The following is a 123,145-nucleotide window of genomic DNA, read 5'->3' as shown; positions in this document are numbered from 1 at the left end:
CATTCCTTTGATTCCCATTGAATACGAAATACATTTTAGTTGATACGTAAAAGACATTAGGCCTTTTAGTTGCAGCCTATAGCTAGAAAATGATAACACCAAGCATGCGTGGTAAGATGTTTAGAATGAGAGACTGGGAACTGAGGGGATTTGGGTTCATATTCAGCCATGAAGCTCACTGAGTGACCTTGGGTCAATCACTCTCTAAGCCTTATTTACCCCACAGGGTTTACGCGAGGATAAAAGTGGCAGGGGATGGGCCTTGTATGCTGCCTTGTTCTTTCGGAGAAAGATGGGATATAATAAATAGTAACATATGTGAAATTATCTTGTATAGCATTCACTGGTTCAGTCTTTGCCAACCCTGATGCCCAGCAGAGGTTTTGGACTGCTATTGCTCCCAGCCAGCTCAGTGCTGACTTGGGCTGATGTAGTCCAAAATATCTGGAGGGCAGCAGGTTGGCGAACGCTGTGCTAGTTAATAAAATGCTAACTTAATAACATGTATATACATTGACCTACTGTGGAAGAAACTTTCTTGATCTCAAATAAGGTCCTGCCTCTTTGCTTGTAGCTTCAAGGAACATGATCAGAAACTACCCTTCTCCAGAATTTCATGATTGGTTTTCAGACATCATGGTTGAGAATACCTCAGAATTTTCCTCCATCTTGTCAAGGTCTCTGCATAGAGCAATCTACAATTTTCATTCTTTATATTTTCCCATACTTACAACTATTGTAAATCCTTAAGAAAGGCACAGAAAGTATGTTAATATGTTTAAGTTGTTTAAAAGGAATATTGGTATGTATCCCTAATCAGTTTCAACCAAGAATTAAGGAAAGTTTAAGTGGATGTTATGGCAATAATTATTTTCTTAAATGTAAACCTAGGCTATTTACAGGCCAGTTGCATGTATTTTGTTGCTCATGTCCTCTTAAAGTGAAATAATGTACATTAAAAGTTTACTATAACATATATGTTCTCAATTATATTACTCTTAATCCAACACCATACTAAACTAAAACGATGCTGTAATCATTACAGTAGTGGTTATTGGCATTTATTGGTTATTGCACTGGCATGAATGTAGAAGTGAGGGGAGTCCTATACTAGTGGATTTTGGATGGTATAGCAAACATATGGGCTCTTTTGGAGACTAGACATACAGAAGTATTCACAGCAAACCTGTTAAAACTGCAGTCTCATTAAATGTGAATTTTGGTACTCCTATCCAAGTATCAAAATTTCATATGGCACCCTAAAACATTTACATAACTGTCAAAACACCCCAAAAATCGTATCACGGCTAACACAGGTACCAGTTTGGAGAAGATATCCAAATCCACCCGATACTGAACTTTGAAAGAAAGTAAGACTAAAGACAGATGAGGTAAGCTCTATTCCAGTACTAAGGCAGTACAAGCAAAGTAAAGTGCTATAGAACTTTAAAGACTGCTTAAGATTGTACTCTGGAGAATACAAAAATCAAGCACTTAAGTTCAAGTCTTAACTCACACACAAAAATGCAGTTTGAGTATCCTTGGCCATATTTAATTATAAACATGTCACCCTCCCACAGTGGAATAGAACTATGACATACATTCTAGTTTCAACAGGATCAGTGTTGTATTTCAGAATCAATGACTCTTCACTCTAGTGTTTGCAATACAGATGGATGCAAGTCAGCTTTGCAGGTGACTTAAATTTAGTTGAGGCCTGTTCTTTTGACAGAGCATGTTAGTTATGAGTTTATAAACATTAAGTTTCCAGAAATGGAAAGCAGACAGTGTGGGATACTAGTGTTTTGTGTAGTATCTCTTTAGATTGCAATCCTGAGGCCATAAATAAATGGAAATGAATAGTTTGTCAGCCAAGAGCATCTTAACAGTCTGCAGGCAACAAAAATGTTGACCTTTGTTTAAGTGTAAGCTTATGTCTACTCCAAAATAAGTTCAACTGACTTAGTCCCATGTAAATAAATACAGGATTACAGCCTCAATTTTGTTCCACAAACCTCTGAAAGCAAGCTGAGACATCCCATCCTCTGAAACGAATGAGTGAATGTGAAGAACTACAAATACCATGATGATTTCCACTACTGGAGTTTACCAAAAATGTTTACATTCCACATTTCAAAGAGTGAGTTACAAAATCCCCAATTGCCAAAGCTGTATTTCAAATTATAGAAACGTTCCATATCTAGTAAAGCTCTCAGAACTGAAAAATGGGTAGACAAAATAGCTGTAATTAAATCAACTGAATTCCAGGTGTCTTTTACTGTGTGCTCATTCTTCATTTGTCACGCACCCCTTAAATCTGATATATTTTCCTCACACAGGAAAGATCCTAATTTCCTGTGGGAGGGATTAGTGGAAGGCACTTGAAAGCCCTGTGTGCATGACAGTCTGCTGTTGCTTCTCACTGTAAACATTCAAAATCCTGGAAGATTTTCTGCCTCCAAACAGGTTAAGTAAGAATATCTCTCTATTCTTTGTCCTATCATGTTGGAACTCTATGCGGACAACATACAGCAGTACAGGCATTTTATTCTTAGGGGGTTGCCTGCTACCACAATTTAGGATCAGACTGTTTTCTACCAATAAGTATGTCTTAAGTTCTATCCATGCCAAAATTTTCTAACTGAACCCCAATGTTTACATGCTGTTTCAACTGGGATAATCCATTGAAGATGGAAACCTATTTACATTACAATAATAAACATTGATTTCTAAATACTGAACTTAATACCCTTCCAAGTTAAGGGCGTTAATATCACAACTGCAGTCACTCATCCAAGAAAACTGGTAAGACTTGCAATTAGTATCTTTTTTAAAGTACAGTGCCTTGCAAAAGTAATCAGACCCCCAACCAATGCTCTCATATTTCTGAATTACAAATGGTACATTGTAATTTCGTTCTGTATATTTTATTTTGAAACACTGAAACTCAAAGTCAATTATTGTGAGGTGACATTGGTTTTATGTTGGGAAATGTAAGAAACATACAGAACTGAAACATGTTGTTTGCATAAGTATTCAACCCCTGTGCTTTGGAAGCTTCCCATTTACACAGATGAAACTGCCCTTGTTGCAACAGCTAAGGTCTTAACAGGAAAAATTGTTCTTGGAAGCTTGACTTCTTTAACTCTGATTATATTTATTAATTGACACACTTGTCTTACAACAAAACTAAACTCTGCTTCTACAAACTGTGAGGAAAAGGAAGGGAATAGGAGAGGGGGGAAGGGCGGGAAAAACTAGTTGCTTTCACTTATCATATTCAATAGGGGTTACATAAAAAGATCGCTTTAGGCCTCTCTATGTGTTACACCCAAACCATTCCCCTTAAAGAGACAACAAACAGTTTCAACAGACCTATCAAGGACACAGTTACCTTACTATTGGCCTCCACCATTGAACCATTAAAGTTGCTGTCACATTGTTAGGATAAAAATCCCACTGTTGAAGGATCATTGGTCAGGCTGTGGATCTGAAGGAAAATGAAGCCCAAAGAGCATTCTGCAGAAGTAGGAGATAATGTAATACAACTTCATAGATTAGGAAAAGGGTACAAATGTAATATCCAAGTGCTTGGATATCCCACTGAGCACAGTTGGATCAATAATCAGGAAGTGGAGGCTGCATCGCACCACCCAGGCACTGCTAAGAAAAGGCCATCTCTCAAAACTCAGCACTCAAACAAGGAGGAGACTTGTGAGAGAAGCCACAGAGGCCAACCATCACTTTGAAGGAGCTACAGAGTTCAGTGGCTGGGAGTAATGGTGCACCAGTCATCCATATCAAGAGCTCTGCATAACAGTGGCCTGTATGGGAGGGTGGCAAAAAAAGCTGTTACTCAAAACGTACCATTTGAAAGCATGTCTGGAGTTTGCCAGAAAGCATGAGAGTGCCCAGCTACAATATGGGAAAAGGTTTCGTGGTCACGAGACCAAGATAGAGCTTTCTGACCAAAATGCAAAGCACTATGTGTGGTGTAAACCTAACACTGCCCATGCCTCAAGACACACCATCCCTAGTGAAGTGTGGTGGCAGCATCATGCTGTGGAGATGCTTCTCATCAGCACGGGACTGGACATCTTGTTAAAATTGAAGGAAGAATGGATGGAGCAAAATACAGGGAAATACTGCAAGAGAACCTGCTTCAGGCCCCTAAAAAACTGAAGCTTGGGAGGAAATTCACTTTTCAGCAGACAATGATCCCATGCTCAAGGCCAAAGCAACATTGGAGTGGCTCAAGAACAAAAAGGTGAATGTTGTACAGTGGCCCAGTCAAAGTCCTGATCTTGATTCCATTTTGAAAACTGGTACTCTGAAAACTGCAGTCCACAAGCGACGTCCAACCAACCTGAACGACCTGGAGTGAATCTGCCAAGAAGAATGGGCCAAAATCCGTCCGACACTGTGTGCAAAGCTGGTACATACCTATTCCAAAAGACTTAAAGCTGTTATTGCAGCGAAAGGTGGCTCTACCAAATATTAATGTCTGGGAGTTGAATACTTATCCAAGCAACATGTTTCTGGTTTTTATGTTTCTTACATTTCTCAACATAAAACCAATGTCTCCTTACAATAATTGATTTTGAGCTTCAGTGTTTCAAAATAAAATATCATACAGAATGAAATTACAATGTACCATTTGTAATTCAGTAATATGAGAGCACTGGTCAGGGGTCCGATTACTTTTGCAAGGCACTGTATCTGCTATTTCCTTTTTTTGAACTGTGACCATTGTTAAAAGCAAACATTTATACAGTGTGTGAACTATCTTGAATTTCATATAAACAGTATTTTACATCCTTTCAGGTTTTAGAAGTGTCTACAGAATAAGTACCCAATCTTAACAATAAAAATTAAAAATACAGTGATTGGCAGAAAGCAAATGTTTGCCTGAAAGCTAAACAAAGGTATGGGGCAAGAAAGGGGATTGATCTTCCAAGGAGAGTTTATTTCCCCCCCCCATTGGTTCGACAATCTTTTCAGCGTTTTGCTACTCAAAGACTTATAAGAATTAAATGAAAAAATAAGCAATATTTTTATTTCAAAACAGATTCTGGGGTATTGTGTTACATTGTTTAAAATTAGATAAGCCAGCCCCAGATAGAGTCTCAGACAAACTGACATAAATTAAACATGAGACAAGTTTAGTTTTGCTAAAAGTGAAGAAAATTAAATCAATCTTTGCCAATTTGTTTATTGCAGATACCAACTAGAATTTTAGTAAGGGGCTTGATTTTCAGTATAATGTGGATTTTGTGCAACAGCTTCCACTCTGACAATGCACCCCCATGTGTATGGAAACACTTCAGCTTTTACAAAGTGGAGCAATACATTTCTGCTTCTCAGTCATCATCTACTGTGGGCTTGATTGTCACTCCTCTTCTAATCTGTCCCCAGCCAATTAAACTGCAAAATAGAAAAAAAACTGACAGTTATTTAAAGTTGCATTTAAAAAGCACTAGATTTTTTTAAAAGTTACTACAGACACAGTGTGTAGTAGAAAATTGTGAATAGTTGTTGCTTCATGTACACCGTTGGTAGAAGAGAGGAGCAATCCTGCCTTACAGTTTTCAACCTTTTTTCTGGTTCCAGTACATTAGAAGAACTGACAGGCAATAATCCAGTATTTAGGGATACCATTCTGACATTTTATTATTTCAAACCAACTCACCGCCAGTGTTTCTCAACTCTTCGACTAAGGGCAATTTTTTCTCCTACTTCGGTGCACACAGGATTCGTTAGCACTATTTTCCCCAGATCGGCTTTCACTGCACTGACCCGTCCCCCAGTAGACAGGGATCCTATGTTGACCATTAGAACTTCATTTTTTGATAGTTTTTGCACCTGAAATAAGTGGTAAAGGATCTCCAGGTCAGATACATTTTTTATCATTTAAAATGTATAAGCACCCCTTTCAAATACCAAAGATTAAGAACTTCAATTTTTCCCACCATTTTTACATGGAAAGTGCCTAATAACCAACCTTTGCAGCTTTCTTGTCTCCTTCAGTGCGAACACCTAAGAGTCGCCTCAGCAAGAAGTAGGAAATTTCAAGTTCTGTGAATATTTCAGGTAATGCTCCAACCGCACCAAGAACTTGCCCCACCATTCGATCAGCTCTGCATAAAGTTGGATCAATCTTGGTACCAACACCTACCAAGAAAATGCTTCTGAGTATATATGAAACATGCCACGTGCTTTCAAGCATCAGATTTTATTTAAGTTACAGCAAAAACTATGTGACTGGTAAATTCTTGCAAATTTGCTATACTGGTTAAATCACATATATAATTCCATTTTTCTTAAGACTTTGATGTTGTATATGTGTCATAAAATCTAAATTCCAGATGAGGGACCCTCAAATTGTTCTCTGCAAGCACTCTGTCTCCGTGGAGAAAGCGAGAGCTGCTAGATACACAGCTCTGACAGTAAAACACCAACACTGAAGGGAAACCATCCTCTTCAAATCACTCAAAAACAACAAAAGTGGTGTAGGGTAATTTTCTCTCCTTTCATCCAAGAGGCAGAGCCAATTAGTGGATGGGCAAAAATCAAAACTAACATCCGTTTTCCTCTCCTGCCCACAGTTCCCCATTCTGCATCTTAGATTTCATTCTCAGCATCTATATACAAGTGCCACAGGTAAACTGGAAAAATTCAAATATTGGTTATGCTACTGAATGTGCGTGCTATGAATATTCATTACTATAAACATTAATTTTTTAAAACACACATTTGTAATTTGCTACACACAGAGGGGGGGAACAATATGTTTGTTTATATTTATTTATTACATTTATACCCAGTCTTTTTTTTCATGATAGAAACTCAAGGCAGCTTACATATGGTTCCCAGGTGGTCTCCCATCCAGGCACTGACCACAACTGACCTTGCTTAGCTTCAGCAGGGAGCTGGCTTTCTGTGCCTTCAGACCGGAGTCTGAGACCTTACAGCTCTTAATTTATGTATGCCTCGTACAGCTCTTAAACATGTAGGACATAAATATGAAATATAACTTACCAATCAGCCCTCCAGGTACAGCATACTGCAGATCATTGTGTTCTGCAAAGAGTGATACAATTTTGGAGAAGATGGGCTTGCACATAAGTTTTCCTTCACTGTCCTTTGATACTATGCCAGGTCTTACTTCAAGCTCCTGGCCTACCTATAAACGGATGGTAAAATAAAGGAGAGTATGTTACATAATATGGATGTCCATTTCACAACAGCGTGCTAGTACCTGGGGATACAAAGAATGAGTTAATATTAACTCTTACAATTTACAATGCAGAACTAAAATACATTTTAGAAGGAACTGAAGATGCTATACACAAGTAAAAGGCTAGTTATCCAGTTTAGAACCAAAAACCTGAAGAGTTGCTTCATAGTTGTATCACCATATGGACTTCATATTTGTATTATCATGAAACTAACCTTATTTGCACTTAACAAGAAATGTTTAACATGGGCAACAACAACAGAACTGGAATATTAAATTAGGAAAGTGAAGGGAGAGGCCCAGATCCAAAGATGTTGGACCTAGTATGTTGTTTCTAGTAAAAAAATTCGAAAGGTGGCATCTAAGGCCTTGGGCTCATTTAAAACTACTCTTTGGATCCTGGCCATAAATGCCAGCAGGGATACCATTTTTTAAATACAGTAGGGCCCCGCTTTACAGCGATTCGCTTTACAGCGTTCCGCTAATGCAGCAGTTGTCAATTGCAGAAAGGCCCTGCTCTTACAGTGCTTGTTCTGCTTTTACAACGGTTTTTTGCCAATGGGTGCCATTTTGGTCAATGTTAGTCAATGGGTTCTGCTTTACAGCAGTTCTCGCTTTACAGCGGGGGTCCAGAACGTAACCAGCTGTATGAGTGGGGCCCTACTGTATATATGTTTACTAGGGTGGTGATATAAATGCAGATTCTGTGGTTTTCTTACTACAAGTAACATCTTGGGAAGCAACAGTAAAATAAGATAGACATTACCTTTAATACACCTTTTAGAATACTACCACCAGCTACACCTCCTTTCAGGTCATCAACTTCACATCCAGGCTTGTTGACATCAAAAGATCTAATAACTGAAAAGACACACTTAATCAGATACATGCAGTAAATCACTGTGTCAGTATTTTACTCCAACATTTTTTTCTTGTTACCCAAACTATAGCTAATGCTGTTTCCATGTGACTATGGTAAGCACACATAAAAACGCAAGGTATAATTTTTACAAGTCATCACCTAACAGACTTAACACACTTAATAAATTATTCCAAGAAGCCTTTAATATTTGTCTGTAATTATAATACACTGTTCAGATGCAAGTATAATACCTATTGGCTTATATGTTTAATAAACATGAAATTTTTACTAGACAGAGAAAATTGTCTGAATTGAGGCACAACTTTTACAGCCAAAAGTAGGACAGAGGGTGGGATCCTTCAGGAGGAAGGGAATCAATCTAAATTACAACCGAGGTGTACAGACTGCAGTCAAAATTTTTGAGACAGGAATACTTGCTAAGTATCGACTTCTCGATAAAGCTATACTGCATGATGCAGAAGTGACCAGTCACAGCAAAGGCACAAAAACAGACATTTGTTTGGCAAAAGGAGAGGTAGGAACACCTGCTTATGAACATATGCCTGATAAAAGAAATTGAGTGACTAAACCCAGGATACAAGAACCATGCTACTACGTTTGTGAGCCCAAGAGGACTCACAGGGAAGTTGCAAAAGGAGTTTGTGATATGTGGGCCAACTGTTCAAAAATCAGGGTTAGCACTTTCATTGCACAAGTCCAAATAGCACTGCAGTTCATAAAACTTAAGAATTTAATGGAATCCTCTAAAAATAATGAAAGCCCACTTGCAACATTCTGTAGGGTGCAATCCCAAACTCACCCAGTGAAACCAATGGGATTTACTTCCCATGGTCTTATGGTCATACTGTTAAACATGGCATTAACTAGGGGTGTGAATTGGCTCTGTGTATACCCCAAATTACAAGTCAAATCAGGGTGATTCAGGGGAAGGTTCTCATTTTTCTGAGTTAGATTAAGCTGTTAACAAGGCTTCTCGAACCAGATCAGGAGCTCCCTAAGCTTCCAAGTAACTGTGTCCTCTGCTTTTCAAAAAATGCACAATTGTTTCATTTTCTGAGAAACAAAGCCAAACTGACCAGGGAAACACCTAAAGCTCAAGAAGGGAGGGGGTGGAGAAGTGGGGGGATATTTTGTTTTGACAGACAGGTCTAGACTTTTAAGTCACAGTTAACTATTTTCCAAGGGCACTCCAGAGTGATTTGGGGAAGGGATTAAAAACTGTTTTTATGTGAATTTATGCTTTCTCCTATACAAGTCAATGAAAAGATCTCCACTGTCTCCCCAAAAACCCATGGGGAGCAAAAGCTCCCCTTGAGGTAACAGAACCCTTGTGGTTATTTCTTGGGGATTCATGCTCTCCCCTCCACCCCAAATTCCCATATCCCTTATGATTTCTATTATACCGACCCCAAAATGGTTCCTTGTGGGACAACCACACAGCTATCATTCTGAAATGTAGCATGCTTTATCCCCACAGAAGGGGTCACTGTGCCTGCAAATTGCATCAAATCCTGACAGAAAATGAAAAAGGTAGACTTTCCTTTTAAAAAAAATCAGACTTTAAAGGTGGACTGAACAATCCCCTAAATGCAGGTTTGGCAGGTTTAATCCACTCTGAAAAGGCTACTATGCTTACAGCTTTCATCCACTTCTGTGAAAAGTGGAAGTTATAGCCATTCTTTTGATCGATATAGTGAAAGGAGGGGGAGACAGTTCTCATTCGGTCCCGACTAATGAGTCAAATCAGAAAGACACAGCAGCTCTGAAAAGGATCGGATTGCTTACCAAAAGTTACAGATACAAGTTGAATCTTGTGGCCAGTGTGCACTCCTAGCTTATACATGTACTAAATCAAATGAATTAAGATTTTACCTTGGGGGAGGGGTAATATTACACAATTTGATTTCAGCTGACTCATCTACCTAGCACATTAGCTGAAATTAATCTGTGATTTTGCCAACATGAACATCACCATATTACTCTTTACTTCTGCTCTCAAGTGTATGGGACAGGCCTAGGTTACAGCCAGGCTGTCCATTTTCAAAAACAGGGAGCAGCTCAGAATCCTAGCACCTAGCAAAGATTTATTTGGCCTGCAACCTCCATCTTGAAACTGCGTCTACAAGCTGACCTTATGGCTACAACATTGTCTAATTTTTGTTTTTTCCTAGTCCCCCCCGCTTTGTACAACATCTTGCCTTATGAAGAGTTTTACAGAACTCAAAAGCTTGCCTCTATTTTATGACATTGGTCCTAATAAATATATTAGCTAACTGTGGATTGGTTACCTTTGCTTTTTATGTAGTATTTATGAATGAATTATTGAGTCTATGTACTCACACTAACAATACTACCTTTACAACAGTACTCTAAATATGTATTTAATTCTAATTAGTGTTTATCTAAATACTGTAGGTCAAGGGATGAAGTTCAAATACAAATGGACAAGTCTACAGCAGACATACCAATAAGCCTTGGTTCTGATGTGAAGTCTCTTAATGGCACTGGAATTTTCTTTACTATGTACTCACAAACAACTTCAATGTTGTATTTCAGCTGTGCCGAGATTGGAATAATTGGAGCTCCTTCTGCAACTGTTCCTGTTTTGATAGATAACTGTGTATTATAATGTCTTAAAGGCACTTGTCATCATGTCTTGTTCCCATGTTCAAAGTCTAGCTATATCACAAGGACATTTTCGACCTCTTTCTTTATAGTCTACAAAACAATGCACAATGTTGGAAGCATGCACCAACCCCCCCCCAAAGAAAATGCTTGCTCTTTACTAATGATATGATTTAGTTATATATTTGGTAGTTATGTGCATTAGGTCTGAATTTGCAGAGTAGTCCATCCCAAAAAAACTGTGGTTCAGAGTAAAATGATCACAATATGCAATAAATTAGTTCCAACACTTGTAAAACCAGATGTTTGAAAATGAATGCCCAATATCCAAAGAAATGAATGTTCAAGGAGGCTTTGGTCTTTTCTTTTTTTAATTACTTTTTACATGAAGCATACTTTTAAAAGCAGTTTTCAATATGGCATGGGGATCTGCTACTCCAAAAAATAAAATACTTGCACAAGGAGAGCTTGTGCTAGCTAATAGTATATCTCTGGTTCCCAGCAAATATTGGGTTATCTAGAAAATGAGACTTTTGTAAAAAGAAAAGGGGGGATCAGAAAGAAAAGGGGGGGATTTAGCATTTGAATTTGAAAAGATGTTTGTTTTGGAAGTCATGCCTGGATGTGGGTACAGAAAGAAGGGAAGTAATTCTAAGAAGTGTTTACACTTGTTTACAAATCCTAGTTACAATCAGTGCAACTTTTTTCTGAGTTCACAAGGCTAGAATCCAAGATTGGGATGAATTTGCAATGGGGAAGATTATAATACAAACTCCCCCAACTCAAAAAGCATTATTCCATTTTGAGATGAACCCAGTCCTCTTCTAATACATTACTGTAAATAGTTTAATTCAATTTTAATCTAGACTTTTGTATGTTTTTAATTATATGTATGCTTTTATCTGCCGCTGTGAGTTCCAGTTTTGGGAAAAGGGCGGGGTAGAAATAATGATAATAAATAAATAATACATGCCAGCTTGAAGTAGCATTCAGTCCTGGCTTGCCATCACTGCTAAGTCTCCCCCCCACCTTCTGAGAAGAGGAGATAACCAGCAATGTACAGATTTTGCTAGAGACAGAAAAGGCCTTTCTTTAACTGGAAATACCTAAGCATGCTCAGGAGTGTTATTTTCTGCTGGGAAGCATAGGATTTGTATTTTTCTTTGCTTCCTGAAATGAATCAAACAAGGCATCTGAAAGGTTTTTCTTCTTTTCACTTTTTGCACTTGGGAGTTGTAGAGGCGTGCAGGGTGTGTCTGTGTGGTCCATCTATTTGTTTTAGTGTTCCCAAAATGAAACTCAGAAAACTATTATTTATTGAAGCAGGCTGAGGTATGTTTGCCCATCACTAGTTAAGATTAGGCTGCAAGTGTGTTAGTCCCAGGTGGGGGCTGTTGGCCAGTAGTGCAATCTATGTGACTCACAGACAGAGGTTTTGCAGAGAAAAGGAAACCTGAAGAAAATGGGTTAACTTGAGCAACAGTGAGTGCCAGAGTTGTCAAGGCCAGCAGGTGGTTGGCAAGGGCAACCGCTCTGATAAGAGCAGCTCTCGCAGAAGCTCTAGTGTGGGGGAAAAGTTGTATGGAGAGAGGACTGCGTTTGAAACTTATTGTCAGTAAAAGACTCTTACAAAGAACTTTGCCTGGCCTGGATTATTTCTGGTTCTGCACAGCTCCAGAGTCGCTTCTCTGGACCGTACCGACGCACACGCGCCAACAGGGTCAACATGGTGAAGTTAATTATTTTAAGGCATAAATTATTCATATTCATTTTTTTCCTGAATACAGATGAGCAGAGGATAACTGCAACAAACAAGCTTTTATTATTCCACAGATTGGAATGAATCTGAGGATTTTTAAAAGAAAAATCCTTCAATATTTTCAAGACTACTGAATTTTCTGTTTGGGTAAGATGTTCAGAAGCACTTCTTTCAGAGAGAGTATAAAATCTGCTTCCAAGTGATTGCCCAACAGAAAATTCAGTGATCCTGAACATTTAGGAAAGGAATCATGGGAATCAAGCAGGTAAAACCCCCAAATAGTCAGAACACAAGAGCCTACAGTTGTAAAATCCACCTTCCATTCTGACACAGTAGGAAGAAGCAGATAGGGACTGATTTCTACAGAGTGGCATGGCGTGCAGTGCTTTTCACCAGCACCAACTCCAGATGTTGTATGGATAGCACTGTTACAATAAAACTGGCCTTGAAATCTGAATATCTGGTGTACTTCCACAGCTGATGAGGTAACTGTATGTGGCACAAAGCCAAATTGTCAACCGAGCCACCCAGAACTGCAAGAAAGACAGCTGAACACAGTAAAACCCAAGTACTTTATACTTAAATCTCTGCTGCACTGCACAAACATACTACATGGACCTCTTACTGTAACAAAATACTTAGGACTTGGAGGGGATTTCTTGCATACCATCTGCTTAAGACGTGGTCCAAAGGTTTTTCAATAGTAATCTTCTAAAACCTATTAAAGTGATCTTCAGAATTTAAGAATGTTAAGAATTTTACTAAAATATAGATTACTTAAAATGCTGAACTCAGAATTTGTGATAAGAGTTTGTTTGCAGTACAAGAACAGAATACTTGACTGGTTTTGTTCTGAAAACGTACCTTGTACAAATGCTAGAATTTGCTCATACTGTTCTTTGGCTTGGCTCTCTTTTACCAAATCAATCTTATTCTGCAGAATTAGAATGTGTTTCAATTTCATAATTTCTATAGCAGCTAAGTGTTCTGAGGTCTGGGGCTGAGGACATGACTCGTTGCCAGCTGGGAAGACAAAGGAACAAGTGATTATGTACAGCAGAGCATACTGTATGAGGGTGGTCACCTTCCTTAGCGAAAGACAAAAATACTTTCTGCCCTTATATTTCTGTGGGTCGTAGTTCCCAGATAGTAATAATTTGAACATCCAATACCGAAATCTTACCACTGAGCTTAACTACTAGAGAGTAATCTGTGATTACTATTGGAGGTATACAGTTCACAAAACCATGTTTGGTTTGTGCAAGTACAAGGAAGAAATTATTCTGAAGCTTGCAGCTCAGATTTGAGCTCCATTTATATTTTTTATAAAATGAGGCAATTTTATCACTAGTAGAAACTATTGCTATTCTGCAAGGTGTCTGTTATATCATGGATTAAATGTGCCCTTATAGCAATCTGAGTAAATACCAGCACAGCCACAATCCTGAATATTTACACACTGTAGCCTGTTTTGACAATCTTTGCTTTCACTCTTCTGACATGGCTACAAGCATAAATATATAGGAAACACGTGGAATACAGTATGTGAACCTGAAAATATTTTGATCTTTTGTAATAATTACTATCCCAGAAAAAATGAAACCGAAGTTCTAGAGAGTTGTATCCAATGTAACACTATGCGATGATCCGGTGAGCACAAGGATTTCCACTTGCACAACAGAACTCCCCCTCTTCCATCTATTCTAGGGGTTCTTCCAACCCTCTGGAACAGATTGGGGGGGGAGTTCTGTTATGCAAGCAGAAATCCTTGAACCAATGAGACACATTAGTTGGATACAGCCCAAAGTTCTTCTTTCCACTAATGCAAGTGCTGGCAGACACTAAGGACCAAATGACCTTTCCTTCCAATACAAATTGCAGGTGGTAATGGGGAGATCCAGACTGGAAGTACAGCAGGGTACAAAAGGTAAACGCTCTTCTACTCAAATCTTGATTCAGATCCAGTCCTGGGAGCCTGCTATTTCTTTTCTTTTTTAACACTCACACAACTACTAATCATTATATCTAGTCTGGCTCTTAGAGCTCTTTCATACATCTCATGACCTAACACTGAAGCTTGCCACCAATTGCTTACAGCTCCCTGGCAAAAGTATATTCCTGATTCCCTGATGAGAGACTATGTATGCCAGGGGTGAGGGATCTTTTTGGCTTAGTGGGCCAGATCTTTATCTTCCCCAACCTTGCCATGTGTGTTTTAGCCATGAGTACTCATCATGTTAGATGACCGATAGGTGGGCAGTCCCACCTACCAGTCAAAGCTGACCTAGGGAGAGATAGTAGCCAGTGAAGCAGCACCAACATGGACTGAAATCTCTGCTCATCAGATGATGAGTGGAGAATTCAGTCCTGCTCTCTGCGGGGGTCTGAGTAGGATTTAACTCCTCACTCATCAGCTGGTGAATGAGGGGTTAACTCCTACTGCTTTGGCTTTGCACCCCATTCCCTATGGGGAACTGGCAGGCCCAGCCAATGCAGAATTGAACCCCACCCCTTCCCATCAGCTGATGCTACCTGCCCATCAGTGTGACATCTGCTGATTGACAGGTGGCTATGGTTTTGGAAAAATTGTGTCATGGGCTAAATGAGAAGTCCCTGCATGCCAAAATAGGCCTGTAGGCTAAGGTTCCCCACCCCAATGTATACATTCTCTGTGTGTAAAACCTATAATTGCATCCACCCACAAAAAACTCTTTTGGACTGTTAGCTGTTCCAACAGATTTCAATATAATGAGTCATGTATTTAAAACTTGATTCATCAACAGAGAAAATACTAGCCAGCTATTGAAATGCTGAAGCGCTATACCAATACCTGTCAATTTCCCATGTTAATAGTTACCTATTAACAGCAGAGCTGCATCCATGACAGCTGCTCCATTCAACATAGTAGCCATCAAGATATCATGGCCAGGACAATCCACAAAAGAGACATGTCTACCATGCAACGAAGAACAAAATAAGCAACATTATTCAAAAGCAAAATAATTAGTCTAGTTAAAATGATTAAAAGGTTTCAAGGTTTAGGAGCATGCAATAGCCACACATTAAAGCAAACATGTGAAAGAAGGGTGGTTTTATGAATATCTCATTAACAATATTGGTTACTGCTGCTTCTTGAAGCGATTGCAAGAATTCAGAAAGGCAACGTTTGCACTGTAGGGATTTAAACATAGATACATTCCTCTTAGTCCTCCAACTGTACTCAGAAGTCAGTCCTACTATGTTCAATGGGGCTAACTTCCTAATGTGCTTACATGGCAGCTTTTATCAACCGAAACATATGCAATGTGTTTCCGAATAAACCAAGCACATTTTAATGGAGACTATTAGCAACAAATGAAGCAGCTTACTCTCCGTGTCCAATCTCTGAAAATAATTAGTACTGGAGAATTCAGAGGAAGCATGCAAATATAGCAGATCTATGAAGTGCCTTCCCAATTTTACTAATTTATTCAATTCTAGCTTCCAGCACTCAGACTCTGAGCCCAAGGTCAAGTTACACTTCTTATGCAGTAAGCAACTCAGCTCTGCAGAAGCTATTTATTCAGATAGGGAAGGTTGGAGAAGCATGAAACATTTACTCACCATCCCTGTGCTCTTGGAAATGAAGGCATTGTTATCAGACTCACCCCTGGCAGATCAGGCCTTTGCTAGAGAGAAGCAGCTACTAGTTGACTGAGTTTTCTTCTTCCATATGTTACACAACTCATTCGCCCTACTCCCCCACTTCAAAAAATCCTGCTAGTGCAAAGTATCACACAGCTATAACCAGGGCTGTGGAATCGGAGTCATGGAGTCAGAAGCAATTTTGGGTGGAGTCAGAGAAATGTACCGACTCCGACTTCAAAATAAAAACTTTCATAGGAATTTAGGAAAGTTTTCTTGTTCAGAAATTTTAATCAAATAAATATATTTTATGTTCTATCAATCTAGCCTGATGATTCACGTGGTGATGAAATGCCTTGTGCTACCATTTTACTACAGTAAATTTGTTATTACTAGTTAATATACATTTGCCATTTATGAAGGAGTCGGACAGTAGAAAAATAGAGGAGTTGGAGTCGAAGGTTTGGCGTACTGATTCCACAGCCCTGGCTATAACAGAAGAAGGCCCAAATAGGCAACAGTTTCTTCTAGCAAAGAACTGCTTCACTAGAGGCAAATCTGATAACAGCTGCCTCCTCTCCAAGAAAACAAGGATGGCAAGGAACCAGCAAGTATGGGGCAATTTCTAGAGAAAATCTTAAGGGTTTCAAAGTTCTTGCCACATAAGCAGTTCAGCAATGTTCTTTGGGATACCAATCAATCTTCATCTGCCCTCAGGACCAATGCTGGTGGCAGACTTGAACAAGATATGTAAATAGAAAAATGAGGTATTTTAATTTTGAACTCTATTTAAGCACACACCAGGGCTGTGGAGTCGGAAGCAATTTTGGGTGGAGTCGGAGTCGGCAGAAATGTACCGACTCTGACTTCAAAATAAATTTTGATTGACAATTTTTTAAAAATATAAATTCAAAATGTCAAAGAAGCTTCCCATGAAGTCAGCTGTAGTTGAGCATTTCACCATAACTCAAGATGGAAAACATTTTGTGTGTCAGTGTATGACACATGACCCAGATGAAGACAAATGCTGTGATGCCAAAATCAGTGCATATTCAGGCAACGATAAAAATGCTCCTATGAGAGCTTCCAACTTAAAAAGATATTTACAGCCCTTTCCAGGGCTGTGGAATTGGAAGCAATTTTGGGTGGAGTCGGAGTCAGAGTTGGAGTCGGACAGTAGAAAAATAGAGGAGTCGGAGTCGAAGGTTTGGTGTACCGACTCCACAGCCCTGGCACACACCCAAAGCAACTCTCCAAAAAACCTATGGACAAATGCTAAATCATGTATCTTGATCTACTCATCACCTGACTAGTTTAAAATTCCCTTTGGTCCCAGAAATATCTGTTGGGAATTCATCAGGAGTACTGCTCCCACAGGATCGATAACATTCTGGCCGAGAACAACTTGGATCATCAAGTTTGTAAATCTGCAGAGAAAAAGTCAAAATGAAGGTTTAATTTACCAGTGGTCAGCTGAGTTTGTATTAAAGAATAGTAAAAGGATGGCTCAAATCAAAGTATGCAATTTGCTAGATGTATGGTAGTGACGAACCTTAGCATTGGCATAGCCCAGCTTGATAGTGATATTTCTTTCCAGTTCATTTTTAAATCTGACAGTGTGAACTCCAGAAATAGCTTTTACTACTGTTGACTTTCCATGAGCTACATGGCCAATTGTACCTAGATTTTAAAAACAAATGTTTGTCAATTTCGTAAACATCCTCTACAGCATAATACTACATTGATTTAATCAAATCTTCCATGTCAATCTCAAAAGTGCTATTCAGGCTATCCCCATGTATCTAAACCAAGCGATTCCTTTATCTGTAAAAAGGAAAGTTAATTTATTTGTTTATAATAGATCACATGACTAAAAGAACCATAAAATAATTCTTCCAACTCCAGGCTATATCCTCTGTGCACCCAGACTTCATATCTCCACATTAACTGAGGAGGTACTAGCCAATCTGACTTCAGATAATCCAAACTCAAATATGGCAAAAAGGTAAATTAAATTATTAGGGCAAAACAACAACAACAACAAAAACCTCAGTCATATTTCTTTCCTTCTTTTTTTGGCACCACAAGATCAATGCACCCCAAAGTCTAGCTGTGATAGTATCTGTAAAAATTCAAGATCTTAAAGAGAAGAACCCTCTGACTTACAAGTGGCCTGCAATTAAGGCATCAGATCAAAAAGGTGATACACCCCTTCACACATTCATCCAATAGGTCTGAAACTAATTTTGCTCCTAGAAGAGTTCTATGGCAGAGGTCACTAACCTGTGACCATTCAGGTGTTGTTGGACTAGAATTCCCATCATTCCTGACCACTGACCATGATGGCTGGAGCTGACAGGATATGGACTTCAGCAATACGATATGGAGAATAGGATATGAAGCTGATAGGATATGGAGTCCAGAACCAAGACATCTCACCACGGAAGCCCGGGGAGCAGACTTTTTGGACCCCGTTTTCCCTGATCGCATTTGTACTGTCGATGGGTGCTAAATCCCCATCACCTGCCTGGTTTATCAGAGCTCAGAGTATCAGCCCCAAATACGTTCTTCCTGAGGCCCATGCAAGGAATTCCAACATTTGAATCTTTTGCACTTGGAACCCTTGTGGCCTACTCTGGCTTTTATACTGTGTTTATGTATATGGATAGTGTTCATGTATTTTGCTTTGTAAATTAATTTGATTTTTTTTTACTGTACCTTGTGTATTCTATTGTAAACCGCTTTGAGATCTTTCAGATAGTAAGCGGTCTATAAATGGAAATATAAATAAATAAAAAATATTTAATAACTATTCCATAAACTGGAAACTGACACCAAATATTAAAATCTGCAGTCTGCTATCCAGCCTAAATATATTAATGGCCAAATTTGTTAACGGCAGCAACAGATTTCTTCATCACTCCCTTGAATTTAGCTCCACCTGTATGAAGCCAGTTGTTTCCATAGAACGCTAATTATTTCAATTGATAATCCCTTGAATTCAGTATCATAAAAGCCACTTCTGTTTTCAGTAAACTTCTATGAAGCAACGTGATTGCATAAGAACAAGGATAAGACAAGTAGGGTGAGAACCAAATGGCCACCTACTGGGAATGTGTCATAACTTGAGAAGGAATTTTGTTTGCATAATGTTGAACCTCAAGGTAAGAAAATCTATTTGGGATTTCCAAACGGATACAAAATCAGATTGATTAATTAGCAAATGAAAAGAAATGGGATAAAATCAAGCCATATAGCACACATGTGCCAGGATCAGAGAAGCTTAACAGTAAAGACTATCAATAGATGGGGAGATACGCATCTATCCCCACTGTACTAATCAGTGTGGAACAAACCAAGGTTGCTCTTTTGATTTGTGGCCAAATGAAGAAACAGTAATTTTGCACATGCACTTATTTCCTATTGAAATCAAAGGGGCTTAAGCACACCTAAAACTGTACTGGATTGAGACTTTAATCTGGGAGACTTCAGCTCTCATAGCACTTTCTGAGGACACCTTAGTTTACACTCAGGGCCTTAAGAAGCTACGCAATTAATATTCTTCAATCTCCTCTAATTTTGTTTTAGCTTACCTATATTAATTGTAGCTTGTCTGCTGATGACTTCTGGTGACAGAGGTGTCAACTCAGTAACATCCTGCAGAAACAGATCTTCAGTTACTTTCAAAGATTTTGTTAACGTTAAATGTATTTGCTAAAAAAAATACAACTGTTTATATTAGTTTCATCTTCCAGAATGCAGAGGCAGAGGAGGGGGATGATAAAACTTTAACAACAGTTTACATAAAGGCAATCAAAGACAAGAATAACAAGGTAGTTCACCAACACAGAATAACTTGGTTAAGTCTGCATTCCTTCCTTCCATAAAGATCTTAAGCAGATTACCCTATTATGAATGAAACAAACAATTTTCCAGAAGACACATATCCACATCTGGGATGCAACTGACATCTCATTTTAGCCAATAGCGAAACTCATAATGATATAAATGGATTTGGACGCCGTAAATAACTGAATAAAAATGGATTTTTAAAAGTGCTTTTTTAATGCTGCTGGTACAGATTTTTAAATAGAATACATTTAGTTGTACAATGCTTTAGCATCTTATGAACAACTTGCAGTATTTGTCAGATATTCTTTTCATATATTACCTCATGGCTATATAGCTTGTCTAGAGCATTAAGTGTTTTACATGCTTTTTTATCACTATCCTCACATGAACCTGATAAACAAGGTAGTTATCCGTTTCATAGGTGAGAGATTGAAAAATGGTCAATTGCCCTAGGCTAAGAACATAACAGCCTGCTGAATCAGGCCAGTGGCCCATCTAGCCCAGCATCCTCTTCTCACAGTGGCCAATCAGATGCCCATGGGAAGCACAAAAGAAGGACCTGAGTGCAAAAGCACTCTCCCCTCCTGCAGTTTCCAGCAACAAGTATTAGAAAACATACTGACTATAGAGGCAGAGCATAGCCTTATCCTCAATGAGTTTGTCTAATCCTCTTTTAAAGCTATCCAAGTTGGCGGCCATCACTACCTCTTGTGGGAGCAAATTCCACAGTTTAACTATGCACTGTGTGAAGAAGTACTTTGCCTGTCCTGAATCTTTCAGCATTGAGCTTCATTGGATATCCACGAGTGACAAAGGGACAAAAACTTTTCTCTATCCAAGCCATGCATAATTTTATGCATTTCTATCATGTCATCTCTTACTTGCCTTTTCTCTAAACTCAAAAGCCTCAAATGTTGCAACCTTTCCTCATAGGGGAGTTGCTCTATCCCCTTGATCATTTTAGTTGTCCTTTTCTGAACCTTTTCCAACTCTACAATATCCTTGAAGTGAGGCAACCAGAACTGTACACAGTATTTCAAATGTAGCCGCACCACAGATTTGTGTAACGGCATTATAATATCAGCAGCTCCCCCCCCTCCTTTTCTTAATGATCCCTAGCATGGAATATGCTTTTTTCACAGGTGCTGCATGCTAGGTTGGTATTTTCATCAAGCTATCTACTATGACCACAAGGTGTCATTCCTGGTCAGTCACCGCCAGTTCAAACCCCGTGACCGTATATGCAAAATTAAGATTGTTTGCTCCAATATGCATAACTTTACACTTGTTTACACTGAATTGCATTGGCCATTTTACCATCCATTCACTCAGTTCGGAGATATCCTTTTGGAGCTTTTTGCAATCTTTTTGTTTTAAACACTCTGATATTTAGTATGTTGGCTACCTCACTGTTCACCACTAACTCTAGATAACTTATGAACAGGTTAAAAAGCACAGGTTCCCAATACCAATCCTTGGGGGACTCCACTTTATACATCCCTCTGTTGATTGAACTGTCCATTTATTCCTACTCTCTGTTTAATCCTAACCGCCTCCCCTGAACTGCACTGCTGGAGGGGGATTAGGATAAGGTAGAAGGGATCGTCTGCTTGGGCTCTACTGGTGGGGAGTGTTCCGCCACTGCAAAGGTCCCCACTGCTCCCAGTGAGGAGGGATGCTACTACTGGTAAAGTTCCCATCAGCAGTAGCCTGCGTTAGAGCCCTGAAATGAAGAATTTCGGGGCACTACACTAGTGGCTTTGGAACAGCTGCATTAAAAGCCTTAGAAATGCCCTGTGGGACTTGATCCATGTGCCCTCAGCTGTGCCAACCCTTGATCTGGCACAGCCTAAACAAAAACCACCCCCTACCTTCTGTGGCTAGCCAACTGGCTTCAGATGCAGTGGTGGATCTTCTGTTCCACTCAGTTGGTCCCTGTGTGGGGTTTGGATTGTTCTACACGTTATTTAGCTTTGTAGTTCATGACAACAGTTGAAAGGGAAGATGTGCTCACAAACTCACAGTATAGTCAAACAGCACAATCCTTTGACAGGACAGAGTCCAAACAATTTGCAATTAAACTTCTGATATATTCAATTGCGCAAGGTATCAAAAGATTACTAGAACGCACTACCAAATGAAAGCTACATCCTCTGCTTTTTTGCAAAATAAGACTACAGCCATCTTCTCTCAACAGAAACAATGAGGCTCTGAATATGAGGAACATTATGGCTTCATCTCCAAAAACAATGGCAATACCCCATATTATTAAGGAGCAAGCCTCCATCATCATACCCCTTCAATTATTTATTTTATTGTATTTGTATACTGCCCCATAACCGAAGCTCTCTGGGCGGTTTAAAGCAACTAAAAACATCAAGAACAAATATACAAATTTAAAACACATCTTTTTAAAACAATTTAAACACATGCTAAAATGCCTGGGAGAAGAGGAAAGTCTTGACCTGGCACCGAAAGGATAACAGTGATGGTGCCAGGCGCACCTCGTCAGGAACATCATTCCATAATTTGGGGGCCACCACTGAGAAGGCCCTCTCCCTTGTTGCCACCCTCTGAGCTTCCCTCAGAGTAGGCACTCGGAGGAGGGCCTTAGATGTTGAGCATAGTGTATGGGTTGGTTCGTATCGGGAGAGGTGTTCCATCAGGTATTGTGGTCCCAAGCCGTGTATGGCTTTATGGGTTAAAACCAGCACCTTGAATCGAGCTCGGAAACATACAGGCAGCCAATGCAAGCGGGCCAGAATTAGTTTTATATGTTTGGACCGTCTGGTCCCTATTACCAATCTGGCCGCTGCATTTTGCACAAGCTGCAGTTTCCGAACCATCTCGAAGGCAGCCCCACATAGAGTGCATTGCAGTAATCTAATTTGGAGATTACCAGAGCATGGACAACTGAAGCCCGGTTATCCCTGTCAAGATAGGGGCACAGCTGGGCCACCAACCGAAGTTGGCAGAAAGCACTCCATGCCACCAAGGCTACCTGAGCCTCAAGTGACAGAGACAGTCAAGACAGATTTCTGTCAAGTCTACTTTTAGTTTTGCTGTGGCTGTGCAGGACCGGGGGGGGGGAGAGATAGAGAAACAGAAGGAAGCATCCCCTGATAATGCAATCATGACACGAAAATCTGTGGTTATGTGAGAAACCTCTCTCACTGAGCTGAAGCAAGCTTGTAAAAGCTGAATTTCAATTATCTTGGCACTACGCTTAGGACTCGCACTTAAATACGAAATGAAGGAACGCTGTTTTTCCGGAGGAGGAATGAAGCGTGTGAACGTGCGGCAGATTTGCCGGAACGGACATGAATGGATTTCCAAAGCCCACCACCCTTCCGGTCGAAGCTTCTGGCATCCATCTTTTAAAAAAGGCTCCCCCTCCCACCCTAACTCCGAGACCTGCCTGTGCCTGCTTGGACAGAAAAGGGGAGTAAGCAGCAGTCCCGCCGAGAGTTGGCTGATTCCATCAGCTACTCCCGAGCCTTGTCCCGTGTATTGGCTCCCCGATAAAAATCAGGCCGCTCCAACCTCCTGGGACTCTGCACCCCTTAAGCCTACCAGACATCCTCCCCTTGAGATCCCATTCTCACCAAGGTACTCAGGTCCTGCCGGGAGAGATGTGGCTGCCCCAGAGTCACTCCCGCCTCATCCCCCGCCATCTTGCCCAAAAGGAAGTTAGGAGGCCGCCGAGTGTGCCTGACCCCTCGAAACAGGACCCAGCAGTTTTGCCGTCGCCGACTTCACGCCCAGGCGATGCCGGAAAACGTCTACGAACACAAATTCGCCCCACCATCTCTTGCTAGCCCAGAGACCGAGTTCAAGGAACTTCGGAGTTGGCTCAGGCGCAAAGATAGACAGCTATGGAAGGACCCCGGGCCTGGCTGATGCAACCAGCACTTGTGAGGAAAGGCGTGACTACTATACAGCATCGCGGCTCGGCGTTTCTAAGCCGAAGGAAGTGGGCGGTGCCAGAATCTCGAAATGGGCGGGGGACATTGGGAGTTGTGATTGAATCAGAAGAATAGGGCTGGAGTTTTTACTTAAGGGCGATTCTGCTTAGGAAGCGTCCTTTTAAAGGGTCTCACGCAGCTCTTCCGTAACATTTAAACTTCTGTTGCAGTGGACCTAGATATAAGTATGAGGAGGCTCTGGCTAATGTTTCTGGGGTGTTCACATAGTCTTTTAAAAAAAGTTTTATATAGTATTTTGGACAGTTTGTAGCATACGACATCACTGTGCTTTTCTTTCTGTGTTAGCACTCCTTATTAATGCAAGCCACTGTGTCATCGTGGATATTTCCAGACGAAGGTTTATTGCGGAACCAAATGTAGTCCACACACACAGGTTTTTCAAACAGTTCACATGACATAATTGTTACCAAAATGCCACCCTATGGTGTGTCTTTTAAACATTTAATCAAACAACCTCTCACTACGGAAAAGTTAAGTAAAAATAACCCATTATACCCCAACAATCACTGCTGGTGTGGAAACTTGTAACCCCTTTTTTTGAGCTGGTGGCTTGTCACTGCTATGGTGACATTTCAGTGGGTTCTCTCTCTTGCATATCCCTACTTCCATTTGCTCCTTGGTGGGTTATCTCTCTTGGATACCCCTACTTCCATTTGTTCCTTACCTGAGAACAACCTAGGCATTCTGCTTGCAGCAGCCGGAACAATATGAGCATGCCTATTTCCACCGTCTGCTTTGTGCAAGATCTCTTTACCACATTTTTGGTATAGCTAATTATCAATCTTACATAAAGCCTCTATTAAACTTTTAAACCAACTGGAAATGGATGGTGCTACTCCCAAAAAAGCACAAGCCTCTCTTTTGGCCATTATGAAACATGATAACGAGGGGCTGCTAATGTTTATTCGTGTGCATGTCTGGTATAGGGATTTTTTTAAAGGATGTGCAAGTGCATAGGGACTAACACCTTCATGTGTACTAAGAACGGGAAAGGGGAGTGGAGGACAGAGAAGCAGTCATTGAGGGAGGTGCCAGGAAACATGGAAATTTTCCATCAAGGACTGCCCACCGGTGTGGATGAATATGTATGAAAAACCTGAGACTACAATCTGTGTGTGAATGCTTATGTGCCAGTCGCACACACAGCAAAATATGATCTGAATTACCTGTTTGAGACATAAAGCCCCCATATGGAAGTGCCGCGTATGTCCAATCATGCTGCATTTTAAATTACTGACATGATCCAATAAAGGTTAACCTTTTCAGACAATATGTATATTTACTGAAGAATAAAATCCATTTAATTCAGTGAGACATCACATCACAATACACATGCTTAGACTCAGAGTGAATAAGTTTTAGACTTTGAGAAGATTATGCTCTGGCTGCTTAAGAGCTGAAGCTAGGCCCTATGTGGACTTCGGTATCCCAAAGCCCATTGATTTCAGTGTGAATTCCCAGACACATTTACTCTGCATTAGTTCTGAATTATTTTCATTGACTTCAGTGGGTAGTTCCCGGGGGGGGGGGGAAGAGAGAGAGAGAGAACAGTTTATTGCAGCAAAAACACTAAAGTAAATTGTGGCACCTTAAAGACTGACAGATTTATTATGGCATAAGTCTTTTAAGATTCCACAAATTTCTTTACTTTTTAAAAATGGGAATATTACAGTATTGTGGTTGTTTTTGTGCAACTACCGTAACACCTGGGCCTAATTTTAGATAAAACTACATTAGTGAATATACTGCATAGAACAAAGAGAATGAAGGAAGTAATATTGGAATGTGTGCATATGTAATGTAGTAATATGCTCCTCAAGAATGCTGATATACCAATCATGAGATGTAAAACATACAGCAATTGTAAAATATCATGATTTACAGTGGCCTTCTGCAGTTTTTGTTAAAAAAGAAATTGTTATGTGCCTTCAAGTCGACTACGACTTATGGCGACCCTATGAATCAGCTATCTCCAACAGCATCTGTCGTGAACCACCCTGTTGAGAACTTGTAAGTTCAGTTCTGTGGCTTCCTTTATGGAGTTAATCCATCTCTTGTTTGGCCTTCCTCTTTTTCTACTCCCTCCTGTTTTTCCCAGCATTATTGTCTTTTCTAGTGAATCATGTCTTCTCATTATGTGTCCAAAGTATGATACCCTCAGTTTCATCATTTTAGCTTCTAATGGTAGTTCTGGTTTAATTTGTTCTGACACCCAATTATTTGTCTTTTTCACAGTCCATGGTATGCGCAAAGCTCTCCTCCAACACCACATTTCAAATGAGTTGATTTTTCTCTTATCCACTTTTTTCACTGTCCAACTTTCACATCCATACATTTGTTGTTGTTGTTATGTGCCTCCAAGTCGATTACGACTTATGGCAACCCTAAGAATCAGTGACCTCCAACAGCACCTGTCATGAACCACCCTGTTCAGATCTTGTAAGTTCAGGTCTGTGGCTTCCTTTATGGAATCAATCCATCTCTTGTTTGGTCTTCCTCTTTTTCTACTCCCTTCTGTTTTTCCCAGCATTATTGACTTTTCTAGTGAATCATGTCTTCTCATTATGTGTCCAAAGTATGATAACCTCAGTTTCATCATTTTAGCTTCTAGTGATAGTTCTGGTTTAATTTGTTCTAACACCCAATTGTTTGTGTTTTCGCAGTCCATGGTATCCGCAAAGCTCTTCTCCAACACCACATTTCAAATGAGTTGATTTTTCTCTTATCCGCTTTTTTCACTGTCCAACTTTCACATCCATACATAGAAATCGGAAATATCATGGTCTGAATGATCCTGACTTTAGTGTTCAGTGATACATCATTACATTTGAGGACCTTTTCTAGTTCTCTCACAGCTGCCCTCCCCAGTCCTAGCCTTCTTCTGATTTCTTGACTATTATCTCCATTTTGGTGAGTGCCTGTGCCAAGGTATTGATAATCCTTGACAAGTTCAATGTCCACATTGTCAACTTTAAAGTTGCATAAATCTTCTGTTGACATTACTTTAGCCTTTTTGATATTCAGGTGTAGTCCTGCTTTTGTGCTTTCCTCTTGAACTTTCATCAGCATTCGTTTTAAATCATTACTGGTTTCTGCTAGTAGTATGGTATCATCTGCATATCTTAAATTATTGATATTTCTCCCTCCAATTTTCACACCTCCTTCATCGTGGTCCAGTCCTGCTTTCCATATGATATGTTCTGCATATAGATTAAATAAACAGGGTGATAAAATACACCCCTGTCTCACACCCTTTCTGATGGGAAACCAATCGGTTTCTCCATATTCTGTCCTTACAGTAGCCCCTTGCCCAGAGTATAGGTTGCGTATCAAGACAATCAGATGCTGTGGCACCCCCATTTCTTTTAGAGCATTCCATAGTTTTTCATGATCTACACAGTCAAAGCTTTGCTGTAATCTATAAAGCACAGGGTGATTTTCTTCTGAAATTCCTTGGTCCGTTCCATTATCCAACGTATGTTCACGATATTATCTCTGGTGCCTCTTCCCTTTCTAAATCCAGTTTGAACATCTGGGATTTCTCGTTCCATATATGGTAAGAGCCGTAGTTGTAGAATCTTGAGCATTGCTTTACTTTCATGAGATATTAAGGCAATAGTTTGATAATTACTGCATTCCCTGGGATCCCCTTTCTTTGGAATTGGGATGTATATTGAACGCTTCCAGTCTGTGGCCCATTGTTTAGTTTTCCATATTTCTTGACAAATTTTTGGCAAATTTTGGACAGATTCTGTCTCAGTAACTTGTAGCAACTCTATTGGTATGTCAGCTATTCCTGGTGATTTGTTTCTTCCAAGTATTTTAAGAGCAGCTTTCACCTCACATTCTAAAATTTCTGGTTCTTCATCATACAGTTCCTCCGTGAATGAATCTGTCATCCTGGCATCTCTTTTATAGAGTTCTTCAGTGTATTGCTTCCATCTTCCTTTTATTTCATCTTGGTCAATCAGTGTTTTCCCCTGTTGATTATTCAACATTTCTACTCTTGGTTTAAATTTCCCTTTCATTTCTCTAATCTTTTGGAATAGGGCTCTTGTTCTCCCCTTTGGTTGTCCTCTTCTATTTCTATACAATAACGATTGTAATAGTTCTCTTTGTCCCTACATACTAGTCTATCTGTATTGTTACATTTAGGGTTCTGACCTTGTTTCTCCTTTTGCTTTCCTTCTCTCTTTAACTATTTTAAGAGTTTCTTCAGTCATCCATTGAGGTCTTTCTTTTTAACTATTTCCCCACAATTCCTAGCTCTTCTCTGTTTCCTACTTTCACATTCCAGTCTCCCATGATTATCAGCACATCTTGTCTTGGTGTGTAATCAATTTCTTCCTGTACTTCTGCGTAAAATCTCTCCAATTCCTCTTCTTCTGCATTTGCTGTTGGAGCATAGACTTGGATGATGGTTATGTTAATAGGTTTCCCGTGTAATATGATATGGTCCCAGATTAGTACTGCAATCCTGTGCACACTTTCTTGAATGTAAGGCCCATTTAGCACAGTGGGTCTTATTTCTAAGTAAATATGCATAGGATCAGCTGGGACAAACATTTTAAGGACTGAATATGTGTCCATGTTTGCAGGACCAGAATCTACCTGTAGCTATAAAGGATGCTCTCTACCAGGACTTCAGTGGCTTCAACCTTGTCATTTATTTGGCCATGGACCAGTCTACACAGCAGGTTCACTTTCTGGACACCACAGTGCTGCCTTGGCTGGCCTTGGTAATCAACCAAGAATACAATATTAGGATTCTGTACCTCCAAAAGTCAGCATGATGTCAAAGGACAGTCTCCCAGTTCCTGTACAGCTCAAAACTCAGAACAAGGGCTAGAGTTTATCTCTTGTTGTACTGCACATCCAAGGTTTAAAGTGCCCCAAAAGTACAATGTAACACAAAATGCCCTCTTTGAGAGCTTGAAGCTAGAGAGGAGAACAGGAGATCATTCCTGTAGCTGTGCTTCTGAAGGGCTCTTTGCTCCTCAGAAGTGCAGCTCAATAGAGACAACATCCAGCCTTCTAACCATGGAGTTTAGGAAGAGCTGGTAAATTGTTCCTACAGTTTTGCTGCATTTCTGTGTTGAAAGAGTTGCATTGGTTACCGGTTGTGTACCGAACCCAATTCAAGGTGTTGGTTTTAACCTTTAAAACCCTATACGGTTGTGGCCCAGCCTATCTGAAGGAGCGCCTCCAGCATCGACAGGGATGCCGCTCAACAAGATCGACCTCAGAGGGCCTTCTCTGAATCCCACCAGTCAAAATAGCTAGGCTGGTGAGGACTTGAGAGAGGGCCTTCTCAATAGTGGCCCCCACCCTCTGGAACTCTCTCCCAGGTGATATACGCCATGCCCCGTCTATAATGAGCTTCCGCAGGACCCTGAAGACTTGGCTTTTTAGGCAGGCATTTGAGATGGGCTAGTTTTTACTGTTTTCACATTTTAATTGTTTTATATACTGTTTTATCTTGTACGTCGCCCAGAGTGGCTGGACATCCAGCCAGATGGGCGACTAACAAATTTAATAATAAATAAATAAAATAAATAAATTTCTCAGGTGCCTTGGAAATGTTGCATGACCCAGCCCTTAAGCCTGCAGCCTCACAATCACAGCACAACTTCTGGAATGATCCCTATTCCCTCTCTTGTTCCAAGTTCAGAAAGAGGGCTGGGACTTTCTGTGTTATGGTGTTGAGGTTCTTAGATCATCTCAAGAGAGCCCTGGCAGAAAAAAAATAACAGAATGCCATTTGTCACCTACAGTTTCTCGTTAGAGGTGTTGCAAGCATTTCCTTGATGCAATTGTTTGGGTCACTTCACTCTTGATTTCTCTCAGTGATGTTGACAAGTCTGGTGTTATGAAGGCTTTATTGAACAGAATGGACCATTGTTCTTAATTGTTGGTGAAAGTCATTTAGGTTTAGTTAGTACAGGTCAAAGTAATTAACACCTCATCAGAGTAGGATGAAGTCCTCTCCTTTCTTTAAAAAACAACATTGTGTAAGGAGGATTTACCTAATTCAGGCATGTTTCCAACTTCCCCTTTCTGGGAAAGTTGATAAAAAGTGTGGTAGCAGAGCAATTGCAGGCAAATTTCTATATGATGCATACATATTGTTCATTTACTTTTTTTCCCCCTTCAATTAATTTTTATTCAAATTTTCAAAACCAAAACAATACAAAAAGAAAAAACACAAATCAATAACTAATACAATAAAAAAAGAAAAAAATATAAAAATATTGACTTCCGATTTGTCACAGTTCAGCTATAAATCTATAATATATAACAAGCCTGTCTCTAAGTAGATTATAAAGTCACCTTCCTCCAGCGGTTATCTTTATTGGTTTTAAATCTCATTAGCATCATATCATTTTATTCTTCCACAAAAAGTCAAAGAGAAGTTTCCAGTCCTTGAAATATATGTCCATCAATTTTTTTTCTAGATAAACATGCCAATTAATCCAACTCATCAAGTCTATTAAGTCCAGTAATTTCAAATCGCTCTTCTTCCATTATCCGTATTGGTTCCATCTTCCATCTTTACGCACCCAATAATCTTGCTGTCATAGTCATATAATAAGAGTCTGATAGGAATTTCCTTTGTCACAGATATTTTCTTGCCATCAATTCCGAACGTATCACTGAAGTATTGTTGCAAAGCCGCATCTCTGTTCCTCTTTTTTACATGATACACTAGCACATCTCTTGAAGATTTTTCCATTGACACAAAACAGGGATTAATTCTGTTAACTTTCTCCATTTCAAGTTCCATCAAATCATTCCAGTCCAGGAATTTTTTTGAACCGATAATATCTTTATCTCCAATCTCTTCAATTCCTTCAGAGACAGCGCTGAGTTCCAAACCATAATATTTGTCTCCAGGATCCATCACAGCCAGGAAATCCAAATCTTTTTCCATGTCCATATTTAATCCAATCTCCATAGTTTGAACCTTGCCTTTAATTTCTCTTTCATCCTTTTTTGGTTTTCCAGATCTATCTTTATTCTCCTTTCTCATAGAATCCTGAATTTCTTTCAGCTCCTGTCTCATTTCGTCAAATTCAATTCTCCACGCTTGTCTATTATTTCTCAGTTCTTGTTTTATTGACTTAATCCCATTCATTATTTTCTGAAACATGTCTAAAGATAAAGTCCCTTCTTGTACATCCATGATCTTCTTAATTGTCATTCTTAAAGCCAAAGGAACAAAACTCCTTCAATTTTCAATGTCCCAAGCAAAGAGCAGTTTATTTCTTTATCCAGTTACAAAGGAGTTAATCTTTCAAACCAACTGGCATCACACTCTAGACAGCCCTTATCTCTTATATGCCCAGAAGTGCAAAAACAGCTTTAGTTCACAGCGTCCAAATAACTAGTAGCAGAGAGAATGAGCAGATTCGTAAAAAAAAAAAAGTAAATCAGAAAAAATAGTCCCAGTCATATATTACACAAAAGTCTTATAAATCAAAAAGATTTTTCTTTTCTCTTCCAATCAGAAACCCCTCATCCGTTGTAATCTTTATAATGCTATTTTCCATGTCAGCTTTTTGCAATAAAAAAAAGATAGGCTATTTTTATTTTCTTCCCCCTTAGTTCCGTGAGTAAAAGAGAAGGAAAGTTTTGGCTCACCCAGGTTTTCTTAATTGCCGATTCTTTGACAAATCTCTTTAGCTGTATAGATAAGAAAGTGATAAGCGTAGACAGGAGAATGCTTGCCTGTTAGTCCGTTTTTCTTTAAAGAAAAAAAAAACAGGTCACTTATTCAGCTGAGCTAGCTAAAAATCCTCGCTCCGTCCGAGCTGCTGGAAGACCTTCTTTCACAGACAATTCTGACGAATTGTTCATTTACAAAGCCCTAAACAACTTGAAGCCAGCTTCCTGCACGGCCACATTCCTGTCCGACTACTACTTTTGTCAAAGGGGGCACTTCTTACAATGGCACAGTGTTCGCTCTACGACCATCAGGAGTAGGGCATTTAATGTGGCTGCACTGATGTCATGGAACTTCCTCCCCATGTATATTAAGCAAGCTCCTTCTGTTTTGTTTTTACATATCTTCTAAAAATATTGCTGAATGGTTTTTAATTGTTTTACTGTATAGTGTCTTATGTGAATTTCTTCTATTATTCACTGCTTAGAGAAAAGTATTTTTGAGTACGTATGAACGTTGTTTAAGGATATGAGACACTATCTCCCCCACTGCCTCTTTGCACCTGAAGGATGTGCTTTTAGCAATAGGAACAGGTGTTCTGCAATATGTATGCGGAAAATTATTTTCTCTATGAAGAATTGAGTGGCCCAGAGAATAGTCTGAAGATACTTGCAACTAAGCAGGCCTGTCTCTATAGATGCCTGACCTGTTACTGCAGCGAAGGATTTATTGGGTGAGAGAGCAACCAAGGGTTCAACAAGATTAAAAGTCAAATGAGAAAAAAGCTAAAATGAAGAACACATTTTTAGGAATGGAAAGGAGAGTGCAAATATTATACATATTTACATGCTTAGTAATGTTCACTGCAGTGCACCAACTGTGGCATGAATGATAAAAAATGAACACAGATACGAATTAAGCTGTGACTGGACATACGCTTCTGACTGCATGCTCATTGACTATGTATGTGGAAACCTGTTTTTATGCAGGACTCTCTTACTATAGCAAGGGTTTCATGTGCGTGACCAGTTTGAGACCAGTTATAATGCTAGTGGTTTATCACTGGTAAAGTTAACTCTTATTGGGATTGCATACAGTCTCAACCACAGAGCATGGGGGAATGTTGTATTACCATGAAATAGGTAAATATAATATATGCAACCAAGTATCACTGGTGTTACATCACATCCGATATGAACTCTTTATGTGTGGACTGCCTTCAAGTCAATCCCGATTTATGGCGACCCTATGAACAGGGTGTTCATGGTAAGAGGTATTCAGAGGGGGTTTACCATTGCCTCCCTCTGAGGCTAATCCTCCCCAGCTGGCTAGGCCCTGCTCAGCTTGCCACAGCTGCACAAGCCAGCCCCTTCCTTGTCTGCAACTGCTAGCAGGGGGGGGCAATTGGGCTCCTTGGGACTATGCAGCTTGCCCATGGCTCCACAGGTGGCAGGGCACGTAACCCCTCAGCCACTCACTGTGGAGTGATCTTTAGCTGGCCCTTGACCCCCAGGAGACATGAGTGGGGATTTGAACTCGTAGACTCTGGACTCCCAGCCAGGCTCTCTTCCCCACTGTGCTATACCTTTATGTGTACCTGCTTCTGATTATGGTTAGTGGCCAACACCATGTACACAATGTTACATTCCTGTAGTTTACATTAATCCCGGAATTAAAATTCTTATTTCACCTATATTAGTATGCATTCTGCTTTGACAAAGTGATACCAAATATGATAGAGCAGCTAAAAGACAGACAGTAAAGGAGTAACATACAATAAAATTTGCAGAGGGGTAGCCAAGTTAGTCTATTGTAGCAAAAGGAACTAGGAATCTTGTGGCACTTAATAAAAGTGAAGTCTTTATTATGGCCTAAGTGTTCGTGGACTACAGCCCATTTCATCAGATGCATGAAGTTTTACAGGTATATGAGTTAACTGAGTTACAGGTACACGATCACATAATTTTGGGGGGAAGAGGAACTGTAAACAGGTCAGTGAGAAATGAAATGCAGAAAACAGTGATAATTGCATAATTAAAAGTGAAAATTCAGAAAAAGTGGATTCTAGTTACATCCTGACATTGATAAGCCAATTAATACATATGAGCAAAAAAATCCTTTATTTCTGTTCAATCCACAGCTGATAGCATTGAACCTCTTCATGTGCTGAAATTCAGTGGTTTCACATTGTAGTCTCCTTCTGAAGTTCGTTTGCTCCAGGATGACCACTCTAAAGTCACAGAGTGTCATGGGAGGTTTATAGTATAGTATGTGATCATAAAGTCATATCTACACCACAGACTTAATGATTGTTATCCATCCCTCTCCCCAAAGGATAGTCATTCTATCATGATATGGCAGAGCGGTGATGCAGCCATGAGGCTCATTGAATGACCTTGAGCCAGTGACTTTTCCTTTCAGCAGAAGCTAACTCATAGTATTGTGAAGGTAATGTAAATGAAATGAATATAAATACATCTTCTGCATTCTCACCAAACTACAATTCCCAACATTCTTTGGGGGAGGAAGCCATGGCAATTTAACATACAGCAGAGCAATTTTATGTAGGGCCTCTTTTAAATCCCACCGAGTTCCATGGGGCTTTGTCCCATATAATGATGCATACGATTTTAGCCCGAGAGAAGCTTGTGTATTACAAAATTATATCTCAAAGATGTCCTAGTTAAGAGTTGTAAGCGCCTCTCCCGAAGTACATACACTCTCAGAAAACCGGGAGGCAGCTTTTTGGACAATGTATGAACTATATACTTGGAAATGGAAACTGGTGAAACCAAGACGGGAGATGGGGAAGAAAGGAGGCAGATTTTGTGCGATAACGAGTACCCCGGTGAGAGGTTAACATTATTTTGATGAAGCCGGCACTGAACGGAAAGCGCTGCTGTGAAAGGAGCTGAAGTGGGAGGATGCTCGTTGCGCAGGGCGCTGAGCGAGGAGGGACTAGTGTTGCGTGTGGGGTTGACGGCTTTTGTGAGGCAGAGGCAGCAACAGCGAATGGGGCGGCCTTGCAAGAGGCGGCCGGGGCGCGTGAATTGGGAAGGTGGCGACGACTGCGGCGGCCTCAGCAGCCAACTTGGTGTTCATGGAGGTTCCTCTTTCTCGCTTCTTCTGTGCCTGTCCCTCTGCCTATCCTACAGGTGGCGGCGGCGCGGGCGGCGGTGGCGGAAGTGACGGTCAGTGTGGGATGCTTATCGTTGGGGGAAGATGGAGACTGTGGCTGTGCAGCTAGGCAGTGAAGAAGGTAAACAACTGTGAGAGGGAAGGGGAGAGGCAGGGACTCTGGGAGGGGGGCGAAGCAGGAGCCGGCGCAAGCCGGTGCCTGGATGGTACTGCCAAAGAGGCCTCGCGCACGCAGGCTCACCCACAGGAGGCGAGGAGGGGGCCCGGGCGTGATACCTCAGTCTCCGTACCCCTACTTCAGCCCCACTGTGAGACTCTCCTTCTCCTCTGACTTTAGTAACCCAGAGACCCCTCTACAGGTTCAGCGGGAAGGACTGTGTCTTCAGTGCTGCTGAGAGGTAGGTGATGCTGGTAGGGGACCAACCTTACTCCTCATTGCCCCTCCCCTTCTATCTGTGATGATTTTTGCTGCTCTTCTAGCTCCAGTTAGGTGATATTCTTCCCCCACCCAGTCTTTCCTGAAACATCTTTTTCCTTCTTGCTTTCTCCTTCACCATCTGTGAGCCAAAAGGGGCACACCAGCTGAGGCACTTTCATCTCCTTCCTCTTGAAGGGCAACTGCTTTAGGGAAATCTGGTATGAGATTTCTGGGAGAGTAAAGGCAGTTGTGGCGATGAAGTAAGATTTCATGGTAACATGATCATAGTATCATAGTTCTTGCACTCGGGTCCTGCTTCGGGCTTCCCCCAGGCACCTGGTTAGCCACTGTGAGAACAGGATGTTGGACTAGATGGGCCACTGGTCTGATCCAGCAGGGCTCTTCTTATGTCCTTATGTTCTTATCTCAAATTTTGAGTTTTTCAGATGTTCCTATTGCTGATTGGGAAGTTGAATAATGTCTCTGGGTGCCACTTGAGCATCCTGTACTCTTAGGTGTCTTTGCTTCTTTAAAGAGTGTGTTATGGTGAAGTCATCTTTTATCTTTCTAATTTCTCAGAAAAGTCACCCATGATGAACAGGGTGGGAAAGAAGACTGACATATGTCCTGGCCTTTGTGTGTGTGAACATGGTGGTGGTGCTTCCTAGAACACAGCACTCTGAAGTTTTTCTGTACTTAAAATGCACATGTTAGAGGTAGTGTCACACACTTTTTCTCCATTCACCTCTATCCATGTTTTTTGTCCACAGTTTTAATCTGTTCAATTTCCATGGTGCTTCACTCTGTGCTGGATATTAAAGTGTTTGAGAGTTTTCCTTAGTAAATATCATGTCATAGTAATTTTGTAAGCTACCAGGTGCATTGACATCACTGATGTACACATTAAATCATGACACATTTGAGGCTTGATGTGTAAATTTCTATGCAATTTTAAAATCAGCAAAATGTGTTATTTGAGTTTATCATTGTTGTTTATTGCATTTCTATCCCACCTTTTCTCCAAGGAGCTCAAGGTGGTGTACGTGGTTATCCCTCTTCTTATTTAATCCCCACAACAACTCTGTGAGGTAAGTTAGGCTGAGAGGTAGTAACTGGCCCAAGGTCACTCAGTAAGCTTCATGGCTGAGTGGGGATTTGAACCCTGGTCTCCTGTGTCTTAGATCAACAGTGTAACTGCTACATTACAGTGGCTTTATTTTCATTTTTTGGGGGGGGGGTAAAATTAGGGTGGTCACATGATTAACAAACACTTCACACAAGAGTTGTTTTGGAATGATGATGATGATGTGTGTGTGTGTTGCAAAAGGCACCAGCTTAGAAGAACATTCTCTCTTGGGTATAATGGAATGAGCAGTGGTCTTTCTGAGATGGCACACCCTATATCATTGTTGTAACTAATATTACAATAATTAACATTAATATATAGGTTGCTCAATTAATCAGGAGCACCTTGTTAGTTGATCAAAAGTTTAAAATTTATTAATATAACCAATTAAATGGTGTGGCCCTAATATAAATGTAGCAGCAAGATGTCTCGTAATGTTGCAAGCCAATTTGTACAAATATGTGGTTATCTTGCAAGGCTAATATTATAATTTTGTGTACAGAGTGCTTCTGAAAGATAGTAACTTCTGAAGCTCATGCCTCAACTGTTGAAGGCCATGTGGAGATTTAAAATTGGTTCCTACTGGGCAGAATCCAACATTGTTTAGTCTGCTATGTGTCTGGCCATGTTACAAATTTACACAAACACTGAGATGGGATGTTGACTAAAGGAAGCCACTGAAATATGTGCATTGAGTAACTATGGAAGAAACTACTAATTATGAAATAAAATTCAGTGTTTGTGATGCATAGGATAAATTTATGTACAATGATTCGTAGAGCCCATGGGTTGTCAGCATGGCTCTGTTCAGAACTGTGCAACATTCTGTTAGTATCAGTTTAATGTAGATTACAGAAACACCGTTTATCCATTTTTTATTGTGTAATCCTAATAAATTAAATGTAGGCCTTGTTGATGTATTTGCTAGTACATCATTAACATAATTTTTTTATTATCAAAGACAAGAATAGCTTGTTTCATAGTAGAAGCATGAAAACTGGCTCAAATGCAAAGTTTTTCTAGCTGATCAAAATAGGACATAGGACAAATCTGAATCTGGCCTTGTTTGGCAGTGATGGTCATTTTCTAAACTGGTTACTTCCAATAACTTGTTATAGAAATTGCAAAAATGTCAAAGTGAGAAATAAAATGAGCAATCCTGATATCACCCTTTACTATAATAGGCTGCAGGATAAATGCATTTATTTTGCTTTGTGCATATAATACCATAATTTCATTAGTGACGTTGACATGTACATGAATGCAGATGTGTGCATTGGAATTCATTATTCTGAAACAGGAACAATTTATTGAAAATTCTGCCTTATATTCATTTCTAGGCAAGAATTTTGAACGTGTAGAAGAATAATCTAGTGTAGTTTTCATACCATGTTAACTTTGATTCCAACCCCATGGTGATGGAGGTTGAAATAACTGTTTATTTACCAATGACTGTTTTAACACATGAACAGTCTGGTAGATAGTATGTTTTTGCAAGCCATCTGCCCCAGCAGAATGTGTTCATGATATATCCTGTGAAATATATCTGTCTCTTCATTCACTAAAGGTGCATTCACTGTTGTGGTTGTACATCACAATATAATGTACTACTAATTGTTGATGGCATGAAATAATGGTTTGGTTTTCTTTCAATGATTTTTCAGTGGGAATCTGCAAAAGAAAAAAAATGTTTCAAACTATAAGAGCAGAATCAAATCATTTTGATCAGAATCCTTGAGCGACTATCATTAGCAGTGGCATTCTGTTTGGTGCATTATTCTTGGGTCCTTCTCTTTGTGGAGCAATATTACTTATGTCAAATAACTAGTTCTCTCTAGGTGCCCCTCAGGAGAGGCTTTTGTATTATCTTTGTTCCAAGATAGTCTTTTCAACACAATTAAAATAATTTACAGTGCAATCTTAACCATGTCTATTCAGAAGTAAGTCTTATTGAATTGAATGGGATTTCCAAATATGCAGGGTTAGGAGTGCAGCCTTAATCCTATTTTCAGTAACAGTTAAGAAACTGCATCACTTTGTTGACAGCTGTACTCAGAGGATAACTCTCAGTTTCACACCTATATCTTCTTAGATGTTTCTTTAGGTTGTCTTTGTGATATACATCCTACATGACATCAGTTCATTTTCCTGTTGTAGCCTGGCTTAGGCTGTGTGACAAGAAAACAAGTTACATCCAGCCTTCTCACCAAAAACAACCATCAGTAACTATTGGAATGAGTGTGATATTTCTTCAAAAATGGAGATATCTATGTCAGACTTTATATCAACGTTCAAAGTGCTAAAATAGAATGCAGCCAGGAATATTTCTCATATCTGAAGAAGTCTTTGAGAAATCTTGTTCAACTGGTCATCCTTCACATGAAGAGGTCATATGAACTGCACTGCTCATAAAAGAACTCCCTGTTCCTTATGTTGGGAAGTATTATCCTTTTCTGATTTGTCAAATAGCCTCTTCACAACAGCTTGTTGCTTGGAACTATGTAAGATGCTGTTTTTCTGTGAAACTACTGTATATAATCTCATCACACTCTACTGTCTTTCTCCATATCGGTGTGGGGAATCTGTAGCTGTCCAGATGTTATTGGACTCCAATTCCCATAATTCCTGGCTGTTGGCTATATTGACTGGTGCTGATGGGAGTTCATAACATATGGAGAACCACAGGTTCCCCACTCCTACCCTATGTGCAGCTAGCATTGACCACTAAATTGTCCTTGCAAAAGCAAATAAGTCCATAGCAATACTATGGCACCTGCACAGGTGTCTGTGCAGATTCAGATGCTTAGTTGTCATTTTCACAAAAATATTTTGTGCAGAATAAGCAATATTGAAATCAGAATGAGAAGATTCTTCAAACAGTGATAGAAGACCCAGTTTGGGAACGACAAACAGGCTGTGGTGTGAAATGCCAACCATGTTTTTTGATGATTTTTCAGGTGATTGTTCTTGGACAGCAGTGCTTTTGCATTACTGGACCAAACAGATTCCTGTTTCATAATACGTGAATGGTTCACATCAGTGCAACTGAGTATCAGTTGACATTTCAAGTTAAATGTTAAGGCCAAAAATATAAATGATTTTCTAAATAATCACCCAAATAATCATTTCAGAAAATGGTTGCCACCAGTTACTCAAATAGTCATTTCAGAAAATGGTTGCCACATCCAAATTCACATTGGCCCTGTACTTCGATTGGCAAGAAACCCTATCTATATTGGCATGTATTTCTTGTTTCTATCCCCAAAATGAGCATTTACCCACCTTAACAAATCAGCTAATACCTGATATCCAATTTTAGCACATAAGATGATAGTCTGTGATGCAGATACATGAAGTTGAATATATTTGTGTTGGCTACGACAGGGATAGGTAGCTAACTAGTGGCCTTCCAGATGTTGGGCTCCAACTCCCATCAGCTAGCACAGCCAATGGTCAGGGATTATAGTCCAGCAGTATCTGGAAGGACACAGGTTCCCCACTCCTGGCATACTACAAGAGTCAAAATAAGAATTGAAAATGCTAATTGTTTTTTTTTTATCTGTTAAGAAAACTAAAGGTGTAGGTGTTGAGGTGACTTAATTATATGAATTTAAGACTACCGGGCAAGATTGTACCTGCTGTTGATTGAGATAGCAACCCAATTGTATTTCTGCTGTTACTACATATATGTGGATTACGGTGAATATTGAAGACATGATGGCTGCATTCATGCATCACAATAAGCTAGGGTTACTGTGATAAACCCTGCCCGATTGCTCCCAATTCACTTTTCCCCCCAGTGCAAATGGGAGAAACAAACTAGGAAGCTGCAGTTAAGCTTGGCTGCGTGTGATATCTGAACTCAGGTTCCTGGTTTTTGTTCCCTAACAAGTCATAATTCATAAGCCAACTGAGAGTCCCTGGTTTGTTTCTCCTGCTCACACCAGAAGAAGAGTGAAGCAGGAACAATCGGGTAACATATGCTAGGAGGAGAGCCTGGCTGGGAGTCCAGAGCCTGTGAGTTCAAATCCCCGCTCGTGTCTTCTGGGTGTCAAGGGCCAGCAAAAGATCACCACACAGTGAGTGGCTCAGGGCTTACGTGCCCTGCCACCTGTGCAGCCATGGGCAAGCTGCAAAATGTGGTGGCAAGACTTTTTACTGGGGCAGGGTATTGCCAACATGTCATCTCGCTGCTGAAAGAATTGCACTGGCTGCCCATTTGCAGTTCAAGGTTCTAGTTTTGGTATACAAAGCCCTATACTGCTTGGGACTAGGATACCTGAATGACAGTCTTACCCCTTATAAACCCAGTCGATCACTGCACTCTGCAGGTGGGGGCCTCCTGAAGATACCATCTTATCAGAATGTCTGTTCTGCACAACATAGGAAATGGACCTTTAGTGTGGTGGCACCTACGCTGTGGAATTCCCTCCCCTTAGATGTTAGGCCGGCGTCATCTCTGTTATCTTTTCTGTGCCTATTGAAGACTTTCCTCTTTCAACAAGCCTTTTAAGTTGAGACCTATCCCAGTCTGCATCTGTGTTGGAATTGCTTTTTAATAAGTTTTCAAATTTTTTTTTAAACAATGTGTTTTTTAACCCTTTTTTTTAAAGATGTCTTCAAAGCCTTAACTTTTTTTTTTTAAGTTGTTTTGTTTTTGTGTATGTTAAGGTCTGTTTTTATGATGTTTTAAAGTGTTTTTAGTGCTTTTGTTTGCCGCTCTGGGCTCCTGCTGGGAGGAAGGGCGGGATATAAATCAAATAATAAATAAATAATAAAATAGTCGCAAGGAGCCCAGTTGCCCCCCAGCTGGCAGTTGCAGACAAGGAAGGGGCTGACTTGTGCAGCTGTGGCAAGCTGAACAGGCCCTAGCCTGCTGGGGAGGACTAGCCTCAGAGGGAGGCAATGGTAAACCCCTCTGAATACCGCTTACCATGAACACCCTATTCATAGGATCACCATAAGTTGGGATCAACTTGAAGGCAGTCCATTTCCATGCTAGCACACTGTTCGTTCCTGATAAACCACAATAAGCTAGGAACCCTGACTTAAGATAGTTTAAAGACTCTAAGAACTACTATGCTTGAAAGTCATGCATTGGGAAATTATGATGTAATTTTCTCAAATAAATATTAAGTGTTATTAATATTTTGCTGTACTAGTGTAAGAATAGGAAGGTAAGAACCAGTATGTATATTTTTTTTACAACTTATTTTATTTCATTTATATCTCATCTTTTCTCTAAAGAGCTCAAGGTGGTGTACAAACATGGTTCCACCCTTTCAATTTTATCCTCACAACAACCCTGTGAGGTTGGTTAGGCTAAGAGACAATGACTGGCCTGTCACCTAGTGAACCTATATTGCAACTGTTTATGAATGTGAATTCAAAGGTGTTTCCTTGTATTTCAAAAGAGTGCCCCTCTATTCTGTTGCTTGCTTTTTGAAAAAAAAAGTTAAATAAATGCTGGCGACCTTGGACACGCTAAAAAAATCTGCCATTGTTTTTAAAACAATAAATTTTACCTTGATAAATTGAATGTCCACAAGCAATGTTCACTCACATGGAAGATGTCTCAAAACCATTAAAATAAGAGTTGATAGCAAGATGCATAAGCAGTTAAGTTCGATATACAAAGATCATAGGCCAGGCATTAATACTCACATCCCCCCCCATCGTTTTTACTTTTGCCCTACAATTTGTGCAACTTGCAGAGCAAAGGTGAGAATGCTATTTTGCAAGGAGGTTAATAAGTACATAATTTACTCTTGCAAAAGGTAGGTTGGTGCATGTATGTGAAAGAATAGGCAAACTAATCTATATTTTTTTCACAAAAGCAGCAGTATTACAGTCAGTTATGTAAAAGACCATAAAAGAAGGTATTTTTTTTTTAAAAAAACACCAGTTGTGCTCATACATAACTACTGTATATACAGGATTGCAAACTCTGACATTGGTCTAGCAAAGCAGTTATTCATTCAAAAAGAGATTCCTCATTGGTAAAAAACCTTTGTGTGGAAGCAGAGCCTCTGTGTAACCCATCCACAATAACCTATGGTAAGATGCTGTGTACACACTGGACTCTAGCACATGACCACTGTTGCCACTTTCACTTGGTTCAGTGCATACACTAAAAATGTGAAGGAGAACTGAGCATTTGGCCCCATCCCTAACATCTGCGTGTTTAGGATGCCACTGGAAAAAGAGAATCTATGCATGCACAGCTGTACATGCACACCCATTTCTTTCACATGAGCAGGAACCTCAGATTGCACAGGGTTCCCAAACATATGAAGAACCTATGCATGTACAGCTGAACCAAAAAAAGAGAGGGGAATCTGTGCCAGATGTTATATTGAACACATGGGCATTGGAGAGTTGGGTCAATGGGACTGTGATGTCTAAGATGCCAACAGGCATGGTCCATTGGGGAAAGGTGGACTTGAAATTGCATTAGGAAGGCATTGTTAAAAACAATTAGAATGCTTATTCTTCCCTGGATTTCTCCTTTTGTTTTATCAAAGGTTTTAATTCTTGACACATATTAGGAAACATCATAGAATCATAAAGTTAAAAAGGTATCTCAAAAGTTAATAGTTCAACTCCCTGGTATTGTAGGAAATCTGTTTCCACAGCATTCATTATAGGTGGCCATTCAGCTTCTGCTTAAAGACTTTTAATGTCAAACAGCAGGTATTGTTAGGAAAATGTTCTTAATGTTTTATTGAAATTCCATTTTTTACAGTTTGAATCCATTGTGTGAGTCTTGTGGTCTAAAGCATCAGAAAACAAACAGCCCATCAAATAATTGAAATATCACCTCTGTCCTCTATTTTCTATCATAACCTGCTCCTTCAAATTTTTTTCTCATAGGATTTGGTCTCAAGGCCCCTAATTGTTCTCTGGATATGTTGTGGTTTGTTGATAACCTTCTTCAGATATGGTGCCCAGAACCGTAAGCAATATTCCAGGTGACTGACATCTGACCAAAGCAGAATAGATCAGCATCCTTACTTCTCATGATGTGGACCATACAGTAGGGTCCTGCTTTTCAGCATTCCGCTAATACGGCGGTGCCAGTGGGGCAATCAGCTGTAGCGTGGGAAGCTCCAGCCGCCGCACTCCAGTTGACAACAATCAGCTGTAGCGTAGAGAGCGCGGCGGCTGGAGCTCCCCACGCTACAGCTATACTGGATTGCCTGGTGTGTGTTTCTGAGTGTGTATTATATAATACAGTAGGGCCCCACTTTCCGATGGTTTTTGCTTTCCGGCGGAGGTCTGGAATGTAACCCTCCGTATGAGTGGGGCCCTACTGTATATTTATGTCAATGCAGCCTAGAATTGCATTAGCCTCTTTCAGCTGCTATGTCATACTACTGACTTATGTTTAGCTTGTGGTCTACTAAAATTCCTAGATCCCTTTTATAAGTATTAATCTCAAGCCAGGTGTCACTCATCCTATATTTGTGGATCTTATTTTGCCTATCTAAATGCAGAACCTTACATTTATATCTGTTGATATATACCTGGTGAGATCATCTTGAATCTTGTTTGACTTCTACATGGTTTCCCTATGAAGTTCAACAAAGATTCAAGGCAGAGTCCCACCACTGTTCCAAGCTGTGAAGTGACCATGCAGAAATCTTTTTAGTAGCTTTCATATAAATTGGAGAGCCAGTGTGGTATAGTGGTTAAGGTGCTGGACTACGACCTGGGAGACCAGGATTCTAATCCCCACACAGCCATGAAGCTTACTGGGTGACCTTGGGCAAGCCACTGCCTCTCAGCCTCAGAGGAAGGCAATGGTAAATCCCCTCTGAATACCACTTACCATGAAAACCCTATTCATAGGGTCGCCCATAAGTCAGAATCGACTTGAAGGCAGTCCATTTCATTTCATTTTCATATAAATCAAGGGTGGGGAATCTTAAGCCCTACAGATGTGGTTGGACTCCCAACAGTCCCAGCCCACATGGCCAGTGGTCATGCATGATGGGAGTTGTAGTCCAACAACATCTGAAAGGCCACAGGTTTCCCAGCTTGATATAAGTGATGAAGTATAGTAATAGGCTTCCAGAAAAGTCTGCGCCAAACCATTCTTTGTTTGCTGGTGTGGAAAGTGCCTTGAAAGGTCAACAGAGTGTTTTTTTCTTTCAGAGAATGATTACAACTTGAATTCATACATATTTATTTAAAAGACACACATTTTTCTTTATTGTTAGATTTGAACATTTATAAGAAGAGAAAAGAAAATGTTTAGTAATAGATTGTCGTGTCTCTTAAAGATTGAAATCTTACCATATTTTCAATACAAATAGAAGACGATTTTATGTCATGTGTTAATTGTGGTATTGCCATGAAGTGTCTGTTCCAACTGATGTTGCCACTTACCAGCTTGTGTTTTAATTCATTTTAAAGGTTTTTTTAAAAACTTTCATGATGAGCTACAGTCTGAGTATGTGACAGCATTTGAATGATAAGGTTGCTACACCAAAATTACCTGGAAAATTTAATTTTTTTGCTTAGTTAAGCAGTCATATTTTTAAAGGCTTATGTATATCAACACTTTGGCTGCAAACAGATGGTTATATTTGTGAAGGAACAGAGGCAGCTTCCTACCTACCACTAGTCTTGGTCCTGCTTTAATGCCTGCATAGACATAATAGCAAAGGGAACTTGACCAGGGGGTGGGATGGTGGTAACCTGGGGTAGCAGACTGTTCAGTGAAACATGGCTTTTAACAAATAAAACAAGAAGGATGCAGCAAAGTGTTGCAGCATGGAGTGTTCCTGTGGATGTCATCCATTCCAGGACACTTTATTCCATTCGACTTTTATTCACAGATTCCCTTCCCCCTTCTCAACAATTAGCATTCCACTCATCAGTCCTCACTGGACTATTTTTGGAGTTCCTCCCCTTTTTGTAATTTTGCAAACTTTGGGGTTCCCTCAAAGCTGCTGATAGCTCTCTCATGTGTCAATGTTGGTTTTTTGACTGTATTAGGATCCAGTTTGGAGGATAACTTTGTTGTTAGTATATACTATGATAGAGTATTGCTGTCAGAGTGCCTTGCTTTTTAAGAACCATAAGTGTCTGTGTGAGAGTATTCATCCTTCACCTTTAAAGAAAACACAGGTGAAACCACTTCAGTTGGATCTCTGCTAACTAGTTTAGCAGCAGCTGCATGGTCAAAGTGCTAGGAGTTCCTTGGCTATGCAGGGCCAAACTAGCGAGCTTCCCCTGTGCCCTTTCCCTCAGGAAAGTGTGGTATGGCCTTCCTTAGTGATTTTTTTTTATGATGGTGCCTCAAGCTCTGAGTGGCATAGTGCTTGCCTGCATTTTCTGCTGGCCAAGTTGGTGGGGCAGGGCCTTCATTGGTTACTTTTCAGGCAGTGAACTGGCAATTGAAGAGAGTTTTTCCTTATTCTCTAACTTTATCTCCGTTTTACTAGGGGGTTCCTCCCCTTCTGTAGTGTAGACTCGAACATTCTACTTTTTATCAAATGAAGACTTTTTCTTACTGCTATTTATTTGTTTGTTTGTTTATATACTGCCACATAGCCAAAGCTCTCTGGGTGGTGTACAGGAATTAAAAACAATAAAACAAATATACAAATTTTAAAACAAAAACAATTTAAAAACACAATTAAAAAAATTAAACACAATTTAAAAACAGATGCTAAAATGCCTGGGAGAAGAGGAAAGTCTTGACCTGGCGCCGAAAAGATAACAGTGTTGGTGCCAGGCACACCTCGTCAGAGATATCATTCCATAATTTGGGGGCCACCACTGAGAAAGCCCTCTCCCTTGTTGCCAGCCTACCAGATTCCCACGGAGTAGGCACCCGGAGGAGGGCCTTAGATATTGACCGTAGTGTACGGGTGGGTTCATGTTGGGAGAGGTGGTCCATCAGGTATTGTGGTTCTAAGCCGTGTAAGGCTTTGTAGGTTAAAACCAGCACCTTGAATCGAGCTCGGAAACATATAGGCAGCCAATGCAAGCGGGCCAGAATTAGTTTTATGTGTTCGAACAGTCTGGTCCCTGTTACCAATCTGGCTGCTGCATTTTGCACAAGCTGCAGCTTCTGAACCATCTTCAAAGGCAGCCCCAAGTAGAGCGCATTGCAGTAATCTACCTTGGAGGTTACCAGAGCATGGACAACTGAAGCCAGGTTATCCCTGTCCAGATAGGGGTGTAGCTGGGCCACCAACTGAAGTTGGGAGAAGGCACTCTGTGCCACCAAGCCTACCTGAGCCTCAAGTGACAGAGATGGTTCTAGGAGAACTCCCAAGCTACGAACCTATTATCTCCAGAACAGGCATATTAATAGTAATGAAGTTTTGCTAGCCTAATTCCCTCTTCCTGTTGTCAGCTGAAATATTGTGGGTCTAAATCGATCCTGAGACCTTGTTTTTGTTTGGCAGAAGGCAATGCTCCTTAGCATGTTGTCCTTCAGTATCTGATGATGCATACCCTACAACAGGGGATGCCAACATGTTGCCCATGGGCACCATGGTGCCCACAAAGGCCTTCAGTGGTGTCCCCAGCAAGTAAATCTCTAGCCCTTTAGAAAGAAAATCATGGTGCAAAATGTGCAGGTACCCTTTGCGATTTCTGTGACATGAGCAAGCCTGGCTGCTGCTGCAGTGAAATCAGAGCTGTTACTGATAAGTAAGTTGTTTGGACCCCAAGCAGTAGGAATTCCTGGGGTCCTAAAGAGTCGCTATTTTACCTGCCCTTCTAGTGCATTTCTCCTGTCTCTCTTTTTTTCTAGTCCTTATTTGCCCTTCCTTTTTCCCTAGCAATTAGGATCCATCTTTCCTGTGCTGGGTTTGCCTGAGTTTAGGTAATACCAATAAGTTATTTTTGCAAATACTACTAAAAAGTAAGTGTAAGTGAATGTTAAAGAATCCCCTTCCCCCCAAAAGGCAAACATGAAAACTTTGCAAAGAGGCTTAGGCATATCTCCTTCTGTGCAGGAGCTAAAGATGAGGGGCTCGTTAAGAAATCACTGTATAATTAACTTACATGTCTACTTAGAAGTAAGTTTCTTTGTGCTTACTTCCAGGTAAGTGGGTACACGATGGCAGCCTAAGCTTTGGTTTAGAGTTGGCATTGGGGAAAAATAGTGTGTTTTGCCTTTAGCAGCTGTATGGCAAGCAGAAATTCAACAGGTCAAGCTGTTTCTAGTATGGAAATACAATTATGGGCATAGCATCACCATGACTACCCTCTAATTTTGTGTTATGTCGCCCCCCCACCATGGCAGCCATTTTGTGTTATGCCACACACCCATGGCACCCATTTTGTGCCCCCAGCACTCTTTCAAAATTTGAAATGTGCCCTCTGGTCCAAAACAGTTGGCAACCCCACCCTATAGCTTTTTACCATTTAACTGACTTTCTTTTTGCTTTGGCTGTTTTCAGGAACAGCAGAGGCAAAGGTACAAGCCAAGATGTTGTTAGAAGGAAATAGTTTCTCATCCTTTGTTTTCCTGGTGGCAGATTCTGCTAAAGTTTTAGAAGGATGTACGTCAGGACTGTATTAATTCAGTCAGAACATATTTCTTTGGTAAAATGTTGTCTCATTAAAAACAGGCCAGATGGATGACAGAAGGATCCAGCAATGCAAAAGTAGGACTAACAATTGCCAAGGAGGTAAACATGCCCATTCATCAATTAAATTTGATGAAGGCTGAAAGTGAGGCTACCCTTTTTCCATTTTGTGTAGTAGTTAGTTTACATTACATGTGTATATGCAATATAGCTAGATACTGAGAAAATCACCTTATGGAATTTGGTGGCAAAATCAAAGACTATTTTAAAACACTTTGAGCTTCTATGCCAGCCTTTCCCAACCAGTGTGTCTCCAGATGTTGGTGGACCACAACTCCCATCAGCCTCAGCCATTGGCAGTGCTGGCTGAGGCTGATGGGAGTTGTGGTCCAACAACATCTGGAGGCACACTGGTTGGGAAAGGCTGTTCTATGCTGAGTCTAAAGGCTTTTTAATGTCTTCATTATTAATGCCTTCACAAAAGTCTATCCAAGTGCAATAATAAATTGTTTAATTTGCAAACCCATTATAATGAATGGGACATATTAATGCAGCCAGATGCATTACCCCGCTCCGCACATTTTTTTTATTAAGTCACCTTCTCAGTCATGGCTATATTAGTAATTTGTGGTACATTGGCAAACTGATAGAGATGATAGTTTCCAAAACCTTTTCTGCGCTGTTGTCTAGAAGTAATTCTTACTTGCCACAAGCAACCATGCGAATTCCTGTTTCCAAGCTTGCTAACCACAGTTCTAAGACCAAAAGGTAGACTTAACAATAAGCAACTATTGTAGCATTCTGACCCTGTATAATGTACTGCATCAGATGCAGAATCAAAGCAGTGGCTCTTGCTTAATTGATACTTGGGAGAAGATTCAATACCAGCTACTGAATCAGCTCATGCTGCATTGTGATGAATATTTATATAACACCTATTATAGTAGACATTCTATCATCTTGGTTATACTTGTCTGAATCCTCAGTGTGGCAACATCTTTCTCAATCTGTAGTTACCAGAATTATAACAGTTATGCAATGTCGAGGATTTAATTCTGTGCAACGCAGGTCTCTTTTAAGGCTTGAAAACTTGAAGCACCTTGAAATATGAAGTTCCTGTTAATGTCTCAAATGTCAGCCTTTTTGTGTCATCATATCATCATATGGATGACATGTAGAATGTGGTGTCTACTTAAATTTCCACATCTTGAATGTGCTACTACGTACATCACTTAGGCTGCCTCTTCTTTCTGCTTGTGCATTTGATTTGCCATCCTATGTGTACCATTTGTCATGTGTCTCTTTGTTACACTTATTTTTTGTTGCTGTCTACCTCATGCTCCAGTTAATTATTATTTTGAAAGTCTAGCCTATTCTTAGAGTACCTGCAGTTCTCAACTGTGTATAATCCATCATTTTGATAAATATTGTTTTTTCTTTTTTTTGGTCAAATACCGACATCTGTCATCTCTATTCCTTTATTTTATAGTAGTGTCTTCTGGTCAACGTTTCTAGAGCTTAATTTTGCAGGAATATTGTTTAGATTGGCTCAAAGGACTAACTGAAGTCTAGATATATAAACAGTGTTGCACTTGTGTTTTGGACCAGTCATTCTGTCAAAGAAAGTAAATAGATTGTTTTGCTTCATTTAATAAATCCATGCTAACTACAAGTAGTTGCTCCATTTTCAGTTGCTCATTTTTCTTAATATAGATCAAGCAAATATATTTTTATGTTTGCTCAATTATCTTCTATCATTGATTTTCAACTGGTAAGTTGAGACCCCTTACTGGGTCACAACCTGATTTAAGGTGGGTTGCAACAGCAGCACTACCTCCATACAAATACATGGTAAAAAAATAAGAAATTGGTCCCCCAGTGCAGGTTTGGGTTGAAGGTAGGTTGAAGACTGTAGTCCTATTTAGTTTGATCTATAGTCCAGTAATTTCTTTCTTCCCCTCTGTAAATCATTAGTATGGACCATGCCAGTTTTATACAAGTCAGCAAAATATTGTAGCTGTTGATCAACATTTGCCCAGTTGACACTTTACAAAAGACTTCAGGATAGATTCAGAATTCTTCGGTTTGCTGATTTGTACTGTGGATGAAGCTGTAGTTGTCTCAGCTAAGTTTCTGAATGACCCCTTTGCAGAGTATTAGTTCCATCTACCGTTGAATCTTTTCATTTTTTAAGAGCAAAAATTGATTCACTTTGCCACTTGCAAATAACAAAACTGATCTTCTGTGTCAGGTCTTCCAAGTTCAAACCCAGCACTCTATTCACTGTGCTGGATCTTGGCTAATATGGATAATGCAAGAGTTTGGAGACAAAAGATTGCCACCCTGGGCTCCTGCTGGGAGGAAGGGCAGGATATCAATCAATCAAATAAATAAAATATCTTAAAAGTATATAGCTTTGATATTTTGCTGTAAGTAATCTTCATGGGGGCCTTCCCCCTTCTCCATAGCAAAATTTCTTATAAAAGTTATTGATTTGTACAAAGTGGGTTAACACTATTCACAAAGCATGACAAACAAATTTTATATGTTGTTTCTAAATTTTTATGAATTTTTAGACATCATAACATTTTCTTTATTTACATTTTTTCTAGGTGATTCATGGCAGGGGACGTGGAAGGATTTACTTCCTCCATCCATGACACCAGCGTCTCTGCTGGGTTCAGAACACTGTATGAGGAGGGATTGCTTCTTGATGTCACTCTTATGATTGAGGATCACCAATTTCAGGCTCATAAAGCATTGCTTGCCACCCAAAGCGATTATTTCAGGATTATGTTCACTGCTGATATGAGGGAGCGAGATCAGGACAAAATCCACTTGAAAGGTCTTACTGCAACAGGCTTCAGCCATGTTCTCCAATTCATGTACTATGGAACCATTGAACTGAGTATGGGCACTGTTCATGAGATCCTGCAGGCTGCCATGTACGTCCAGCTTATTGAGGTGGTGAAGTTTTGCTGCTCCTTTCTCTTAGCAAAAATCTGCTTGGAAAACTGTGCAGAAATTATGAGACTCTTAGATGACTTCAGTGTAAACATTGAGGGCGTCAGAGAAAAGTTGGATTCCTTTTTGTTAGAAAACTTTGTGCCTCTCATGGCCAGACCTGACTTCTTGTCCTATCTGAACTTTGAAAAGCTTATGACTTACTTGGATAATGATCATCTGAGCAGGTTCCCAGAGATAGAGCTCTACGAGGCTGTTCAGGCTTGGCTGCGGCATGATAGAAGACGCTGGAGGCATACCGACACCATCATTCAGAACATCAGGTTTTGTTTGATGACACCATCCAGTGTTTTTGAAAAGGTTGGTGCGTTTGAAAGCAATAGATAGAATTCATCATTACTTATAGGGCAGCATGCTGTTCATAGGTAAATTTCCCAGAAATAGCAGGAGGGAAAAATACGACACTGTTTTAGAAAATGGAACATTGAAGTCATCAGTGTCTGAAACAAGTGCCATCTAGCTTTTAAAACAAACAAAAAATCCCCCAATGAAAACTAGCAGGATTTACAGCCAGGAAACAGGTAGGTTTGTAACTTTTTCTGATTGTCAGTGATAGGGAAAACCTCATAACAAGTACAGCAAAATGACTGACTCCTGCCCAGAGCCCAAGACATGAGATGGAGGCGAGGCTTGGTTTAATTCTTGTTTTATTAGGGTGATGGTTACATCCAAAGCAGTGCACTTCATAAACCTGTCTACTCTCACTACTTTCCCTAACTGAGCTACCTAAACAGTCTCTGCAGCGTGTGGGGAGAGTTGACTTAGCACTAGAGTCTGGGTGGGCACCTGCTTAAGTAGGGAAGGTCTTCACCCATAAACGCCGGCTCCTCCGAAGTCTCACCCTCTGAAAGTCCCTCTTCTTGCGCCGTCTCGCTTGGGGTGAGGGGGGCGAGCCTCCGACGGCCCATCCGATAGCGGGGTTCACTAGGTGATGGCTCGGCTTCAGGGAGCGGGAAACTGGTTGGCAGGGAAGCATTTGAAGTGCCAGGTGGGGGTTCCTATGGGGGTGGGGGTGGTGCGTGCGAGGGGTCACTTCCCAACGGCTCAGGCATGGAGCTCGCAGACTAAGCGGAATCTGCCTCGATGGGAGGGCTGGCCGAAGAAGTCTGAGGGCTGACAGCACTTCCCCCTCCTTCATCGTCCCCAGGGACCTTGTCCTCATCTGACTCCTCTCCCTGATCTAACTCCCCTTGCACCCGGGGCACAACACTGACAAGGCTTCATTTGTTGCAATTAGTTAACCTAATTCACATACATTGACTTTTTGTGAAAAGTAGAAAATCATAAAAGGGTACTGGAAAATAATCAACATTATATGACTTTAGATTGTTAATCTTACCCTTTTCTCTCTTGATTCCAGCAGAATCAATGGAGGATCTAAACTGCAGTTTCTAAAAATCAGAATTATAGAGGAGTTTTGGTATGAAGTTCAAACAGATGATGTGTTCAAGAAGTACAAATGCACTCTGTTACAGCTGTTCATTTTTTTCAGCTGTTCATGCCCATATGTGGGTGAAGCTCAGAGCAAATTGAAAAGAGCCTGATTTTGCTGGGGCCTTCAGTGCCACCCTGTTTCTTCTTGTTCTTTTCCATCTTCTCTTCACAGGATAAGACTCCTCTGATCATGATGGGGCTTATTCCTCTTCAGTTTCTTGTCCTGCAGGGATTAATAAGGAGGAGCAAAGTTCACAGTCTGCTTGGGATGTAGCAGTATAATACTGTTCCTCTTTTCGCTTTGGTCTTCTCCAGTGGCATAGAAGTGGTAGATCCAGTGCACTGGATTGAAGTCTGCATTCTTTACAGCAGTGGTTCTCAAACTTTTTTGGTTCGCAGCGCACTGTAAAACATATAAAAATTTTCTGGCGCACTTCATGTACAAAATTAAAAATATATTAATATATTTTAAACTATGAATAAAAATAACTTAAACTATAGAAGCAGAAGAACTTTATTGCTTCTAGCCATAGGCCATTGCAAAACATACTATACAAATATAAAACAACATTTTAAAACAGCATTTTATGTGTACAGAAGATCTCAGAATTATTAAAAGTTTGTCACTATTGAGATTGACAAAATGAATTCTAATGTGCTTTGCTGCCAGCGCAAAATTTGTGACGGCTAAGGTAACCTCTTTGATATTGTCGGCCAATAAATCTGCTATTAGAATGTCAGGGCTAAAAGTCTCCCTGGGCATTATAAACTGTTCTAAGAATTTGTGTCTCGGCGCATTGTAGAGTGGGCAATACAGTAAATAATGGGGGAGGTCCTCTATCTCCCCGGTTCCACAAATGCAAAAGCGTCGATGTTTCGGAACGCCCCTGTATCGTCCTTCTAAAACTGCTGTCGTCATTGTCTGAAATCTCAGTTCAGTAAAAACACTACGTTTCATAGGAGAATGTAAAATAGTAAAATAGGGAGCGATCACATGATTTGTTTTAAAGAGAGGGAACCAATATGAATACGGAGAAGCCGTTATGCGGCACCTATCTTGGGCCTCGTCCTGGTTAAAGACCCAATTGCGTAACTCCTTGGGAGAGAAGATTTTTAAGTTGCTATCGGTAAGGTTATAGTGTTCCAATAGAGCCATAGTAGATTGGGCCCAACCACCTTTTTGTAGTTGTTCATGCCAGCAACTTTTGAGGACTGATGAATTATCAAGCAGCAAAATCTTCCTCGTAAATCTTAAAACTGCCAAATCAATTTTGGCAGACAGTGAGTGGATACCCATTTCGAACCTTACGTGGGCAGAAGGAGTAGACCGCGGGAGTCCCAGAAGCTGTTTCAAGAAGGCATTTTGCAGGGGCTCCAAGGATGCTTTAAGAGAGGAACCCCACATTTCAGCCCCATAGAGTAATTTAGATAGGACTTTGGCTGCGTAAATTTTCAACATTGGAGCAATCAAATGGCCTCCTCGAGTGTAAAAAAATTTTTTTAGTTGGCCAAGTAATCTGGAGCCTGCAAGTTTGGTATCCTCGGTCTGGGATTTCCATGAAAGTGTATGGGAGAAGTTTATACCCAGATATTTATAAGACTGGACTTGTTATAAAGTTATTCCGTTCAAAGTCCAGACATTTTTGGCCTTCCTGTGATTTCCACAGACCATAATTTTTGATTTTGAATGATTGACCTGGAGGTGATTTACTTTACAATATCCTTCTAAACTTGCTAGCATTCTTTTAAGGCCAATCTTGTTTAAAGAAAAAAGTACCAAATCATCTGCGTATAATAAAACTGAAATTTTATCCAATCCAACAGAAGGGGGAAAAAACTTGAGAGAGGACAGAGTAGGGATTATATCATTAATAAAATAGTTAAATAGGAAAGGAGCCAATATGCAGCCTTGCTTCACACCTTTAGAGGTTGGGATAGTACGAGAAAGGGCCCCATTTCTACCAAGACGTACTCTTGTAAGGTTTGACTGGTGAAGTGATTTAATGAGCCATCTCAGTCTTTTATCTATATTGGATTGGGCTAGTTTGTGCCATAGAAGCTCTCTATTTACCGAATCGAAAGCTGCCGCAAAATCTATAAATGCTACATAGAGCAATGAAGACGGGCCTTTAATGGCTTTATTTATAAGATGGTGAAGGATGTATGCTTGGTCTAATGTGCTTCTTCCCTTTCTAAATCCTGCCTGTTCTTGATGTATAATCGAGTTCTTTATATCCCAATCCACCAGTTTATTTAATAAAAAACGTCCATACAGTTTAGCAGAGATGTCAAGGAGACTAATGGGCCTATAGTTACGAGGCTCAGATGGATCACCTTTCTTAAAGATGGGGATAATTATACTGGTGCGCCAGCCTTGTGGAAAATCTCCCGTGTTGTTAATATGGGTGAAGAGGGGAGCGAGTAGAGGAGCCCACCAAGGGATTTCTTCAAGGAAAATCTCCGGTGGTAACATGTCTTCACCTGGGGCTTTATTTGCATGGAGCATCAGTATCAAGTCGGCAATCTCGGCGCAGCTAACTGGGGGCCACTGGGGCATATCAGAACATCTAGCTGGGGAGGGTGGAGGGGCTGGTGATACAGGACCAAAAATGGTAGTAAAATGAGCAACCCAAGCTTCAGGGAGAATAGGAGGGATGGAGACTAAATCAGACTGAGCAAAACCTCCCTGTACGAGTTTCCAAAAGACATTATTGTTTCCCAGTTGGAGAGCCTTTTCTAGCTCCAGTTATTTACATAAAAATTTTGTTTTTTTTCCTTTAGGAGTTTTTTATAAGCTCTCTTCAATAACAATAGATGGTCAGTAGCTTCATTTGAATGATTGCGGCGTAAAGATTTAATATATGAGGATAGCTCCCTCCTCTTGACTCTGCATTCTCGATCAAACCAGGAATTAGGACCTCTGTTTGGTCTTCGAGAAATGCTAGATGTTACCTGCTGTTTGAGGGCTACGGACACTTTCTCATAAATTGCCAGGATGTCCTCAGGGTTAGAGATAGCCTGATTACGAAGGTCTACTAATAAAGGTGTTTCTAAAAATTGTTTTACTGAGGCTGCAGTGTCAGTTGACCACTTAATGCGCCTGGTACCTGGAAAGTTGTCCAAAATAGGGTTAAAGTCACTGGGGCGGATGTTTAGGCTAGGTACACTTATATTTAAACAAAGGGGAAGATGGTCACTATCTGCTCTATTTATTATCGTCATGTCTTGACCAGCGGGAGTAAGGAAGGGGAACCTATAAAGTAGTCTAGCACACTAACACCCCTAGATGATATAAAGGAGTAGAATCCTTGAGAAGAGTCAAGGAATGTACCGTTAAAACAAATTAATTGGTGGCTAATCATTAGTTTGAACAAGGATTTCCCATTTTGATTTATAGACTTATCTCTTGAGTCTCTAGGTAGTAATGGGAGGTCATCTAGAGTAACTCCCGCAAGATCACCCACTAAAGGGTAGTTCTGGCCCAATCTTGCACTTAGATCACCACCAATTAAAAGCAAGTGTGATGGGTAAGCAAGAGCGAGCTTTTCTAAGTAGTTACTCAGTAATAACTAGTTAAGGAGGCAAGTATGGGGATGAGAGGGGGGGAAATAGACATTTATACAAATAATAGAAAGGTCGTTAGGAAACGATATTATTAACGCTAAGCAGAAATCAAGTGGGGGAACAGAAGGAGTTGTTACCAAAACTTCAAGCGTGGTGTCAATTAATGTAGCAATTCCCCCGCTAGCTCGTCCTCTTGCTGCACTCTTAGTGGCCGGCTTAGACCAGGTTCTAAAGCCTTGGAAAATGAATGGATTGTGATCACTAATCCAGGTCTCTTGTAGACATAGAATATCAAAAGATTGAATAAAGTTTGTAAAATCTGGGTCTTTGGCTTTGTTATTCCAGCCGGCAATGTTCCATGAAAGACACGTTAAGTCCGACTTTCCGACGGTAGAATGTTTTAGAGAATGAGGAGAAAGAGATTCACCCCTTTGATTAGTAGGGAACAATACTGGCAGAGGGGAAATCTGTCAAGGTGGAGCAGAGTCAGATTGATTATATCAATTATCTGACCTAGGCGCAACTGTTATTTCATGAACATCTGATGGTATTGTAGCAATCTTCGAAAAACAAGAATCACATAGGGCTTTTTTGGCAGGTTGAATGGGAGATACATCTACAGAAGAATCTTTATTGAAGTCTGCTTCGTGCAATGGTAATCCTCTTTTTGTTGCAGGACTTTTGATATTAATATTCCACTGGGATACCTCGCTAGAGCAGGACGGAGAGCCAAGTTCTTTTGGGTAAAGAAATCGCGCTTTGTCCCATTTATCCCCAGCCATAATTGGATTTTGGGATGTAGTCTTATTAAGATTTAGATGGGAATTCCTCAGCCCAGGGAGCAAGATGTTTAGGTGTCGGTTCTCCAATAAGCTGTGATCTGAAATCACCTTGGAGTGATCCGCCTCTGTTGCGGTGTCTTTGAGGTGTTTAATCAATCTATTAAATTTGTTGATGAGAATTTGACGTTCTGCATCTGGTAGTTGTGTGTAGAGTTGAGTAAGCTGATTTTCCTCCGGTTCCAGCTCTTTCAGGCAACATGACAATGGTGTAGCATCAGCGACTGTGCCAGAGTAAGGTGTTGATGTATCCTGGGATAGTTGAGTCGAGTGGCAAAGACTGACAGCGATATCAGAGTCAACTATAGTATGATTAATATAATGTTTTCCAAATGTATCGAAAGCAGAAGTCGTAACTAGTGGTCCAGGGGTGGTCATGTTGATGTAATATCTTTGTAAGGTGAAATTGTATTTCCTTAGGAGATAGTCTTTTACTTGGAAGATTTGTGTGGCGTAATGCTGGGAATGTAGAGTCAATATGAGACGCCATTCATAGGAATTGATGGATATATTCTTCATCGACTTTATATAGTTTATTCTAGAGTCATGCTGAAGTGGTCTACCAAAATATTTGTCCAGATAAGAAATACTTGGAAAATAGAGTTTAGTTCCTTGGGATGAGCGCTTGTAGGAAATAACTAGTTTAGTAGGTTGAAGCACAAGATTCCAAGAAGAGAAGTGGGATTTGAAACTACCCAAATGTGTGTCGATTCTGGGATCTGTTTGCGTTGATATTGATGTCGGAGGAGTTGGAGCAATAACTTCTTCATTAGAAAAATCATTATTTGAACTTTCACTTTTTGTGTCAAGAGCTATAATTGCTTGCTTAGAAGAATGTTTAGATCTCTTGCCTTTCCCATTATGCTTTAAGTGTTTGGAGCTTGTTTGGGAATCCAGCACCTTAAATAATGGTTTAAAATTAAAATTCTTGGATTTTTTTGAATGAGAATTCTTGATATTTTTAGGCTTTTTAGTATTTTTAGGCTTTTCTTTTTAATTTGTTTGGGATCAGGCTGTAGTAAGGAAGTTCTCTTTGTAACGTTGACTTTACTTATGGGAACAACGTTAGACATTTCAGAAGTTGATGTCTCATCCTTCTCCGTTATCTTGAGACCCATAGCATGAGCCAGCGTAGAGAGTAGTTTATTCGTTTCTGTTATATAAGATTTAACCAGCTTCACTTCTTCAAGCAAAGCTAAATGTCTTTGTAAATGGAGGATCTCCAGGGCAGTACTAGATTCTATTGTGTTTTCAACACCAGGTGGCGGTAAGTGTTCCTCTAATGTTTGATATGAATCAATTGTTATCATGTCTTGGGATGGTTCTTCGGAGATTTCATTTGTATTCAAATTAAACCCAGCATCGATTAATTCCTCTGCAAGAGATTTAGCTGTTTGAATGGAAAAAGTATCTGTTGCATAAAGCCCCTTATCAAGCGACCACTCATGCGTAGCTTTCGGAGTCAGTTGTAGTTGTGAGTTTATAGGCTGCTCCGAGGGTTTACATTTCATAAAAAAGAAGTCAGTAACTTTTGTCTGAACTCCATCCATGTGGGAGTCGGTTTATTGCCGACCTTCAGAGCCGGTTAAGAATTTGTTTTACTCTTGCTGTTATCTCAACCGTCGTTTAGCAAGTAAATTATTTCTTCTCAAGGACAATTTATAAGTATGCGATTTTCACAGGAAGATTGCATGACAATAGGCTACCTAGAAACGGCAGACTCCCCGCACTTTCAGCTGGATGTTAGTAAACAACGTGTATCCTTGCTCACTAAGTTTAACAGTTGCTGAAGATTATTAAAAGTGTTAAAAAAGAAAACAATCACGGAGCGAAGGAAAAACACAGCTTACCGGATGTTGAGCTACTTCCGGTCCTTAAACTATAGAAAACTATTACTTACCCTATACAAATGGGGTTCTTCTCATTTTTAAAATATACTTTCATAATATTTGAGGCACACCTAGCCACCTCTTCAGGCACACCAGTGTGCCTGGGCGCACCTTTTGAGAATCACTGCTTTACAGGGACACGAATTACATATTTTTGAAGAAGCTGGTTATTAGGAGAGCAGGGTGGGGTCTCAATCAATCAGGAATGAAGCTTCTCATGCAGGAAGACTATTTAGCCAGAGGCAACTTCCCCATGGGTCTAGATATGATATTTCAAGACTCAGTCAACGTTTGATTCAAGGAAGCCCATCCAAATGGGAATAGGAAGAAAAATGGGAAAGCGGAGAAAAGGGACAGACAAAAGACCGCCTTGACTTCCCAGTTGCAAATGGGGGGGGGATCTTGGCTGGGAGGGGAGATCTCTTGGACACTAGTACTCAACAAAATTACAAAGCAGAGCAATTTTTATTTTATTTTTGTTTTATATCACAAAAGCAAAACCCTTTTCAATTGTATTTTCCTCTGGTGGCAGTACACAACCTAAGGATGTTGTTGTTAGCCCACCCTTCCTCCCAAACAGAGCCCAGGATGGCGAACAGATGATAAAGCACTAAAAACATTTTAAAAACCAAACATTTTAAACACATCTTTAAAAACATCCTAAAACAATTCCAATACAGATTCAGACTGTATTATAATATTACTATAATAATAGTCTGCAATATTATTAATATTGTAATATTATTAATAATAATATCTCACCCTTCTGTTATGACATGTGCTTTTGGGAACCTGAGTGTGAACTTGCCACCCACATGTCCCATGGAACACACTTTCTTGAGAGGAGGGGTATCTTTTGCTAGGGATAAAAACAAGCGCTTTGTCCTGAAGTGTGCCTAAATGGTACATATATATATCCCAAGAAATGCAGGTCCAAACCAAAATAAAGCAAGGCTTTCTTTTATTGAGAGAAAGAGTAGAATAGCATTACAGAATTACTTGGGTGCATGGCAGCTTAATCATTAATATCCTAACCCATTCATAACTTTAAACTAAAGAGATCAAAGGACCCTATTACTATAAAGAGTGACAGGCAAGAGACAAAGATTACCTATCCTAGGCCCACGAGTGGGCTGTGAAATAGCTGAAGTGATGTAGATAAGCTCTGAACCGAAGCTAGGAAGGAATCTGGTTGCCTCCAGGCTTGGGCCGAAGCTCAGACTCCCTTCCTGGTTCCGTTCCTGCAGTCCTGCTTTAGAGCGATGTTTGTTGGAGCTCTGATGACCCTTCGCCCCCCTTCTCTTCTTTTTCTAGATTCAAGCCTCGTTTTAAAAGACTTTTTCCTCTCTCCTCCTCCTGCTAAGGAGGGGTCTGGGAATCTGGTGATTTTGTGTAGGTGCGCGCATGTTTTTGCTGACCCTGAAAAACTCCGACTACTTGCAATACTTAGAACAATGGGATTATTCTGTTAGACGGGAGGGAAGGAACTCTGCCAATAAGAAGATAACATGTATTCAGTAGCTCATAGTTAAATTTGTATCTTAACAGCTGCTCTTGTTGTCCTTCGTACAACACCTCAAGAACGCATAACCAGCCATACGAGAGGGTGGGGGTGAGAGTTCCTGGCTTTGCACCTCCTGGGCTCCATATGAACCACAATGGGGTTAGCCAAGCAATCGTAACACTTCCTCCCAAAGGAGCCCAGTGCAGCCTCAGTATCTTTGTATAATTAAACATAATTCGGCACTTGTTATTCACCTACCACAAGTACAAAACTATAATTAGGAGGATAGGGTTATGTAAGATTCTGTAATAGTACCATGCCAAGTAAAGCTGTCACACCAGTTTGACATTTTGCTTCATATCAGGACTAAAATAGCTGTTTAAAAGAATATGCAACATGTTTAAATCCACGTACATTTTGATAATGATCTGCATAAGAAGAAACTTAATTGATGTGGTTGATTTTAAAATTATAAGATAGGTGTGCGAAGGCCAGCCTTATTGTTACATTTGTATTTTCATGCTAAGCTGCATTAAATACATTTCAGATTGAGACTTACGAGCTAATAGACTGAAATAACAGAAGTCTTAAAAGGACCAAACTAAATAACCAAGAGCAACAGGTATATTTTCTAACACTTATCCTCAATGCCACACTTTTGAAATATATTAAATAAATGTGTTGTATTCTGACTGTTGTTTACTGTAGTCATTGGTTACAAATATTTGGTGTATCTTTTAAAACTTTTTTTATTTTTTATACAAGATACTCTGCTGTTTTGTGGCCTTGCTCCCTTTTTTGTGTTAGATATCTATATATCTGTGTTCGTCATCTTTATTTTCTGTTTCCATTTATATTATTTATTAAATTTAGTCTTTGCATCTGTATCCAAAATATAGCTTGTCTTGGTGTCACTTCATACATTAGCCTCTTAATGAGATACTTCCAGGCCCACATGTACAGAACTCTTTCATTCCCTCTACTGGCTTTGAAAAGAAGAGAGGGGCCTCTTTCTCCCAAGGACCAATCTGTTTCTTTTGTTTCACTACTATTCCTCATTTAATGATCTGTCGCCTTCACACACAGTCCCAGCTTCTAGCAAGTTTTAGCTCTAGTCCTCTCCAAAAATACTGTTTGCCCTGCCAGCATCTATTTCCCCTGAAAATTCTTCAGGAAATGCAAGTGCTGCCTGCGTGAGGATTATTTGAAGGTGTGATGAATGGAGAAAAGGCTAGATGCTAAAGCCAGAAGCTGATAGAAGCTGGGACCCAGAGTGGCTGTAGTGGTTTCCTAAGTGAGTAATGTCAAAGAGGTTTAGGAGTAATCTCAAACTTGCGTGGTCTCTTGGAAGACTCCTCTTCTGATATGGGCAAAGAGGGGATTCTGTACATTAAGAGGATAATAATGTGTGAATTGACCCTTGGTTTACCTTTCTGTTTCGATTTCACCTTCTAGAACAAGTAATCTTGCCAAACAAGAGCAGCATGTGTAGAGAAGCCACTTCAGATGTTGATCACACAATTGGGTGTTCCCTGGAATCAGAAGATGACATCCATAATGCAAAAATGTGTAGTTATCCAAGTTAGATTGGGTCTACACATAACCCCTAATAGTTAGGTCCTAACTGACCGTTTGCATAATTAGGTTTGACAGTCAAGTAAAAGGGACATGCTGGGAGTGGGTATAAATGAATTCCACACAACAGGTAATTGGTACTTCCAAAGCTGAGTTTGGAACGCAGCAGGTGATTGGTACTTCAAAATTACAAGAAGTGATTGGTACTTCCAAAACTAGAGTTCAGTGCATACATAATACTGCCCTATCTTTAGGTCACAAATACCCTGCAGATTCATGTGCTCCTTCCCTTCCCTCTTCCATGGGTATTCTTCCCATCTTTTCAGTTTCAGAATATGGTAGCGGCATTCTTGGCACCAGGCTTTTCGCTAACTATTGTTGGCACCAAGCCACTGTTTACAAACCTGCTTCTAACCAGTGTATCAAACTGAGTTTGGATGCAAACTATGGTCAGGAAAAACATTGGTCTACACAGAGAGTGGGAAATACCAGTGAGAGGGGAGAACAGCCCAGGGACACCACCGGTCTCTCTTTTAATGTTAGATTGAACATTGTTATGTCTGCACCAAGCCTGCCAGTTATTTGCTCAGAAGATGCGTATGCACAGATCTCCAACTTGGCATGTTGCTGTGAATCGGAATAGTACATTTTATAGCATAGCTGTCAGTCATAGGACTAAGCCAGTTAGAGAAACAACAAATGCAGGGGTAGGCAATAGGCCAATAGTTTTGGAAATAGTATTTATTGACTGTTTTAAAAAAAAAAGATGGGGAAGGGAAGGAATCTTGTCCTCACACCTCCTTTCTTAGTTGTACCTGATGACTTTCAATAGTATACTGTTGGGCTACAAGCTTAAATAATAAATAAAATTACTGAAGATTTTGCTTAATAGGCAAGGACAATTTTTTCTTGGTCAGGAGAGATTTTAATCATTTGCACTGTGAATTAAAAACATTTTTTAGGTTAATTTGGTTGAAAGTTTGATTTTGGGGAAAATGTTAATAAGCTTTCCTGTTAATAAGTTCTCACACTTCAGTATTTCAAAAATAACATTTATTTTGATATTTGTTATAGTGTTAGTGTAAAACTTAATCAAATCTGTTAAAATGGGCTGTTGTATAGCGCTGCATATACCAGAACGAAGCCTCTGGCTCATGCACTCCCTTCTTCTCCCACATGACCAGAAGGACTTTGCTAGTGTTTACTTTTGGCTTCAGAGAAGCCTGGCATGGTACATATGAACCAGAAATTATGGTTTAAAGCAAACAGTGGTTAGTGAAACAAATCAGCTTCATAATCCATAGTTTGAAGATGGTGTGTTCAGAAACTCACCAGTCTGTTTTCAACCAGTCTCTGGTTCATAAGTAACAGCAAGCCAGGATTCTTTGAAACTGAAAGTAAATTAAGGTGAGGGGAAGCACGTGCATTTGAGGCGTTGGTCAGGCTTTTTCTAGCTCATGCATGTGGTGCTAAACCATGGATTATTTAGGGTATGGGTGGCTAACCTGTGTCTCTTCAGATGTTCCTGAATTCCTTTCATCTCAGCCAGCATGGCCAGTGGTCAGGAATGATGAGAGTTGTATTTCAGTGACATCTGGAGGGCACATGTTAGCCACTCTTGATTTAGGGTTAAGTGTAAACTAGTCCAGCTGATTATACTTAAATTGGTTGATGTCCTTTATTGAGAAATAGCATAGCAATTAAGATATGAGCTAGAAAAGGACTCTTGTCCTGTTGTTTCTAAAATAAATTCAGTCAGGTTGAAAATGACGATTCATCACTGCTATTCATTTTACTTATAATAAAGATAGAACTCTCCAAATTTTATAGATACAGAAATATTAAATTTTGTGAGGAAGTATGTTCTAGAATAGTTATTTTGTACCCCATGGGATCAAGTTGTCTTGGAATGTTGTGTGTGTGTGTGTGTGTGTGTGTGTGTGTGTGGAGTGGGATGCTGTAAATTCTGCCACATTTAAGTGAATGTTGACTGGTCTTATGTTACTATGACTACCATCCATCGTTCTGTTGCAAAGATCTGTATTTCCACTTGCAACTGGTCTGTCCTAAATGCTTGTGCTGTTGCATCTGTTACATGTCCCCTGTTCTGATAATGCTTCATCTAAGCTACTACTTCGCTAGGTTTTCCATGCAACTTCTCTTTGATAAACTTCAAATTGAATATATTAATAAGTATGTTAATAAAATCAAGACAACGACCTGGAAAGCAGAAATTTAATACTTGAGAAGTTTGTATTCTTGTTTTGTTAAAAGCGGATGTTTTCAGGATTTAGTATCAGATCTTGTGCCAGATACAAGATGCTGTGTGAAATTCTTGGTGAAGTTACCTTAATACTACTGTTGGAGGCGGTATGTATCTCTGTACCAGTTCCTGGGTAATGTAAGTGGGGCGAACACTGTTGCGCTCTGGTCCTGCTTTCAGGCTTTCCATAGGCATCTGGCTGGCCACTGTGAAGATGCTTTAGATGAGCCTTGGCCTGAACCAACAGAGCTCTTAAGTTTTCAGAGAACTGCCCCCCAAACTAAATTCATAGGGTCAAATACCTAATATATAACATCTTTGTTGTGACCTATAAACTGGTAGACTGATGGGGCAGAGTGCTGCTCTAAACTTCTGCATTTTAGTCTGGCAGCTTTATGCTCCATTAAGTATTAGTAATAAGAGTAATTAGCGAGCTGGTGGTTGAGAGATATTTAGAATTGTTCCTTCTGTTGTACAGTTACAGTGATCTTAGAGAAGTTGCAAAGTACACCTACCAAAATGGGAATTAATACCATTTCATTAGCCTAACACTTCATCAGAAAATGAAATTCATTAAAACATATCAAGAACTTTGAGATATCCTAAAGGAACACAGCAGAAGATATTAGTTATTTTTTTCTTAATTGTCATGAATGTGCCTAAAGTCCATCTCAATACTATGTAGCCATTCTCTTTAATGTGATTTTTGGTTCTACTGTAATATGTCTGATTGCAAATTACAGAGTATAGTATCCAACCTGCTATCTGGTGGTGGTGGGACCATTATGCCTCTACTTGTTTGTTATCCAATACTTTGACTGGAAAATACTGCATTTATATCAGGGCTGTGGAGTCGGAAGCAATTTTGGGTGGAGTCGGAGTCTGTAGAAATGTACTGACTCCAACTTCAAAATAAAATTAATATTTTAATATTAATATATTAATATTAATACATTAATATACATTTGCCATTTATGAAGGAGTCAGAGTCGGAGTCAGACAGTAGAAAAATTAATATACATTTGCCATTTATGAAGGAGTCGGAGTCGGACAGTAGAAAAATAGAGGAGTCGGAGTCAAAGGTTTGACATACCGACTCCACAGCCTTGGTTTATATAGCGCTAGAAAGCACAAAGAAGTCTCTCTTTCGAGAAGTAACTTCTGATAGTGAAGTCCTTTTCCTGTTTGTCTTGCTTACGTACAAATTTACAATGTGTAGATAATTAAACAGTGCAATTTTAAATGAGAATTTTAGGATATGTGTCTCTACACAATCAGTACACATACACCCCCCCAACCATAATCTCCTTTAAGATGTAGTTATTTTTGCGCTTTTTGGTCGCCATAAAAGGGGGTCTGCTGAATCAGACCAGAGGTGTATTAATTCAGTATCCTGTTTCCCATAGGGTCCAACAAGAAGCTTCTAGGAAGCTCACAAATGGAATATGATGGAATTAGACCTTTCTTGCTGTTGCTCCCAGCAACTGATGTTTACATACCAGCCATCATGACTAGTAGCTGTTGATAGATAGCCATTCTAATCTCCTTTCAAATGGCTATTACATTTTCTTGCAGCAAATTTCATGAATTATGTGTCATGTGAAGAACTGCCTTTTATCTGTCCTGAATCTCCTACAATCTTATTATAGTATTATGAAGGAGAAAAATTCCTTCCACAAAGAATTTTGAAATAAATTGAAAATGTGTGGGCAATAAATTTCACTACAAAATCAAATCCACTCTGAAAGTATTATAATATAATAAATGTACAGTATTTGCTCAGATTTCCCTTTTCCCCCGGCTAAAAAAACCAATCCGAAAACAAAATTGCATATTTCTGTGATAATTCATAATTGCAATATTCAGTATAGTTTGGTAACCCTATAAACACAACAAAGTTTTCCGTAGTGTAAAGAAAACTATGAGTCCAGCCAAACTTGTGTTCACAAATAAGTTACTGTATCACAAAAAGTAAAATATCATCTGTTTACTGTGGCTTCATTTGAAGTTGCAGGAAAATAAAGACGTTCAGAAACTGAAAATCTTCTAATTTTGATTTCCAAACAATAGAAAGTCTGCCATATGTACTGAAAATCAAGAGAAAGGGGGCTAGGGTTTAGTCCCAAAGTTTTAAAATGTCGTCATTTTTGTGAAAGTATGATCTGTTCCAGCAAGGTAAAAGCTCTCAGTGTAAATAGTAACCTCACAGTTAAATTTAACAAGTTGCCTATGGATCTTGAAATGTAGAATCAATGTTTTTCTTACTGCCTCAAAGCAGTCAGTTGTGTGGCCAAAACTTGTTGGGTTCATTGAAATATCAGAATATGGTTGCTGATTTATATACAAGGGTAACAAAAGCCCACCGTGACAGGCAGGGGCCTGCTGGTATGCCATCAGTAACTGAATGAGCTAATCACATTTGATGGGCTTTAAGGTCTTGCTTGGCAAGCAGTAGAGCATTAGAAAGATAGTGATTTCCTTCCAAGTCCATTTTAACCTTAATTGGGTTCCAAACATTAAAATATGCCATGGAAGAAGCATGGTCTGTTTAATTGTTTCTGCCAAGCAGCTCATGTTAATTGCTGAAAAGTTCTCTGGGAGCAATCAATCAGATGCAAAAATTATTAAAATTATTATTTCAGTAGTTTCAGTATTTCTGTGGAACATAGGCAGCGCTGGTTGATAGAAAAGTGACAAAAGAATAAGGTTGTTCAGGTTCAATAGTCTCTGCTGGACTTTAAGGACCTTGGCTAGTAAGACTTATTTGCTGTAATTAGGCCATAGTTTTCCCTTCATGATTCAACTGGGTAAAATTAGACGGTATAGCTTAAAGAGATTTCTCCTCCATACTGTTTCCTTTGGTCAATACACACATGTTTTGCTCTGTCCTTAGGTGAAAACATCGGAATTTTATCGTTATTCCCGGCAATTGCGGCATGAGGTAGAGCAAGCTATGAATTACTTCCATAGTGTGCACCAGCAGCCGTTGATGGAAATGAAATCAAATCGCATCCGTTCTGCCAAACCCCAGACTGCAGTATTTAGAGGAATGATAGGACACAGCATGGTAAACAGCAAAATCCTTCTCCTGCATAAGCCAAGGGTCTGGTGGGAGTTGGAAGGTCCACAGGTACCATTACGACCAGACTGCCTTGCTATCGTTAATAATTTTGTATTCTTATTGGGTGGGGAAGAGCTGGGGCCAGATGGTGAGTTTCATGCTTCCTCCAAAGTGTTCAGATATGATCCAAGACAAAATTCTTGGTTGCGAATGGCAGATATGTCTGTACCACGCTCAGAATTTGCTGTTGGTGTTATTGGAAGGTACATCTATGCAGTGGCTGGAAGGACAAGAGATGAGACCTTTTATTCAACAGAGCGATATGACATCACAGAAGATAAGTGGGAGTTTGTGGATCCCTATCCAGTCAATAAATATGGACATGAAGGAACTGTTCTTGGTAACAAGTTGTACATCACTGGTGGAATAACATCCTCTTCCACATCTAAGCAGGTGTGTGTATTTGATCCCAGTAAAGAAGGAACTGTGGAGCAGCGGACAAGAAGGACTCAAGTAGTCACTAATTGTTGGGAAAACAAATGCAAAATGAATTATGCAAGATGCTTTCACAAGATGCTTTCTTATAATGGCAAGCTTTATGTTTTTGGAGGTGTCTGTGTAATCCTGAGGGCCTCCTTTGAGTCTCAAGGGTGCCCTTCCACAGAAGTTTATGACCCAGAAACTGATCAGTGGACTATTTTGGCTTCTATGCCAATTGGTAGAAGTGGCCATGGTGTAGCTGTGTTGGACAAACAGATAATGGTTCTTGGGGGCCTTTGTTATAATGGTCACTACAGTGATTCAATTCTCACTTTTGATCCTGAAGATAATAAATGGAAAGAAGATGAATACCCAAGAATGCCATGCAAGCTAGATGGCTTACAAGTTTGTAGCCTACACTTTCCTGAGTATGTGCTGGAACATGTTAGACGTTGCAGCTAAAAGAAGTTACCTATAAAACTATTTATAATTTGATGGGATGGAGGGGTGGGGTTAGGGAATGCAGATTTAAGCCCACTGAAGATATTGCCCTGTATGATACACCTCTTAACTTAATAAAGAGAAAAAAGGAAGTGTACAGGGAATGCATCTACCCAGTTTATTAGGAATGCCAATACCTGTGGTTTCATACTGATTTTATTTTTTTACATGCTATTACTGTTTTGAGAGAAAAACAAGCTGTTCTTCCATTTAATGTGTTTTAACTCCATTCTGTGTGTGCAGAGACATGCTTCAAGAAGCACTGAAATATACTCTTATTTGCAAGATGTGTCAAAAGCATTTTAACTTTTTAAACTGGGTCATGATAAAATTCAGCAGCCTTACTAGAACAGAGCCTGACTTTCCAGTGCAGTAGTGAAAGGGGCCTTTCAAGTTGTTCCTGTACATTACTTGTTTGTTCTTTAAATATTATTTTTCTTTCCACTTAATGAACACTCCCAATCAGGTTTGACATTTTGATATTGGTGACAATTTAAATTGGTTTTCTATTTAATTTTTACCTTAATTTAGTGCTGTAGCTCCAGTAAGTCTGCTGGAAAAAATACATTTTAAAAATATAACACTGAAGGTTTCTACTAAAATACATTCCAGGCTGCATATGTCTGCATTGTGGTTTGTGAATAAAATATATCTATGTATACATGAATACACAGTAAGATCAAGACAAAATGCATATTTTTATATGCAGCTGGAAAAGTCTGTTTTTCACTAGTGGGCAAATGTGAGCCATATAAGTTGGATTTTAGCTCCATTTCATGTATTTACATTGACTGGGTAACTAGAGGTCTCATTCCTATCTATGTAAACTTTTATTTGGTACATACGGATTGATTCAGTAACATTGAACTCCTTTTTAAGCTAATGGTAAAAAGGTGAAACTACATTTTTTGTAGTTGGTAAAGCCACAGATCCCAACCCATAACCTCAGTGCTGGATCCTTGAAACGAAAATCAGACATGTGTATAACAATCACTTCCTCTGCTGTTTTGTGAAGGATGGTAGTGCTTTTCTGTAGGTGGTAATCTCAGAAGCATTGAAGCTATATAGTTCCTTGCTCTGATTGAGCTACTGTGCTTAAACTGTTGAGTCAGGCAACCTTCTATTTTTTAAGCAAGCTTAGAAAATAACCACTGTCCTCCACAGTACTTGGAGGCCTGAGGGGTCCAGCAACTGTATCTTGTCAAGATCACAACCTGTAGATATCTGTCTGTAGATGAATGATAATATCACTGAACACAAATCTGAATTGAGTTCTGAGTTGAAGTACTCAGGTTCCAGTAGCTGAATGTGGAGATGAATACAGTTATGCCTTGGCAATGTAAGGCCTGTTGATACTGGGCAAACAAACTGCCAAAATGGGGCTTCACAAGAGATGTAAAAGTGTTTGTGTAAAACATGGAGGCATAAACTACACAGTTTTGTTGCAGCATTTCTGGAAATCACTCTAGACCAAGTGCATTCTGTATTCTAGGAGTTCAAACAGGTATGCCAAAAGCCTCAAAAACTCCCACTGTTAAATCAGATATGTATTTCATTAAAGTAGATAAATGAGCTACTGACATTTTATAACTGTGCCCTTCAGCAATATTATAGGACATTTGTAGTACCATTCAGCTCCTGGATATAAAGATTTAAAACAATTATACATTGAGAAATGTAGAAAAGACAAAGAACTGCCTTATGATTCTTAAAGTACAAAATTGATAAAAGGCGCAGTTTACACTATTACCTAACATGGTGGTGATGTATTAAAATTGATTGTTAGACAGTTAAACTTTCATATTACTTTCTAATAACAGCCAGTAAGATAGGTTATTTTAGCCACTGTTTGTGTGCTCAGAAATATGAAATTACACCTGCTTCCCAGTAGCAGTGTCTACAATCTTTGTAGCACAATCCCACATGCATACACTGGTCCCAAAGTGGTGTCAAAATTCTTCAGCAAATGTGAACATCTAGAAAAGAATGTTTTTACTCTGTGAGACACATCATTTTCTGACAAATGGATCAAGATCTTGGGTACACAATCAGCATCTTCACATTATGTATCTCCCTGTGCATACAAAACAAACAATGACAGGTAAAAAGTTCTTGCCTAACCCTTCCCACCCCCCAATATGTTAATTTTGTAAACTGAAGAGTTTTTGTTTTGTTCAGGAAACATTCAGTCCTCCATCCTGTAGTCTGAAATAGCATAGTCCAGCAACAAATGCATCATGTGAGGCTGCTGATTTGACTGTTTTAGCCCTCAAGTGAAAAACCTCCACCGATTCTATTGTCTATTTAGTCTTATGTAACCCTGTTCAGAAGAGGATCTTGAAAGATTTGAGGTTGCGCCAGGTAATATTCACTAGCAGTAGGTCATGAATGGAATAAAAGAGTTCTGCACAGCAAAATATATGAATATAAATCTGAAATAAATACCCATCAATTCTTGATTTTGAAAACCAGTCCAGCTTGAAAAAATTAACTTCCTATTTTTTGATCACATTAGGTGTTAAGAAGGATTGTAGTAAGACAGTGTGGAGACCTTTATTACAATCCTCCATGCTATATCATTGCAAACCCTTTTCAATATTTTTTGTGTGGTAGGTCTTAGTAGATAAAACTAAATCTTCCTTGCGCTCACGTTGGCATACTTGTGTGATCCTAACATGACACCATGTATTGTGACTATCTGCTGTTATATTTGTTCCTAAACTCCCATCTTAAGAACTTTTGTGCTGACAAAGCAAAACAAGTATGATTCACCCAAAATAAGCAGTTCTATGGGGGCTACTTAAAATCTTGCTCACTGTAATAATAATAATAATAATAATAAAATTTATTTTTGAGTTGCCTATCTGGCCGAATTAACGGCCACTCTAGGCGACGTACATTAATACCATAAAATACAATATACAATCAGTAAAACCATCATTCATCAAACACCACTCTACCAATTAATAACAACATTAATAACTAACCCACCCCAGAGATCCCATAGGCCTGCCTGAATAGCCAGGTTTTCAGGGCCCGGCGGAAACCTATTAGGGAGGGGGCATGGCAAAGATCGAAAGGAAGGGAATTCCAGAGGGTGGGGGCCACAATCGAAAATGCCCTCTCTTTGGTCCGCACCAGTCTCGCTGTTTTAACTGGTGGAACCGAGAGAAGGTCTTGTGTGGCTGATCTCGTCAGGTGGCATAATTGGTGATGCCGGAGGCGCTCCTTCAGATAAACTGGGCCGAAACCGTATAGGGCTTTAAAGGTCAGCATCAACACCTTGAATTGGGCCCGGTAAATAACTGGTAGCCAGTGTAGATCTACTAACACCGGAGTAATATCATCACGGTGACGGCTATTCATGAGCAACCGAGCCGCCGCATTCTGTATCAGTTGTAGTTTCTGGACTGTTTTCAACGGTAGCCCCACGTAGAGCGCATTACAGTAGTCTAAGCGAGAGGAGACCAGGGCATGTATCACCTGTGGGAGCAGATGGGCTGGAAGGTAGGGTTGTAGCCTTCGTATCAGATGTAATTGATACCAAGCTGCCCGGCTCACTGCCGAAATCTGAGCCTCCATAGACAGCTGGGAGTCAAGAATGACCCCAAGGCTACGGACCCGGTCTTTCAGGGGCAAGCTTACCCCATTGAACACCAGGTCTATATCTCCCAATCTTCCCTTGTTGCCCACTAGCAACACCTCGGTCTTGTCGGGGTTTAGCTTCAGCCTATTCCTTCCCATCCATCCTCTTACGGATTCCAGGCACTTGGACATGGTCTCCACAGCCAACTCTGGTGAGGATTTAAACAATAGAGCTGAGTGTCATCCGCATATTGGTGGCACTGCATCCCAAATCTCCTGATGATGGCCACCAGCGGCTTTACATAGATGTTGAATAGCATGGGGGAGAGGATAGAACCCTGTGGCACTCCACAAGTGAGAGGCCATGGGTCTGAAACCTCATCCCCCAATGCCACGCGCTGGCGCCTGTCTGAGAGATAGGAACGGAGCCACCGTAAAACAGTGCCCCCTATTCCTAATCCCTCCAGGCGGCCTAAAAGGATACCGTGGTCGACAGTATCAAAAGCCGCTGAGAGGTCCAGGAGGACGAGGAGGGTATATTCTCCCCTATCCAACGCCCTCCTCATATCATCCACCAGGGCGACCAAGGCTGTTTCAGTTCCATGTCCAGTCCTGAAGCCCGATTGGAATGGATCTAGATAATCTGCTTCATCCAAGTGTGTCTGTAACTGTTTGGCCACCACTCGCTCAATCACCTTGCCCAAGAATGGTAAATTAGAGACTGGGCGAAAGTTATTCAACTCTTGAACAATCTGCCAGTTAGTGGTTTGCAGTTGCATCGTGAAATTCATGGATTTATATGGGTGTATTGCCTCAGATCTTCAGGCGGAGGTTGATTTTGATTGTTAAAGGCCCTTTTTGTATGTAACATCTTGATTTAGTATGAACAGGGGCAAGCCATGGGCTGACATGTTTTCCCCTCCTGTCACCTTCAGCATAGCCAGTGAGATTAGAAGCTTTCACTTCTGGTTTTAAATGAACTGGAGTTCCTTGTTACATCTGAACATCGGGGAACTCTGGTTTGTTCAATGAAGGCAGGATCAAACCATGATTATGATCCTATTTTGCTAAAATACCAGGGTTCCCAGCACGAACATAATTGGAAACTAATTCATTAGAAGCAGATGTTTCCAGGCTCCTTGTGATGTGTTTAAGGGCAAAAGTATGTGAACCGATGGCTGACTGCTGCACATGCATGCAACGCTAAATGGTGGTTTAGCATTGTATGTGAAATGGGCCAAAATTATCTGTACACGTGCAAACAAAACACACATACAAGGACATTTTGCTATGAGAGTGCTTTCAAACACACAATTCCATTTCAGTGAATCTGAAATGAAACAGATTATACCATGTGCCCTGCTGAGCATCTGAATCAGCTTGGGCATCAAATGAGTTTTTTTTTTTAAAAAAAGATTTACCTAGTTTTTTCAGCCTTTTCACTAATATCAAGTATGTAGAAAAGAACTGAGTATGTTACATTTGTGCCACTTTTCAACTTTTGACGTTAGGTATTTGGTTTTAGGTATTGCGTCCAGCATTATAAAAGGAAGTTATCAGAAGTGATGCATTAGATATAAATTATTGGAGCATTAATGAAGGCAGGCTAAGAAAGGAATGATAGACCATGTAAAAATATTCTAACAAGTTTTGAATTCTATAGTGATTGTAGTTATTAACCCTTTATTCTTCATTGAGTTGCAATGCAACTGTTTAATATGACTTGCAGCCCAATCCTATACATGTTTTATTGGAAGTAAGTTTTAATGAATCCAGTGGGGCTTACCTTCATGCAAGTCTGCATGGGGTTGAGCCTTATTTTAGCCAGTTCCCATCTTGTGTACACTGGATTTTTAAAATTGTGTGTGTGTTTGTTATCACTTCTCATGTACCAGGTGTGGGAAAAAATATCTAAATTTTAGATTCAAATCTAAAGGATGGTGTTGCTGTTCTGGTCTGGATATGGTTAAGAACTATTTATTTGTCAGTTGAGCGTGTATCAGTGATATCTGGCCTGCTACTTTGCTTCTGCTCATGATACCATTGATGGTACATTCTCAGAACTTTTATGCATTGCTTGAGTTTGTTTGCTTAATATAAAAGAAAACAATGGAGGAGAGTGGTAGTAGGGACACAGCAAATCTGAATCATCCTCTTTTAGTTCAAAAGTATAGTTCTCTGGCATGATACTTCCATTTTTTCTTTTGATCTCTACATTACCTATTATGGACTAGAATTTGTCAAGTGCTAGAGTCATAATAAAAGTGCTCAATACTTTGTTCAAACCTTATGGTTTTCATTTGTACTGGTGCTTCAGCTGCCATTTTAACTAGTGCCAAAATAAAGGGTCTAGGAACATAAAAACTCCATCCAGGCAGTAACCACAATCCACCACAGACTTAAAAAGCTCATCTTAACCAATTCATTTCAGAATCAGAGGGCTTAAGCACACTGCATTATAATTTATGTGGCCCATACATTTCAGTAGAAAGGGCTGCATGTGAGGTACATCAACTCTAGGGGAACAGTACTGGAAGTGGCTGCTGTTAATGCTTTTTCAAGGGATCAATGACTCTTAAGATCTCAGCGTCTTGCAACCAGCCAATGTTTACGTGCATTTTAGTGGCATAAGCAAGCTATTTTGTAGATGAAAACATTTGCTATTATAATCGCAGCCTAGATGAAGCTTGTCTTATATTTTTTACCTTAAGACTTGTTCATGTTGACAAAACTAGAATTGGAAGGTTACAGCATGTATAAAACTAGATACCAACACTAGACATTAGACTAAGGGCAAAAGAAGTCTATTGCATCTTATGCCACTAGTCACTCCTAGAAAAAAAAATCATTTAGTAAACTCATGCTTGGAGGTCAAACTTTGAAAAAGAAACACTGGGCTGATACCATGGAGCTCCATCACTACTAGTCTTACTGTGACTTTCATAAAACGAAAGGGGAAATACTATTTTCTTAATAAATTTGGTTCACAGAAGTTGCTAATGTTCAGAATACTTTTATTCTGGATAGAACAAAAGTTGTGAATTAAATTTTGAATCTGAAAACATGCTGTGTGGTATCAACAACACTGCTCATACATGGTGTAAAGTGTAAAAGCCAATTAAGAGTGAGCTTACATCTGTGTAAAACTGAACATGCAAGGACTGGAAAATCTTGGTTTTCCTATAGTGTGGTGTCTTATCAGTGGTTGCTTTTGTTCAAGTAGTGTGGCAAAGGGACAAAGAAAAAAGCAGTTGGAAATCTGAATAAATAATTCTGAATTGCTTTGTGGGTTTTTCAAAACTTTAGTATCAAATTCCACATAACTTCAATAACTGGGAAACTTTACTATTAATCTTAATGCCATTAGAAGGAAATCTGGAAAAATATTAGTTTAACAGTGGTAGCTAACCTGCGGCCCTGCAAATGTAGGAGTAAAACTCCCCAAATCCCTGATCACAAGCCATGCTGGATAGGGCTGATGGAGACTAGAAGTCTAACAACATCTGGAGGGCCACAGGTTAACCCACCTGCTATAAAAAGTTACCAGGAACTGCAGTAGCATGGGCAGCTATCTATATATATTTACAGCATCTCCTGAATGAGGTGGCAGGCGTTTCATAAACAATGCTACTGGCAAGTTATCTTCTAACTGTGCTGAATCACATGGAAGTGCTTTGATCAAATATGTACAGAAACTCAAATGTGCATATTGGGATACTTTTCTAGGAACATTCCCATGGCTGCTATGAAATCCTGCAATATGTCTTTTTAAACTTTCTAACAGCATTCTTTCTTCCCACTTGTTTGCAAACATCAACTTTTTCATGCTGTGAATGCATTATGTTCAGACATACATGTGTTCTCTTTTTAAACTAAGGTGTAAAAACTGTATATAAAGAAAAATGTAAATAAAATATTTTTAATCTTTATGGTACTTTGCCCACTGTATATTATGCTTCAAGGTTTTTTTCTATGGCCAAGCATGTTGACCTAACTAGAAAAGTATTGTTAAAGCATTCAGTCCTAGTGCTAACATGCAGAGTCACAAAAACAGTGAGCACAATCTAGTCAGTTAAGCACGTAAAGCCCCGTTGACTTTACTGGGAGATATTTAAGTGTGCTCAACCTTCCTACTGAAATCAGCAGGATTTAAAAGTGCTTAACTGAGTACATTTTGTCCATGAGGATATAAATTTCTAGTCTTTGTATATTCATATCTAATCAACCATTACATGATTATAACAGTATAAACTTCAGGTAAAAAAGCTGGGCTGTATCTTGTCATGAGTAGAATGTATATTTTACATTGACTAAAACAGACACTAGATTAACCTTTTTGCATCACACCAGTAATATCCAACTATAAAATACTCAGTGTAAACCCATTGAAATTAATACTTAAGCTACTTAAATCAATGGATTTCAATGGATCTACCCTGACTGTGACCGACATTGAATATTCCCCCACCAACTTTTCATCTCCTTCCTTTCTGAATTATAGCTAAGAAGAAACAATGATTGCTCTCTTCTAACAGTTGCCCACCTGGATTCTATATACTGTTATTTCTAAGAATAAATGTCCTGAATGTCATTAACAAGTGCCTGTGTAACTCTGCCTCTGTTCCTATAGGGTATGCTTACTTATAAGTTGTTTTCTTCCCGCTTTATTAGCGGCTAATGCCACTGTCACAAACTTTAGTCCACACTAAACTGCATCATTACGACTCTCCTGAAGCCTGGAATAATTATATGCTATTAATGTTATTTAGGGCTGTGCTTACGCTAGGTCTGCAGCAACATAAGTGAAAACTATATACGGAGGATAATTTTAACTGTTGTCTACAACTATGTGATTCAAACAGAAGAAACATGAGGAAAAATAAGTTTTATCATGGGTTAGTCTTCGCCAATATCTTCTGTTCGTAGCGATCTGGCCCAGTCATATAGTCTCACTGCTTCCTGCTCCCAGTCTTCATCTGACAATAGACTTTCATGGCTTGGGCCTTCAATAACTGAAGTAGATTCTGAATGATCACTTACAAAAGATGAACTTTTCAGCATCTGGAATGTAAATAACTCTGGTTAATTTAACATATATTAACCTTATGCCCTATGGCTTAGCATGAATGAATGTGCTTCCAGCTGTTGCTGGACTACAACTCCCATTTGATCATTGGCCATGCTCACTGTGGCTGATGCAAGTGAGAGCCCAACAACATCTGCACATTTAATATATTGTGCAGTAGAAAAAAACATAGTAAAAGTGCAGCGAACTCATTACATAGACAGATAATCCTAACTAGAAAAGTGTTGCTCATTAAGTTCGACAGGGTTTTCTGAGGAGCCCACATATTTGTTCATTCACCTAAATAACGGTTTAGCATTATGTGTGAACCGAACCATTGTAAGACTACAGAAAATGTGGCAAAAAGTGGTATAGTGAGCCATCTCACATATACAGATTAAAACATGCTGAGAGATGGGTGCACTGGTGGGGAGGGTATAGGGAATCTTTCCTGAGAGGCTCTTGCCATCTACTGTTGCCAGCTTCCAGCCAAATAATGCACCCAGCCATTGCATGTATGTGAAGCTCTTCATATACAGGTCATTTGCACCAGCTTTGGGGAGGGGCAGAGTTTAGGATGTGGCCTGTTAGGATTGCACTGTAATACAGGTCCCAGGCTATGGTCTGAAGGCACATGAGGCCACCACCTTGCTGAAGCTAAGCAGGTCTGGGTCTGGTCAGTGCCTGAATGGGAGACTGCCTGGGAGCCACATGTATGCCGCCTTGGGTTCCATGGTGAAAGAAAGGCAGGCTATAAATGTAACAAACAAACAATAGAACAAGTAGGGCTACCCCTTCCCTAATCTTAGAAAGTCCTTATTAAGTGTGTCTCAACAACAAAATTTACAGTTTTTTAAAAACTTACACAAATAAAGTTCTTTGAAAACAAATTGGTAAGAGTCCTAGCTGTGAGATTTATCAGCACTTGATCTGAAAATGATTATTTCTCACTCTTTGAACATGCTTGCTTACCTCTCTTTCTTTCCCACTCCTATAAGCCTTCTTCATTTTTGCAGCCTTCTGGTGAGCTTGATAAGAGCGACGTCCAGCAGTTCTGCGTAATGATCTTCGATCTAGTTTTGATAGGGTGGCAGTTGTAGGGCATGGTGTAGGGGATCTGGAAGAGAACCAATGTTTTCAATAAAATCTGACATAATTAAAAGGACATCTTCACATTAAAGTGATGAAATAATTGCTTTACAATGTAATCCTAGGCACATCTGCTCAAAAGTAAACCTCCTGGGTTAATTTGGATTTATTCCAGTTAAATATGCATAGGACTACAACCTTAAAAATGTTTTTGTATTGACTTTAATTGGTGCAACATTAGGTTCTATGGGTATGGATGCCGCCCCAGGCTCCTTCTGGGAAGAAGGGCGGGATATTATTATTATTGCGCTGAGATATTTGCACATTTGTTATCAGTACTAAATGAATATATTTCCCACTGACAACACTGCAACATTGAAATCAACAATACAAAAGCACTGTGAAAACACTTCTAGCTTACGATAAAAACACAAACTACCACAAATATCTGCAATGAAATAATTGCAATGAAATAAAGAAATGGGAGCAAGCCATTTAGCATTCTGCAGGAGCCACTGGCATAGTGGGATTTAAGACTGATCCTGTTTCTGTCCAGTTGGTATAAATCCTGGGAGAGGGTCATGCTAAAAATTGGTTTCCTGGAATGCAGAATCAAGCCTACAGTACACAACTGATTTGAAAATCCTTGATACAGTTTATCTGCCAAAGATGGAATCATAGGTATCTCACAGACCTGCTGCTTTAAGCTTTAACAGCTTTGTAAATGAGAGAAGTCTGACTGCCAGCTTTCCCCCATTTGTCATAGGATGTGGGAGTGCAGGTGCTATATTTGTGAGTATCCTTTTTATTAAAAAGAAGCACCCATTTGATGGCCAAAGCAAAATGGAAAATGTAATTTCACACCCTTTTATTTGTTATTTACAAAAAAAAGATATACAAGGGAAGAAGAGGATGTCCAAATTACCAAGCATGGCAACTGATATGCTTTTACCTGATTTGACAAACAGCCATGACTTGAGCACAACATGTTTCTTCATTCTGTGGCCTCAGCAGCAGAAATGGCAGTTCCATCCTAAGTCTAGTAGATAGCTTCCCAGACTGTGCATAGTCCATGATATCATACATTATCATTGCTCTGGGAAGGTTTTCCAAAGACAGTCTTCTCCAGTAGTTATGCCTGCCACCAAAGTATGCTGGAGTCTCATCCATAAGACTAGCATACTAGAGAGTCACAAAAGAACAATATTCATGAGAACTTACTTATAGAATTATAGAATTCTCAGGTTATCTTGTACGCTGCTTCCTTTTCTGAAACTCTTCAATTTAATTAGTCTATTAATCTAAGCTTGCAATTCTACGGAGTAAGCCCCATCGAACACAGAAGCATGCACAGGGTTTCACTGTAAATGGTTACTGCTAAAATAATCTTTTCTATAGGATCTGCTTTCTGGATTGATTCATTAATTGAATTATAAAAATGCACTGATACAATCACAACGCGTGTGGTAGTATGCTGTTGCCCTGCTCTTACTAATGATGTATTTAAACTGGCTTTGGGCCTGTTCAGATGCTACACCTTCCTCTGAACCTCTTGAAGATGTGAAGTTGAGAGTAGACTTTGGACTCCTTCCTTCCTTCCTCCAAACCCTCTCATCCTCTTGGTCTTTTAAAGTTATCAGATTAATTAAATATGACATAAAGGGTGGAGAATATAAACATTGCTTACTTGTATGTAGTCTCTTATTGTAGCCACATCTATTTCATCTGTTATTCCATATTTCTTATACTGAAGTTCATCTTGCAGCATCTGATTATAATACTTCCGGTATCCCATTAATTTACAAGCATCAACAGCCGCCTATCAATAATTGGACAATATAGAATAATATAGCCTCAACATCTCTGTAACTTTACCCTAAATCACCATTCTGAAACCATGCTTTTTCCCATTCAAACAAATCTCAGTCTGACCATATAGTTATAATGAAAAAGTGCATCAATTAGTACCTGAACATGTAAGAGTTTGAAGATACATTTTCTAAGGCACAGTTCAGATGCTTAGTGATAAGTGATCCTATTCCCACGAAGGAGGCATGTGTGCATCCGGCCTTCTCTCATGAGCCTGGTGTTACATGCAACACAGACACTCCACCTGGGAGCCAATATTCTGTCAGCCTGATCAGGGCCGGCCCCAAGCATGCCAGGGCCCTTGGGCACCAGCCTGCCCTGGCCCCAGCACTCCCCTTCTGCAATTCACAGCAGGATTGGTTCTGCGTATTGCAGGGTGGGACATCCCAAGCCGCCCGCCATTCCCCTGTTCTACTTACCTTTCTCTGTGCTGTTTTTTCGGCTGCGCACACTGCATGCACAAGTTTGCCATCAATCAAGATGGCGGCCAAGGTTTCCCTAAGGGGCTGAAGCCTCTGCCACCATCTTGGTTGATGGCACGCATGCGTGCTACATGCGTGCATTGCTGCCATCAACCAAGATGGCGGCAGACGCTTCAGCCCCTTAGGGAAACCTCGGCAGCCATATTGATTGATGGCAAACCTGTCCGCGCAGCTGCAAAAAAAGAGCAGAGAAAGGTAGGTGAAGCGGGGGAATGGCGGGCGGCTCTGAAGCTCCTGCCCTGCTATCCGCAGCAGGATTGCTGCCCCACCTGGCTGCCCTTTAGAACTGGCCCTGAGCCTGATTCATGCAATCTCCTCTCCCACACCACTTTTTGAGAGGAAAGAATTGTGTGAATAAGTTCTCCACACAAAGTGTCTGCATCATATGTTAAATTTATGATATTAGTATTTTAATGTAAGCTGCCTTGATAATATATATGAAGTGCAGGGTATAAATCTATATAAGAAGTGAAAACAAAATCATTGTAATAAATAGCGGATGAAGGGGGCATATCCCCCAATCCTCAACATTCCTTCCACCATTGGTAATTTTCCAGTAAGCATATCAAGCAGTTGTTGATTGGGAGGAAAAAACAATTTGTACACTACCTGTGACATCTTAGAGCCAACAACAATAGGAACTTAGAGAAATCTAAAGATCTGCTTTCTGAGTTGAACCTGAAATCAGACTGTAGCCCAGAGACAGTTTCTTTTTCTAAGAACATGACCGGTTTCCTCAATGACTAGCAGTGTTAGTCATCTCCTTAGCAGTTAACCTCCTGACTCCTCCTTTTAAAACAATTTGAGGAGCAAATGGACATTGTTTGTGGAAAACTGCCTCATGGGCCAAATTAGGATCCCTGCTGGGCTTAATGTTATCACTCACGTAAATGTATCATAAGTAAGTGGTGGATTAATATGAAGAATCAACTTATTAAAATGTCACGCTTAAGTAGCAGATATTACAGAATGTAAAAAAAAGATGAAACAGAAAATGATTAAGATAAAGGTCTAGAAGTTTACCTCACTTGTTGACGTTATTACTCTTTTTCCACTGATGTAATGGTTGCTTTGGCCTCCTGACTTGCAAAATATCTTGAACACAATGAAAGGGGGAAAATCAGATCCAGCAAATCTAAAGGGGGGAAAACATTAAAACATAATTACCTATTATTATTAAACAGCTAATTTCTTATATTCTGCAATGGAAGTGACTGTTTTCACTTTAGTTCTAATATAATGAATATGACTGGCAATGTTTTAAAAATTCTGCCATCTAAGTTAACAAACGCAACTAAAAGAATTACATCCCTGATCCCAAACACAAAAGTATGTTCCCTTGAAACAAATGGGACTGATCCCAATTCAGCATGTGTAATCTGTGTGCAAATTCCTTTCTGTAATCAGGTCTCTGTTTGTAAAATGTTTCCCTTGCTGGATCTCTGGATCTAACTTCTGGGTACCAAGCAGATTTCCCCTCATTGGACTAGAATTGAATGTACAATGCTGAACATATCCTTGAGTGCCAATCACCTCTTTGAGGAAAAAAGTGAATCCAGGTCTCTTGCTTTACTTCTCTTAACAGCAGATAATCTGCTCTCTCAATGCTATCAGGTCAGTTTTCTGTTTGGCTAATGCATGGATGGAACCGAAGTGTTTTAAGCTACAATCTGAGACATATTAAGAATTAATTAGTCTACATGTTCAGCAAAATCACTTGCTAGAATCTGTATCATGTCAGACTATAAACTGGCTATATGACTAAATGCTCCCCATATAAAAAGCAAAACAAACCTCCCGCATGTTGAAAATTAGCATATCAAGGAGAAAGGTTCTAATCCATCCTGCTCATGGTATACTAGACTTCTACATACAACAAACCATTTTTAAAAAATGTGGGGAATATTCTGCTCCCCTCCCAAATCTGCTGTCTGTGATTTTGCTGAGCACATAAGTCAGTTCAAAAGACCTATTGCATTCAGTGGAACTTACTACTAAACATGTTTGATGGGGCTGCAAGACTGAGCTATAATGTTAGGGAACTTTTCTAAGAAACATGAGCAGTAGTTTACCTAATGGTCCTTCAAACAATGGGTGAGCATTATGCAGGTAAAAATGGGTCTTAATTTTATAATCATGCATAGTAAAATTGTAAAAATTATAAAATATGGACAAAATCTCCTTCAAAACAGAAAGAACAAGATAATAAATTACAGTAAAAGGATACATATATTATTCTGAATTAATTAATTAAAATTGTTTTAAAATTAGGTTTCTAAATCCACAATTGCACCCAAACATACTGTGGAATATGTGATTGAAAACTGTTGTCACTAAGGTTGTAGCACAATCCTATGATGTCTTCTCAGAAAGAAGGCCAATTAAATCCAATGGGACTTGTTCCCAGATAAATTTGCAGGATTATAGTCTTAGCTACTTGCCATCAGTAAAAGAGAAACTCAGATTGAGTTTATATTACTATTTCTTCATAGCAAATTCTCATGATGAGATTTTAAATCATTGTGATTCTTTTGTAGTTATTCTTCTTATAAGCTACTGCCAGACAATAAAGTAGGATAAGACATTTGTTAATGCATCAATAGGAACAATTCCTTCTCACTTGTTCTTCTTTGCAAGAAACATATTCCACTGGAATAAGACCACAAAGTAACACTTAATAGCTTAGGGCAGAGACTGTGAAACTGAACAAAAAATATATTGAGCCAATGCATAGAAATGTACCTGAATCGGACTTTACACTTAATTGTAGGTTCGTTAAGAAGTTCAGCCTCCAAAGGACTTACTCTTTTCAAAATCTCATAGCTAATGCAATGCTCCTAAAATAAATATGGTTTTTGCTCAATGAATATGCAACAATTAAAAAAAATCAGCATCATTTTTTTAAAGTTATACATTTCTATCTCTCTTTATTATGAGCAACAATTCCAGAGCAAGTAACAATAAAATGTATATATAACTATAAAAAAGAATCTCTACATAAATAGTATGCAGTAAAGGTAGAATAAATCACAACCACAAGCAAACTCAGGTCCTGAGTTATGATGGCTATGTAAGCCAAAGCAGCACTACTGAAAAGCAAGAGGGAACGAGCAGCATGCTGAGGGAGGGAGGACATTATTTTGTATTTTTATAGTAACCTGCCCTGGGACTTTATGGTGAAGGCCTATTAAAAAACCAATAAATACATAAATATACTAACATTTACAGAGAGAGAAAGAAATCTTTAGGGGGGAAAATCTAATGAGGCAACCCCCCCTCCCCCTGCAACCCCCCCTCCCCCTGCAACCCCCCCTCCCCCTGCAACCCCCCCCTCCCACAACTCAGTGAGGACTAAGCATGCTTAGTGACCACAGAAGACTGAGAGTCTGTTATGGGAACTGGAATAGAAAATTGGAGTTGGGGTACAGAAATAGAACTGAGTATCCAGAAAAAAGACATGGCTAGAACACTGAATAATTACATGGCACACTGGAACAAAATGGACTTTCCTCTTGCCCAGCCCAGTCTAGCCCAGCTACCAACATTCACTGACAGCATAACAGTGTGCATACATAGTGCTAGGTCCCTGCTGATTTTGAGAAGTGTGTGTGTATTAGGGTTGCCAGGTTCTTGACCTGAAACTGATCCTGTATCTTAGGAGAAGAGAGAGTCAGCCAAGTGCAGGTGTTCTTGCAACTCTGTAATGGGAAAAACTACAAGGTGGAATTCTCCCTTCTCCTGCACAACTTTTAAAGATACAGAAGACCTCTTGGTTGCCAGGCCCGGCCTCCAAGAGGTCTTCTGTATCTTTAAAAGTTGTGCAGGGGAAAGGGAGGATTCCACCTTGTGGTTTTTCCCATTACAGAGTTGCAAGAACACCTGCACTTGGCTGACCTTCTTTTCTCCTAAAGATACAGGATCAGTCTCAGGCCATGGACCTGGCAACCCTAGTGTGTAAACTATTGCAAACAAAACAAATTTCTTCTGCATACCTTGAGGGAACCTGGCATACCAGAACTTGTTCCTTTCCCTCAATGTATCCACACAAAAGGAAACCATTTTAAAAATAGGGAGAGTGATAACAAAAAATATTGAACTACAGGACTACATCTAGTCAGACACAATCAAGTGCAAGAACATACTGCTGCCCGAATGGTATGTTTCAGGAGTTTAAACAGTCGTATTCTTATGTGAATCCACCATGTCTTCTGAATCGTTTTTGCTGCTGCTTCTTGTTGAGCCCTGGTAGAAAAAAAATCAAGTCACCAGATGTGTAGACATCATGAGGAGCTTTATAGTTAAAATTATTGGAAAATTATTTGATTAGAAACATAAAAGGGCCAGAGATCACTAGACCACAGTAGTTAGCACAGAGTTGGCAACATCGGAGCAACAAGCTGGATATGTCTGCACTGTGCGTTACATGTTTTAAAAATCATGTAAAATTCAAACCATGAGCATAATTCCTTAAAAGTCAGGTGCACCTTAAGATTGCAGTCCCAAACTCACTTAATTGGAAATAAGTCCTACTGAACATAACATACTTCTTAATAAAGATACTTAGGACCATGCTATATATTGTTTAATTGTACAAATTAATACCATGGATTTTAGCGGAACTTAGGTGCACCTGACTTGCATGTCCTTGTGTGTGTTCCTTTTTCTTTTTTAAAGAAAAGTGAGTGAATGTAAAATACGGAGATCACATGTTGAAATTAGTTATTAATGTCCATACCTCCCTCAGCAGTGGGAACATATACAATAAACTTTTCTGCTCCTTACACAGATCCATTCCAACTTTGACCTCTTACCCTAATGCTTCCTTATATTCACATCATGTAATGCCAAACTCTCTTATGAGTTGTTAACAATGGTATGGGCTCCATTTATAAGATATGGGAAGGCGGCATCCTTCTAACTTATCCACTCTAGGCTAGTGTTTGTCCGCTGTAAAAGAGCATATATTCTTCAGCAAACTGTTTACCAAAACAAAAATTTTCTATTCCATTGACCCTTGTAGAATTTGTAATTTTGGAACAAAAACCACAGACCCATACTTATATTTAAAGTCTGGTTTGGTTTTTCCCACCTACTCAAAACTTTTCAATATGCTATGTTATACTCCTCGTGCAAGCAAGTCGAATATTTTGGCGAGGATTGCCACTTCCTTTGTTTTTCCTTTCCCGTTTCTTTAACAGGTGGATGAGGCAGAAATTCAGCACCTGGATTACAGCACCTTCAGGCTGGCGGAAGTGCCAACTCACTCGGCCATTTCCTTCAGCTTTACCCATATAAATTCACAGAAGAGTTGGAAAGGAAGCGAGCAGACGCTCACCCCAATCTCAGTTCAGAGCCAGGCTTCCGGCCTATCGGACACCTTTACCTCTGCCAGTCTGTACTGTCCTGCTTGGGCACTATAGTGTGTATACTGCCCCACATCGCAGCGAACCTCGGCCCAAGAACCCACTTCTCCGGTAGCTTCAGTCAGTAGAGCTCCTTTCAGCTGTTGCCTAGATACTGGGACGCACTACTGGACCGGAAATACAGACTTAAAGATTTCACCATTCTGGCGGCCGTAAGCGGCGCGTGGTTCTGTGCGTCACTGCCGCCGCGCCACACTTCGAGAGCGGCGCTGTCCTCACAATGTTCAAGGTGAGAAAGTTTCATTGGCAGTTTGGGGAAGGGAATTAAACGATATAATTGTGCCAGTTGTCTTTAATTTCTTTGCCGTCCCTCTTTGATGAGTTCACGCAGCGCGCGAATTTCGAGCTGTTCGTGGGCCTTTGTGCTGTTACGGCCAGTGCCACGCTCGTATTTCGCACTGTTGCCATGGAGACATGCTGATCGACTTTCCGACCGCGGTGGCTTAAAAGGGGGGGAGGGCTGCAGGAGGAACCTTAATCGCACCAGTGTTAGTAGCCCCGCCCCCTTCGGATTGCTCGTGGTCAAGGGGCTCCGCGTGGGGGTGTCAGGAAGACTGACATAGTTATGAACGAGTGGATGAGAAAGCGAAGAGGGCGGGATGCGGTGGGGTACCGGTTAGTTATTGCCCTTCTGATTACATACTGGAATCCTCTCCTCCGCCCGTACGTGTACGTACACACACAGAGGGTGTTCTCGGTGTTGACCTCGGCAGCTCGTATTGTCAGAGGTTCAAATCGATTTCAGCTCTTGGGTAAATCACTCGTTTTATCCTATTTAAAAAGGAGTCTGAAAACAATCTGGTGCTGATGGTGCAATCTGACATAAACATATAGCACTGCGAAAATAATAATGCTGTTGTCTGTTACTGCACATTTCTCAGTAAAATTTAGACTTTTTAGGGCTAAATCCTGTGCATATGTCCCACTGAGTTTCATGGCACTTACTCTCAACTAAATATCATAGGATTACAGCCTGAGTTGCAGGTAGTGCTGTTATAATGCAGTCCTATATGTGTCTATTCAGAAGTAAGTCCCATTGAATTTAGTGGGTTTATTCTCCAGCAACTATAGGATTTCAGCCCCAGTCCATAGCAAAAACAATCAGGTTTGTGCCACTTTAAAAGGCTAAGGTTGCAGTCCTAACACCATTTACCTGGGAATGAGCCCTACTTAATTGAGTAGAACTTACTTCTGAGTAGAATGGAGTGGATTCTAATCCACAAAAATTATACCATAATAAATTTGTTGTCACTGTAAGGTGACCCAGGCTTTGCTGCTTTTGCTACTTTGCAAAGGGTAGTTTAGGGGCAAACAAAATAAGATCTTTTTTTAAGTACAAAAATCCCTCTCTTTGAAGAAAAAAAATTAAAGACAATTTTCAATGGGGAGAAAATGTATGCCATAGAAGTCTATATACATTGTCTTATAATTCACAACGCTTGTGAACTTTAGTGAGGTTTTGCTTCTGATACAGAGCCACAACTAAGATTGTTTCAGACTTATAGGAGTAACTTCTCTTGCCTAATCAGAGAAGCGCTGGTTATTGACTTGCGTTTTTCTTAAATGTTTCTGTATGTGCTCACCAATTAGTTTGAAAAAATTTGCTAGTTCTCTAATGTTGTACTTTCCACCTTTCTACAGGGGGAGCTATAGGATCAAGCTTTGTTGAAATAGAAAGGAGTTTTGTATAGTAATTAACACAATTCTGGAAAAAAACTTACCTGGTTTTCTACTTAATTATATTTGATGTAATTCAGTAACCAATTTATTTGTGAATAATACGCATGCACTTGAATGTTGGAGTGGAAACATGGTGGTTATTCCATCTTTGATGTGAATATACTGGTAGTCTTGGACATGTTAATGATACATTCCTTGTTTGTACAATAAAGGATATTAAATGCCTAAAGCACTATGCACACCTGAAATGCTATGAATTACAAGTTAAACGCATAAATTAAACTTTATAGCTGCGCTATTTACAATAATATTTGTAGATTTATTTATTTTTAGCACTTCAGATGTTTACAATACCATTAAGAACTGGTTGTTTGAAATCTTTGAGGAGGAAAAATTTGATTCATGAGCGTTTCTGATTTGACCTGTCATTGAATTATAATTATTGTTTCCATCAATGTACATGGTGCTGTGTAACATAAGCGATAAAGTCAGTTTCCAGCACAAGGAACTTTTTAGAATTATTTCTATCCCACTTTTAACTTAATGGGATTACAAGACAGCTTTGAAGATATAAATACCATAGCTTAAAATTACTGTGCACTGATCTGGGGGCGGGCGGTGGGGCAGAGGAATTTGGTCCTGCATTTAGGTAAAAAGAATCAAACACACAAATGTCGTCGATCACAAACTGACAATAAGGTAGCAGTATTATGCTGCTGCTAAAAAAAGCTAATACAATCTTTGGCTAGATTAACAGCAACATAGTGTCTAGATCACAAGAAGTAATAGTTCTGCTATGCTGACCAGACCCCCCCCCCGGAGTCTTGTGTCCAGTACTAGGTGCATATTTTAAAGAAGGATGTCTATCAACTCTTGCATGTCCAGAGGAGAGTGACCAAATGGTGAAGGGTCTGGAAACCAAGTCCTATAAGGAACGGTTGAAAGATTTGGATATGTTTGGCTTGGACAGGGGGGGGACATGGAGGTCTTCAAATATCTGAAGGGTTGTTAAATGGAAAATGGATCAAATTTCTTCTATGTTCTTCTACCAGTGGGTAGAAGTTGCAGGAAGGCAGATTTCAGTTAAACACTAGAATAAACTTTCTAATAGTAAGGGCTGTTCAACAATATAATAGTCTACCTCTGGACCTGGTGGACTCTCATTAGTTTGGAGACATTTAACTTGTGTTGCATATCTTGCACTAGCAGTGAGTGGGAGTAGATTACATACAAGGCCCCTTCCTACTATGATTCTACTAGATGTTGCATATATTTTAGGAGGATTGCCTAAGAAGAAAGACAAATTAAGAGGAACACTAAGTAGCACAATCTAGGCATGCTTACTCAGAAGTTAAGCCTTAATGTGTCCTGTGAGTAAGTAGTAGAGCATAATTAAATATCCATATCAGTTCCTGATTACTTGTTTTTTTTGAATTTTTAAGTGGAATCACTTGCTTAAAAAATTTAATTGTTCATTTTTTGTGACCTAGTGTAACAATGTTATCATTCAATGTAAGCACTCATCAGCAAATGATTTAAATATGGACATGATGTCATGTTCTTGTTTTTGTTTTTTCTTCTCCAGTTTCATTGTCTGCTATTTTGGAAATTACTTAAACACAATTTTTAAAAAGATGGACATAATATGAAAATGGATCGATTCTGGTTTATAGATGTGAACTAAAAAAATCACTAAACTGGAAAGAAGACCTTGTATGCTCATATTTAGATCCTAAATCATTCATACCCTCAAGTCATTTTATTTTAATAGTTAACAAGCTAGAGTAAAAAGAATGAAAATGCTAAAAAGCAGACTTCGAGGTTACATCTTTGTTTTTTGTTTTACATTATAATCCTATGCATGTTTCTCAGTAAACATGCATAGGATTATAATGTAAAACAAAAAACAAAGATGTAACCTCGAAGTCTGCTTTTTAGCATTTTCATTCTTTTTACTCTAGCTTGTTAACTATTAAAATAACTGTAACTGTTAACTGTAAATAACCCCACCAACTTCAGGGTCCAGGTTTTGACAAAAATTTCTCAACAAATATGGAAAACTAAACAATGGCCCACAGACTGGAAGCGTTCAATATACATCCCAATTCCAAAGAAAGGGGATCCCAGGAAATGCAGTAATTATCAAACTATTTCCTTAATATCCCATGCAAGTAAAGTAATGCTCAAGATTCTACAACAAAGGCTCTTACCATATATGGAACGAGAAACCCCAGATGTCCAAGCTGGATTTAGAAAGGGAAGAGGTAACAGAGATCATATCACAAATATACGTTGGATAATGGAATGGACCAAGGCATTTCAGAAGAAAATCACTCTGTGCTTTATAGATTACAGCAAAGCCTTTTGACTGTGTAGATCATGAAAAACTATGGAATGTTTTAAAAGAAATGGGGGTGCCACAGCATCTAATTGTCCTGAAGCACAACCTATACTCTGGACAAGAGACTACTGTAAGGACAGAATATGAAAAAACCGATTGGTTCCCCAATAGGAAAGGATGTGAGACAGGGATACATTTTATCACTCTATTTGTTTAATCTATATGCAGAACATATATGAAAAGTGGGATTGGACCAAGATGAAGGAGGTGTGAAAACTGGAGGGAGAAATATCAATAATTTAAGATATGCAGATGATACCATACTACTAACAGAAACCAGTAATGATTTGAAACAAATGCTGATGAAAGTTAAAGAGGAAAGCACAAAAGCAGGACTACAGCTGAACATCAAGAAAACTAAAGTAATGACAACAGAAGATTTATGTAACTTTACAGTTGACAATGCGGACATTGAACTTGTCAAGGATTATCAATACCTTGGTACAGTCATTGACCAACATGGAGACAATAGCCAAGAAATCAGAAGAAGGCTAGGACTGGGGAGGGCAGCTATGAGATCTAGAAAAGGTCCTCAAATGCAAAGATGTATCACTGAACACTAAAGTCAGGATCATTCAGACCATGGTATTCCCGATCTCTGTGTATGGATGTGAAAGGTGGACAGTGAAAAAAGCGGATAAGAGAAAAATCAACTCATTTGAAATATGGTGTTGGAGGAGAGCTTTGCAGATACCATGGACTGCAAAGAAGACAAATAATTGGGTGTTAAATAAAATTAAACCAGAACTGTCTCTAGAAGCTAAAATGATAAAACTGAGGTTATCATACTTTGGACACGTAATGAGAAGACATGATTCACTAGAAAAGACAATAATGCTGGGAAAAACAGAAGGGAGTAGAAAATAGGAAGGCCAAACAAGAGATGGATCGATTCCATAAAGGAACTCACAAACCTGAACATACTAGTTCTGAACAGGGTGGTTTATAACAGATGCTCTTGGAGGTCGCTGATTCATAGGGTCGCCATAAGTCATAATCAACTTGAAGGCACATAACAACAACAATGGTGAATGCACCGGGGAGCAGGAGACCTGACCTCCTCTCTGAGATATTGTACTGCCCTACAAATTGGTAAAAATGCAAACACAATTTGGGTTGGTCTTTCACAGTCAAATTCACTTCCTATGTAGTTTGGAAGAATTTGGTAACGTGTCTCTGAGCAAATTCTCCAAAGATGGAGAATTACATTTTTGTATGTTTGTTGGTGTTCATCTTATTTTGCTTCTTTCCTATGTTACAACTGTTTCTACAGAGAATCTAACCTAGAAATTTATATTTCTCTCATTATTTATTGTAGAAATCTGTGTCAAATTTATGTTTATTAATTTCAAAGCCTTTTTATTGGTGGATGTCATATGATGGCGAAGACAGCTTTTTTTGTTTCAAACTGGAGATTATGCTTTATTTCTATTTTGGGTGTATTAACAGTTGAATCTGAAACTGCAGTTTGATGTAAAATCAGAAGGATTACAATATGTTGCTACTTAAGCAATGACTCTAGCTGTTAAAAAAAAAAAACTTGGCCTGCCCAAGGTGCATGTTTTCAGCCTATGTTTAAACTACACCACCTAAGGACAGGTGGTCATGGTCAATTAAAAAGATAGAGGACACCTAGAATTTTGCTAGAATATATTTCAGCTCCCACTGTTTTATCTTATGCAAACTGAGACACTCCTCATGTCCATTGGAAACTATTCTGCAGAACAGTCAGTGTCATTATTCCACAATTGTTTTTGGAGCTTATTTTTAGTGTTGCATAGTGTTACTGTAGTTCACATATTCACAGAAACAAACAAAAGAATGATTTACTATAGGAAACGTCACTAAAATTGCAAAGTAAATCAAACACATTTAAAGTGACTATCTGAACGATATCAACTGTTTTAATATAGTTGCTTCCTCCCTGCTAAAACAAGGTCAGCACAGCACATGTCTTTCTGTGATTTGGGCTGGTTGCAGGTGTTGCCACCCCTCACCATATGCTCAGAGGCACATGTTACCAAATTCTTCCAAGCTACACAGGAAGTGGATTGAACTGTGAAAGACCAACCCAAATTGTGTTTGTATTTTGACACATTTGTAGGGCAGTACAATATCCCAGAGAGGAGGTCAGGTCTCCTGCTCCCCTGGTGCATTCGCTATAGCTGCCCAATTTCCCTGCTTTTTAAGTTTGATAAAAATACCTGTTGGCTATAGGTACATTCTTAAACTGCAAGTTTTTTTTTTTTGCCTATTAGTGAATTTCCCTGCTTTTTAGTCCGGGAGGCAAGAAATGGGATCCTGTGCAAGTTTGCTGAGAATGGATTGATCATTTGCATGCTTATTGAGTTCAGTGGGATTTACTCCCCTGCAATTATGCTTAGGTTGGTGAAACTGACCACAGGAGATGCAGAGGGGAGGAGGGGGAGGGGAGCAGGCAGGAGAGGGAGGGTAGGTTTGATCATTTGCATGTTTATTGAGTTCAGTAGGATTTACTCCCATGCAGTCATGCTTAGGATAGGTAAAACTGAGCATGAGGAGGGAAGCCTGGAGTGAGCAGGGGAGGAGGAAGAAGAAGAAAGAGGGGAGGAGAGGAAAAAGGGAGGAGGAAGGGAGAGGGGAAGGAGGGGAAAGGCAGGTCTGATCATTTGCATGCTTATTGAGTTCAGTGGGATTTACTCCTGTGGAATCATGGCTAGGATAGGTAAAACTGACCATGGGGGGAGGAGAGGAAGGGGAGGGGCAAAAGGGAGGTGATGTGAGGAGGAGGGGAGGGTAAGTTTCATCATTTGCATACTTATTGTTCAGTGGGATTTACTCCCATGCAATCATGGTTGAAAACGAAATAGACTCCCTTCAAGTTGATTCCGACTTACAGCGACCCTATGAATAGGGTTTTCATGGTAAGCGGTATTCAGAGGTAGTTCTTCCTCTGAGGCTGAGAGGCAATGACTGGCCCATGGTCACCTAGTGAGCTTCATGGCTGTGTGGGGATTTGAACCCTGGTCTCCCAGGTCATAGTTCTAGGATAGGTAAAACTTACCAGGGGGGGAGGGGGGATTGGAAGGGGATGGGGGAGGGTAAGGAGAGGGAAGGGGCAAGAGGAAGGGGATAGGAGGGAGAGGGCAGGTTTGATCATTTGCATGCTTTTTGAGTTCAGTGGGATTTACTCCTGTGCAATCATGCTTAGGATAGGTAAAACTGAACTGGAGGAGGGGTGGAGAGAGGGGTAGGGGAGGAGAGGAGATTAGGTGAGTGGGCCCTTTTGCTTTACAAAAGGAAAACATTGTGAATAGTATCATTCTTTTTTACTGTTTCCCCCACCTTTTTATTCTACAGCAGGCACATGTAGCCTCCCAACCAAATTTAAACCAAAGCTGTTCCTGGCCACATCCACACCAGACTATTATTTCACTTTAGGCAGTCATGGCTTCTCTCAAAGAATCCTGGGAAGTGTAGTTAGTGAAGGATGCTGAGAGTTGCTAGGAGATGCCCTGTTTCCTTCACAGAGCTTCAATCAGAGCAGCTGACTGTTAAACCACTCTGGCCACTGGAGCTGTGTCAGGGGAATAGGGGTCTCCTCTCAGCCCACAAACTACACTTCCCAGGATTCTCTGGGGGAAGCCATGACTGTGTCATATGAAATCCAGTTCTGGTGTGGGTGTGGCCCCCTGATTAAGCAAGCCCAGCAGCTGGGAGTCTGACTTTTAGAACATTGACAGCATGCCCGACCTTATCATTCCAAAATTTCTTAATTAAAAATCAGCCAGGCATTTTTTTAACTTTGAAACTGCAGAAGATGAAGGCCAGAGTATGGGGCAAGGTCAGTAATAGGATTACAGGTACTCTGTGAACATGGCTGATTTTTAATGAATTTCAACAGATTATGAGAACTATGACAGAAAGAAGTCCAAAAGGGGTCTGGTTTTTTTCTTTCTCTTTTTACACTTTGAACTCTTGATTCTCTCTGACTGTTTTGTGTATCACCATGAAAATTGAGAGGATTGTTAAGCAAGCGTTTCTGAGTTCAGGACTATAAGCTTTGTATGGTTTTGTTTTCAAATGAGCTTATGGGAGGGATCAGAATGGCATGGGGGGTATTTTCAATTTAACATTGTGGAATGTGAAAAATCCATGCTGGCTATAGTATACAGCCACATATTACTATACATCCTAATGTTAATAAAAGATTTCAGCTGGGAATTAATACGCTTAGAAAGCAATCCTAACCCACATGTTGCATGGCACAGGATGTTAGGATAAGGTAGAGGTGCCTGTCCTCCAGCCTCTACAGGCAGGGGTGGGGTTTTGTTGCTGTATAGACCACCACCTCACCCACAGAAAGCTCAGGGGCTGGAAGGTTACTGCTGGTGTTAGCAAGTGTAGGCCCCTGAAATAGGGTGTGGTGGGTCAGAGTCAGCCATGGATCCACTGTTGCCTCATTCCATGAAAAGGGTCTGGAGCTACCATGGCTAATCCCCCATTGTTTTTAATGGAGGGAACGGAAACGTAGAGATCTGCAGGACTGCAAAGCTCAGCAGTACCACACACCTGCCTTCTGTTCTGGTTGCCACAAGTCCTCAGTGGATATGGTGGTGTATCTACCATGTGGTCCTCACGTAGGATTTCTCTGAACTCTATTCTCTTCAGATATTGGTTGTATTATCTTTGTGCTTCTTTTTCAGTAATTATGCTGCCAGCTTTGTTGCTGTTTGAGTGCCTTTAAAGATGCTCTTACAGACAGCTATCTGCAGGACCCCGACAAGATGGAAATTCTGCCAGCTGGAAAGGGAGGGATACAGACAGGACAGGAGTTGATGTTGACCATTGAACCGCACTGTCACTGAGTTTGTTTTCCATCAAGTCTGAAAACTGTAGCTAGGGGGAGTTATGTCTTTGCCCAGTCTGGGAACGGACTGCCAAGGCCGTTGCTATGGTAACCATCGTGATAGACTGGGAAAAGTTCTAGCAGCTATCTGTGTTGAGCTGAGTCTTCTGTGTATTGCCTCTGAACTGAGAGGTTGTCTTCTGTGTTTACCTTTGGAGAGAGATGTACCAGAAAGGGGGTGACTGAAGAAACTCTACATGTATTTACTCTTAAGCCTTTGGCCATAATGTCTTAATAAAGACTCTTAACAAGATCTAATGCTCTGAAGAAGTTTCTTGCTCAACTTAACTCCAACGTAATGTATGCTGTTTCACGCAACAACGCACACACGTCAACAGTTGAAGGTTCAACAGCTGTCAGAACTGGGCTGATCTTCAGTCACTGGGCCCTGTCAGTTTAAAGAAAGTTATATTGGCTAGAAATGGAAAGTAACTGCATCCTTGAAAGGACAGTGTGATGTCACAGCCTTAATAATAAATGTGGGTAAGACTTCACACATTTAGACTGTCACCTGTAGAGATGGTCTTGGTAGCACCAAACTGTAGATGTTTCAGCAGATCAACATAATGGCCACATTCCCTTCTGAGCAACCTTCCAGGGGCCATATGCCAGTGGTAGATGGAGCCATAGATAAAGTAGGTAGAGCAACACATGTAAATTTTACCTTTATACAGTGGGTGAGTTTCTACACACACTTGTATACATCTCTGCGTTCTCCATCTAGGCAAGCAAAAAGAGTTGAAGGACACATTTCAGCCAGGCAAAAACACTCTAGGAGGGTGCAAAGCAGAGCTAGTGAGCGATGGCCTGGGGAGAGACTGTGGGGCTAGATACAGAGGCCTGGAGGGTTGCATTTGGCCCCTGGGCCTGAGGTTGCCCATCCCTGGGTTAGGAACCAGCACATTCTATCTGTCTCTTTTGCCATGTAACTGCAAAGCATCACCTTATTATAATGACCATAATAAGTGATGCATGATCTATATGTAGTATGTATATGCACTCAAACAAGAGTCAACCTTATTTATATTAATATATGCATTTGTAGTTGTTATGTGCCTTCAAGTCGATTACGACTTACGGCGACCCTATGAATCGGTAACCTCCAAGAGCATCTGTCATGAACCATCCTGTTCACATCTTGTAAGTTCATGTCTTTAGCTTCCCTTATGGAATCAATCCATCTCTTGTTTGGCCTTCCTCTTTTTCTACTCCCTTCTGTTTTCCCCAGCAATATTGTCTTTTCTAGTGAATCATGTCTTCTCATTATGTGTCCAAAGTATGATAATCTCAGTTTCATCATTTTAGCTTCTAGAGACAGTTCTGGTTTAATTTGTTCTAACACCCACTTATTTGTCTTTTTCACAGTCCATGGTATGCGCAAAGCCTCCTCCAACACCACATTTCAAATGAGTTGATTTTTCCCTTACCCGGTTTTTTCATTCACTGTCCAACTTTCACATCCATACATAGAAATCGGAAATATCATGGTCTGAATGATCCTGACTTTAGCGTTCAGTGATACATCTTTGCATTTGAGGACCTTTTCTAAATATATGCAAACATACTATACTGTATATATCTATGTATATCATACAAATTTTTAAGTAACTCAAATTGCTTTCTGTAGTTATCTTAAGAACAGTGTCCAAAATACTTTTATAAGTAGTTTCTTAAACGCCGGTACAGAGGTGTCATTTTTTAAAAATGATTATTAGGCATTCTTTTATTCTGGAGGGCTCCTCCAGATCAGGCTGCTAGTGGAATCCACTGCTGCTAAGCTGTTATGGTTATGTGACTGTCAAGGGAACATATTGGACAGTGCTTGTGACATTACTGATGGCAAGAGGCATAGCTCCCACCCATGCCAGTGCAATTTCTCTCTTCGGGTTAAACGTTGACCTTGCTTTTTTTAGTACTTTTTAGGGTGAGCATGGCATTAGGCTTCCAAAGAGAGCCTTACTCCTGTTTAAATACCTGAGTAAAGTGAGCCGTTGGTGTGCAAGAAGAAGCATATATTTGTTTCTAGCATTGGCCATCCTGTCTGTTCAAGAGCAATTGCATACTTATTTGGGGCATTTAAAAGGATCAAATTGCATCTTTGTAAAAAAGGAGAATGTTTCTTAAATGTATGTATAAATTTCTCATTGAATAATGTGACTGCTTAGTTATTCTTAGTTCTGATATATTATTCTAGGTTCTTGTGTGATTTACTTCCACTGATATAAGAATATAACTTAAGCAGGAGCTTGAACACTTGTAATAATGTAAATCAAGACTGGTAGGATACATAGAGTTTTCTTATAGACTCAAAGGTGTATTCTCGTGTGTTGTTGTGGACCTTTACATTTCCATTTACTTTCCTTCAACCAACTATGCGTGCTTCTGATAGGCACCCTCTCTTGTCTACTTGCATGTATATTAGGTGTATGGGATGGGATTGTATACCTGTGCGGTATAATTCCATTACACGTGATTCCATTACATTTAGGTAAAGCAATTGGTGGCTGTTCCTGCTAGTTTGAGCTTCCTTGCTGTACAAGTATATGCTGCTGAGAATGAAACTTCTAGAAAGAACTTACTGAAAGTTGATGAGGTAAGATTCTGTTTTCTTTGTAAACAATTGTCTTTGATTTGCCATCACCCAGTTTCAGTGTGCACATTCATAATTTAAAAAAGTTCTCTTCCTGGTGTACAATTCTGTTTACACATAGATGTCTTGCAATGGTGCAGTGCTACTTAATGCTTGTTACAGTAGAAGAATTTGCTGTAGTAACTTTGTATTTTCTGCTAATTCACAGCTTTCACTCTATACTAATCCAGCACCAAAATCAAAGTATGTGGAAGATACAAACACACAGTTGGAGGAAGGTATCCGTTACGTGCGGCATTCTTTGGAGCCTTACACAGCCTGGTTTCAGGTATAGCAGTTGGTAATATCATGATATTGAGAGTCCCAGCAACTGACATTTGAACCCATGGGAGCCTCCACAAATACAAAAGGCTCCCTGCGGAAGATAATAGCCTTCCATGAGTTGAAAGGTTACAAAAACGGAGGAGGGGGGTAGAGGTAGAACGTTTGTTTGCATTGCTCCCCCCCCCCCTTTCTGGTGCATTCTTTTCTGGATTTGTTACAGCTGCAGAAGGCTCTAGATTACCTTGATTGCTTACCTGAAATACCTTTGTTGAGTTGGTATGACAGGAGATGAGCCATAGGTCCCAAATATAAGATTCTGCTTGTACCAAACAGACAAGACCATTTAGAGATGTCTAGATATGAGGAATCACTATCTTACATTGCTTTCTGTGTGCTATAGACATACTATAGTAATGCTGGAGTCACAGTACTGTGTAATACAGTGTATATGGAGACCTACTTTCTATAAAAAACTGTTACATTGTTTTACAACACATCATGCCATTAGGAGCTTACAACATAGCAATTGTCACTGTTGTCCCCCTTTTTAGGATTTTTCTGACAAAGCCATGCCCAAGGCAGAAAAAGCAACCAAGTATGGCAGAGGTAAGATCCCTGGATAGTTTCTGTAACAAAAGCAGATGTGATTAAATAGTAAGATTCTAAAAGCAGTGTTACACAGTGTGTGAGACTGCAGCTATTCTGAACATAGTTTTGTCTGCTTATCTATTGTTCTGATCATCATGGTATAATTATGAGCTTATTCATATGTCCTCCCTCAAACAGTAGAAAAATACGTAGAAGAATTGCACGGTGGGCATTTAGTGTTATTGGATCTTTCAGACAGGATCCTGTGTAGTTGTAGACCTGGGTTGGGAACGTTTGGCCTCAGGGCCAAATGTGGCCCTCCCAGCCTTTTTATCTGGCCCTCAGAAGTCTCCTCAGGCCACACCCATTCTACTTAGATCACATTCCTCACTGGCTCCCCTTCACACCCAGAGGGTTTTTTTGCCTGGCTGGGATGGGTCCTTGAATGTCTCTTGCTTGCCTGGATGGAGAGAGTAGGGAGGGATTTGTGAGTAAATGTGGAAACTACTCTACAAAGGTAAAATTTACATTTGTTGCTCTGTCTTCTTTTACTTCTGGCCCTGCCCATGACTGATGTGTGGCCTCTGGAAGGTTGCCCAGAAGGGAATGTGGCCCTTGGGCTGCAAAGGGTCCTCACCATTGTCGTAGACATTCAACCTGAAAATAGGCAGACAATCTGAATAAGGAATAAGCTGAAGCTGAACCCTGACAAAACCGAGGTACTGTTTGTGGGAGACAAGGGAAGGTTGGGGGATGTTGACTTGGTGCTCAGTGGGGTACAATTGCCCCTGAAAGACCAGGTCCGCAGCCTGGGGGTCATTCTAGACTCCCAGCTGTCCATGGAGGCTCAGGTCTCAGCTGTGAGCTGGGCGGCGCTGTATCAACTCCATCTGATACGAAGGCTGTGCCCCTACCTTCCCGACCATCTGCTCCCATTTGTGGTACATACCCTAGTCTCCTCTCGCCTAGACTACTGTAATGCGCTGTACGTGGGGTTACCCTTGAAAACGGTCCGGAAGCTGCAACTGGTACAGAATGCGGCGGCTTGCCTGATTAAAGGCAGCCGCTGGCGAGATCACATCACTCCAGTGCTGAAGGAGTTGCACTTGTTACCGGTTGTTTTCCGGGCCCAATTCAAGATGTTGCTTCTGACTTTTAAAACCCTATACGGTTTCGGCCCAGTCTATCTGAAGGAGCGCCTCCAACATCATCAGGGATGCCGCTCAACAAGATCAGCCTCAAAAGGCCTTCTCTCTATCCCACCAGTTAAAACAGCTAGACTGGTGAGAACTAGGGAGAGGGCTTTTTCAATCGTGGCCCCCACTTTGTGGAATTCCCTCCCAAATGATCTCCGCCATGCCCCCTCTATGATGAGCTTCTGCCGGGCCTTGAAGACCTGGCTCTTCAGGCAGGCTTTTGGGGTGGGTTAGGTTTTATTATTATTGTTGAGATTTTTAATGTTTTAATGTATTTGTATGTTTTTATTTTGTACATCGCCCAGAGTGGCTGGACAGCCAGCCAGATGGGCAACTAATAAATTTAATAAAAAAAATAAAAAAGTATAGTTTCATCCTGAGCAGAGATGTTTTAATTGCCCTAATGACATCAGGAAAGGAAGTTGGGGCTCCGGGGAGGGTTAATTACTGTGACTGAAATGCCTCCTACCCTGTTTTAATATTGTTGCTGCTGTATTATTCTCATACTGTTTTTTATTGTATTATTGTATTTTATTTCATTGTGTTTTAACTGTTTTGTATGTCGCCTAGAGTGGCCTTTGGCCAGATAGGCGACACAGAAATTAAATTTATTATTATTATTATTATTATTATTATTATTAAGGGTTTTTAAAAAAAAATAAAAATAAAAATCTCAAAATCCAGGATATAGTTTAGCTCTGCTAATTCATGTGGTAATCTGTTTTGTTTATTGATAGTCTACTGCATTATTTTACTTTGCTTTTTCAAGATGCTCCAGCCACCTTTTATTCTTGGGGCAATGCTCTAGCAAACTTTGAGCAAAAAGCACAATAGTTTGTCCCAATATAATGCATAGCGGGGTAGCCAATGTGGTGCCTGCCAGATGTTTTTGGTATACTACAACTCTTATCAGCCCCAACCAGCTTGGCCCATGGTCATGAATAATGAAGTTGTAGTTCAACGAGATCTGGAGGATATCATGTTGGCCACTCCTGCAGTAACGGATGGAGGGAATATTCTCAAAGTGGGGGAAGAGCTGTGCTGTTGTCTGCTCTGGGTGAGACTTAATATCACCATTACCTTTGTACCGCAGGTTAACTAGTGCTGTCTTTGCAGTGACCAGAGAAATAAAACAAAAGCTTTACGGAAGAGCAAGCAGTTTGTTAATCATGAATGATGCATTTCTTAATGCCCATTAAGAGTGTGTGAGACATGCACAATCAAAACAGCAATATGCTCTCTAAAAGAAGAGCACTTTCCCTAGATGCAATATATGGTGCATCCAGTGTTTAAAAAGGTAAAGGTGTCCCCGCACTTATAGTGCGAGTTGTTTCTGACTGTCAGGGTGCCGTCTTGCGACGTTTACTAGGCAGACCGTGTATATGGGGTGGGATTGCCAGTTCCTTCCCCGGCCTTTCTTTACCCCCCAGCATATGCCGGGTACTCATTTTACCGACCACAGATGGATGGAAGGCTGAGTGGACCTCGACCCCTTTTACCGGAGATTCGACTTCCTCCTTCCGTTGGAATCGAACTCTGGCCGTGAGCAGAGCTTTTGGCTGCGTTATCGCCGCTTACCACTCTGCGCCATGGAGGGTCTATCCAGTGTTTAGAAAGAAGTAATATCTTGATAACACAAGCACAGCCTCAAGGGCAGATAAGGCTCATGATCAACAAATATCCTTTTATTTCACTGAAATTTGATAGTGGGAGAAAGCCTTGAGTTACTTCAGCACTTTTAATTTCATTTTGCTTCTTTTTGTTACACATATTGGTGGTAGAAATGAAATGGTACAACACTACTGCAAGCTCCCAAATAAGAGCCAGGGCTGGTCCAAGACATTTATTGCCTGGTCAAGGTGTATAGTACCCAAAGCCAAGTTTCTACCCTGAGACAGAAAATCTCTCAAATAACTTTCTGTCATAATAAAAATACAATGATCGTAAACAGGGCCGGCTCCAGGAATGCCGGGGCCCTTGGGCATCAGCTTGCCCTGGGCCCTGGCATGTGTACGCCTGCGCGTTCATGCTCGCTCACACGTGCAACCCACCTCACCCCCACCTACCTGTCTCCTGTCTTTCTTTTACTATTGCCATTAACCAAGATGGCAGCTGCAGTTTCCCTAAGGAGATGAAGCCTCTGCTGCCATCTTTGTTGATGGCACACATGCGTGCTACACGCGCACATCTCTGCCATCAACTAAGATGGCGGCAGGGGCTTCAGTACCTTAGGGAAACTGCGGCCACCATCTTTGTTAAGGGCAACGGTAAAAGACAGCAGACAGGTAAGTGGGAAGAAGGGGAGTGGAGGGGTGGCTGAGGGGCCCCCTGTAGCTCCAGGGGCCGTCGGGCCAGTGCCCAACCTGGCCGCCCTTTAGAACCAGCCCTGATCGTAAACACCTCATAATCATAGCACCTAAAACACCCTGAAGCAGCTGCATCACTCTGCACAATGTAGGGTAGCCCTGTAAGCTGCTTATTGCTACCTTCTTAAAGGTTTCATTTATTATACCATCAAAGTTTGCACATAGATTTTGGGGTGGGCTGCTCATACTGAGCCCATTACAATAGTGATACAATTGACACAAAGGAAATCCTTTACTAAAACTTCCAGATCTTTGCCTTTGCATTATGTAGGAATGTGCTTTTCTCAACATACTGTAGTTTGATTGCAGGTCTTGATTGTCTCCCCTCCAAAACCACTATGACTGTGATGGGTGTGCTGTGGTATAAGTAAAGGAAGACATATTGGTGAGAAGCAGTAGGGGGCAAGAAGACATGCATGGCCACTCTGACAAATTAGAAACATTGCCACGACTTCCAGAGGCACACGGTCACACCCTTCTAGGGCCTCCTCAAAAATGAGTTCTCTGCTAAGCCTGTGTTGAAATGCTAGGTATTGATGCTACTATACATGTATTGAAGAATTAGAATATATGCTGCCCTGCGTTCTCTTTGTAAAGTAATCCCAGTCTTCTCAGCATTTTGGCACTACTGTTTTGTCACTACTTTCTAGATGTGCTTTGTATTTCTCCACCCTGGCTGTATAGAGACGAGGCACCAGTTAATTGCTGGGTATTCCTTTCCTGTCATGTATTTGGTTTTATTGGAGAATATTAGACTCAGAACAATGTGATTATAAAGATAAAAACCTGTTGGAAACAAAGGTTTTCCTTATATTGTTTCCAATAATGTTAGAACAAGAAAGGATTCAGTGAAAGTGCAAAACAAAAGATCCCAAAATGCATCTCTTCTGGGGCATGCTGTACTTTGGAACTTCAGCTGTAATCTAATAGTTAATAGGATATGCAAAACAAAAGGGTACTTACGTAGATAACATGATTGAGGGATAAACTACACTTTAACCTGGGAGCTATCTGTAATCATCTTTTTACAAAAAGTGCAGTGGGGCAGGGTTTTTAATCCTTTTCTCCATGCTGTTTTTGGGTTGCAAATTGTCTCGTCTTCCCCCCCCCCGGTTCTGTTTGCCCCCATTGGTAAAATGTATATGCCACCCATCCATGTCTGTTGATTAAAAAATAAAATAAAATCCTTAAGTTAAAAAAAATTGGTCTCTTTTCTCTTTTTAAAGCTGTTTTGGGATTAAAAGATTTTAAAAATAGAAAGAACTCCAAAATCCACCATTGGGCAATACATTTATTAGGAATGACCAAAATTGTGGCAAGTTCTTGAGAACTTCTCATCAGACTACCTTTGGTTTTTAAAAATAGAAATGAAAGGGAAAAATATTTATCCTTAATAGCTTGAGCCACCTTCAAAGTAGCAATTACATTGTCTCTCCCCAAATTAATTTGACCCACTATTGTACGGCTCATGCCAGAAATGATTATGAATCCTAGGGCTGTACCTGACTAACCATGGATAATAGAAAGGCAGCCATACACTTCATACCACAAACCAGAATGTTTCTTGTGTTCGTACTGGAGAAAGCTGCACATAAAGGAATCTGAAAAGTTGCACCCTGAGCAAGGGATTATTTACAACTCTGCTTTATTTATTTATGCAATTTGTATCCCGCCTTTCTGCCCAGGACAGCAAACAAAGCGCTGGAAACACTTTAAAACATCATAAAAACAGATCCTAAAATGCATTAAAACAAAACACCATTAAAAACATTTAAAAAAAACAACTTTAAAAAAGGGTTAAAAACATTATTAAAAAACATACTAAACAATTCTGACACAGATGCAGACTGGGATAGGTCTCAACTTAAAAGGCTTGTTGAAAGATGAAAGTGTTCAAAAAGACGCCAAAAAGATAGCAGAGATGGCACCTGCCTAATATTTAAGGAGAGGGAATTCCACAGGGTAGGTGCTGCCACACTAAAGGTCCATTTCCTATATTGTGCAGAACGGACCTCCTGATAAGATGGTATCTGCAGGAGGCCCTCACCTGCAGAGCGCAGTGATCGACTGGGTATATAAGGGGTAAGACGGTCTTTCAGGTATCCTGGTCCGGAGCTTGTATAGGGCTTTGTACGCCAAAACTAGAACCTTGAACTTGGACCGGTAGCAAATGGGCAGTCAGTACAACTCTTTCAGCAGCAGGTGACATGTTGCCAATACCCTGCCCCAGTGAGCAGTCTCACTGCCACATTTTGCACCAGCTGCAGCTTTCAGACCAACCTCAAAGGCAGCCCAACATAGAGCGCATTATAGTAATCCAGCCTGGAGGTTACCAGTGTGTGGACAACAGTGATCAGGCTATCCCAGTCCAGAAACAGCCGCAGCTGTCTTACCAGCCAAAACTGGTAAAAGGCACTCCTAGCCACTGAGGTCACCTGGGCCTCTAGCAACAAAGATGGATCCAGAAGCACACCCAGGCTACAGACCTGCTCTTTCAGAGGGAGTACGACTCCGTCCAAAGCAGGCAACTGACCAATTATCCGAACTCGGGAACCACCAACCCACAGCGCCTCCATCTTGCTAGGATTCATACTCAGTTTATTGGCCCTCATCCAGTCCACCACCGAGTCCAGGCAGCGGTCCAGGGCTTGCACGGCCTCTACCGATTCAGATGTTATGGAGAAATAGAGCTGGGTATCATCAGCATACTGCTGACACCTCGCCCCAAAGCTCCTGATGACTGCTCCCAAGGGCTTCATATAGATGTTAAACAGCATGGGGGACAAGATGGTACCCTGCGGCACCCCACAGCACAGCTGCCAGGGGGCCAAAAGACAGTCAACCAATGCTATTCTCTGAGAACGACCCTGGAGATAGGATCAGAACCACTGTAAAACAGTGTCTCCAATACCCATCTCACCAAGTTGGCCCAGAAGGATACCATGGTCAATGATATCAAAAGCCGCTGAGAGATCAAGTAAGAACAACAGGGTCGCACTACCCCTGTCCTTCTCCTGATAAAGATCAGCCATCAGGGCGACCAAGGCCGATTTAGTCCAATTACCAGGCCTGAACCCAGACTGGAACAGGTCAAGATAATCTGTTTCATCCCAGAGTACTTGCGGTTGCTGTGCCACAACCCTCTCAATCACCTTCCCTCAGAAGGGGGTATTTGCAACCGGTTGGTAGTTGTCACAAATCAATGGGTCCAGAGTGGGCTTTTTCAGAAGTGGTCGAATCACCGTCTCTTTCAAGGTGGCTGGAACCACTCCCTCTTGCAATGATGCGTCGACCACACCCTGGATCCACTCTGTCAGACCCCCTCGGCAAGCTTTAATAAGCCAAGAAGGGCAAGGGTCGAGCAGACACGTTGCTGGCCGCATCACCGCAAGCACCTTGTCCACATCATCAGGCCGCATCAACTGAAACCGTTCCCAAGAAGTTGCAGCAGATGTTGCACTGGACACCTCATTGGGGACTACAGTAGATGTGGATGGGGCATCAAGACTGCTATGGAGGCAAGCAACTTTACCCTCAAAGTGCCTTGGAAACAATTCACAGTGGGCCTCCGAAGGGTCTAAGACTCCGTTTTCTGGAGTTGATGTCAACAGACCCCAGACAATATGGAAAAGCTCCACTGGACAGCTACTGGAGGATGCAATGGAGGCACAAAAGTGGGCCTTCTTCGCCACCCTCGCCACCACACAGTAGGCACGGTTATGATGTTTTACTTGTGCCCAGTCAGCCTCACAGCTTGTCTTTCACCACTTGCGCTCTAGCTGTCGTCCAGCCTGTTTCATTGCCCTTAGATCACTGGTGTACCAAGGTGCAAGCCGGGTTCCACAGTGCCGGAGAGGGCGCTCAGGGGTAACCTTGTCGAGAGCCCGACACGCCTCGCTGTTCCACAGCGTGACAAGGGCTTCAACAGGGTCACATGCTCTATCTACTAGGAACTCCCCCAGGGCATTCAGGAATCCAGTGGATTCCATTAGGATCCAGGGGCATTGATGTGGCATTTGAATTGGCCAGGATCAGAAAATGCTAAATTGTAAATAATTCCAAGTTTCTGAAACAGATGTCCTGTCACTTAAACAATTGGGAATAAAGAGAAATCAAGTATGAAGAAATTTCAGAGGGGTGCTTGTAAGAACATAAGAGCGTGCTGGATCAGGCCAGTGGCTGATCTACTCCAGCATCCTGTTCTCACAGTGGCTAACCATGTGCCCATATTTGTCTGGCTCAGCAAATGTCAGCAAAGAGTCTTGTAGCACCTTAAAGGCTGACACATTTGTTGTGATGAGCTTTAGTGGGTTAGAAGCCACTTTGTCAGATGCATAAATGTCTCTGTTCAGGTGGTTATGTTCATTTTGCTTTGCCAACTTTTTCCAGTTGGGAGTGGGTCATGTCTGCTCAGTTTGATTTCTGGTTTACTTTTTTGAATGGCTTTCATCTTATGTATTCTGCATAGTCATGGTTCATACCTACCTCTTGCTTTGCTGGGCCTTCTGGCTTCACTTTACAATAATCTGTCCCCTTTCTTTGTGTGTGTATATACAGTTGCTCTCTGTTTGATAACTGAAGATAATGCTTCATGCATAGGGCTATGGCTCAGAAAAGCTTTATGCCAAAGGATGTTTCTTAGTCTTTAGGGTGTCATGAATGCAACCCAGGATTTGGGGAATAGGGCATAGAAACAAAGGCATTGGTGCCAGTTTCAAAATGTATGTGTTCATTTCATTTATTCAAGATCTCTCAATCATACAACACATTCACACATACTCTGTAGGGATATAGTTACCAGTGATTATTGCTGTGCCTAACCAGAGGGCCATTCTAGTAGCACAGAGGATGGAGCAGGATGAGGTGGAATCTCCATATTGCTTCTTGGGGTGCTGCAGAGGTCTTCACCCCAAAATAGCTAGTCTACATAGTTCTTATGTTCTCAGATTAGTTTTTTGGTTACATGGCACAGTCTTGATTGTAAATATTCTCTGGATTGCAAGACCAACTTGGAATGTTTTCAGGATTGCATGGCCCTTGCATCATCTTTCACACCCTCATCTGAATACCTCTAGATCTCAAGATCACAAGGCCTTTTCTGGCTGTGTGACTCAAAGATCATAATCCCTCACCTTATCATGGTGCCTTTGGGGTCTAGGCAAATGTGCACAGCTGTCCTAGAACATGCAGTTTCATCTCGCAAGCAATGTTATTTTCCTTTTATCTGATGTTTAGCTTAAAACAAAGTCCTATTTACAGCCATCCGCCACTAGAACTTGCTTTTCCTGACTCTGGCAACCTTGCAGAGTCACCTTTCCAAAGATCCACTAATTAAACATTTATCCAAATTATAATTGATTCTATTAAAATAGTACTATTAGTAAGAATAACAGTATACATCAGTATGTTTACAAAATCTTCACACCCGTTTTGCAGAATCACATGGTGCATGGCAGAGGTGCTACAAAACTTGCTGAAGTTATGGAGCTGCATGTGAATCTGTTAAAAGTAGTAATAATTGTCAGAGGTATAAGTGGCTAATTAAAATTTTATAAACATTTGGGAATGTATTGGGTATCTGCCCAGCTTTTGAAAGGGATATTGTCACTTTGGCAGAACTGGAGATTAATGTACAAGCTTGACAAAATCATGAAGGCTTCTACCACATGTACCACTTGAAAAGGCATGGATTGTATTTTTAAAGTATACACATGGGGCGGAAAAATCTCTGAATGTAGGAAACTAGCAGAGAGGGACATTACAGTTTAGCCTCATCCCAATTGTTGGTTCCCCTTGTGCAGATGGTTTTCTTTTTACAAGGAAGAACATTAAAAACAATGCAGTCCCTTCATCTGCCATCTAAAGTGGTTCAGTTCATAATTTTGTAAACATGTGTCTTGCCCTCAGTTTGTCATCAGAAGTTAAGCACAACTATATTCCCTTCATCATCCTTAATCTAATTAATTTTAATACTATTGCAACTTTTATAAATGGTAATTTGTCTCTCTTAATTATTGAGCAATTATTTTTCACTGCAGCAACAAGGGGAAAAGCACTGTATTGGCTTTATGAATGAAGACAGGGAGGTTCCAAAAAGAGAGCAAATGTCATTGTTAAAAGCATTGGACTATGATTGGAAAGACTTGGGTTAAAATTCCTACTTGGCCATGAAGCTCACATGGGCCAGTCATTACCTCTGAGCCTAACTTACCTCATAGGATTGTGCTGAGGATAAAATTGGGGTGGGAGGAAGCCATGTATGCTGTCTTGTGCTCCTTGGAAGAAAGGTGGGATATACGTGAAATAAATAAAAAGTTACTTGTAGTTGTAACCAGTTATTTGTAGTAGGAAAGGTAAGTACAAATAATACTTGCACATTGAAATTATGAAAAAATATACATGCTGCCTGTGTGTGTAATATGCTGTAATCTGATTTTTTATTTTAGAAGGCTATGAACTTCTAAAAAACCCACCTCCAGGATTTTATCCAAGGCTTGGTGTCATAGGTTTTGCTGGTATTGTTGGCTTGTTTCTGGCAAGAGGTATGTGACTGTTTGCAGTGTTCACCTTAACAAAAAATGGTATAATTTTTCTCTTTAAGTGACATAAATCTTTAACCACAATGTATATTTAACTGTTTATCTAAAACCCACTTCAAAATCTTCTAGGCATATCTAGATTTGTGAATTAGTTAGAATTACCATTCATGTTGACACTGATTTTGTGTTTTGGTATCAGAAGAGCCATAATTCAGTGGCAGAGTACATGCTTTGTATACAAAAAATCCCAGTTTCAGTCCATGCAACTCCAAAGTAAAGGTGGGAAAGCCCCATATCTGCAACACTGGGAAGTCTGTCAGTCCATGTAGAGTTAGGGTGGGGAACCACTTTTAGCCCAAGGGCCATGTTCCCTCAGGGCTAACCTTCTGGGGGCTGCATCTTTACGGTGGGATCAGTGTAAAAATTGGGTAAGGCTACTCTGCTCTCTTGCAAACATAGACATAAGTGCAGACACAAACACCCATTAATTCTCTTTCACTCCCTACCACCACCTGCATTAGGCTTGAAAAAAAGATCAGGGCTTTTTTCAAGTTTAATTGCGGGGGGCCTTGATCTCTGTGATGGGGAGAGGAAGCTTAACCCTTCCCTCCATAGCTGCATTCTCCACAAAGATTGCTATGCCCCAGCCTAGCAAGTAAGCTTGAAAACAGCATATCTTTGTAGCCAATGTGAGCCTTTTTTCAAACCTAACTGCTATGCCTGAGAGAGGGGGCAGGTTGCAACTCACAGGGAGGGGAGGGTGAATGGTAATTAGGCTTGAAAACAGTTTCCTATTTGGCACAGTGGGCTGCTGTTTTGTGGCCTAAATGCTAGGTGGGGTAAACCCCCCACCATGGGCCAGAGATTCTGTACCCTTAGTGTGAACAATGCTGAACTAGATGGACCAGTGGTCTGACATGATACAAGTGAGCTTTCTATGTTCCTAAAGGAAAGTTAACTGAAGAAGGCAATGTTGTGGTCCTTGGAGTTCATGGCTCAGCTTTGAGGAAAAGAAGAATGACTAATTAGTTAATAAGCTATGCTTAAGTACCTGGCCAAGCAATATTTTGGATTTGGTCTACATATAATGGCTTGGGTATACATGGGGCGAGATGAGCAATTCTTGGGAGGACCTAGTCTCAGAGAACACTCTTCTCTCCCTGCCTGTGTGTTACATAAGAAAAAACTATTAGGTAACAGTTACTTCGTTGCTCTCGGGGTGGAACATGTTTTAGTTAGTACAGCAGTAAATATAATAGTGATTACTCTCTAGACGTTATTCAGGGCAATAGGCTTAAGAATGGGGAATCCTGCCCCTGGCTGCCACGTTTAGATAGCAAGTCAAGAAAACTGAAAAAGTAATAAGGTATACTGCATGTTAAAACTTCTGCAATGCAGAATTTGGTGGTGTTCTTTGATTCTGGAACACTTACCTTTCCCTTTTTTTAAATATGTCTCATCATAATTGTGGAGAAGAATTTAGAATCATGTGGGCAGGATCTGCTTAAAGCTCAGAAGCCAGGCTAGAGTGATTTTATAGTAGGTATATCTATGTTCTTTGCTATTCCAATCTTCAAATTCTATCCCACTATATTTTACCTAATCAAATTCCATTATTTAAACACTGTCATCCCAATCTACTCTCTATAGAAAATGATAAATTTCTGCAAGAAAATATATTGTGTAAGTTTGCATAGTTAAGGCTCACCAAAGGATTTTTGTCATAATGTGTGGATCACCTTGCTGCAGTACATCATTTGTTGGATGCAGACATTATATATATTCTGTGGAACAGGTTCCAAAATAAAGAGGTTGGTGTATCCAGTAAGCTTCATGGGGATTGGTGCCTCTCTCTACTATCCGCAGCAAGTCATCACTCTTGCCAAGGTTAGTACTGTGGGCAATTTCTCCTTACTTTCTATTCATATAGATTTAAATTTGACTTTCAGTGAGGCAAATACTGATCTGCTATTGCACTTGGCTTTAGAAAAAGGTGCATACAGCTTATTGCCAATAACTTGCATTACTAATATATGCAGCCAAAAATGTCAGAATGACACAAGATAGAGTTGTCTACTTTTTTTAGTGTCTTTTGTATCAGTGTGCTAATTAGGCAGGTTTTAAGGTTTCACAGATCTGGTAACAGTGTTGCTATTTGAATTATCCATGAAACTTACATGATCAAAAGGCCACATGCCCTTGTTTTTGACTCTCGAATTCCCCCTAGGATTGCTTTAGGACCCATCTATTGGAGTCTTCTCCTAGCACAGTCCTTTGTAGTCATTGCCTCATGGTTGTGCTCTGCCTTTCCTTGTGGTTTCTTGTTTGTGTGAAATAAGTTCACTTTCAACCACTGTCAATGGAGAGGTTATCCTTATCATACTTAATGCTGAAGACAAAGCGGCTTTAGAGGTCCTCTATATAGATTTTTTTTCTGTGATGCCTGAAGCACCTATGAAAGAATACAAATAACTGAATACTAAGCTGGGGCAGGACAGGAATTTGTGTATCAGTGCTTATGAGATGCTTATAGAGAAGCTGTCTGTTTAAATTAGATGTGTCTTTTCTAGACAAGGTAGTTAATTGCAGAAAAATAACCACTGATGTTGATTGCGTAAACCCATCTCTAAGTATATTCTAAAACAATTAAGTTCTACATTTAATGTGTTGGAACCATAAAACAATGCTATATGGAATGAGTACTGAAAGTAATATGCTTTGAAGTACAAAGACATTGAGTACAGACACAGCACAGTACAATTTGTTTACAAGCTGGTGGCTTAGTCTTAAATTAATGATTAATCGGGGCTATTACATAGCTGTTTTTGCAGCCGAAGTTCTGAGCTGCTGTTTTTAGATTTAAATTTGTCTTTGAACTTTTAAGGGTAACTAGTAGCCATCATATGCTACTTTTAAGCATCTGTCTAGTCTATCTCTGTGTGTATTTTGCTGCCTTTCTTATATTGTTCATGTATATAAGACAGAGCTTGGGAAAGTTACTTTTTTAAACTACAACTCCCAGCAGCCCCAGCCAGCAATGGCCACTGGATTGGCTGATGAGAGTTGTAGTTCAACAAAGTAACTTTTCCAAGCTCTGGTATAAGAGCCAAAGATGAGTTAGCTTAAGGAAGTTCATGAATGGAGAGTTTGCCGTGCTTCCCCCGCACAAGGCTTCTAAACAGTCTGTTGTGCAGAGCCTGCCTTGACAATGTAGGATGGGGTTGCTGGGAGGAGCAGGGTACAGGAAAGTTTCCTTAGAATAACGTCTTTCAGTTATTTCTCTTAGGATCTCTTTTTTAAGAAGTGTATACTTGTGAAAACCTGTAGCATTGATACAGTAGTTTGGTTAAGCTCATAGAAGTGATTCAGTCCCTGCTCACAGGGTTCTAGGCCTATATTATGTGGATAAGACATGTGGGGAGGGAACAGGTATTGACAAATGGACAATAGGGAAGGTGGTCTTTAAAAGCATGGATCTACGTGATCTTTTTATCTTCATATCCTGTTACTGTCATTATTGTTGACACTTGACACATTTGATAAAGCAACCCCATCTATGGCACTGAACAAGCTGAAGGTGATGTACCTGTTGTGTGATGAGCTGTCCTATCCTCTGTCCTTTCATATTTAGTTGCTGATGGTATTTGCAGTTTCCCATTGGATGAAGATTAGTAAACCATAGGTGGCTCTCTCTGCAGTGGCAATTAAAATAAAGGGTGGTATTCAATGCTAGGCCTACTCAGAGTAGACCCACTAAAATATATGAACTTAAGTTACTCATGTCTAATGTCAGTGGGTCTACTCTGAGTAGGACTTAGTGGGATTAAACCACTAATAGGCAAATGTTTTGAATAAAGTGGCAGTTAAACAACTACATAAAAAGAATAAGGTGGCAATCAACTGTACAAATGATTTGTCAGTGAAATGTTTTACTGTGTTATGTATAATCTTCCTTGCCATTATTGAGCTGGATCAATATTTCTTTGTAATGACCTATGCCTAAATACAATAAAGGTGACTCAACTAGCACTTCTTGATAAATGTTTGTAAAGTCTAAAATACAACTAAAAATACAAAAATAAAAATAAAGTGTTTCAGATTACTATTAAATTGACCGACTATCAAATTTCATATTTTTGAAAGATGACTGGTTCTCAGCTATATGACTGGAGTCTGCAAGCCTACATAAATCTAGAATCCCTCTGGAAAGATACTCCAAAAAAGAAAAAATCTGCAAAAGCAAGTGACAAGGTATGACACCTAAGAGGTTTGTTGTGCTGCGCTGCAGGTATGCCTTCAGCAGACACTTCAGTTGCTGCTCTTGGCGTTGTTTTGAATGTGTGTGTTCTCTTTCTGTGCTATTCTCCTTATGCTTTTAGTGCCCGAGGCCTGTGTCAGGAATAAACCAAATTGGTCCTATAACTTCAAGTGCCATGCTGTTGCTCCTAATTTCAAGTATTCATAATTAAGAAATGCAACATCTTATTAGAAATGACATACTGCTTTTGCTTTGGGATTCAAGCTGCATGCTACTACTGCTCTTGAATTACCTTGTACAAGTAATTTGCCGTATGAATCCTACATGTAGTTTGCTGCTAATGATCATTAATGTTCAGTCTTAATGTTTGCATGTTTATGCACTTGTTTGTTGTAGAAATGGGCTACAATAGCTTACATTCCCATTAATCAAAACTGTATCTGGTGTTCAGTCTACTTAGAGTAAAGGTGTGGAGAAGTCAATGTTATTTTTCAAGTTCTCCTTGAAAATTAACATCCTGCTGCTATTAATTGCATCATATCCTTAGTTATCCTCATTTCTCTCTTGTTTTTCTCAGCTATACTACTTTAGTACATTAATTTCAGTGGATTGTGGCTGCACACACCCCGTACATTTAAAGCACGTGTCCTCCTCCCAAGAATCCTGGGAACTGTAGTTTACCCCTCACAGAGCTACAATTCCCACCACCTTTAACAGACTACAGATCCCAGGATTCTTGGAGGGGAGGGGGAGTACTTTAAATGTGTGGTGTTTACCCAGTCTGTATATGACACACAGTAGGCCCATTGAAATTCATGGAATCATGAGTACTTTAAATCCATTGATTTCAGTAGGTTTACTCTATGACTGAGTCAGAGACAATCCAATATTCCCATGTAGCAAGCAGGACTGTGAGTTGTGCATCATCCTCTTTTCCTCTTTTGGTTGGGGTACCACAGGTCTCAGTTTTAGGACATTTGTTTTCCCTTTATGTGCTGTCACTGGGCAACCTTATTCGATCTCATGGCCTTCGATATAGTTTGTATGCTGATGACACACAGTTATATCTTTCAACCCCAGAACTCTCTTTTGATGTCCAGCATTGTATTAGGGCATGTCTTTCAGACATTTCAGCCTGGATGCTTCATCAGCACCAAAAACTTAATAATGCGAAGACAGAATTGCTCATCTTTCTTCCTAAGCCCTCTTCTCAATATACATTTCCATCATTGTTAAAACGTCCCTCTCTATCCTGTGGAGAAAGCACATCATCTGGGGTTGACTTTTCACTCTCCTCTTTCTTTTGTTCCACACATTAAAACTGTAACAAAGTCCTGTTGCTTTTTCCTCTGTAATATTGCTAGAATCTGACTTTTTTTTGTCTTTCTCCTCTGCAAATGTTAGTTCATGCTTTAGTTATTTCTCGCCTTGACTATTGTAATCTTCTTTTGACTGGTCTTCCACAAATTCATATCAGTCCCTTGGTTTCCATTCAACACTCCACTGCCAAGGTCATTTATTTGGCCCACTGTTTTGACCATGTTACTCCAGTTTTGAAGTCCCTTCATTGGCTCCCTATTTATTTCAGGATTCGGTACAAGCTTTTTGTTCTAACTTCTAAAGCTTTACTCGATCTGGCTGTTCCTTATCTCTCAGTTCTTATTTCTCATTGTAGCCCTACTTGGGATCTCTGCTTCTCAAACTGTGTGCTTCTTACCCATCCCAGAGTTGTTTGCTCTTTAGCTCGACTTCATCCATTTTCTCTTGCTGCTCCATATTCCTGGAATTGTCTCCTGGAGCACTTGCTGACTGCTCCCTCAGTTTCAGTTTAAGTCTTATTTAAAAACTTTCCTTTATTCCAAAGCTTTTGGAATTTCAGCTTAGGTTTTTTAAATTATGTGTATTTGAAGTCCTCGCTTTGTCCTCTGTTTCCCCTCCCTTTTTGTTGTCCTCTTTTATTTTATTAGATTGTATGCCTTTGGGGGCAGAGACTTGTCTTTATTGTTTTGTTTCTGTACAGTGCCATGTTCATCTGATGGCACTATATAAATAAATGATGATAATAATAGTAATAAGGGCAGCTTAGTAAGGCTTTGAAAAAAGGATGCAGAGTTTTTGTTTTTGAGGAGTGCAGATATTTGAAAGGTGTCTAGCTATGCATTCCGTATTTTTTTTAACAACTCAACATGCGACAACAGTGAAGAATGTTTTTCAGCCCAAGGGCCAGCTTCCCTTCCGGGCAACTTTCTGGGGGGCAATGTGCCAGTGGCGGGCAAGGCTGGAGGATGGGTTGAACAATGACTGTAAAAATTACGTTTGTGCAATAGGCTAATTTGTACACACACACACACTCTCTCTCCTCCATCCAGGCAAGCAAGAGGCATTATAAGAGTTCAAAGACATATTCTGGCCAGGCAAAAATTCTCAAGGAGAGTACAAATCAAGGCAAGAGAGGGTGTGTGGCCTGAGGACAGACCTGAGGACCAGAGAGAGGCCTAGTGGGCTGCATTTGGCACCTGGGCGTCAGGTTCCTCACCTCTGGCATATGATATTCTGTGCCTTTGTGAGTGACAGTTAAGAATACAAATGTACTTCAAAGATAGGCATTGCAGTGTCTGTCAGGAGGAAGAATTTATGTACACAGACAGGAGTTGTTATGCTCATGGGATGTCTGGCTTCTCTCCACTCCCTGTATAAACATTGTTTTTCTAAAATGTCGTAGCTGAGGTGACAAGGACAACAACTTACTTTTAGAAGGTGAAATTCTCTCATGAGGTTAAAATCTCCACAGCAGACATGGATTGCCTATCCTAAACCAATTAATATCTGCTGTATTAGGATATACTGATTTAAAGAAAATGCACCTATTAGAATTAACATAAATTTTCCTAAAAACATATAGACTCTTTGTCTTTAATAGAGCAATTTGTCCTAGGTACAAAAATACTGAGCAAGTCTGACTTGCTTTCTACTTCAGGTATCTGATTCATTCCAGGTTATTTTGTAAGAGTGAGCCCTTTTATCAAGCGGATGGGCTAAGAAATCTCTCTGCTATACCTAGGTGGTATTTTTCTGAAAATTCAGAATTATCCAGAGACTTTACTCAAAACCCCCAAAACATATACTGAGGAGAAACTAAAATTATATCATGCTTTAGGAATAGTCTGTGCATGAGGTCTGTAGAATCTCATAATCGAATACTTTATTTTGCAGAGGCAAATGATTTTAATAAGAATTTATTAGCAGGTTAAGTTATCTACCAGTGACAACTCCTTCTGTGCAAATTCAGTTTTGGTTGTCTTTTAAGGGTGATGCAGATAGTGACAAAACAGTGAAAACACAAGAAGAAAGAGCAATAAAATAGAATTCTCCGTTGCGTCATGTTGAACAGGTAAGGTACAATAACTATTCCATGACTCTTGTGTGAGAAAAATAAGAAATTGCTGTTGCAAGGCTGTAATTTTTTTATTAGAACTCTCCTTTTCATAAAGGAGCGCAGGTGAGTGTCAAGAAGGTCTATTCAGTGCTGTTGAGGTTCCTGGAATAGTATCTGGTATTCTTGGTGTATGAAGTTCAGTTTACGATAAGTACTGCCAAACTTGCTCCAATTTGCCTTAATTAAAAAAGTTGAGATGATATATGTACAAAGTTAAAACAAATAGATATGGATTCCCAAAGGGAGCAGTCCATAGTTCAGTGGCAGAGGACCTGTTTTGTATGGAAATGTTCAATGTTCAGTCCTCAGAATCTCAAGTTAACAGGATTAGGTAGCAGTGATGTCAAAGATTCTCTGCCTGAGACCCTGAAATACTGCTGCTGGTCAGAACAGACAGTAGGGCCTTTCCTGTGGTAGCACCTCAACTTTGGAATGTCCTCCCAAGAATGTATAGCTTGTATTGACACTGCATTCTTTCCAGCACCAGGTGTAGGGCTTTAAAATTTCCAGAGATTTTGAACCCATGGGAAAAAAAACAGTTTTTTCTGGGCCTTCACATCTCTAGCCAGGTGAAAACTTTTTTTATTTATCCAGACATTTTAAATTATTGCATTTTTTAGCTAGTTAAATAGTTTTATTCCTCTCAATGTTTTCTTCTTTTTAATCGATCTCTGCTCTAATACTGCATTGTGGATTTTTAATTCTTATATATACTGCCCTGAAATCCACTTATGGATGAAGGTGCAGCTTATAAATTCTTTAACTAAAATATGCCAGATGGACTAGATGGGCAGCTAACTTGAATCTTTCTTTTTAATATAGATGGAGAGCCTGCAGAAGATCAACAATTTTCTAAATAAAAAACAGAACCTGTGTTGACTATGAGTACAGTTTGTGTTTTGGCTCAGCAAAAATTTGCCTTACAATCTGTTTGAAATCACGAAAGGACACAGCCTTGTCTTCTGCCAGCTTTGGACTTTGTCAGAGTTCTGCAAGACCTTGTAGGTTTTGTCAGGACCTCGGCTTACATCTGCAACCTTGAAACCTACTCACAAGGACATATGTTCCATTGGACTGAATGGGACTTAATTCTAAGTAATTGCTTAGGACTGGGCTGCAAATTGAACCTCAAAACTCCTCAGTCTATTGTTACTATTTATAGGCTTAATTAAAATGAATTGCCTCATTCCCCCCCTTATGTTTGGTCATTTAATAGCATCCATATATTAATCAGAATACATTCCATTCTTGGTAAGAACAAAACTTATTTGTGTTATGGGGTGGTGCTTGGGGAAGCTTAACTTAATATATCAGCATTAAAGTTGTGCCTAGATGTGGGCTAGCAAACTTGACAAAAGGATTACAGATGATAAATAATAATAAAAATTTATTTATGAGTCGCCTATCTGGCTGAATTAACAGCCACTCTAGGCGACGTACATCAATACAATAAAATACAATATAAAACAATGAGGGCCACAATCAATAATTAGACTAAGCACTACAATTCTGATTAATAACAGTGTTAAAAGCTAACCCACCCCAGGGATCCCATAGGCCTGCCTGAACAGCCAGGTCTTCAAGGCTCGGCGGAAACCTATCAGGGAGGGGGCATGGCGAAGATCGAAAGGAATTCCAGAGGGTGGGGGCCACAATCAAGAATGCCCTCTCTCTAGTCTGCACCAGCCTCGCTATTTTAACTGGTGGGACTGAGAGAAGGTCTTGTGTGGCTGATCTCGTCAGGCGGCATAATTGGTGATGCTGGAGGCGCTCCTTCAGATAAACAAATACAATGGCCGTGTTTCTTCTCTGAGTCTCCCCCTTCCCCCTCCAAATCTTAACTGTTCTGGATAACAAAGGTTAGTGGGAAATGCATAAAAGAGTGTCTGTGAGCTTCCCTCTATAAAAGGATGGGATCGGAACTCTTCTTTTTCTGTAGAGCTTTTTGCTTGCCTGAATGTACAACTCAGTAAGGGTCAGAATGCTGCACTGATGAGAACTAACTATAGCATAGTTATTGACTTACTCTTGGCTACTCAGAAAGGGAAACTATAGAACAAGGTAATGCAAGCATTTTGCATAGGGTTGGGCACAACAGATAAGCTTTTTATTGCTTACAGCTATTTACATCTATCATTTCCAAAGTGAAATTGCCTGGCAGAATGATAAAATACTGGCAGGTTACCCATTTTTAGTCAAAAATGTAAAACATTTGCAAATAAATTCCAAACACGTAGGCAAAATGACACAGGCAGCATTGAGCAATTCTGTGCATATCAAGGATATCGGGCAATCAAAATGGGAACACTTATTTCAACATATACAATTCAAAACAAATAATTGTTCTCACATATAGTGCATTATCTTGTATGATTGTATAGTACTTCCTTTACAGTTCAGGAAGAGTTTATGAGGCATGGGAAATCCTGTATTAATTTAGTATGTGTCCTGTTAATAAGAGCAATTACATGCTGGCTCTTTGGATACGTACGTAACTCATGTCTCATCTCCAAAAATAAAGAAACTACACAGTAGACCTCAGTCTTAGAGTATTGGGTGCTTCCAGTGTAGACTTTTTTAAAATTCTCTCTGCTCTCATTAATCATTTTAGAACATTGGAACAGTGGCTGTTCTGTTTGTATGCATGCCTCTTCACTACTAACAAATTACCTCATTAGTTCGGCTTGTTTCTGTAATAAATGAACATGCGCAAGTAAAGTTTTACAAGCTTTTTTCAAATCATCCACAATTTCAAGAGTTATTTTTTTTAAAAAAAAACACCTTGCAAATCCATGGGACGTGTTCTGTAATGGCTAAAGACCAAGTTCTTGGAATCTGGGGCATTTCAGATTATTATTATTAATGCCATTTATATACCACTTATATTAAATAAAACTCTTCAGAGGTGTACAATATAAGTCAAAACATCTTGAAACAGCAGATACAAAACCCCACAATCAATAAAATACAAACTGAACAAAAATTCCTCTTTAGTATCAATATATAATATAAACATTGCATATAAAATTAAGTACAAGAAATATAAGAAAAAAATCATAACAAACATCTAGGAAGTAATAATGTCAAGATACTTACCTAAGCAGAGGCCTAGTTTATCAAATGAAGGGTTTGTCTAGTCCAGCATCCTGCTTCAACAATGACCAGCTAGATGCCTCCAGGATGATGATAGGCAGACCTGAAGCCAACATATTGTTTGTCCCCAGCATCTGGAATACTGGCTCCGGACATAGAGGCTCCATTTAGCTATCATAGCTAATAGTTGGTTACACTGTCCCTTTTTCCCCATGGTGCCAAATGGTGATTGGAGTGAATTACACCGCACTGTAAAAATTGTATTTAAATAACCCTATAAAAATCCATGCATTTCTGTTACATATTAAATATAAAACCGACAAGTTAAACTATCTAGTTGATACCATGGGTGACATTTAAAGAACTAACATATATTCGGGGGGAAGCATGTATGGAGTGGATACTTTGATTCTGCTGCAGCAGTTTACCATTGGAGAAATTGCCTTCTCTTGTCAAGTACAGATAATGGGTGCAGTTAAGATTTTTTAATTTCCAGCAGTTCTACCCTATGCTACCCTATTGCTGGTTCTTGGTTTATGTAAAAACCAAAATTTTAAAAATCACCCTAAAACATGATTAATTATTGACTGTTTAGGGCAGCTAAAAACAATGTACAGCATTTCCATAAAGGATTCTGGCACTGACATATGCAAGTGTCCAGTGGATGGGAGTTCCGCAGTTCTGGGGTAGCCGCTGAGAATGCCTATGTGCACTTGCTGGTTGGACTGGCCATGTGGAGTACATAAGGCGCCGCTTTACAGTGCTTCGCTTTACAGCGCTTCACAAATACAGCGGTCTCAATTAGACGCAATTAGACTAAAGCCCCACTCATACGGCGCTTGTTCCGCTTTTACAGCGGTTTTCGGGCATCGAGCCCCATTCTATTCAATGAGTTCCGCTTTACAGTGGTTTTCGCTTTACAGTGGGGGTCCGGAATGTAACCCGCCGTATGAGTGGGGCCCTACTGTATAGTCAAGGGCACGCTCCAGTAGAGTAACAGAACGACCGCACACTGGACAAAACCTAAGTATGGAAGACACATACTTTGAAAGGTTCTCCTGAACTAGGCCACTACAGGCTGCAGGTGGGCTGGATGTTTGAAAGTTCTGTGGTGCTGGTGGGGCAGGTGGAAGGAATATTCATTGCAAATCAGGATCAAAGGTTTATTTATTAATTTATTATTTGATTTATATCCCGCCCTTCCTCCCAGCAGGAGCCCAGAGTGGCAAACAAAAGCACCAAAAACACTTTAAAACATCATAAAAACAGACATTAAAATACATTAAAACAAAACAACTTTAAAAACATTTTTAAAAAGCTTTGAAGATTTTTTTTAAAGGTCAAACATATTGTTTTTTTTCAAAAAAAGGTTTAAAAGCATATTAAAAAGAAATTCCAACACAGAAGTAGACTGGGATAAATTCTCAACTTAAAATGCTTGTTGAAAGAGGAAGGTCTTCAATAGGAGCTGAGTTTAGTTCAGTTTTCTTCCTAACACACTGTTTTTCTCTGTGCAGGCCAGCATTTCACTTGAAGCAGCGCAAACTCAAAAGTTTACCATTCAACCCTGATGAATGTATGGGCTGGCCCTTATTTAAATCCTGTAAGGGAAATTGCTCTGTCCATATTATGAAATGATTTTACCTCTTTAAAAAGTGGGTGCACTTAAAGCTAACAAGCCAAGTTTCACTTCCTCTTACAGTAAAACCACAGAAGCTGAATTTCCTGTTTTTGTGAAGCACCCTGGTGTATAATCTGTCCATTTCAGCTCAGCAAGGATAAAAAAAAATACTTAGCTGACAACATACTGTTCTTTTGTTGCATGTCTTCACTCAGCTCAAGTTATTTTTTTTTCTATGTAACTTCCTGTTTCCCAGACTGTTGGGGCTAATGTGATCTTGAACCAAACTGCTAACATGATTATGAACTTCTCTAGTTACATCTTCCTGAAGATATCTATAATATCATGGTCTTGGACTCGAGCACTATGAACTGTTTCTGTGTCATTTCTCTCCTTTTAACATTGTCTCTTGCTGACATATTTATTGGGGTGTGGTTAAATTATTAAACATGTCCCCACCTCTGTTTCACTCTCTAGTTGTCAACTAGTAAAATACAGTGGGAGAGTTAAGCTTCTAGTACTTAAGTATTGGCATAAAAAGAGATGAGCTATATATTCCTTAGCAGTTCTGATGTACTTTCTTCCTCTTGTACTTCAACGTAAGAACAGTTGTTAAAGCAAAGGAATTAGCCATCGAGCCTGCTGTGCCAAATCCACTGCCTAAGAAGAGCTGCTTGCTTTCCTCCTGCATACTGTCAGTCCAGAAGGGAAGAGATGTGAACGTGGCATGGCAAATGGCATCTTCTGGGAAGACACTTAAGGGCAGAAAGCAGAGAGGTGTTGGTCTACTACAGGGATGGGGAACCTCAAGCCTGGGAGCCAAATGCAATCTTCCAGGCCTTTCTACCTGGCACTCTTCCCAGGCCCCACTCTTCACCATCACAGCTTTGCACCCGCCTTGAGTGTTTTTGTCTAGTTGAAATGTATCCCTGAACTGTGATAATGCTTTCTGTTAGCCTGGATGACGGATTTGTATGTGTAGAAACTAGGTTACTGTACCAAGGTAAAATTCACATTCATTTTTCTATCCTCTGGCCCCATCCCTGGCATGTGGCCCCCCAAAAGGGAATGTGGTCTTCAGGCTGAAACAGGCTCCCTAGTCCTGGTGTACTACTACTCACCCCTGTCTCAAAGTGGCTTATAGCAGGAAAAAGAATTGCTAATGAGGAGTATTGCTAATGGAAATCAAGCTTTCTCGTTATAAATCCTGACAGCGGGGATGGGCAACCCATGACACTGCAGATGCTCCTGGACTACAACTCCCATCATCTATTGGACATGCTGGCTGGGACTAGTGGATGTTGGAGTCTCAACAACACCTGAAAAGTTTCAGGTTCCCCATCACTGCCTTAAGGAGAAAAAGATACAAGAGAATAGGCATGAGCAAATGTAGCTTACATATCTGGGATTTATGTGTGTGCAAGACTAATTCCTGGAGCTATACTGTATGAGAAAAGTAGTATATGAGCAAGAGAATAAAAGCTCCAGAGGAAATGTGTCAATGACACAAAATCTGACAAATTTGCTGCCCTTTAGCTGAACGAATTTAGATCACATTCTTCAGTGTCATTTTCAGACCATGATTATAACAAAATATGATGGGAGTTTTCCTAGGCATTTCTTCTAAAGGCTTGCAAAAGCCAGTGCTAACCAACAGGAACTAACCCAACAGGAACTAACCAACAGCATAGGACACATTTCTGTGATCGTCTCTTAGTAACAGGAGGACAATTTTATATCCTGTCTGTATGTGTGCCTAGAATAACAATGGGTGAAAAAACCATACCAATACAGAAGGAATAAACAAGTTAGTTGGTTTTTAGCAGCCATTAAATACAGGTATATATATAATAAATAATAATAAAATAATAATAAATTTAATTTATATGTCGTCTATCTGGCCAATGACCACTCTAGGCGACGTACATATATAGGTTTGTTTTGCCTTGTCCTTCTCTGCTTCCCACTCAGAAATAACCAGGCAGCAACCACTCAGCCTATGATTTACAGGTTAGCCATGTCAGTCTGTTGTACCAAAAACAGGAGTCTTGTGGCACCTTTTAGAAGACTTAACACATTTATCAAGGTAAGTTTTTGTGTACCACAGTCAACTTCATCAGATACATAAATTAGACTTTCAAAGACTTTCTAGACCCTTAGAAATGCTGAAGGGGGAAAAGGCTGTTTATTTTACAAAGCCAGATTTACTATCACAATTTAACAGCTGTATTGATGATTAAATTTAAGCCTAAGCATGTAGTCTAAGCAGATTGGGCTTCCCTCCATAATTTATTATTCAAGATCTTCTGAACAGCATGTCTACAAAGCATAAAATGAGAGAAATGGTGGTGTGCTCATGATCTCAGAGAAATTGAAAGACTTGACCAAGGTATTCTCTAGCGAATATAGTACAGCTAAAATTATGTAACACTTCTAGAAACTTCCAGCATAAAATCTTTAGCATCTGCCAGGACTTAGACTCCAGCGTTATACCAGGTGAATCAAGCAGGGTATCCAGAGCACAGCCTTGTCCCAATTTCTTAGACAAGTTTCAGATGGTACAGCTTGAGGATGTTGACAAGGTGCTTGGACAGGTTTGTGCAACCACTTCTGTTATGGATCCTTGCCCTTCTTGGCTAATAAAAGCTAGCA

General features: G+C 40.1%; 4 protein-coding genes across 14 annotated transcripts; 2 read left to right on the top strand and 2 right to left on the bottom strand.

Moving 5' to 3' along the window:
• Positions 1-5,029: 5,029 nt before the first annotated feature.
• Positions 5,030-23,916, bottom strand: EIF2S3 (eukaryotic translation initiation factor 2 subunit gamma). Its single transcript, XM_061627334.1, has 12 exons — positions 23,586-23,916; positions 19,722-19,785; positions 17,681-17,808; positions 17,434-17,555; positions 15,362-15,456; positions 13,369-13,527; positions 10,586-10,720; positions 8,004-8,098; positions 7,039-7,183; positions 6,002-6,171; positions 5,690-5,862; positions 5,030-5,424 (listed from the first exon to the last, which is right to left on the bottom strand). Exons 1-12 carry the CDS (start codon positions 23,652-23,654, stop codon positions 5,361-5,363), a joined length of 1,419 nt encoding a protein of 472 aa, XP_061483318.1. The 5' UTR covers positions 23,655-23,916; the 3' UTR covers positions 5,030-5,360.
• A 10,061-nt stretch (positions 23,917-33,977) lies between these two features.
• On the top strand, positions 33,978-68,285 carry KLHL15 (kelch like family member 15). Of its 11 annotated transcripts, XM_061627318.1 has the most exons (8): positions 34,146-34,477; positions 34,785-34,888; positions 35,105-35,165; positions 36,211-36,273; positions 38,469-38,812; positions 47,909-47,968; positions 50,479-51,190; positions 66,852-68,285. In XM_061627318.1, exons 7-8 carry the CDS (start codon positions 50,486-50,488, stop codon positions 67,959-67,961), a joined length of 1,815 nt encoding a protein of 604 aa, XP_061483302.1. In that variant the 5' UTR covers positions 34,146-34,477; positions 34,785-34,888; positions 35,105-35,165; positions 36,211-36,273; positions 38,469-38,812; positions 47,909-47,968; positions 50,479-50,485; the 3' UTR covers positions 67,962-68,285. The 11 variants fall into 11 exon arrangements, with proteins under 11 accessions (XP_061483300.1, XP_061483302.1, XP_061483303.1 ...); XM_061627319.1 differs by lacking the exon at positions 36,211-36,273; XM_061627324.1 differs by lacking the exons at positions 38,469-38,812; positions 47,909-47,968 and having other exon boundaries at positions 35,127-35,165.
• Positions 68,286-74,582: 6,297 nt separating this feature from the next.
• C5HXorf58 (chromosome 5 CXorf58 homolog) lies at positions 74,583-85,913 on the bottom strand. Its single transcript, XM_061627326.1, has 8 exons — positions 85,474-85,913; positions 84,233-84,332; positions 82,833-82,927; positions 81,114-81,225; positions 79,427-79,558; positions 78,692-78,921; positions 77,623-77,767; positions 74,583-76,646 (listed from the first exon to the last, which is right to left on the bottom strand). Exons 1-8 carry the CDS (start codon positions 85,527-85,529, stop codon positions 76,482-76,484), a joined length of 1,035 nt encoding a protein of 344 aa, XP_061483310.1. The 5' UTR covers positions 85,530-85,913; the 3' UTR covers positions 74,583-76,481.
• Positions 85,366-116,965, top strand: APOO (apolipoprotein O). Its single transcript, XM_061627327.1, has 9 exons — positions 85,366-85,742; positions 96,971-97,075; positions 97,281-97,400; positions 97,948-98,002; positions 107,993-108,088; positions 109,881-109,972; positions 112,229-112,336; positions 115,651-115,734; positions 116,602-116,965. The coding sequence occupies exons 1-8, from the start codon at positions 85,734-85,736 to the stop codon at positions 115,705-115,707; spliced, it is 642 nt and encodes a 213-aa protein (XP_061483311.1). The 5' UTR covers positions 85,366-85,733; the 3' UTR covers positions 115,708-115,734; positions 116,602-116,965.
• The last annotated feature ends 6,180 nt before the right edge of the window (positions 116,966-123,145 follow it).

The sequence above is a fragment of the Rhineura floridana genome, chromosome 5 (assembly GCF_030035675.1).
Source record: "Rhineura floridana isolate rRhiFlo1 chromosome 5, rRhiFlo1.hap2, whole genome shotgun sequence".
Classification (NCBI taxonomy): Eukaryota; Metazoa; Chordata; class Lepidosauria; order Squamata; family Rhineuridae; genus Rhineura; species Rhineura floridana.
The sequence above is the reverse complement of the archived record's forward strand: the minus strand, read 5'-3'. Positions and strand labels throughout refer to the sequence as shown.

Excerpts from the sequence above, each read along its gene's own strand:
- C5HXorf58 (XM_061627326.1), bottom strand. The coding sequence starts at position 85,529 with ATGTGGGGCAGTATACACACTATAGTGCCCAAGCAGGACAGTACAGAC. Across the intron at positions 82,928-84,232 it reads AACATACCATTCGGGCAGCA|GAGCATTGCATTAGCTATGA; the intron begins GTATGTTCTTGC and ends TATTTATTTTAG. Across the intron at positions 77,768-78,691 it reads ATGGCTGTTTGTCAAATCAG|ATCCCCTACACCATGCCCTA; the intron begins GTAAAAGCATAT and ends GTTCTCTTCCAG.
- KLHL15 (XM_061627316.1), top strand. The coding sequence starts at position 50,486 with ATGGCAGGGGACGTGGAAGGATTTACTTCCTCCATCCATGACACCAGC. Across the intron at positions 51,191-66,851 it reads CATCCAGTGTTTTTGAAAAG|GTGAAAACATCGGAATTTTA; the intron begins GTTGGTGCGTTT and ends CTCTGTCCTTAG.
- APOO (XM_061627327.1), top strand. Across the intron at positions 108,089-109,880 it reads TGGCTTGTTTCTGGCAAGAG|GTTCCAAAATAAAGAGGTTG; the intron begins GTATGTGACTGT and ends TCTGTGGAACAG. Across the intron at positions 109,973-112,228 it reads AAGTCATCACTCTTGCCAAG|ATGACTGGTTCTCAGCTATA; the intron begins GTTAGTACTGTG and ends TATTTTTGAAAG.
- EIF2S3 (XM_061627334.1), bottom strand. The coding sequence starts at position 23,654 with ATGGCGGGGGATGAGGCGGGAGTGACTCTGGGGCAGCCACATCTCTCC. Across the intron at positions 15,457-17,433 it reads GGGAATTTTAAACTAGTCAG|ACATGTCTCTTTTGTGGATT; the intron begins GTGATGAGTAGA and ends GTTGCATGGTAG. Across the intron at positions 8,099-10,585 it reads ATCAGAACCAAGGCTTATTG|TTATTAGATCTTTTGATGTC; the intron begins GTATGTCTGCTG and ends GTGTCTTTTCAG.